At 46.9% G+C, this 143550-nt stretch overlaps 3 protein-coding genes and 1 long non-coding RNA gene across 8 annotated transcripts in view; 3 read left to right on the top strand and 1 right to left on the bottom strand.

The window, feature by feature from the left end:
* The window catches only part of MFGE8 (milk fat globule EGF and factor V/VIII domain containing), a 31576-nt gene extending 26850 nt beyond the window's left edge, over window positions 1-4726 (top strand). For both annotated transcript variants that reach the window (XM_053272766.1, XM_053272765.1), the window contains exons 9-10: window positions 1-121; window positions 1183-4726. The exon at window positions 1-121 is cut by the window's left edge and continues 35 nt beyond it. In XM_053272766.1, the coding sequence (XP_053128741.1) occupies window positions 1-121; window positions 1183-1326 (265 nt within the window). In that variant the 3' untranslated portion in view covers window positions 1327-4726. The remainder of the gene's footprint in view (window positions 122-1182) is intronic.
* A 17358-nt stretch (window positions 4727-22084) lies between these two features.
* HAPLN3 (hyaluronan and proteoglycan link protein 3) lies at window positions 22085-46183 on the top strand. Of its 3 annotated transcripts, none has more exons than XM_053271664.1 (5): window positions 22085-22290; window positions 37599-37778; window positions 39662-40030; window positions 43394-43696; window positions 45305-46183. In XM_053271664.1, the coding sequence occupies exons 1-5, from the start codon at window positions 22155-22157 to the stop codon at window positions 45583-45585; spliced, it is 1269 nt and encodes a 422-aa protein (XP_053127639.1). In that variant the 5' UTR covers window positions 22085-22154; the 3' UTR covers window positions 45586-46183. The 3 variants fall into 3 exon arrangements, with proteins under 3 accessions (XP_053127639.1, XP_053127641.1, XP_053127642.1); XM_053271666.1 differs by lacking the exon at window positions 22085-22290 and adding an exon at window positions 26425-26982; XM_053271667.1 differs by lacking the exon at window positions 22085-22290 and adding an exon at window positions 31745-31806.
* Window positions 46184-54116: 7933 nt separating this feature from the next.
* Window positions 54117-125501, bottom strand: ACAN (aggrecan). Of its 2 annotated transcripts, XM_053273164.1 has the most exons (19): window positions 125384-125501; window positions 95210-95286; window positions 93760-94143; window positions 93252-93426; window positions 92283-92410; window positions 90411-90704; window positions 87845-88336; window positions 86322-86496; window positions 84100-84227; window positions 83623-83916; window positions 82456-82635; window positions 78886-81060; window positions 76035-76148; window positions 67581-67694; window positions 61582-61740; window positions 59905-59987; window positions 58491-58635; window positions 56578-56760; window positions 54117-54340 (listed from the first exon to the last, which is right to left on the bottom strand). In XM_053273164.1, the coding sequence occupies exons 2-19, from the start codon at window positions 95277-95279 to the stop codon at window positions 54252-54254; spliced, it is 5382 nt and encodes a 1793-aa protein (XP_053129139.1). In that variant the 5' UTR covers window positions 95280-95286; window positions 125384-125501; the 3' UTR covers window positions 54117-54251. The 2 variants fall into 2 exon arrangements, with proteins under 2 accessions (XP_053129139.1, XP_053129138.1); XM_053273163.1 differs by lacking the exons at window positions 67581-67694; window positions 76035-76148; window positions 93760-94143; window positions 95210-95286; window positions 125384-125501 and having other exon boundaries at window positions 93252-93379.
* On the top strand, window positions 70144-72629 carry LOC128335197 (uncharacterized). Its single transcript, XR_008311537.1, has 2 exons — window positions 70144-70254; window positions 72173-72629. It is a non-coding gene; the product is annotated as an uncharacterized LOC128335197 (long non-coding RNA).
* Window positions 125502-143550: the final 18049 nt, after the last annotated feature.

Genomic DNA, 143550 nt, shown 5'->3' with positions numbered 1-143550 from the left:
CATCACACAAGGAGCTCGTGACTTTGGACATATCCAGTATGTGGCAGCCTACAAAATAGCCCACAGTGATGATGGGAGGTCCTGGACCCTCTATAAGGACAGCCGGGCCAACAGCACCAAGGTAGATTGGAGCAGGCTGCTCTGGGGTGCTTCATTTCATACTCTGTTTCATCCTCTAGTCTAGACACTAAAACCATCCTGATACTCTGCTGAGGAATAATTCTGCCCATATATGATGCAAATTGACCAGATTTGCCTCATTTCTCTGGTGTTGTATAATGTTGCATTTATTTATTTGTTTGTTTGTTTATTTATTTATTATTTATGGGGTCCAATTTGTGGGACTACAAATCCCACCATCCAGAGGCCATTGTGGCTGTGGATGATGGGACTTGTAGTCCAACACCATCTGGGCACCCATGGTTGGGAATCCCTGATGAAAGGCATTTCTTGGGCACTCTTCAGCTGAAAGTATTTAGCACAGCTTAGAGAGTATAAACAATAAGACGTGTTGGATAATAAAACAAAGCAGCAGTTACATCCTTAAAAAAACCCCTCTATATCTTTATCTATTATTTTCTATATGCATCAAAGCCTAAACGCACAAAAACTATGCTTATCCCAACACAGACGTGATCCTTACTAAATGTGCCTAATAAAATACAAACCAAACATTTACTATTTCATCCAAAATCCATACAAAATTGGAAAAGGGGGAGTTTATCTTCAATAGTGGATAACGCTAACATTCTAAAATTAAAAAGAATTGAATCTGACTAAAAGGGAGATCCGTTTATGCACCTGGGCAAAGCAAAAGGTATTCCCCTGGCACTGAAGGAAAAATCAAGAGGGTACCAGGCTGACCTAAGATGAAGTGGTGGTGCCACACCTGATGAGACCCTGTCCAGCCAGAGGACCGGCGAGGCAGTCCCACAACCGATGAGACCCTGCCTTCCTCTGGATCAGGACTGCACAACCTCAGCCCTCCAGCTGTTGTTAGACTGCAACTCCCATCATCCCCAGCCACAGTGGATGATGGGAGGAGGGCCGAAGCTGTGCAGCCCTGATGTAGCTGGTGAAGGGATGGAGCAGGGCCTCCGAGGACATTCTTAATATCCTGGGATGTTCATGTGCAAGGACATGGTCTTCTAATTGTGCCGTTTGCCTCCTCTGCCTGCACAGATTTTCCAAGGTAACTACGACAACAACTCACACAAGAAGAATGTCTTCGATGCGCCCTTCTACGCCCGGTTTGTGCGCATCCTGCCCGAGTCCTGGCACAACCGTATCACGTTGCGGGTGGAGCTTCTGGGCTGCGACGAATAGCCTCCTGTTAACAAGAGAACTGTAGTGTGGAGACCCAGACGTCCACCAACCTGTCCTTATTCTTTCCCCGGATCCACACGGTCGCTGTTGCGACATCCTCGCTCTGTCACTTACCCCAGTGCCATTTTCTATGAATTCCCTGCCCTGTGGGCATGAGGGGCATTTGGAGCATCAAGTTGCCCAATTTTTTTTTTTTAAAAAATGGAGCCAGCCGCTCTCTGAAATAAGGGCTTTTCACCTCCCACTCTTCCACCTTCACTTTCCAAAAATATGCGGTTACCCTGGTTCCGTCACGGATGGCTACCGCATCTGCACTACCATTCCTACGGGTCCCTAGCACTGCACTTTAAGCGCCACCCTGAGCGCCGGAAGCAATGGCTTTCATCGGCCCTGCTCATTGCATCAGGGGAGATTCCCCAAGCAGCATGACCACGCTACAGACCTAAGCTGGTTTTTACAGCCAGACCCTCCCACCAGGGAACAGGCGGTCTGCGGACAAATCTAGGACATTGGCGGTTTCACATGTAACACAGAAAAGTAAGTAGAAGAAAACTGCCAGTTTATTGTGGGCACATGTATCACCTTTTCTGTGTCATGTGAATCCACCAGAAGTGGAGAATGCCTTCTGCAACCCAAAGTTCTCTGTCCAACTTTGATTCTTTGTTAATGGGCAGTTCACACGATCATGATTGGATTCGGAGAAATCCTACCCTAATTCAAGAGCTGGGCGAGCTCCCATTTGCTGATTGTGAATTAAAACCAAGGTTGGAGACACCATCTGTGATCACCTGCTAAGCAGCAGCTGGATTGGAAGGCTCCCTTCTCAATGTAGGGATGTGCGAATTGATTCGGATTTGAATCGATGTGACTCAAATCTGGCTGATTTGAACTATTCGAATTTGAATTGCATCACCCCTAAGAAGAGTAATTCTATTTGAATTTGAATGGAATCAGCCAGATTTGAGTTCGAATTGATCTGAATCAACTTGATTACAGTTTAGGGACATTTTGGCACCTTTAAAAAACCATTCAGGTGCCCTGATTGGAAGTATCAAAAAAAGGTTGAATCGGATCGACCAGTTTTGATTTGAATTTGAATCAAATCTGAAAATTTGATTCGAGCACATCCCTATCTGAGTGAGCTAGGAGGAAAAGCCCTCTGACTCCGCTGCTGCTTAGTAGATGACCACAGATGAAGCCTCCGACCTTGCTTTTAACGGACAGGTGATCAACAAATAGGAGTGCCCACAGCTCCTGAATTAGGGTAGGAGGCTTCTTCTACCCTAACTATGATTGTGTGAACTGCCCTTACAGGTGTTGGGCAAATGGGTGGCGGAGAGAACTATTCTCTCATTGGCTCCCTCAACATGGAAAAGATAACGGGAGCATGGGAAATAATGGGAGCACGTGCCCATCGGAAACCAAGGGTTCCCTTCTACTTATTTGCCATCATTATGTGTGAAGCCAACCACTGTCTTCTAGTCCTTTGGTCCATCTAGCTCAGTATTGTCTACACTGAATGGCAATGGTTCTCCAGGGTTGTTTTCATAAGAACAGCCTTGCTGGATCAGGCCCAAGGCCCATCTCTTTCACACAGTGGCCCACCAGATGCCTCTGGGAAGCCACAGGCAGATAGGTCTCTTCCAACTCTCTCAGGAGATACCAAGAGTTGAACCTGGGGCCTTTTGCATGCAAAGCAGATGCTCTTCCACTAAGCTACAGCTGCTCCCTTAAAATGTAACCTGTGAAGCTGCCATCTACTGAGTCAGCCCATTGGTCCATCTAGCTCAGTGCTGTCTACACAGACTGGTAGGGTTTCCAGAGGGGTCTCTTATTTTACCCAGAGATGCAAAGACTTACAACTAGGACCTTCTGCATGCAAATCATGTGCTCTATCACTGAGCTATGGTCCTAGCAGCATTTTGAGGAGCTTAACAGTATTTAACGGAAAATTCTTAAGCATCTTCATGAAACCACAACTCCCAGGATTCTCTGAAAGAAGCCCTAATAATTAAACTAGGTAAAACAGATACAAGTTTGTAGTCTAGATATGGCCTTGTTCATAGCCATTTTTTGGGGAAGCAGAATCAAAATTCTGCACCAAGAGCAACCGAATTCTGCAACCATAAGTTTTGCAGATTTACATTATCTCTCATAATTTATTTTGCTTGCAAAGTCACGGAGTCAGGATGCTGTTCAGGGCCCCAGATCCTACCCCCCATTTTCCCCTTCCTGAAATTTTATCACTTGCCTCTTCTGGCTCCTGAGGTCCAGCAAGCCATTGCCCACACACTTTCAAACTTGTCAACAGAACCATAAGGGCTAGAAACTTGAAAGCTGCATTCTTTGCCCAGCATCACCTCCTCTTCTCTTCCTGTCCTTGTGTGGCTCTACGCACGTGATTCCATCTCCCCCTACTCTCTGGATAAGATTTCTCAGTATGCCAAATAGTGGAGATTGAGTGCTGGCTGGGTGAGCCTGCATTTCTTCAATCCTTTCTATAACTCAGTGTTTCCCCCTAGACGAATTGTTTTTTGGACTGTGTGAAGATTCGGCCAAAGCTGAATACTCTGCACAGTCTCCCCGGCACCTGGTGGAGATGGCCATTAGGAACATAGGAAGCTGCCACAAACCGAGTCAGACCCTTGATCCATCTAGCTCAGTATTGTCTTCACAGACTGGCAGTGGCTTCTCCAAGGTTGCAGGCAGGAGTCTCTCCCAGCCCTATCTGGAGATGTCAGAAAAGGAACTTGGAACCTTCTGCTTGGAAGCTTGCAGCTGCTCTTCCAAGAGGAGCCCTGTCCCCTAGAATATCTTACCGCACTCACAAGTAGTCTCCCTTTCAAATACAAACCAGGGAAGACCCTGCTTAGCAAAAGGGGAAATGCATGCTTGCTATTCTCACCGTGCAGTGCTGTACTTTGCTCAGAGCTGAGGTCTCCTTTTGGGGAAATGGAGCCCTGGCGCCATCTTGGAAGGGGTGCGTGGAGTGCTGGAAAGAGTAGCCCTTCCCAGCGCTTTCCCCACAGAGCTCTTAAGATTGGGCTCCATCCCTCCTAAGGTCCCACCCAGCACTGAGAGTCAGCACAGTGGAAAATGGCTCTCACATTGAAGATTTTTTTTTTTTTGCCCAAGTGGCCAGGCTTGCAAAACTGAAGGTCACTATAGCTCCTTTGGGAGCAGTCCAGATTCTCCCATCGGAAAGCCACGCGTTTACCCATAGTCCTTTGCAGCTCTTCCTGGGAGGCTGGGAACGGTTTCCCTCAAGCACCCCTCCTCGTCCGGCCGATCGTGTGTGGTACAGCGGCGTGAAGAAGCAGGACTTTGTGAAACCCCCCCTCCAATGGGAAGAAAGGGCGGCGTTTCAATAAATAAATAAATAAATGTGGAATATCCCTTTTGGAAGGGTTGCGTGGTTATGTGTGTGGCATAGCTGTCAGCCAGAGGAGCCCAACCAGAGGGGCTTCAGCAGGGGCCGTGTCTGAGACATGGAAGCAATTAGCCCAGGCCACAAAAATCAAAAGCCCTGGCCAATCCCGACAGCGGTGACTGTGACCCCCCAGTAGGATGCAGTGTTCCATCAAGATCCACAGTATTAAAACAACTGAATCGCTCTGCTTGCTGGATGTGTCTCTTTCAACGCGTTTTGTGCTGAACAGAACCCGTGGAGGAGACACCAAGAGGGTGTGCTGGGAAGCATGACCAAGGATCGACACATGTAGGCGTTGCTCACTTGCCAGACATGGTTTGTGGTGGCAGCCAATCCCTCTCTCTTCCTTTGGACCGTTTTCGGGCTTAGAAGAGGAGCAGAGCTGCTGTCCTTGGCGCTGGGGGATGGAGATGGGTCAGGAGCAGGGGGAGCCCCCTCCTCAGGAAGGAGTCCTGCTGTGTCTGACCTTCTCAAAAATGGCAGTGGGGAGGAGACCTCTGGGGAGGATATCTGTGGGGTGCTGGCTGTCCTGCTTGCCGGAGGGCTGGGGGCATTTGCCACTAGTGAGCTGGCAAGTGGATTTGTAGGTGCCTGAAAATGGCAACCTAACCATATGGTTAGGAACCTAGGAAACTGCCATATACTGAGTCAGGCCATTGGTCTATCTAGCTCAGGATTGTCTACACAGACTGGCAGCGGCTTCTCCAAGGCTGCAGGCAGGAATCTCTCTCAGCCCTATCTTGGAGATGCTGCCAGGGAGGGAACTGGGAACCTCGATGCTCTTCCCAGAGCGGCTCCATCCCCTGAGGGGAATCTCTTGCTCACACTTGTCTCCCATTCAAATCTGAACCAGGGTGGCTCCTGCTTAGCAAAGGGGACAAGTCATGCTTGCTACCACAAGGCCAGCTCTCCTCTCTCCTAGCAAGACCCCATGAAACTGCTCTCCAGCAAGGGACCCTGTTTATGAATTGACAAAAGGGACTTCAATGAGACAGACAGACATCCTTTATTACAGTCACTGACCAAAAATAGTATAAGCCTGCAGTAGCGATGCTTGCTTCTAAAGTTTGGCCCTGGGGATTCTTTGGAGTGTGAACCTCCCCGGTTCATGGCTTCTGCACTCAGCTTCTGCCCAGAGATGGAAACTTGGGGTGGTCTACAAATTTGACGAATGAATACATAACGTGTGAGCCAAGCACAACCCTCTCCAAAGATCAGACTTGACCTGTAATTAGCTCGGCCCAAGCACAGCCCTTCCTGCCTCCGTGGCCCCCACCGTTTCTTGCTGAAAGTAACCTGGTGATTATGGCAGGGCTCATTAGGCCTGGGAACAGTGCTGCAGCCCGTAGGGCATTAAGGCCCCGGGGAAATGCAGTTGCATAGAGCAACTGGGATTCTACTCCAGTTCCCCGGGATTCTGCATTCTGGGGGTTTGTTGCTTTCGGCAAGCCAGGTTCCATGGGGAAGGGAAGGGGAGAGGAGGGAACCTCATAGGAGCATAGGGAGCTGCCTTTTACTGAGTCAGACCCTTGGTCCATCTAGCGAAGTATTGTCTACAATACTTCGCTAGAAGCTAAGCCGTTTCAGATTTTACACTGTGCTCAGACACCGAGCAGGGACCTTGCGTGATTTCTGCAGCGCCACCTGCTGGCCAGCTCTTGTTATCCGTGAAGAACCCACCCATTTCCCCTTTCCCCAGAAAAGTAGTAATGGAAAGGGGCTGGTTATTCTCAGAAAGCAAGAGCTGGCTGTTAGGTGGCATTGCAAAAAAGCATGAAAAGTCCCTGCTTGGCATTTGACCACAGCATGAGATTCTGCTGGGGTTGAGGATGGAAGTTGTAGGAGTGTGTGGAGGGTGAGTCAGGTTTTGCTTAGAACTCACGTGCAAACTTCTCACAGTTTATGATGCTCTATAAATGGCCAAATGCAAACCATTTTCCTAGCTGGATATAGTCAGAAATAATGGAACATAGATTTGGGGGGGGGGGGGCGGGGGCGAGAACAGCTCCAGAATGTATAGACTCTCATCAAGCTTTGACTAACTTCATGCCAAGGAACAGAGGCATGCAAACAGGATTGGGATTGGGTGGTGGCCAGCACTGTTGTAACAACTACAAGCCAGGGTATCTGAGCAAAGAGGCACCTTTTAAAAGTGGTGGTTCTCTTATACTTAGCAGGGGGAGAGCAACTGGCCCTATCTGTCCCCAGCACAGCATCCCTCCAGTGGCTGTTGCTGATGTCTACCTCATGTTTCTTTTCTTTCCTTTCTTTTTTTAATATTGTGAGCCTTTTGGGGGCAGGGGACAATCTCTTTCTTTCTTTCTTTCTTTCTTTCTTTCTTTCTTTCTTTCTTTCTTTCTTTCTTTCATTTATCAATGCAAACTGCTTGGGGCATTTTTGTGGGAAAGTAGTATATAAATATTCATTGTAGTCATCGTAGAGTGGGATAGCAGGCACCTACTGGTGAGAATCAGTGGGGCTCAAGGGGGTGAACGTGTGTGCTGCAGTCCTGAAGGAAGACCTTGTCACCCGCGAAGCAAACAGCCTAAGGGCCCATTGGCGACCCTAATATTCCATTGGCAACCCTGATATTCTTGCTAATATTGCAGAGACCTGTATTGGCACAAACCAGTGACGTCTCCGACCCACACAAGGCCCATCTGTGTTTGATCAAAACAATCCCACTTTCTCCAGCATGAAGGAAACAGATAACCTTTTTCGGAGGGGGCGGGGGGATCTAAAGGCATCTGGCCAGCCTGTTTATATTATCCTTCACACTTCCTCCTCCTGCCGAGCTTTCTTTGTGGGTCTGCTTTCCGTCCTAATGTCTTTACACATCCCCAGTCTTGAGTGTCAGTTACATTCCCCACTCGCTGGCCTCCACAGCCACTGTCTTGTCTTAGACCTTCTTTATTAGAACTGTTTTCTTATCCAGTGCGGGAGATCTGTGCTACTGTTGCACTCATGGGCACCAGGCTGTATGCAGTTCACAAAATCCTCCCTAGCAGAAGCTAACATGCCCGATCCTGCTTGATTGCAGGGCTGGAGAAGGCAGGGTGCACCCCAGATTGGCAATGCAGGACAATGAACTACTACTACTACTACTACTACTACTACTACTACTACTACTACTGTGAATATTTATATACTGCTCTTCAACAAAGGTTCTCAAAGTGGTTTGCATAGAAAAATAAACGATACATAAATGAGATGGTTCCCCGTCCCCAAAGGGCTCACAATCTAAAAAGAAATATAAGGCAGATAGCAACAGCCACTGGAGGGATGCTGTGCTGGGGATGGAGAGGGCCAGTTCAGGCGATTACCTAGTTCACCTAACAGGCAGACTAACCCTGCCGGGGAGAGCCACTGTCCATATTCCACCTAGAACAGGATCCTTCCAGTGGCTGTTGCTGGTGTCTCCCTTGTGTCTTTTTCTCGGCCCTCTCTACCTCAAAAGCCACTTATTGGTGTAGCAGGGAAATGCTTGACTAACAAGCAGAAGGTTGCCAGTTCGAATCCCCGCTGGTACTATATCAGGCAGCAGCGATATAGGAAGGTGCTGAAAGGCATCATCTCATACTGTGCGGGAGGAGGCAATGGTAAACCTCTCCTGTATTCCACCAAAAGAAAACCACAAGGCTCTGTGGGCACCAGGAGTCGAAATTGACTTGAAGGCACACTTCGCCTTACCTGTCTGTCCCAAGCACAGTGTTTCTCCAGTGCCTGGTGCGTGTGTTTCTTTTTAGAGTGTGAGCCGTGGTGGGTCAGAAAACCATCCTCTTTCTTTTCCTGTCTAAACTACTTTGTGATTTTTTGGGGGTTGACAAATGATGTATAACAACAACAACAACAAAATACAAAGCTCTACAAATTGAAATTGAAAGGCTGTGGCAGAAAAAGACCAAAATAATCCCAGTGGTAATTGGCACCCTAGGTGCAATTCCAAAACAACTTGAAGAGCAGCACCTCATCACCATAGGGGCCACAGAAATCACCAGCAACCAATTACAAAAAGCAGCTTTACTGGGAACAGCCTATATTCTGCGACGATATCTATAATAACAGCAACAACATTGATAATAAAATTCAGCCATCCCAGGTCCTTGGGAAGGACTCGGTGTCTGGATAAAACAAACCGGTCAATAACACCTGTCTGACTGTGTGTGTGTGTGTGTGTAAGTAAGTAAATAAAAAAGAAAGAAAGAAAGAAAGAAAGAAAGAAAGAAAGAAAGAAAGAAAGAAAGAAGCCAGCATGGTGTAGTGATTAGAGTGATGTGCTAGGACTGGTGAGTCCTGAGTTCAAATCCCCATTCAGCCATGAAACTCACGGAGTGATATTCTGGGCCAATCACTTGTCTCTCAGCCTAACCTACCTCACAAGATTGTTATGAGGATAAACAACACTATGAACTCATCTCTGGGCTCCTTGGAGGAAGAGCATGATATAAAGGTGAAAATATAAAATAAAACAAACAAGACAAAACAAAATACAATAATTAATAGAGCACAGAGCTATTGCAGAATCAACTACGATAATCCATAAATATTTCAACGGTTCTGATCCATCCAGGAAGGCTGGCTTGATGAAGAAAGAAAGCCTCTTCTCTCTCTCAACAGCTCAAAGTTTCTTAAGAAAAGCTTTGCATGCTGATAGCGTCACAGACAGATTCTGTCACAAGCCCGGAGTGTCTGAGTGAGTTGCAAGGAAGGCTGGACAAATGTTCCCTGTTCTCAGGGTTTGAGGGCCCTTTCAGAATGGGAAGGAGTTCTTTTTTAAAAGGGAAAAACAAACAAACCCAAAGAAACTGGGGGTTTGAGTGGGGGGGAAAATGTTTTTTGATCACCAAGCGGCCCATCTGCTTTGTAGTGTGGCCATGCCTCACAAATGCTCCGAATTGGCCAGGGCTCTGGGTTCATCGAGGAGGAAACAGCTTCTCTCCCCAATGGATGGGAAAAGGAGCAGCCTTCGAGCCCCCAAAGGGGACGTTCCATTGCAGCTGTTTGAGAATCAAAAGGTTTGTAGGTGCCAGCCCCAGAGGGAGGATGGATCAACTCCTAATTGCCCTACAGCTTCTTATAAATTCCTTCGCTCTGGCCGCTGTCCGAGGCAGGCATCGATATAATAAAAGTCCATGCCAGGAAGGGGAGGAAACAGCCCACAGCCAGCTGCCGAAACCCCACCCAGTGATCCCATTCGGGCCCCCTTCCCATTACAAATAGGACTGCCAGCTAATTAAAGATCTTTCTTTTTAAAAAAACTGCTTTGCTATCTGGCATTCAGCAAATCAGTGTGTCGATTGAAGTTTCATCCATCTCCCGGCATCATTCCAAACACATCGACTGGTTCATCAGAGTCCAGAGAGGCCTGTCACTTTTGCAAGAGCTCCAGACTTTGATGTGCTCCAGGCCCTGATGTGCTTCTAGGGAAGGGGGTCTTAATCACCAGTGTTTCCTGGCACGTCCCTCTTTCGCCCCTCTGGCATCCTTCTGAATTTTCCTGGGGAGCAGCAACGGGATGTCGAGGCAGGAAATGGATAGGAATCCCGAACACGGTAGGTCACGCTGCAGAAACCAACCCCGTCTGTAGCTCCTGCCTATCAGTTTGCTGATTCTGCTGGGTGCCAGCGGCTCAGGAAACTCCAGGAGTGGGGTATCCTTCTCCCCCACTGCCAGGAAATTCCTGGCCAGATACAGAGCATGAGGAAGGGAAACATTGCGGAGAGGTTTTGCTCCACAGTACCTTAAGTGGCGCAGCGGGGAAGTAACTTGCCTAGGGAGCAAGAGGTTGCCAGTTCGAATCCCCACAGGCACGTTACCCAGAGTATGGGAAACATCGATATCAGGGAGCAGCGAGATAGGAAGATGCTGAAAGGCATCATCTCATACTGTGTGGGAGGAGGCAATGGTCAACCCCTCCTGCATTCTACCAAAGACAACCACAGGGCTCTGGGGTCGCCAGGAGTTGAAATCGACTTGACGGCACTCTTTCCCATTCCAAGATCTTTGTTGAAGGCTGCTTTCCAAAAGCACAGAGGATTATTATTCTGTTGGCCACTGCCTTCCTCCGAGAATTTCAGGGCAGGTGGTGTGGTGTCACAGGAAGCTGCTTTATACTGAATCAGACCCTTGGTCCATTTAGCTGAGTATTGTCTGCACTGACTGGCAGCAGCTCCCCACAATTTCAGGCAGGAGTCTTTCCCAGCCCTGCCTGGAGATGATGCCAGGCCAAAGAGTGAACCTGGGGCTCTCCACATGCAAGCATGCAGATGCTCTTCCACTGAGCCATGGCTGCGTTCGCTAAGGGAAATACCTTAGAGCGCTCATATGTAGTCACCATCCAAATGCAAACCAAGGAGGACCCTGCTTAGCAAGTGGGACAATTATTTTTCAGTTTCTCACAACAACCCTGCCAGGTAGGACAGGCTGATTGTGACTGGTCCAAGGTCATCCTGTACGCTTTGCAGCTGAGCAGGAATTTGAACCTGTGTTGCCCTCATCATAAGTATAACCCTTGCGACTCTAGCCAGAGCTGTTGTATTGTACTTTTCTGAAGGAAAATTCAGAACTGCACTGTGGTTTGTGAATGTAATACTCTACACACCTGCAACACACATGTGTGCTTTTTCCTTGCCTGTGCACACATAAGCTGTGGCCTTGGGTCATATCCCATGACCCTATACCAGGGTGGCCCTCCCTGCAGATGTTGGCTTACAACTCCCATAATTCCAGGCTATGGGCCACTGTGCCTGGGGATTATGGGAGCTGAAGTCCAAAAACAGCTGGGGGGGGGCAAGGTTGAGCAGGCCTGCCCTAGACAGAGTGGGAGAAAAGCCTCAGAACTGGGCACCTGGCAGCACTGTTGCAGAAGAGGGTTCTTTTCATTGGGGAAGACTCTGTGGGGAGTAGCAGTGGGGTCAGCAGGAAGCGTCTTTGGCAGCAGGGGTGGGGGGGAGAAGTGGGCCTGCTTGATCAGGGTCTGGCTTCTAGAGTGTCTAGGACTACTCCCTTCACTAGTCTCATTCTTATCAGTCGTTTTTTGCATCTCCTAATCGAAGCCAGCTTTTGCCTGACTTGAATGTCTGAACTGCACAAAGTTCTTGTCGAATTGCACTTTTGTGTTTTTTGAACTGCACGTCTCGGTCGTATCTGGTTGTGCGTTATTTGAAAAAGGGAGCCTTCCTTTCGGAGTCGCTAGAGAGAATCCCGCACATTAGACTTTCAGATCAGAGGGCGGTGGCGTTTCCCAACAGATGTGAATCCCGGGTTCTCTTTATTTGTACACCTTGGCTTTCCAAATGACCTGACTGTTGGTCAGTGTGACCGAACTGCGTTTGGCAACCGGACACAGGTATTGATCGCCGTGGAAACAGCCGCTGGTCCAGGAACTCAGCAATGGGGAAGGAAAATTGCCTTCCAGGGAAGGACGGCGCCATTTTCTTGGCCTTGTTCTTGAGATTGTTTACAAGCCTTTCAATCCACTCAAGCTTCTCCGAAATGCAGAATGGAGTGACCCTTTGCGGTTAGTTACTCAACCAGCCAAAAGGCATTCTGATGGTCAGAAATGTCTCATTAATCACTTCTATGGCCTTATAAATGTGTCAAGTGCTTGACAATCTGTCCTGGAGGCCTGCAGCCGGGAGGGTTGCTACTGTCGGTGCTTAAAAGATCCGGACCTGGGCCAGTAGCACAGGAAGGCCAGCGGAAGCCCGGTTCAGCCCACCACCAGTGCCCCCACCCCCAGCCACACCCCCTGCATTTGATGTCAGATGCAGGGGATGCCTTGAACAATTATTTTAGGGATGTGCAAATCGATTCATGGCTGAATCGATTCGACTTGGATCTGGTTGATTCGAGTGATTCAACCTCAAATCGAATCACCCTTGGGGACACTGACCAGTTTCAAGGTCAAATCAAATCACCTTAGATTCAAGCTTGAATCGGTTTGGCGATTCAAATCACCATTGAAATAACTTCTTCATGGGTATTCCCTATGAACAAGTTATGTCACAACTGAGAATTTACAACACATAAAAATCCCTTTAAAAACTGACCCTTTGTCTGATTCCTTTGGGAATTGGGTGGTAATTGGTACCCATTGGGCTCTACCACCCAACCCTCTTTGGTGCCCCCTAGCCCTTTAAAAATGGCCAAATTGATTCAAATTCAAATTGAATCCAATCAAATTCGAATCAAATCAACCCCAAATTCGAGGCAGCAGATTTGAGCTTGAATTGAATCAGGCTGATTCGATTCAAACTTGAACTGAATCTCAAAAATCAATTTGTGCACATCCCTAGTTTTTTTCCCTCCAAGTGGCTTACTAAAGTTGCCATTCTGCAGGAGTGAGCTCCCTCCCCAGGTTCTCTAGAAATTAAATCTCCAAGATGGTGTGTGGCTGTGTGTACGCATTGTATCTCTAGTGCAGTTGCATCTTCAGCGACCCACAAATTTAGGCTTAGCTCACTAGCCAGCCATTCTTTGGGGTCACCACCAGTCCCCTCTCTTGGCTCAGATCTTTTTCTGGCACACAGGCAGAGGGCTTAGGAGAGAAGTGGGTCTTCTGTCCTTTGCATTGGGAGATGGAGAAGGTAAGAAACATGGGAAACCTTCTCCTACAGCTCAGTAAGGATTCCTGCTGTTTCTCACCTTCCATAAAATGGCAGTAGAAATGAGACCTCTGGAGAGGAGATCTGTATGGTGCTGGTTGACCTGCTCACCAGAGGGCTGGGGGCACTCACTGCTGGCGAGTCCGCAAGTGGATTTGTAGATGCCTGTGTATTTCAGCGGGGGCACAGCACTAAGGCACTATGCAGTACACAGTATGTACCATATTTACCCAAACAGAAGGTGACTCTGAATGTAAGATGATGCCTTCAAAGAGGTTAAATACAGATTATACCTGTACTTACCCAAAGAAAGAGGACTCTAAGATGACCCTTCCATATTTAACAGGCAGGAACTAGGGAATAACCTCATCTTAGATTCGGGTAGTGGGTGGAATCCATCCTTCAGCAATGTGTGATAGTGTGTGTATGCGTGTGGTGGTGGCGGGGGGGGGGGGGGCAGGCCTGGGCTGCAATCCTTGGGTTGAGAATCAGTTTTTAAAAGAATCTTCCAACTTCCATCTGCAAAACGCTGGAAGATCCAAGTTTGGCCCATCTGCTTTGATCATCCGGAATCATGGGCTCAGCATCCACTAGATGCCCTGCTGGATCAGGCCCAAGAAGGCCCATCTAGTCCAGCATCCTGTTTCGCACAGTGGCCCACCAGATGCCTCTGAGGAGCCCACAGGCAGGAGTTGAGGGCCATTGGTGGTATCTCATGGTCAGAATTAACCTGCCATGCTTCCCAGGCTGGCCACGCCCCCTACACATCCGCATCCCTGTTTTCGTTGGAGAATGCTAGGGAGTGTTTATGCATCCTCTCTCAGGTTTATTTCCAGGCTCTGCACACCTCAGCACATTCCTGGGGCCTCCCGGGAGCCATCGCTGCCCCACTGCCACTCGCATCACGACAGGCAGCTTTTTCCTTTGACCTGGAACAATGGGACTTGTGACTCAGCGTCTGGCTCTGGAAAACTTGTACCCCATGATAGCGGAGCTGCCAGGGATCGCAGCAGCACTTCCTAGAAACAGAACAGAGCAGGAGGGCTGGAAGCGGAGCCAGGGCAGAGGGGAGACAGAGAGGCACTCGTCAACAACTCCTTGGTGGAAAAGGCCAATAGCGCTAACACAATTGGGGATGTGCAAATTGATTCAAATTCAAATGGAATCACCCCTTAAAAGGGCGCCATTTAATTCAGATTTTTGTAATTCAATTTCAATTTCATTCAAGAGTCACTGGGCACTTTTAAAAAACCATTCAGACACTGTGATTGGTTTTTAAAAGGCACCAAAACAGTGTCGTATCAATTCGAATTCAATTCGGATTCGAATCAAATGTTCAAACCAGATTCACATTTGATCCAGATTCAAAAATGAATGTTCAGAATTAGATTTGAATTCAAAAAGAATTTTTTAAAAATCATTTTGTGCACATCTCTAAGCACAATCATTGCAGGGGGGTAAGGGAGAATAGAATGCCAGGACAACTGAGGTGTCGGTAGTGCTGAGGGTTAAGGGTTTCCATGGTTTTGGTGCCCTAGGTCAAGGGTTCCCAAGCTGTGGTCCTCCAGGTGTTACTGGACTATGACTCCCATCATCCATCATGTCCCATCACAACTCGCATCACCCAGTGCCCCCCCCAAAAAAACTGGTGCCCTAGGCAACCACCTACATCTGCCCAGTGGATGGGCCTACATGGATGAATGGAACCATCAGTGGTGAACTCCAGTTAGGGAAGTATCCAAATCGGCATTAAGCATCCTCACCTGAAACCCATCAGCAAGAGGGTTCGACATCTGACCAGACAAAAAAGATCTGGTCAATTGCCCAGCCAAATATTGGTTATTGATTCCAGATATTGAAGGCACTGGGTATGTTTAGCTTGGAGAAGGGACGACTAAGGGGAGATACGGTACCTATGGATGGCAGAGCTCTCTCTGATGTTTACAAGCCTGTCGGAGAAGCTGAGTCCCTGTCTGACCAATCTCTACCTTGCAGCTGTGAACCGTGACGGATCCAGCTGCAGATGGCGTTGAGAAGCTGGTGGAGATCTGGAGGGCGGAGGGTGAGTCAGACACTTATTGCTACATTCATCAGACATGAAATCATTCCTTGTCAGAATTATTGGCCTCCCGAGAAAGGCACGGTCATTGTTCATTACACTTTTAACAATATGTACTGGGGTGTTTTTTAATCGGCTAATTGGTCTGTTAACAAGCCTTCCATGAGGGCCTGATTAAGATCTCATTGGCGCCTGGACGCCACCAGGTTGCTATGGTGGCTCCTTCCTGGAATGTCTTTCCTTTGCTACAAAACATTCTGGCGAAAATCCGTGGGGACAGCATATGGGGTTATACCTGATGCCAGGAAGGAGTCTTCACTGAGCCCCTCCCATCTCTAAAAACATGGGCCGAACTTTGACTTTTACAGAGGGAAGCTGAAATGTCTTACAGATAATTTCAGGAAAGGTAATATGAGATATAGGTGGGGCGTTCCGTTTAAATTATCTGGTCTTCTGCAAAAAGCATAGGTTTATTGCCTGCACTGCTAATAAGGCTCATCAACTATTCAGGGTCAGCCCTAGGATTTTTGGTACCCAAGACAAAGTTTGATTCGGCATCCCCCCGGCCGAGAAATGCAGAACCCCAGCTTCAACTTGAGCTGCACAGGCTGACTAGCCGACGTGGATGACCAACAAATAATTAGTCTACATGGCTCTGAGGATACCGTGGGAGAGAGTTCCCAGACTATTATAGAGGCAAAGCTCGAACACTTCAGAGATGAAAAGATGCTGCTGTTGATCTGGAAATCCAGTCTGAGCCCATTTCTTTTTGGATATGAAGGCTGAAGCAGGCAATCCATATTTGAGAAGGGAGTGCAGCTTATGAGACTGACTGATTATTGGGGGCTGAGGTGTAATGAGCAAAGAAGACTGTGTATTTGGGGGTGCAGGGTGCAGTTGGACATCTTACATTCTTACACCACTGAGCAGTACTTCAGGGGTGCCACAGAAGAGGGAGAGAAAGAATAATGGGCAGTGCTATATTCTGGCACTGTTTAGGTGCCCCTCAAAAACTGGTGCCCTAGGTGACCACCTCGGTTTGCCTAGTGGACAGGCCAGACCTGGAAATTGTATGAAATGCTGAGTTAATCTTGGCACAATCTTTATATATACTGTATTTCTCTAAGGCATACCCGTCACTAATCTCGTCTGTGGCAGCTCTCATGGGAGTTTGCGAGCAGCTGCCTGGATAGTGATGGGGATGGGGGAGAAAATGGTGGCGGAAGCCGGAAGGCCATCAGGCAAACAAAATGGCGGCGAATGGTGGCAGGCAACCAGCTGGCCAGCCAAAGAAAATGACGATGGTGGGGGTGGGTGGGAGGGAAGGAGATAGCACTGGTGACGGTGACTGTGACCGGAAGGGCAGGGGGGGGGGGCGCGGAAGAAGACAGATGGCGGACAGATGGTGGGTGGCCGACCAGCTGGCAGGGGGTGGGGTGGGGTGAAGAAGATGACTGGTGGGTGGGCAGTGGGTGGGCAAAAAGTAAAAAAAAACCTGTCAATGCAGGCACACCAGAGCCCTCTAACATAACTGCTGGAAAATAATGGCCATAGAGACATACAACTCTATGCACAGCTGCACCCGTGGTGTTTTCTGACCACCGTACAGGGTCAGCTTGTCCACCAGGTTGATCCTAGTCAGTCGCCGAGGGCATCGATTCTTGAGAGGTGCGGCAACTCCTTGAGCAAAAGTTGAGTGGGCAGGACCCACCCTTCCTTGCTGGTCTCTGGCTTGCTCTCCTCCTCCTCCTCACCCCTCAGTGAGCTCTATTCCAGCCCCCTCCCTTTCTCACTCAGTTCTGGTACTGCTGCAGCTGCTCAGGTGGGAGCCTCCATCCTAGTTTTCCCAAGTGCCAGAACCCCAAACAGGAAGTAAGTAGTGTGTGTGCTGGTTACACATACGAATACAACGGATATTTATATACCACATTTCAACAAAAGTTTCCAAAGCAGTTTACATAGATATAAATAAACAAAATGGCTCCCTGTCCCCAAAGGGCTCACAATCTAAAAACAAACAAACATAAGCTAAATACCAGTGCCAGCCACTGGAGGGATGCTTTCCTGGGGATGGATAGGGCCAGTTTCTCTCCTCCTGCTAAATAAAGAGAATCGTCGCTTTAAAAAGGTGCCTCTTTGCTCAGTTAGTGGTGGTGGGCGGGGGGCTTGGCTGGGATCGGGCCTAGTTGGCCATGAAGGGAAACTCCTCGCAGCACCTGTAAAAGCTGCCTCTCGGGGAGACAGAGCAGTTGGTTGGCCTTGAGAATTGCAGGTTCTGCATTGCTAAGGGGAGGGAAGCAGTGGGTGAGAGCTGGGCAGGAATACGTACACCACCAAGAGAAACATGTATCAGGTGGTATATAAATAAGCTAAACACACAAACAAACAAACAAACAAACATCACTAGGTTGAACACAGATAGCAAAAGAAGTCCAAGTTCTTTTAATGGACTTTGACTGATATCCAAACTTACTGACTCAATAGTGCAACTCGGGAGTTATGCTAAAGGACTATTTGGTTTCAATAGGACTACTCAGGAGTAATTTAGTCTGGATGTCAGCCATTATACTTGTTTAGGCAACACAATGGTGTTTTTCCCCCCTTCCCATTTACTGTATTTATATCCCACTCTTCCTCCAAGGAGCCCAGTAAACATGGAAATGAAGTATTTTTAGATAATTCAAAAACCAGACAAGTTTGTTCTCTGTGTTTAATAATACAAGTGAGAGTATACCAGTCACAGTTTTTATTAGCAAGATAAGAGCTCTCTTTTATCACTTATTAGGACTGGAATCAATTGAGCGGTAAAGTATTGCCAGTTGAACGAGTATTGTTTGACCACAGTCAATTATTGTTAAATATTCCATGAAATTAATGATGCTTAGAAAATTGGCCTATTGCCCACTAGCATAAACTGACTTTTAAAAGTGACATTTGTTTTTAATAGTTGTTGTGACTTTGTTTTCTTTCTTTCTTTCTTTCTTTCTTTCTTTCTTTCTTTCTTTCTTTCTTTCTTTCTTTCTTTTAACTTTGAAAGTGTAGGCTGACCCTTGGTGTTCCAGAACCACAGCCAAAGAAAGAGAAACATTTTGTGAATAAATTCTCAATGCATACCTTCCATTGTTACAAGTTACTATAATTCATTATATTTTTAAAAGTTAAATTGTACCGTTTCACAATAACGCTTAACTACTTTAATTTTGTAACTACTCTGTCAATGGTAAAACTATCTATTTCATTAGTCTGATACAGTGAATGCTTGAAAACTATTCTGCCATGATTTCATGGAATCATATAATGCTAAGGAGACCTGTGAGGTCTTCCACTCTGCGCCCCCCTCCAGTCTGCATTCGGATGACAGAGAGTGTGTCATCCCTGCAGTCAGTGAGACTGCAGAGAGGAGAGGCAACTGGCTGTGTAGGCTTCCTTCTTGTATAAAGGGCAGCCTGATCAAGGAGGGAGAGAGGGAGGACCTCCAGTCTAGCTGAATGCAGCCTCTAGTGCTGCATTTGGATGGAACGGAGGTTCTGTGGACCCTCGGTTTGGAGCAGCGAAACTCACTACAAACCAAGGATTCAAAGTGGAGTCTCCGGAGCACAACCTTGGGTTGTGCAGCAGATGGGACCAGAGTTGCACGTGTTCAGATGCAACTATAAGGAAACCGCAGGTCCCTGCAACTCCGGTCATCCGTTATGTGTGAATGCAGCCTCTAACTCTAGATCTTTAGTCCAACATAGACTTCTGACAGACAAAACCAGTTTGGGTTCTCAAAGCTGTCTTCCTAGTGCCGGCATTGAATTACTGCCCTTATTTTCAAGTAGCTAGAAGACCGCTCCATAGGCAGCAAATCTTGCATGCTCCATATGGGCCCTGGTTGAATCTCTGCCCTTTCCTCAACCCTGTACTCCTTCCTTCTGGCGCCTAGTTAGAAAGCTCCTTAATCCAAAATCAACAGAGCCGTGGAAGAGATGAGATCCAATCTTCCTTTGCTTGCTGGTATCCAGCTTTCCCCCAGATCAGGTTTTAACATCTATTAAATGTTTCAACGTCTAACGTACTAATCTCTTGCCAAGCAATTTTTATGAAGTCACATGGGAGCAAGGAAGAGATGAGGCATGTATGGAACGAACGGATATATGTTCAGTATGTTTGACTGTATCTCTGTGTGCCCGGAAAGCTGATGCTAGACCTGAAATGCACACACCGTTTAGCGTTCCTGAGCAATATTTGCATCTTGAATGCCATTGGCATCCTAGAGAAATTCATATTGGCAGCTTCCTTTTCTCTGATGACTAAATAAAACCAGAAGAGCCTATTGGACTTTAATTTTTAAACAAATCACTCCATTCATTTCTTGAATCATGGGAAGTGAATGTGTTAGTGATTACTATCCAGCAATGATAAGTAGATTACTTTACATACAGTGGCAGGTGCAATACCTTCCCATCACTGGATGGCACTGTAGGAAGAATCAGATTCCTAGACAGATCTCTAGATGGATGGATTGATAGATTGATAGGTCCATAATATGCTCCGAAATTTCCCAGATGAAAATGTGAATATGCTTGTAACACCCAGTTCTCATCCTGACTGCCCCCCCCGGACCCACCACGATTACACACTGCTTAAGATTGGATTCCATTTGATCGATGCTGTGCACTGCCTAATGCCCAAGTGTCAACAGTGTATGTCTGACTAAAGATCTAGAGTGGAAGCCACATGCGCACATAACAGGAGACCGAAGTTGCGGAGACCTGCGGTTTCCTTACCATTACATCCGAATGCGTGCGACTCCAGGCCTGTCCATTGCGCAGCCCGAGGTCACGCTCTGGAAACTCCAATCTGAACCCATGGTCTGCAGTGAGTTACACTTCTCAAATATCTCTGGGCACCCAGAGACATGCAGGTGCTCTAGAGGCAGGGCGCATCCATCCAACCCCTTGGAGATGTAATTTCTGAAGACTCTGGGGAGGAAGATGAATCCTGAAGAATGACAACTCCAATATTTCAGCCTTAAGAATGTGCTTAACATGATCAGGGGTCCTCAAACTTGTGGCTGGACTACAACTCAGTGGCTTTCGGCCACGTGGCTAGGGATGATGGGAGCTGTAGTCCAACAACATCTAGGGACCCACGTTTGAGAACCCCTGGTGCAGTTGATCTCAAGAGTGATGGCTGACATGATGCACGATGTTATGGCTCTGTAATGCTGCAACCAGTAGCACAGCGATGTGGGTGGCAGTCCTCAGTTCGATTCTGGGTGGCTCCCATTGCTGCTACTGCTGTCACCACTGCCACCAGCCTCTGCCTTCCCTCCTTTCCTCCCTCCATGGCCCCCACTCACCTCCCATCCTTCACCCTCAGGGCTGGCAAAGGGTCCATAGTATATGATGGTCCTATACCTTGAATTAATAATTTTACAAGGTCTTAAGGAACCCTCATCCACTCTTTCGTCTACCGCAGAACAAGCAGCAGAAGCCAGAACAGGCAGGAAGGTCAGACTCCTCCTGCCTCCCAGGAGCCAGGCCAACCCCTTTGCTCCCTTCCCAGCCAGGAACTGGGCTTCTGAGTGAGAGACTAGCCTGATCCAGACATTATGCTGTGCGGCTGTGCAGATGGCTGTACACTCATATACATGTGACTGTAACTTTGCTCATTTTAAAAGTGAACTAGGATACAGGCCCTTCATATGTATGGTGCAGAGAGGAAGCGTCCTTCTGTACCTGTGTTCAGCATAACATGTGAATGACTGTACCTGTGTTTAGGATATAATATGTGATCGGGCCTCCTTTGTGCGGGGTGTGGGGTGGAGGCTCATCTCCCCTGCAGATTTCAACTGGCCTGGTACTGAATTCTCTCCCCACCACAACCGTGTTCCCTGTAACAGGGATTCCCAGACATTGTTGACTACAATCCCCATCACCCCCAGCCAAAGGCCATTGAAGCCAAGAGTGATGGGAGTTGTAGTCAGCAACATCTGGAAATCCCTGTTACAGGGAATTCTGCACCCCAGGCTTTCCTGCTACGTGGTATTGGGTAGGAACAGAAAATTAGTCTGGAAGGCAGACTGCAAGGTTTGGCTTAATCCCCAAATACAGAATTTTCTAAGGGCAGCATAGCCCATTTCTGAATCAGTTTGAAAATGTCAAGCAAGCTTCACCAATAAGGGAAATAAACGACCAACGTCAACTGCCTTCCCTCGATCAGTATTTAATGTACAGCAAAATCCTCGCTCCCCTATGAACAGTCCCCCTTTGCTCCCCCAAATGAATTATCCTTGAAACACCCCTAGAACAAGCCTTTAGATCTCCCGCAGTGTCCAGGTGAGTGGTGGTTGGGACATCGCACTGGGATGTACCACCCATATGTGGGGGGGAGGGGGGGCAAGGCCCTGGCCTCTGCCTGCATACCTTTGAAAGGACAGCCTTGCTTTGCATGGGCCAGGCTGGGAATGCAGGTCGTTGCTTCAAAAAAAGTGTGTGTGTGTGTGTGTGTGTGTGTGTGTGTGTGTGTTTTCTTTTCAGTTTCAACATCTCCTCTTCCAGGGCAGGGCTAGCCTGGACCCAGGCCCCATTTCCTCAGCCTAAAATAACAAAACTGCCTCACGGAGCTTCAGCCCAGAGGGCTAAGAGGCCAGGGGGGTCACACGGCACACACAACTTTCCAATTCCCTTGTCTCATTCATCCTCTCCTCCACAGACCTGCCCTCAGCAATGATGAGCACGAATGAGGAATGCACAGCGGAATGAACTTGGGTTCTCTGGTGTTTACCCTGAGCATACTCCCCAACGACGACGGCGGCGGCATCAATTTTCTCATACCGCTCCCTGATAAATCCCTGCTAACTGGGCACAGAGGCTCCCTTTCAAGTCAGTGATCTTCGTTGTTTACAAAATAGGGCTGCAAGATTATTAACTGGGACTGGAGGTTTTGTTCATATTACCCCATTGCTTAGTCAGCTGTGCTGGCTCCCAGTCTGTTTCTGGGCCGAATGCAAAGTGCTGGTTTTAACCTTTAAAGCCCTAAATGGCTTGGGACCGGGCTACCTGAGAGAGTGCCTTGCCTCATATATCCCTACCCGCACCTTCAGATCTTCTTTGGAGGCCCTCCTCTGGGTGCCCCTGCCAAACGAAGTGAGGTGGGTGGCTACCAGGAAAAGGGCCTTTTTGGTGGTTTCACCCCATTTATGGAATAGCCTCCCCAGTGAGGTTCGCCTGGCTTCATTCCTTTGTTCTTTTAGATGCCAGGTAAAGACCACCCCAGCCTTTTAAATTTTAAATTCTGACTTTCAGATTTGATCTGATTTTTAACATTTAAAAATGAGTCTTTAAGCTGCTTTGTATGAATTTTGTATTTTATTTTCACCTTTTGGGGGTGGTTCTCTTATGGTTTAATGTGCTATATATTTTTTATTGTGTGTTTTAATCCTCTGTTGTGAGCTGCCCAGAGAATAATTTGTTATGGGGCGGTGGCTAACAAATAAAGTTCTTGTTGTTGTTGTTGTTGTTGTTGTTGCTGCTGCTGCTGCTGCTGTTGTTGATGATGATGATGTATTAGTATTAGTATTATTTTATTTTATTAAGCAGGGGCCACTTTGGCATAAAACCTTCCATGCAAGAGCCATTTCTCACTGCACTGACTTCTACAGAGTCCTGTGCTTTTCTCAGTGCTGGGAGGGCCCTTTAAGAGAGATGGAGTGACCCTCTCTTAAGAGCTCTAGTCTAGAGGAAAGTGCTGGGAAAGGACTACACTTCCCAGCACTCCATGCATGTCTTCCCAAATGGTGCAGGGACACAAGAGGGCTTTTTATTTCCTTTTTATGTATCCATTGCTCTGATTTATGCCCCACCTTTCTATGGTAAATTGCACTCACGATGGCTTATGGTATATGTAATGAAAGGCACCGATCCAAAATGCAACACTGGACCTAGATCAGGCCCCCCCAGACTGTGGTACTCTAGATGTTGCTGAACTACAACTCCCATCATCCCCAGCTCCAATGTATTGAGGCTGGGAATGATATGAATACGAATTCAATGAATATTTGTATACCGCTTTTCAAGAAAAGTTCTCTAAGACATAGATATGAATAAATAAATCAAATGGCTCCCAATCCACAAAGGGCTCACAATCTAAAAAAGAAATATAAGAAAGACACCAGCAACAGCTACTGGAGGGGTGCTGTGCTGGGGACGGATAGGGCCAGTTGCTCTCCCCCTACTAAATAAAGAGAATCACCACTTTTAAAAGGTGCCTCTTTTGTTCATTTAGTAGGGGGTCTTGTAGTTCAAAAACATCTGGAGGACCCCAGGTTGGGAAGCCCGGACCTAGACAAAGTTAGTCATGACTAAACACCCTTGAAATAAATGAGACAAGTTAGTCATGACTAACTTAAGTCCCATTAATTTCAATGGGACTTAGTCATATTTGAGGTCATCATGACTACTATCGACTGGACCCTGCCCAGCGACTGAGACATTTAAAAAAATGAAATAAACACCATTACCATAACTAAAGAAGTCATAAAAACAGCCACAACAGCTTAAAACAATTTACATGGGAGGAGAAAATGAATTCAAAACACACCAAAATAGCAAGGGCAGAGTGTGCTTGAGAGCCAGTGTGGTGTAGTGGTTAGAGCTTTGGACTAGGATCAGGGAGTTCTGGGTGTGACTCACCACTGAGCCATTAAGCTCACTAGCCAGTCGTGAGCTCAGGTTGCCAACTCTGACTGAAGCTATTATTGAAATTGTCTCCCCACTCCCATATTTCCCCCAATATTTTTCACAATAGTGCATTTACCAGAATCCATGAATAGTCCCCCCCACACCAAGTTCTTTGATGTTAGAAATTGGAAGGATGCACTTAAATTCAGAGTCCTATTTCATTTGGGTACATATATATAAGCTGTATTTAACCGCTGTTTCTAAGGGGTTCGGCTTAAATTCAGAGTCATCTACTCTTCAGGTAAATATGGTATCAAGCCATTAAGATCTCCTGGGCTGTTTTCAATGGCCGGCTGGAGATTGATGCTGAGTTGGGGGACTCCAAGTCAGTCCTGGAGGGCTGGCAACCTTATCTTGGGCCACTCACTCTTTTCCCACCTAACCTACTTTCCCCACCTAACCACCTAACCTACCTCACAGGGTTGTTGTGCGGATAAAAAGAGGGGACAAGATACCATGTACAGGACCCTGAACTCCTTGGGGGAAGGATGAGGTGTATATGGGAGGAAGAGAGATGCCAAAACTCCACTTGGCTGATGGAGTTCAGGATTAACTCTGAATTAATTTCTGAGGGTTTTTCTGAGGGTTTCTTTTTCTCTGAGGATAATTTCCCCTGGGGCCATATTTACATCAGGCATGGAGTGATGTTAAGAAACATCAGCAGCTGGAGGCAGAAAATGGAGAGCCACTGCCAGTCAGTGTTGACTATACTAAGCTAGATGGACCAATGGTCTGACTCAGTATGAGGCAGCTTCCTGTGAAACCAGGATGGGGCTGTAGCTCAGTGGCAGAGCATCTGCTTTTCATGCAGAAGCTCTCTGGTTCACTCTCTGGCATTTCCTGGTAGGGCTGGGAAAGATTCCTGCCTGAAACCTTTGAAAGCTGCTGCCAGTCAGTGTAGTCAATCCTGGGCTAGATAGACCAATGGTCTGACTCAGTAAAAGGCAGCTGCCTATGAAATCAGCATGGGACCATAACTAATGAGCATCTGTTTTGCATGCAGGAAGGTCCCAGGTTCAATCCTTGGCAGCATCTCCAGGTAGGCCTGGGAGAAACCCCTGCCCGTTATCTTGGGAGGCTGCTGCCAGTCAGTGTAGACACACAGTACTGAGCTCGATGGATCAGTGGTGTGATTCTGTATAAGGCGGTTTCCTATGTTCCTAAAATAAAATCAGTAAGTAAACTCCTGATTTAAAGCAGGTGACCGAGCATAGGGTAGTTGCTCAGAGCAATGACAGTATGGTGTGGAAAGGTTCAGGCACATGGGGGGAAAGAGAGGTTAGTCACCAGGCTACAAACATCTTGGCATGTTTGACAAGCAATGATAATATGGGAAATAATTCATCGGATGCCTCTAATATGCCTTGCTCAATGAGGGCAGGCATCTTTCTTAGTCTCCTTGCTTCCAGCCTTTAACAACAACAATCAATCAATAAAGGGTGACATCTTGGCTACTGCAATGTACAAAGTTGTGCTAGTGGAAGAAGATCATATTGTTGTGCTAACTTACAGAATGCAAATTTGATTTGCAGAATTAAATCTGTGCTAATTTGCAGATTTACAGAATTGTGCGCTAGGGCAACAGGTTCCTACTTCCTACAAAGCATAAGAGGCATGCCACCGTGGGCACACAGAAAGATATTTGTGCTAGTGCAACACTAGTGTGGAACGCAAGCTTCACACTTGGTGCAACTGCCTTGCACAAGTGAAATGTCTGTGCACAAGTGCAGCATTGGGGTGTTGCCCCTAAAAACACAGTGGGAGAGGATACAAGTATGAAGCACCATGGGGTGTGGCAAAATCTGCTTGTTTTAATACATGTTTTAAGAACCTTTTGTGATCAGTTCTGGCACCAGTAAAGGCCCTCTGCCTTTGTTCACCCTTGCCTCCTTTCCACCTGTCCTTCCTCCATTACCTTCCCTTTGGTGAATTCTAGATTGTATTTTCCTCAAGGCAGAGACCTGTCTTCTTGTCCTCTGTGAAGTGCAGGCATATTGATAGTATTGTGTGCCCTTACATTCCCAAGCTTCCGCTCACATTTATGTGGCAGAAAATGCTGGCAAAGCGGAAGGGAGGGAACAAGGTAAGGCAAGAAGGGAAAGAAAGAAAGAAAGAAAGAAAGAAAGAAAGAAAGAAAGAAAGAAAGAAAGAAAGAAGGGGAGGAATGGAGGAACAAGGTAAGGCAGGAAGGGAAAGAAAGAAAGAAAAAGCTAAAGAAGAAACGGAAAGAAAGGGAGGGAGGGAGGGAGGGAGGGAAAGAAAGGAAGAAAGAGAAAGAAAGAAAGAAAGAAAGAAAGAAAGAAAGAAAGAAAGAAAGAAAGAGCAAGAGAAGGCAGGGAAGGAAAGAGAGAGAGGGGGGAGAGAGAGAGAGAGAGAGAGAGAGAACAAGGTAAATCAGGAAAGAAAGAAAGGGAGGGAGGAAGGAAAAGAAAGAAAGCAGGAAGGAAGGAAGGAAGGAGGGAGAGCCAGACAGAGCGAGAACGACAGCCAGGGCGAGAGAGCAGGATCATCCCCTATAGAGTACGCCCGCCTTTTCCAGACAAGCCACCCCATCCTCTGCTGAGCTCCCCATCCTTTCTCGCCTCCCGCCTGCCTCCCAGCCCTGACCCTCGAGTCTCGGCGAGGCGTGCCTGTCCCTTTAAGAGGCTGGCCCTCTCACCCAGAGGCTTGTCCCACCGCTGTTTCCTTTTCGTCCCCCCGCCTCCCCAAAACACACATTCCGTGCCTGGACCGTCGCTGCCCCTCGCCAGTTCCTCGGGAGCGAGGGCGAAACCTCGAAGCCGCTCCGGGCTCTTCCATCCCTCGCCAAGAAGGACACTGACCGGGCTTGGCATTGTAAGTAGCGGAGTCCTGCAATGTGGCGCTCCGGCGGCTTGCAGGGGTGGGAAGCGGAATCCGCGGAAACGCGCACATCTGCTTTTCTCCACGGGGACTCCGCGCGCATCCCCCGGGAGGGAGCCGAGGGACGTTTGCAGGGACTTTGCAATTCCGCACGTCCTTCGGGGGGCTCAGCCTTTCTGCCAACACGTCCCGGAGCGGGCACGGGGGGCTTGCGTGAGCAATGAGAGGCGAATCATTCCGGGGCAGAAGCTGCTTGACTCGTGTGAAATCTTCACAGTGGCTGTCATGAGACCAGCCCTGGGTCGTGCAGACTCTGAAAAGTAGCCTCTTTCCCCGGAGCGAAGACAATGTTAATAGGAGGTCCTACAAAATTTAAAAATAAAATCAACCCCTTTGGAACGTCTCCCCCCCCTCCTCTTATTCGCAGCACGTGTGACTGTATGCCCTTAGAATAGAATGTGGCTCCCTTAGTCAATGTCCATTCTTTGTAGGCAAGGTTTCCCCAGTCTTGTGTGATCCAAAAGACAATCCGATTTCAGCCTTGGTTTTCAGCACAAACCGACTTAAGCTTCAGAGTGTGTGTCAAGACCCCCCCCCCTCTAATTATGTTGTTTCCTAAAAGCTGGAAGATGCAACAGAGACAGGTTGGAGGAGCCCAAACTGAAGTTGCAGGCTTTCAGATGAGAACAAGCACTCAGACTTGCACCTGGGGGAAGGAAACTGTCGCAGGGATAGGAAAGGGAGGCTAGCAGCCCGGGTCGTGTGGGAGCGAGCATGAGCTGTCCTCTTTGCTAAGCAGGGTTTGCCTTGGTTTGCATTTGGACGGGCAAGGGGATTACATGTGTGCACTGTAAGATATTTCCCATAGGGGATAGGGCCATAGCTCAGTGGAATAGCGAGAAGGTCCCAAGTTCCCTCCCTGGCATAATCTCCATACAGGGCTGGGAAAGACCCCTTGGAGAAGCTGCTGCCAGTCAGTGTAGACAACACTGAGCTAGATGGACCAGTGGTCTGACTCAGTAGAAGGCAGCTCCATATGTTCCATTCATGTTTTCAGGAAGATCCTCAAGACTCACCTGTTCTCACAGGCTTTTAATTAGAACTAACTATAATAATTTGTTTGGATCATTGTTTTATGTGACTGTTTTTATTTCTGTTTTAATGCTGCTGTTTTGTTTCGTGTATTTTAATCTGTGCTGATTTTTAAATATTATTTAAAATTTTGCACCCCACCTAGAGCTGTACATCTCAGGCGGTATAAAAATAAGATAAATAAATAAATAGATAGATAGATAGAAGGAAGAGCCATAGCTCAGAGGTAGAGCATCTGCTTTGCATGAAGAAGGCCCCGGATTTAATCCCCTGTATCTCGTGCACAGCAGGTTTTACCACAAGTTTACAGGGAGGCTTTACTGCAAACTCAAAGTTGTCCCCAAAAACCTGACACAAATAGTGGGTTGTTTGTTTTTACCCCGGATATAAATCCGGCTACACTCTAATGCACAGTGAAAAACCCCAAATTGTGTGTGAACTGCTCTCCAATAATTCGCAGGGACTTCGACATAAACCTAGCCGATATGTGAACACCCCCACTCCAATCCGAAGGAGATGCGAGTTAAAGGGCTTCAAAAGCCCTGTGTGAAAAGCTTCCAGGTAGGGCTGGGAGAGAGACTCCGGCTCCTGCCTCAAAAACGTGGAGAGCTGCTGCCAGTCAGTGTAGACCATATTGAGCTAAATGAACCAAGGGTTGGACTCAGCAGAAGACAGTTTCCTATGCATATGTTAAGAAAGGGGTAAGTCTAACCGGCTTGAACTTGCGTTTGGGTATGGGGCTGTAGCTCAGTGGAAGAGTTTCTGCTTTGCTTGAAGAAGGTCCCAGGTTCAATCCCCTGTGGGGTCTCCAGGTAGGGCTGGGAGAGACTCCTGCTTAAAACCTTGGAGAGCTGCTGCCAGTCAGTGCAGACAATACTGAGCTAGACAGACCAAGGGTCGGACTCAGTAGAAGGCAGCTTCCTATGCCCCTGTGTCCCTAAAAGCGTGGAAGAGGGTTCCAACAAGTATCATTTGCAGTATCCGAAATGTGCCCCAGGTAACCTACTACAAATCTTGTAGAAGTGATGAGCGGATATTGAAAGAGCGCTGAGATTGTGAGGCCATTCAGGACTGTAAAAATCTATTTAATATGAGGCAGATTCTGACAATGCTAACGTGCGCATTTCCTAGTTTGCTCCGGTGTTGTTTGTACGTGCACTGAGGCTTTCATTCTGTCGGGTGTATGTTTTCCGGCCTTGAGCAGGGGTCAACTGGAAGACCTCTAAGGTCCTTCCCAACTCTTAATATTCTCTGATTCTGCATGGTTGAAACAACACATGGCGTGGCTTCATTGGGGGCGGGGAACACATCTCCCCCACAATGGGATTGCTGTCATGCAATCCTATATATTTAGCAGTAAGTCTTACTGAGTTTAGGGAGGCTTATTCTCAAGTAAGCGTCCATAAGACTGCATACCTAGTCCTTGTTCTTCAGCTGGTTCAGAATGCTGCTGCAAGGATGCTCATGGGCTCTCTGCTCATTGTCTCAGGCCCTGCTCATGACCTCGCCACTAACAGAGATCTGGTTTCCGAGAATTAGAGACAGGGCCTTTTTGGTTGTGGCCCCTCGGCTTTGGAACGCCTGCCCTGAAGAGCTTCACCATGCTCCCTCCCTCAGGGTTTTTTTTTTTAAACAACTAAAAACACATCTTTTAAAAGAGGTTTTTTAATGCTCCATTTTTTTGGTTATATCTGGTAGGTTCTTTGGCTTTTTATAATTTCCAGTTTTTAGCTTTTAAAATAACCTAATAATGATTGTGGTTTTTAATCTGATAACTTTTCTGTTTAATGGAGTTCATTTTATTACTTTTATTGTATCTTGTATTCATTTTAGTGTTGTGAGCCACCGCAAGCAGTAGTGCACTGGAGGGGCAGGAGATGAGTATTCTAAATAATAAATAAATAAATAAATAAATAAATAAATAAATAAATAAATAAATAAAATGAAATGAGCCCAGGACTCCATTGATTGCCCTGAATCTTTACTTATTTATTTATTTTTAAATTTCTTTTCACATTCATATCCCGCTCTTCCTTGCGAGGAACTCAGAGGAGTACATGGATATCTTTATCTTCACAACAACCCTGTGAGGTAGGCTAGGCAGAGAGATACATGACTGTCCCAGAGTCACCCAGTGAGTTTGCAGTTGAATGAGGATTCAAACTCAGGTCTCACTGGTCCTAGTCCAACACTCTAACCACTATGCTATGCTGGCTCTAGCCCACATTTAAAGCTGCGTCTGGCACTGATTGCTTCAAGAAGTCCCATAAATTTATTTTTTATTTTTTAAAAATAACTTTCTTTCCACAGGGTAGCTCCATGGATTTTGCCAAACCTTCTCTCATTTTCACACCTGAAAAATTTAAACCAGCTTTAAAACAGCTCCGGTCATAAATTGGCACTTGCCACAAATATAAAGTTTACATTGGCTGGGATGGACACTTGAATTCTTTTCCAAATTGGTTCCCGCATTAACACAGTTTGCACATGATGCAAAAAGTGAAAGAGAGGCTCAGACTAACACACTTGAGAACCCAACGGCACATGGAAACCTTTGGATCGTTAGGGTGGTAGACCAGGAGGAATGAAGGGCCCAGGTAGGAACATAAGAAGCTGCCGTATACTGAGTCAGACTCTTGGTCCATCTAGCCTAGGATTGTCTACACTGCCTGGCAGCAGCTCTTCAAGAATTTGGGCAGGAGTCTTTCCCAACCCTACTACCTGGAGATGCTACCAGGGAGTGAACTGGAGAACTGCATGCAAAATAGATGCTCTGCCACTGAACTGCAGCCCCTTCCCCAACACCAAAATGATTGCTCCAAGTTCCCCTAAGAACACAGGAAGCTGTTTTCTGCTGAGTCAGACTCTTGGTCCATCTAGCTCAGTATTGTCTACACTGACTGGCAGCAGTGTCTCCAAGGTTTCACGCAGGCGTCTCTCCCAGCCCTGCCTGGAAATGCTGCCAGGGAGTGAACCTGGGACCTTCTGTATGCAAAGCAGATGGAAACTCGGCAATGTTTTGATGATTTTATATTCTGCGTTTCTGAATATGATGCTTTCCCCGTAACTCATTCCCTCGCCGGTACAGAAATGTAATTATTTGCATTCCAATGGTTCGCTTTTCATGCTTCAGTTCAGGTTCCTGAATAAGGACCATATGCTAAGTTCTAGCACTTTTGCTAAAGTGCAAACTCATGTATGGAACTGAGAGTGCAACCCTATGTATGTTTACTGTTGGAAATAAGTGTCCCACAGTCTTTTTAATAGGGTTGCCTCCCGGTGAATGGATTGCAACATTAAACTCTGATGCACCCCCAGTGGATCAGCAATAACTCAGTGGTGGTGTATCTGCTTTGCATGCAAAAGATCTGGGGGTTCATTTCCTGCCAGCACCTCCAGGTAGGGCTTAGAGAGACTCCTGCCTGCAACCTCGGAGGAGCTGCTGCCAGTCAGTGTAGACAGTACTGAGCTGGATGGACCAAGGCTCTGACTCAGTATATGGCAGCTTGCCATATTCCTATGTACCTAACCACAGCAGAGCTACCATGGCTGTAATTTAGCTGAAATTAAGTCCTTCAAAATCCTATTTTTTTTCAGTGAGAGAAACTGAAGCACGTTATTTACTCCGCCACTGAAATCAACAGGACTTAACAGAGCTTAATGTGGTGTATCCAATGATATAATATACAACACAGTGCAAATTGTGATGCTCCACTGAGCCCCGAGGTAGGCTGGTACTCTGATAGTCCTGTAAGTTGATTTTTAAAATTCATTCCTCTTTCATGGAAGTGACGATAGAAGGCAAGGCAGACCATAAACACAGTGCAAGGAGAATCTTTGTGCGGAGTGTGTAATTTTCCTCCCTTTCCCACAGTTATTACATGGCAAAAAATTATAACTGTGAATTCGTCCATATTTTGGGGTGTAAGTCAGTGCGAGGTCTTCTGGAAGTGACAGCCAAGGTTTCTGTTGGAAGATCCTGGGACAGAAGGTGATTCAGAAAGGAAAGTACCATTAAAATGTGGATGACGGATGATGAAAGATCTGGGCTAATGCAGGGCTCCCCAGTCTGCCCCCCCCCGATGTCGGACTGCAACTCCCATCATCCCTTGCCACAATTTGCAGCAGAGGGTGATGGGTGTTTTAGTCCAACATCTGTGGGTGCCAGATTGGGAATCCTCAGCCTGATGGGTCAAATCTTAAGAAGTCAACAGTTCTGCTGAGAGACGGGGAGAGATTGCACAGCCATTGTTTAAGAAGAGGAGGGTCTGCAGGGACAATAACAGATTTGTGTTGGGAAAGGCTGCATTGGTGTGCTTGGGGGATGGAGATGGAGAATCCTGTGGGCCGTTTCCAGTAATGGAAGCTTTCCTATCCCTTATAGGAGAGTTTTCTAGTGAGAACATAGGAAGCCGCCATATACTGAGTCAGACCATTCATCCATCTAGCTCAGGATTGCCTACACAGACTGGCAGCGGCTTCTCCAAAGTTGCAAGCAGGCATCTCTCTCTACCCTATCTCGGAGATGCTGCCAGGGAGGGAACTTGGAACCTTCTGCATGCAGGCATAAAGCTGCTCCCAGAGTGGCCCCATCCCCTAAGGGGAATATCTCACAGTGCTCACACATGTAGTCTCCCATTAAAATGCAAACCAGGGCAGGCCCTGCTTAGCAAAGAGGACCATTCGTGCTTGCTACCACAAGACCAGCTCTCCTCCAGAAACTAGGAAGTATGAGACAGTTAAATGAAAATGGGGTATGGAATGGACTATTGTGGAAAGTGTTGGCAGAAGAGAAGGAACTGGAGTGATTCAACTAATAGCACAATATAAAAATAGCATTGCTAAGCCAGACTACAGTCTGTCTAACTCAATATACGAACATCAGCCAGCCAGATACATCCAGAAGCTCACAGGCAGGGTGTGAAGGCGCTGTCCAGCCCCTCTCCGTGGTCACCAACAGCTGCAAATCCAAGGTAGACTGTCTCTGAATTTGGAGGTTCAGCTGAGCTATCATATAAAAACATACAGGTGCATGCTTCTGGGCAGGATATGATTTCTTGTGCATGTGTTGTTGGAAACCTCAACTGGAAGTATTTGTTTGCTGGTGTCTTGGTGTCTGCGCCTTCTAAAATGGAGGGGGAATTTCGGTTAAGGCAGAGTTAAGAGAGCAGGATGGGTTTTTGCAGTTGAATGCAAAAAGGGGCAGAAACCAGTGGGGAGTCCTGCTGTGCAAGCCCCATAGAAATGCATGGGGGTTCTTGTGGAGATCCCATGTATTTCAATGGCACGTGTGCAGGAGAATGTCCTGTTGGATTCCTACCTGTGATGTTCGTTGTTGCCCATATTCTGAACTGTCCATGAAGTAGTTCTTCAAGGCATCCAAGCTTTAGCAGAATTTGAGAGGCTGTCTGTCTAAAAAAAAACATATACAATGTGAAAATAAGCAGGTCCACTTCATTGAGCGGCAGTCCATGTTTTGTGAGAGGGAGAACTGCGAGCAGGAATTTTAGGGGTTTAAAATCTGGTTTTTGTTCAATTGTTTGCAAACTTTCAAGGGAGTGGATAGAGAGTGCTGGATTTGGATCTGGGTTCAAATCCCTGCTGAATCATGATGCCTACTGAGCTGTGATGACATAAGCCAACACCATAGCCTACCTAACAGGGTTGTTGTGAAAACAGCATGAAATAGTTCATCTCCCCCACTCCAGGGCCCAAACTCCTGAAGTCTTTTTCTTTTCTTTTTGAAAAAGCAACTGTGGGGTGGGGTGGGGTGGAGGGAATGTTTTGGTTTGGGGCCAGGCTTGACTTTAACCCCCCCCCAAAAAAACCCTTTCTCCACAATGTGATCACATTTGGGGATGGGGCGAAACTCAATGGTAGAGCATCTGCTTCTGTGCAAAAGGTCCCAGATTCAATCCCTGGCGGCATCTCCAGGTAGGGCTGAGAAAGACCCCTGCTTGAAACCCTGGAAAGCTGCTGCCAGTCAGTGTAGACAATACTGAGCTAGACGGACCAATGGCCTGACTCAGTAGAAAGCAGTTTCTGACGTTCTTATGTTTTTATGATCCTAATTGCTCCCCTCGCAAGTGGCCATTTGCTACAGAATGGAATTATGTCTGTACGTTTTCCCTACAATCACTGTAGCTTGGGAAGGGGGGGGGGATTTGCATCAGGGCTACAGTTGGGGGGGCATAAATGATTGCCCCTCCTCTCCACACTGTGGCCCTGATTTAAAAAAACACACAAAGATTTGGGAAGTTTCAATCCTGGAATTCACACGTCACATCTAAGTTTGACCTTCTGGAGGGAACATCAGGGGATAATGTTGTGTCTGACATTTATACAAGGGTGAATATAATAAAATGGAATGAATACTCAACCCATCTTGACAGTTTCCTTGAAATGCACTGGAAGCCAGAATGAGCTCATTCTGCATCTGTCTGGTTTGGGGTGTTTTTAAATGGTCATATCCTTGTGCTAGTAATTCTCAACTTGCTTATCGGGAAAACACGAATGACGCACGAGACAATTCAAGGCTCCTATGAGCCCAAGGGTCACCTTAAGTGGCTCAGTGGGGAAATGCTTGACTAACAAGCAGAAGGTTGCTGGTTCGAATCCCCGCTGGTATGTTTCCCAGACAGACTATGGGAAACACCTCTATCAGGCAGCAGCGATATAGGAAGGTGCCAAAAGGCATCATCTCAGACTGCGCGGGAGATGGCCATGGTCAACCCCTCCTGTATTCTACCAAAAGGAAACCACAGGGCTCTGTGGGTGCCGGGAGTCGAAATCGACTTGATGGCCCACTTTACCTTATGAGTCCAAGGCACCCATCTAAAGAGGAGGCTGACTACTGCAACTCTTCATGAGTTACTGCTCTGGCCTCCTCTTTGGGGCACTGGTCCTCATTTTTAGAGTGAACTGGAGGCCTCCATGGCTCCCATTACAGAGTAGCAGCAGACGGACCCTTCTCAGAGGGGGGTGCCTGTTGTGCATCTGTAGGAGGCATGCCCAGAGCAAAGGTGAAGGTAAAGTGTGCCGTCGAGTCGGTGTTGACTCCTGGTGACCTCTGTGGCGGGTTTTTTGGGTAAAATACAGGAGGGGTTTACCGTTGCCTCCTCCTGTGCAATATAAGAGCATGCCTTTCAGTATCTTCCAATATTGCTGCTGCCCGACAGATTAAAGAGGATTTGGGGGCCCCCTAGGGAGTGTGGAGGCCCGGACTTTGGCCCAGAGGTCCAGGGGGAAGAGCACCTCTGCACATGGACGGACCACCCTTTAGGTGAGCTGCTCTGGAGGCAGCTGATTCTTAGAGAGGAGAGCTGGTCTTGTGGTAGCAAGCTTGACTTGTCCCCTTAGCTAAGCAGGGTCTGCCCTGGTTGCATATGAATGGGAGACTTAATGTGTGAGCACTGGAAGAGATTCCCCTTAAGGGATGGAGCTGCTCTGGGAAGAGCAGAAGGTTCCAAGTTCCCTCCCTGGCAGCAGCATCTCCAAGATAGGGCTGAGAGAGATTCCTGCCTGCAACCTTGGAGAAGCCGCTGCCAGTCTGTGAAGACAATCCTGAGCTAGATAGACCAAGGGTCTGACTCAGTATAGGGCAGCTTGCTATGTTCCCAAGTACTTTTCCGCACTCTGAAAGCCAACCTTTTCAGGTGCAACAGTGAAGCATGCCCCAAAGTCTAATTCTAAAACACTGACCTGCTATCAGTCATTTGGGAAACACTGCTTTCTGCTTGGACACCATTAAATATGCACTTAATGGAGCGTGTTTTTTTCCCCAATCTAAAGAAAAATTCTGCTCAAAAATATTTTGAAATTACTCAATTCTGTATCTGTGACCAAAGAACGCCCCCACCCCCCCGGCAGTGATGCAGCCAGCATTGAACTGGGTGGGGGAAATGAGCTAAGGACCCACAGTGCAGCCACCTTGCTGAAGCTAAGCAGGTCCTGATGTGATCAGTGCCTGGATGGGAGACCCACATATGCCACCTTTGGGAATGGGGCCGTAGCTTAGTGGCAGAGCATCTGCTTTGCATGCAGAAGGTCCCAGGTTCACTCCCTGGCAGCATCTCCAGGTAGGGCTGGGAGAGACTCCTGCCGTCCACCTTGGAGAGCTGCTGCCGGTCAGTGTAGACATTTCTGAAAAAGATGGACCAATGGTCTGACTCAGTAGATGGCAGCTTCCTGTGTTCCTAAGAATGAGAAAATACTGTCTTACTGAGGATAGCCTCCTCCTTTTATACACACACACACACACACACACACACACACACACACACACACACACAGCCTGCAGTTTCCAAAGTAGGGTGTAACGTTGCCTTGTGAGAAATCAAATCCCTAAGCCGGAGAGTACTAAGGGGGAAACTTGGTGGACTCGCAGCGCCCTCTGTTGGCTGGAAGGGAGTTTGCTAGTATTTCTGAAATTCATCCCAGTTTGGTACAGACTTCTACTGCCTTCTACTGAATCTAACTAGGGTTCCCTTTTGCTCAGTATTGTCTATCCTGCCTGGCAGCAGCTCTCCAGGGTCTAAATGGGAGGACTTCCCCAGCACTACCTGTAGACTGATCCTGGGACCTTCTCCGTGCAAAACAGACCTGTACCACCGAGCCATGTATGCTCCTGATGAGCACAAAAAGCTGCCTTATACTGAGTCAGACCTTTGATCCACCTAACTTACTATTGTCTACACAGACTGGCAGCAGCTCTCCAAGGTTTCCGGGAGGGCGTCTCTCCCAGCTCTTCCTAAAGATGCTGCAGATTGAACATGGAGCCATCTGCATGCAAAGCAGATGCTCCATCACTGAACGACGGCCCCACCTGAATGAATGAATGAATGAATCTTTATTATGGTCAATGACCCATAACAGAAACAAAACAATACAACTCGTTTGATAGGGTTTGTGTGTGTGTGTTTGTGTGTGTGAGATTTTTTTTAACCAAATCATTTCTATACCATTTACTCAAACAATTTAGTTCTAACCTTAATTGCTGCTGCACAAAATTTAGCCACATTACGTGTTATACATTCACTACAGTCTGCTAACAGAAAAGAAACATACCCTGCTGTCCTCAGTTCTACCAGGGATATTCAATGAAAGAGGGGAAATCAGTTCAGAACGAATATCCTTATAAAATCAACAATATAGTAAAGCATGAGTCACCGTTTCTACGCCCTGCCCACAAGGACAAATCCGATTGTTAATGGGAGTCTTTTTATATCTGCATTTAATCGTGCAAGGGAGAAGGCTCTTCTCTGAGACTTGGTAACTAAATTAAATTAAATATTGAGCAGGTTTTGGATCATTTGTGGAGTGACCTAAGAAATTACCTACAGGAATTTGTGCAAGATCACTCTGGTTTTCAACATCTGCTATGCGTTGCTTAAAATGGCCCCACCTCATACAACAGAAGGGGCTGTTGTGTGGAAAGACACCCCTAACATGTCCCTAAATATTAACCAGTTGGATTCAGGATTCAGGTGAATACAGCATTTTTCTCCTTTGACTGGCAGGCATTCAGTGGCATTCAGTGGCTCCTGTTCTAGAATCTTCCGCAAGAGACATGCTCCTCTTCTTCCTGACTGTGATGCTGCAGCAGACCGACAGAGGCCACGGCGGCCTTCCCTTCTACAATGGCTTCTACTACGACCGCGTCATGAATGACAACGGCGATATTAATGGCAATGGGGAAGGTAGGTGTGAGCAGGATGGAGTCATGTTCCCTGGACGCAGGGAAGGGCAGGGAGGACCCGTGCTTGGGTGGGAGGCAAGAACTGGTCTTGGAGGACTTGGAAGAAGTTTCAAAAGCACGTGTCAAAAGCAAGATCTTTTGAAGCCACAAAGATCTCATTGGTTGAGCAAGGTGAGCCCCTTGGTTGGCTCACCCCGCATCCATTTGGCACTCCATTGGCTGCTATGGAATTCAAGAGCTCCGTTCAGCATTGGAATGAAATGTTACTAGCCTAGGATTATAGGAAGCTGCCTTCTACTGAGTCAGACCATTGGTCTGTCTAGCTCAGAACTGGCTACCCAGACTGGCAGCGGCTTCTCCAAGGTGGCAGGCAGGAGTCTCAGCCCTGTCTTGGAGGGAACTTGGAACCTTCTGCATGCAATCTGAAGATGCTTTCCCACCATCCCCTAAGGGGAATACCTTACAGCTGACAGCGCTCACATGCAGTCACCCATGCAAATGTAACCCAGGGCAGACCCTGCTTAGCAAAGTGGACAATTCATGTTTGCTACCATTTGGGCCAGCTCTCCTCCAGTTCACAGGAGTCCACTGGTTGTGTTGGGATAGATCTCCGTTAAGTATATTTTCACCCTTCCTCTTTAAGGAAGCACACTTTTTTAAAAGGGAAAAACACACCACAAATACATGTGGTGAGATGTGCACATATAATCTATGTTTACTATGAGACTAAGGTAATTCATATCAATAATTCTGTTCATACTTATATGATCCTTTGACATTTTGAAACCAAACTTATTAACTTTCATCAAGCCCGGCTTACAAAAACCAAACGAAAAGATATTATTCTATATAAATGTAATTATGTAACTCCTGATAAGTTATATGGCTGGGCAGTATCCTATATCTTTGAATCCCAGTACATTAAAAACATGTTCACTTTCTCTATAAACTGGGTATCCCTCTGCCTACCATCTCTTATTCCAGGCATTCTGCAAGTTTTTATCAAGTGTACCTCTTCTATTAAAAAGCGTCAGCTTTGGTACCCCATAGAGATTGTATGTGTGTGCATGTGCCCATGACTCTGTGTGTATGTACAGACACACACCCCCAGATCGAAATGTTTTGAAGTTACTCATGAGTACTTACTCATTATGCATTGAAATTAATGTGACAAGTTTGATTGATTGATTGATTAAGTGCCGTCAAGTTGGTGTCAACTCTTCGCGACCACATAGAGAAATCCTCTCCAGGATGATCTGTCTTCAGCCTGGCCTTGAAGGTCTCTCGGTGGTGCAAGTTTACTTGTTATTAAATTAATTTGCAACTGCTTTTATTCTGTAAAATTGTTTTCATTACTTTTATTCTGGTTTTTCATTTGTTCTATTTTGAATTATGTACACCGCCTAGGGATACACACATATTATCTGGCTGTATATCAAGATGATAAATGAATGAATTAAATACATTTCAATGGGAAAACTCAGGGCTAATTTTCTGAACCTGTCAGTCAGGCTGAATATGAATATGATGAATATATATATATACCGCTTTTCAACAAAAGTTCCCAAAGCTGTATACATAGTAATAGATAGATAGACAGACAGACAGACAGATAGATAGATAGATAGGCTCCCTGTCCCCAAAGGGCTCACAATCTAAAAAAAGAAACATAAGCTAGACAAAAAGCAACAGCCACTGCAGGGATGCTGTGCTGGGGACGGATAGGGCCAGTTGCTCTCCCCCTGCTCAATACAAGAGAATCACCACTTTTAAAAGGTGCCTCTTTGCTAGCAATGGTTCAGCATGCAGTCAGCCAATCACGGGTGGAGGAGGGCGGTCTGTGCGGCAATCCCGAATCCTTCCCTGATGCTTTCCTCCTTTCAGTTCAGTTCAACGGGGTGAAGTTGGTGGTTGAGACTTCATACGAGACGCTCTTCACCTACCGGGGCGCGAACGTCACGCTGCCCTGCAGCTACCACTATGTCCCCAAACTGGAGGCCCCGCGCCGTATCCGCATCAAGTGGTCCAAGCTGCGGGAGGACAACACCAAGGACCAGGACGTGCTGGTGGCCGTGGGACCCAAGCACCGCAGCTTCGGGGAGTTCCGGGGGCGCGCCCACCTGCGGCAGGGGTCTCCCCAAGAGGTGTCTCTGGTGATCCAGGACGTACGTTTGCATGACTACGGGAGGTACCGCTGCGAGATCATCGATGGGTTAGAAGATGAGAGTGGGATTGTGGACCTTGAGCTGCGAGGTGAGTGGACGGGGCCAGCCAGAGGGCTGCCAACAGAGTTGTGTATAGTGTCTTAGTTTTATTTATTTATTTATTTATTTATTTATTTATTAGCTTTCTATACCGCCCTTCCAAAAATGGCTCAGGGTGGTTTACACAGAGAAATAACAGATAAATAAGATGGCTCCCTGTCCCCAAAGGGCTCACAATCTAAAAAGAAACATAAGATAAGACACCAGCAATAGTCACTGGAGGGATGCTGTGCTGGGGTTGGAGAGGGCCAGTTACTCTCCCCCTGCTCAATAAAAGAGAATCCCCATGTTAAAAGGTGCCTCTTTGCCAAGTTAGCAGGGGTTAATAATAATGAAATGTAGGAAGCTGCATTCTACTGAGTTCAGACCATTGGTCCATCCAGCTCAGTATTGTCTCCACTGACTGGCAGCATTTCTCCAAGGTTCCAGGCAGAAGTCTTTCCCAGCCCTACCTGGAGATGCTGCCAGGGATTGGACCGGGGACCTTCTATGTGCAAAGTGGGTGCTCTGTCACTGAGCCATGAAGCTTCCAATCATTAACTGGATATAGGAAGTGGTGTTCTACTGAGTCCAACTCTTGGTCCATCTAGCTCAGTATTGTCTACACTGACTGGCAGTGGCTTGCCAAGGTTTTAGGCAGGAGTCTTTCCCAGCCCTACCCGGAGATCCTGCCAGGGACTAAATCTGGGTCTTTTTGCATGCAAGCAGGTGCTCTGACACTTAGCTATGGTCTCATCCCCATAGAGATTATTTATAGTGAGATTTTCATGATCTGCTGTCTACTGAGTCAGATCATTGCTCCATCCAGTTCAGCATTGTCCGCACTGACTGGCAGCAGCTCTCCCAGGTTTCACGCAGGAGTCCTTCCCAGTTCTACCTGGAGATGTCAGGGAGTGAAATTGGGACCTCAAATGCACTACCACACTGAGCTGTGACCCCAGCCCTTAGAAAGAATATCTTAAAGCAGACAGTGCTTGCATGGAGTCACCCTTCCAAATGCAAACCAGGGCAGACCCTGCTTAGTGAAGGGGACAGTTCCTGCTCGCTACCGCAAGACCAGCTCTCATCCCCAACATCCAATGCAGCGCTACGGCGGGGCTGAAGGAAACGGGCCAGGAAATGCCGGGAAATTCCCATTTCCCGGAAACGGGAAAGGCACAAGCAGCATTTCTGCAGACGATGCTGTGAAACTGTATGACAGCCTAAGATGTGATCTGAAGAGCAAAAAGACCTTCACATGTCAAACAGAGCATTTTCCCACCTGGAAACACCCCAGAACCACACAGAGTTTATTCCTCTTCCAGGCCACCAGGTGTCGCCACTACCCTATATCATTATTTTAGGTTGACTTCGATGCCCTGTTTCTGAAGCCCAAGAGAAGACCATGCAAAGTCACACTCTGCCTCTATTCAATGAGGGGAGCCCACCTTGTGGTTTCTTTTGATGCTTGGGAATCTTCCAGACGTGGGTTGAGAAAGGCCATGATAAACGGCAGTTTGGGGGCCTGCTGGGAGCCAGCACACAGCCAAGACGTCTCCTGGGAGGATGTTTGCCTCAAAATTTAGGAGGGTGCATGTGTGTGTGTGTGCGTGCAAAAATTGCACACCGACTGTCCCAGCTCACCATTTGGGGTCACTACTGCCAGTTTCACAGCGGTGGTGTCCCTCTCTTCCAGCAAGAGCAGTGCTACCCTTCTGGGGAGGCCGGTCGCTACCATCTCCTGAAGTCCCTTGGAATCGACATTGTGTGACACCATAAGGTCATTCCTGGGGAACCTCTGGGTGGGGTGGGGAAACGGTGACTGCCAGGCAACCAGAGAAGGTACTGCTACCTCTGTCACTGATAAAGTCCCCTTTTCACCCCCATTTTACCCGCTCCCTAAAATCTCTAAAATGCTCTTCCTCCAAGCAAGGGACCACCTCCTGGAAACAAATGCATACTTTTCTAATTGGCTACAATTGCTGTAATGCTTCAGCCTTTTCCTCGTTTCCCAACCTACCTGCAGCCATTATTTGTTTGATAATGAGCCTGTTCTCACGACTGTATGCCTCCCAGATGATCCAAGCCCCTGGTTAGGTTTACCTTCACACACACAGGCTGCTGCACACTCCACGAGGGAAGAAAAACCTGAGCTGGGTCCTCCAGTATCCCACCACGCACTGCACCAGTAGCAGAGAGCCCTCAGGAGTGCAGCAGCTCTCTTCTCCCTGGCCCTGCAAGCCACAGGACTCTATGGTAAACATGGCTGCTGGCAGCCACAGTACAGTTGAAATTGCACCAGTGCTTCAGATGGCAAAAAAAGAAAAGGCAGGGTGGGCTCAGTTTTTGTCCTACCTCACTTTTAACCTGGGCAGCGGATTTGGCCTACTCAGGTTCAGAGCTGCTGGGTCAGGAGGCCTCCTAGTTCCTCAGAGGACCACGGACTCCTGGGTTAACCCTGTCCTACCCAGGAATCTGTGGTCGTGAGAATAGGCTCAATATATTGAGGGAAGGAAGGAAGAGGGAGGAAGGCAGGAAGGCGGACAGCTGCAAAATGAAGATAGCTCCTCTGATACGCTCACTTGAGTGAACAATATTAATCTTGAACACATTGAAATGCACCGTATTGCCATTACATTGGTCATAAGTACTATCACAATGACAAATATTTGTACCACTTTTCAGCAAAAAGTGCTCAAAGTGGTTTATATAGACACACGAGTAATACATAATCAGATGATCCCCTGTCCCAAAAGGACACACACTCTAAAAAGAAAGACAAGGTAGACACCAGCAACAGCCACTGGAGGGATGCTGTGCTGGGGATGGATAGGGCCAGTTGCTCCCCGCCCTGCTAAGTATCAGAGAACCGGCAGTTTAAACGTGCCTGTTAGTTCAGTTAGCAGGGGTATACAAAAACACATTGGCCAGCATGTATTGATTTTTCAAAATCTCCATGGGTCTTGGGCAAATTCATATGTATGGGAAGGACGAAAATATGAACAAAACAAGACTCCTAGCTGAGAGAAGTCTTGAGCCCGATTCAGACATCATGCTGCACGGGTGTAGAGATGTCTGCACACTCATACATGTGTTTGTGTGAATGACAGCGCCTGGGTTCATTTCCAAAGGGAACCGGGATGCGGGCCCTTCAAATGCAGGACACAGACAGGCCTGGAGCTGTGTTCAGTATCGCATGTGCGAAGGACTGTCCCTGTGTGCAGAACTGTATCTGTGCGCACTGTACACTCATTGTCCGAGCGTTGATCATAACGTGTGAAGGGGCCTTTGGCGACCTGCCGCCTGGAGACAGCTCCTCATCCTGGTCCTCTGAGGGCATGGAAGCCTCACCGTCCGACTCTCCGTCCCGCAGGGGTGGTCTTCCCTTACCAGCCTCACCACGGGCGCTACACGCTCAACTTCCACGAGGCCAAGAAGGCCTGCGAGCGGCAGGACGCCGTGATCGCCTCTTTCGAGCAGCTCTTCAAGGCGTGGTCGGAAGGGCTGGACTGGTGCAATGCCGGCTGGCTGACGGACGGCACGGTCCAGTACCCCATCGCTCTGCCGCGGGAGCCCTGCGGGGGGAAGGGCCTGGCCCCCGGCATCCGCAACTACGGGGAGCGCCACAAGAACCTCCATCGCTACGATGTCTTCTGCTTCTCGTCCGCCTTGAAAGGTGAGCGGCCGTTCCCTGGCTAGTCGGTGGCTTGTGGGGAGACGGCTTGGAGGTCGGGCTTGACGAGGACGGCGACAAATCCTGATATGCCGCCCTTCAACCCAAGTTCTCCAGCTGGCTTACGGAGAACAACAAATAATAAATACATAAGCTGGTCCCCTGTCCCCAAAGGGCTCACACTCGAACAAGAAACATAAGGTCGACACCAGCAACAGCCTGTGCTGGGGACGGATAGGGCCAGTTGCTCCCCCCACCCCGCTATAGATAAGAGAATCGCCACTTTAAAAGGTATCTCTGGAGCATCAAGCAAGGATGAGAGGAGGAGGTATGAAGACCATGTCAAACAAGGGTCAAGGTCTTGGGCCAGGAGGAGGAAACCACAATACATTGTGACTGGGAATGATGAGCATTGTAGTTCAAGCACAATTGGAGGGCCAAGGTTTCCTACCCCTATCATAGGGGTAGTGGGAAAGAGGTGATAGAGATGGGTTCTGAATTTTAGATCTCCTGCCCTGTGGCCTCCTTGTCTTCCAGTGAGGAACCAGAATTCAGCCTCCTGCAAGGTTGCTGGGCAATACAGCTTGCAATGAGTGTTTTTCTTCTTCTCACAATTGCTGCTCCCCCCACACGCCTCCCCTTCCTCTGGCCTGGCAACTGGGAAGGGAAGGTGGCGGTATTCAGGATTTGGCCCAGGGGGTGGGGTGGTGGTCTCCGGTTGTGGATCCCTAGAAAGATCCTGATCCATTAGCAAATGGCCCTGCATCAACAGCTGACTCCTTCAGAGGAGAGGCACGCAGGCCTGCTCCATCTGCCTGACCCCAGCCAAGCCATCTCCTGCTAACTGAGCAAAGAGACAGCTTTTTAAAGTGGTGATTTTCTTTATTGAGCAGGGGGAGAGCAACTGGCCCTATCCGTCCCCAGCACAGCATCTCTCCAGGGGTTGTGACTGGTATCTGCCTGATGTTTCTTTTTAAAACCATATCTATATCTATATCTATATCTATATCTATATCTATATCTATATCTATATCTATATCTATATCTATATCTATATCTATATCTATATCTATATCTATATCTATACACACACACACACACACACATATACACACACACACACATATATCTGGAGGGAAAGATGGACACTGTGTATATATGCATACACACACACACATATACACACACGTATGTGTGTGTGTGTGTGTGTTTGTGTGTGTGTGGTGTAAACTACTTTGGGACCTTTTGTTGAAAAGCGGCATATAAATATTCATATTCAGCTGGCAATGGCCGCCATTTTGTTTCCTCCTCTTCCAGAATGGTCCCATGCAGTGGCCACGGTACCCCAGTGTCCACTTTCCCCTCTTCCCTGGAGTGCCAAGTAAAGTGCCTAGTAAAGTGCCTTAAGCTGTGGGTCGCCTCGTGCGTGTAGACCCAAAGAGGTTTTGTGCATGGAATTCAGCCAAGAAATAAATACATTACCAACGGCGCAGAAGCAAAAGCGAGGCGGGGCGGGGCGGTAAGAGCATCAGCTCCCCTGCGATTGGGTAGGATGTTACCTGGCTTTCCTCTGCCATCGCCCAATAACACGTTGGCGGCTTCTTCCAACAGGGAAAGTCTATTATCTGGCTCACCCTCAGACGCTCACCTTGGAGGAGGCCAAGCAGGCGTGCCAGGATGACCAGGCCGAGATTGCCAAGGTGGGCCAACTCTATTCGGCGTGGAAGTTCCGCAGCCTGGACCGATGTGACGCTGGCTGGCTGGCGGATGGCAGTGTCCGCTACCCCATCTCCTCTCCCCGGCCCAACTGTGGCCCTCCGGAACCGGGCGTCAGAAGCTTTGGTTTTCCTCAAGGAGGGAGGTTTGGCGTCTACTGCTTCAAGATGAGCTAAGTGAAGATCAGAAGGGAGGTGGGGCCAGGTCCCTCCACCAGCGGACACCATCCTTCTGCTTGCTGCCCAGAGTTTACTATTTTGAGGGCCAGTCTCTGGGGGTGTTTCTTAATTGTCTCTTTTGAGAGGTTGGTTTGGGGTCTCTTTGTTTTTTACAGGGTTGTAATGAGAGGGGAAAGGAGGCGTCCTTCCTGTGATGTCGCCTTTTAAGTGGCTTCCGTGCTGACAGGAAAATCTTTCGGTTCTATTGCCCATGGGATTCAGCAGTAGGGGGAACCTCTGAGATGTTGTTTCTTGGTCTGGGGTAGGGTCAAACTCTCTGGAGTGGAGTCAAGCTGACGTCTATTGATGAGGCTGAGAAGCCGCCTTCTGTTCATCTGGACAGACTCTGGAAGAATGGCATCTCACCAAAGGATTCCGGCTCCCAGTGTGAGATTTCTTGCTTTTTTTTGCTAGCGTTAAGGTTTTGTAATCTGTTGATTGCTTTCCCCAGTGGATGCTGGAGGTGAGCTGAGTGTTTAAAAAGTTCAGGACACTATGCAGTGGCTGGGTGCAGCACTAGTGACCCCATAGCTGGCATTAAATCATCATAAGGATACTTTGCCTCTTGGCTGATTTTTAAGCATCTCAGGTGCGGAAAGGATGTCACGTCAACAAGGGCAGAGGCTGTGTCATAGGAACACAGGAAGCTGCCTTTTACTGAGTCAGACCACTGGTCCATCTAGGAACATAGGAAGCTGCCATACACTGAGTCAGACCATTGGTCTATCTAGCTCAGTATTGTCTTCACAGACTGGCAGCAGCTTCTCCAAGGTTGCAGGCAGGAGTCTCTCTCAGCCCTATCTTGGAGGAGCCGGGGAGGGAACTTGAGACTTCTGCTCTTCCCAGAGCAGCTCCATCCCCTGAGGGGAATATCTTCCAGTGCTCACACTTCTAGTCTCCCTTTCATATGCAACCATGGCAGACCCTGCTTAGCTAATAGGACAAGTCATGCTTGCTACCACAAGAACAGCTCTCTTCTGTATATTGGCTCAGTATTGTCTAGCTCAGTATTGTCAATACTAGCTCAGTATTGTCTACCTAGACTGGCAGCGGCTTCTCCAAGGTTGCAGGCAGGAGTCTCTTTCAGCCATATCTTGGAGATGCTGCAAGGGGGGAACTTGGCACCTTCTGCTCTTCCCAGAGCGGCTCCATCCCCTGAGGAGAATATCTTTCAGTGCTCACACATCAAGTCTCCCATTCACATGCAACCAAGGTGGACCCTGCTTAGCTAAGGCAACAAGTCATGCTTGCCCTTGCAGGAAGAGAACTGGGCTTGTGGTAGTGAGCATGAATTTTGCATTCGAAGGGAGACTACATGTGAGTGCTGTAAGATATTCCCTGTAAGGGAACCCGGGACCTTCTGCATTCAAAGCAGATGCTCTTCTGTTAGCTGTAGTGTAGCTCAATCAAAGAGCATCTGCTTTGAATGCAGAAAGTCCCAGGTTCAATCCCTGGCAGCATCTCCAGGTAGGGCTGGGAGAGGCTGCCTACGAGTCAATGCAGATAATACTCAGCTAGATGGACCAATGTTCTTCTGACTCGGTATCTGTAGTTTCCAATGTTTTTATGAGGAGGAAGCCCATTCACAGCCAAGAAGAGTGAGGAGAAGATGGCGACCTTGTGGCTTTCCTTGATTGTCAACTCCTCCCACTCTTTCCGTCCATGAAAGGGCTCAGATCTTGGTTTTGCTGTCAAAACTTTGAATTTCTTAGATGCCCTGCGAATAAATGTGAAAGGAAACCACCCAACTTTGTCGGCTGTCCTCTCACTTTTCTGTCACTGGCTTTGGAGATGCTGTCACATCAATCCCACGGTTTCCTGGGTGGCTTCGGAAGCTGAAAGTTCTTGGATTTCTTTCTTTTTTTGCCATTGGGGGAAGCTGGAGGAACAGAAATAGTACCAAGGTGGTGGGCACCAAGGTTAATCCTGGACATCTAGGAGTAGGATGGAAGAGGCTGAAAAGCAAGACGCACGGACCGGTGAGCCAGGCGGAGAACAGGAAGGAAATAGCTGGGGTGGAGTGAGGGTGGAGTGAGGGGCAGAGGGAGGGAGGGGAAAGAGCTTTGAATGCATTGCATTCATGGAAGTGCCAAAGATTAATCAAAGGACCCTGCTTACTTCTGCACAATGTATCGAGGAGCACACCCCTTAAGTATTTAAATAAATCAAACTCCCTCCTTAGGTAGTGAATCAGACACTTGCCAAAGCTGGGTGCCTCCTCTAGAGCAGGCAGTGCAAGTCACCAGGCTGCAGAAAGAGAACTGGATGTCGAAGGCCAGCAAATTCAAACAGTGCCTCCACACTTCCTAATTAAGGCTTTGGGGGAGTTCTCCCGCACAAGCTCCCATTTAAGCAGCCATCGGTCTCCTGCACTTGATGGTAGCTTGGAGCCGTCACCTGAGATGGCAGCTTCCTTTTTTGCTTTATGGTAGGGTTGCCACTGGCAAATCTCAGGCACGAAGAGAGTGCTGTGAGCGAATTCCCGGGACAGGGGTCCACCCAGTGAATAGCTGAGGATGTTCATCATTGAGTGATGAACACCAAATACCGGAGTAAAATGGGAAGGGACTTCCAGATGCAGCAAGGATCAGTTGGTCAATGCATTTTGAGGATTGTTTGCTGGAGGGTGGGGGGACTCTAATTCAATTCTTCCCAGAGGGAATCAGAACTTTCTTCCACACCATCTCCCAAAGAGTTCCAAGACTCAAAATACAATGGGCAATCAACTTCCCCATCGGTACCTCAAGAAATTAACAGGCTATGCTCTGCAACACACACACACACACACACACACACACACACACACACACACACACACACACACACAGTATACAGTGCATACACATCTGGATTTTTACACATATACAGTTATTCACACCTTCCATCCAACGCATGCACAGTCTGTGCTCAGTGGACTGACAGATCCATACACAGGTACAGCTGTTCACGTGTTACGCTGAACGCAGGTAGAGCAGTACGCTTCCTTGCTGTAGGATGCATTTGCAGTGGGGGACTGTAACCCAGTGTTCAGCAGTTCACACAAACATGTACTCATGGATTAGCCACACCTGCATGCATATACAGCATCGTGTCTGAATAAAGGCTACAGTCTGCTGGTCAGAAATCAGAGCTGGATAGAGATATTTCTCTCTCACCTGCCCTCCATTTGTATACTGGATGTGGGGCTGGGATGAGGGTGTGCCCACTGCACCCACAGTGTTTGGCAGAAGGTAATGATGGGGCTGGATGTCCATATAACTGGCTCACACACAGAGCCATGGAGAAGCCAATGCACGGAGACGCCTACAAATACAGACATGACGAATATTTATATACCGCGGCTTTTCAACAAGCGTTCCCAAAGCGGTTGACATGGATATAAATAAATAAATGTCATAAACCGCCCAGAGAACTTGTGTTTTGGGCGGTATGGAAATATGCTAAATAAATAAAATAATAAATTATAAAGTCTAGGCATCAGCTGCTCAGCTTCCACTGAATGCGTGGTGGTCATGGATGGCAAGCCGGTGGGGAAACGTGGCTTCTGGAACATGATCCATGCATGCAAACCCACATCCCATCCTGTGGTCCGTGTCTGGGTCCCACAGTGAAGGGGATCATGACCAGCAAAGGCTCACTCCAAATGGCGGGGTTGTAAAAGAGCCAGGAGCCCCTTTTCTTCCTGGAGTCCAGCTGCCTGAGCAGGCCTCCCCTTCCTCCTGAGTAGACCCATTGGGAGGGAGGCAAGCAGCACTCTGCCTCCAGAGTTAGAGCCAGATCCTGGCATGGCATCACCTTTCTTCTTGGCGTGATGATGATCGGGGCTCAAGGAGGGGATTCTAGGACCGGAGCACTGATGGGGCACACTGGGTCCCTAAGGCTCCTCTGGGGGCCCAGCTAAAGGAGAGGCAGTATCCTCTGGTTGCTTAAGGTCTAGTGCAGGGATTCTCAACGTGTGGGTCCCCAGATGTAATAGGAATTCAACTCCCATAATTCCCAACCAAAGGCCACTGGGGCTGGGGATTATGGGAGTTGAAGTCCAATAACATCTGGGGACCCACACATTGAGAAACACTGGTCTAGTGGATCTAGGGGGCTTTCATTGGGCCGGGGGATCTTGTCTGAGGTGTGCTCCTCCTCTTCAGAGAGGGTATCCACTGGGCCAGAGTCCGGTTGGATTTTGACATCCAAGGCTGGATTATGACATGCTCAGGCCCTAAGTTACATCAAGCCTAAAAGGCCCCATAGCATTACAAAATGGGTCGGAAATCCTGCCCCAGAACATCACTCACCTCTCATCGCCCCATGGATTACAACAGGTGCAAATGTTGCCTCTGACAGGGATGACGGGCATTGTTCTAAAACCAGCCCGGGGCTAATAACATTTTGATATAACTTACAATTATTTTAGCACAAAATCTGCAATTGTTTTCCAACCTATTATGTACAACTTGAAATGTAGTTACTTTTTAAAACAAATATGCTTATGAGATCACCCAACTCTGTGTGTGTGTGTGTGTGTGTGTGTGTGCTCGCGTGTCCCTATCAACTTCACAGTGCCTGGATTGATTTGAGCAAATCAGGTACAGTTGCAGGAACACATAGGGATGCCTCAACATGTCATCAGCTCCGATTCAAGATGAAGCTCCGATTCAAGATGGTGGACGCGTGGACATTTGAGGCGGAAGTGGGCTAACTTGTGGACTTCCTAACTGATTTGAACCAAATTTGGTACAGTTGTAGTGAGTGACCCTCAGGGACACCTCAACGCCATAGCTTGTGATCATGTCATCCACCCCAATTCAATATGGTGGATGTGTGTACATTTGAACTGGAAGTGCGCTAACTTGTGAACCACTGAACTGATTTGAACCAAATCTGGTGCAGTTGTAGGGACACACAGGGACGGCATAGTCTGCAATGAGATGATCCAATTCACATCATTCCGCCCAATTCAAGATGGCGGATGTGCGAATGTTTGAGGCAGAAGTGGGCTAACTTCTGAAGATGGTAATTATCAGTTAAGATCGGGGCATAGTGGAGGGAGAACTTGCAGGAACGTAGCACCGGTACTTGGCTTCTCCAACTGTCAGGGTGGGCATGGCCATGAAGCTATCATGGAGAGCGCCTGCACTTCGGAATTTGCAACGAAACCACTGATTAAGATTATAGTGAAAGGAAAGTAGGCCGATAAGTTCTTCGCAGAACCTCTTGTTTGGTATCCAGAGGGGGCCACCCCCATAATGTGATGCCCTAAGCTACAGCTGAATTAGCTTGGGCCGACATCTATGCACTTGTTCTGCATGGAGCATGCGTCCCACCAGATGGTACTGACCACCGCACTCGGCTCACAAACTATTTAGTGCCTGCACACAAATGCCCACGCAGACACACAGCATGCAACCAACACCCAGAGAGGATAAAATACAAGAACTTTTATTTTACAGGGTTCACAACAGCGCTGACAGCGGCAGGCATGGCTGTTATTTCGTTCTCAGTCTTGCATTTGATGCACAAGTAACAAATTAAAAAAAGAAGAAAAAGAAGAAAGAAAAAGAAAAGTAAGAAAGAAAGAAAAATATTTCCGGGTTGGGTTTCTTCATTTATGTGTTTGTGTTTGGACAGATACACCAGACCAGCTCTTCCTTGCTTGGTTCCACACCCTCCACCCACAGGTACTTTCCCTTTCCCCACTCAAGTCAGAAGACACATGCAAAAATGTCAGACTCCTTCCAGCATCCCAGAGACGTTGGCATTTAAATTAATGTAAAAATGACTCGTTTTCTCTCTGGTTTTTTTTTTAATAATTATTATCATTCTGTTTTAAAAAATATAAATAGGTGCAGGAGACCCAGGTGTCCTGCACGGTCCCCTTGGAGAGAGAGAGAGAGAGTGCCATCTCGGGATGGGAGCTGCTTTTTCATGTGTCCTGTGGGTAGGAAAGCAACCAGGGAAATGCAAAAGGTTAGAGATCCCCCTGCTTGCAGTTTTACAACACCGGGGGAAAGAAGAGAAAATGGCTGAAGAGACAAGCCTCAGATTCTAGGAGGCAAGCTGTTCTGATGCAGTGCTAGAATTGCAAAGGGGAGGGCTACCTTTGATGAGATTCCCCTTGCCTATTGCTTTTAGAAAACTAAAAGGGAAGGCTTGATTTACTTACAATTGTGAGGGATCAAGGTGTGGGACATATACTGTCGATTTCATTAGATGCCTCCCCGACTTTCCCTGCGTTAATTCCAGCCCTGCTCTGATCAGGACTGTAAACACAGCGCCTCGACGCCATTAGTAATCCGACTGGCTGCAGGTTTGGAACCAACAGAAGGAAACCTCGCCTACCTCACAGGGTTGGTGTGAGAATAAATTAGGATATTGCCTTGAGCTCCTTGGAGGCAGAGAGAGGTCCGAGAGAGAAGCAGACATGCTTCATGCAATGTATGACTTAACTTTCCAAGTTTATTGTCACACAGTATAAGTTTGACCACAAACTTATACAGGAAACGTAGGAATACTGGCTTGTGAGTTGGACCCTTGGTCCATCTAGCTCAGTATTGTCTTCACAGACTGGCAGCAGCTCTCCAAGGTTTCAGGCAGGAGTCTCTCCCAGCCCTGCTTGGAGAGTCCAGGAAGTGAACCTTCTTCTGCGTGCAAAGCAGATGATTTACCCTTGAAGTACAGCCCATCTTTCGCTTTTTCAAAGAGCTTAGCTGGCTTTTTGAAAAAGAAAGGATTAGACAAATCCATGGAACATAGCACTATCCATATCTAATAGATATTGATAGTGCTGTGTTCCATGGATTTGTCTAATCCTAATAATAGTCATGATTGCTTTAAAAAAAAAAGGAACTTCTATATACAGGAGCAGTATACCTCCAGTGCAGCGGGAACTGACTTGCCTAGCAAGCATGAGGTTGCTGGTTTGAATCCCCGCTGGTACCTATATTGGGCAGCAGCGATGTAAGAAAGATGCTGAAAGGCATCATCTCAACCTTCGGGGGAGGAGGCAATGGCAAACCCCTCCTGTATTCTACCAAAGACCACCACAGGGCTCTGTGGGTGCCAGGAGTTGGCACCGACTCGACAGCACGCTTTACCTTTATACCTCCAGTTACCAGGTGCTGGGAGGAAACAGCAGGCATGCCGATTGCAGACATCCACTTGTGAGTTTTCCAAGGGCATCTGACATGCCAGGGTAGGAGCCAGGTGACTACAGGTGACCATTTACCAAAGTGGTCACTTGCCAGAAGGTGGCTTAGAAGGTCGGACTGCCCGGGACCGCCAGGATTATCCTGTCAAGTGGGGCAGAGAAATCTCCCCACACTTCAGGGAAGAAGCATCTGGTGAGTGGTAAGATCCTCCCAGTCACTCGGCAGTGATCCACAAAATAGTGACACTCAACATTGGAAGGTGCCTTCCACTGAATCAGGCCAGCTGTCCGCCGAGCGCAGTATTGCCTGCACTGGCTGGCAGCAGGGGATTTCCCAGACACGACGGAAGATGCCAGCGGTGAAGCTGGGACCTTCTGCACGAAAGGTAAGTGTGCCTTGGAGCTATGACCCCACATTTCACGCTCTAGATCTATTCATTCTTGCTGGAGAGATGGTCTGTATCCAGCCAGAAGGTTGGCTCTGAGGGATGTTGATCTGATCCAACAGGGTAGTACTTCGGTTTTTCGGGAACTGGCCACCCATCGCCTGCATCAGATCTGATTCTCACCGTTCCAGACCCCGGCTTCTAGCCATTTTCTCTTCCATTTCCTGTGCACATCCTAAAGACAAAAACAGGGGCCAGGGGGAGAAATGATGCCAGCTCCAGCTCCCAGGAGCTGGAAACTGACAAGGAGAGGGGCAGAGCGGAAAGCAAGAGGCCCAGCCTTGCGCTCTACCCCCTCATATGGTCTCCATCCTCGCCGGTTTTAACCCGGCCTGGGAGACTCTGGTTAATTTCCGTCTCCCTGCATTCTTCTACATTGGCCTTGGTTCAAAGGAAGTGACTTATCCGAAGGAGCAATAGCGGCTTCTTGTTAAACTCCGCCGGGAGAAGCCGAAATCTCCCTGCTTGTCCCCACTCCTGCCAAAATGCCCTGACCCATTTCATGCTCCCCTTTCCTCACTTCCTGCAACCTTCCCCAGGCACCCCTCAAAACCCCACAATGTATCACAGCAGCGGAAGAAAGAGGGAGGGGAAAAAAAAAAACCCAATCGCTTTAAAAAAATAAGTCTCGTCCACCCTGTAGATTAAATAAATTGCATTGCCTGGAGATAAAAATCTAGGCCTTCCCACACCCAAAATAATACTCTTTTTTAATTATTTAACTTAACCCGCATCCCTCCTATGGCCCCTCCCCATTCCCCCCCCCCAGAAGGCACACAGATACTTCAGTCCAGATAGTCAGTAAAAAAAGGCTAGATTCATATTTTGCTTTTGCTTAGGCTTCTTAAAAAAAAAACCAAAACCCTTCCCCCCTCTTTTGTTCTTTAATATACACAAGGTGGAATTTTTCTTTAATATATTTTTTCCTTATATAACAATGACAAAAGTAACAAGAAGAAACTGATTCTGTTAATATAACGGTTCCATAAAATCTCTCTCTCTCTCTCTGTGTTATCGCGTGTGCTCTCCTCTCTCTAGTGGGTGGTTCTCTGTGCCACTCTTCCATTGGTCCTTGAGCGGGTCCGTGGGCTTCTCTTGTGTAATCTGCGTTTGTAGGTGGAGGCTGTGGGAGGGGAGGGAGAAGAAACGACACCTTGTTACCCAAGGATGGAGGCTACAGAGGCCCTGCTTGTCCTGAGCTGGCTGGACCGAGCTTCTCTCTCTCTTGTGCTCTCTGGAAAAACACTGCAGAGGCTGTAGCATGTTGTTTCTCTGGCTGTCCGTGCCGAGCGTGCCATGGCGCCAACTTGCTTGCCCTTGCACAATTGGGCCTTCTCTCACCTCTGGCTCTCGGAGACCCAGTGAACCAGGGGGGCGTTTTTCAGTGCACTAGCCAGCCCTGTCCTATCTCTCCTCCCGCCCTTCCTTCCGAAAAAGCCCTGAAAACATCAACAAAAATGAGGGATAGGATGCCAGAGACAATCCTGTCCAGCAGTCACTGCTGATAAGACATAGGAACATAGGAAGCTGCCATATACTGAGTCAGACCCTCAGTCCATCTAGCTTAGTATTGTCTACACAGACTGGCAGCGGCTTCTCCAAGGTTGCAGGCAGGAATCTCTCTCAGCCCTATCTTCGAGATGCTTCCAGGGAGGGAACTGGGAACCTAGATGCTCTCCCCAGAGTGGCTCTATCCCCTAGAGGAAATATCTTCCAGTGCTCACACATGTAGTCTCCCATTCATTTGGGACCAGGGTGGACCCTGCTTAGCTAAGGGGACAAGTCATGCTTGCTACCACAAGACCAGCATTTTCCCAGTTGGCCCCTGCCATCCAGACACAACTGGGAGAGGTTCAAGCCCAAGAAACCTTATAAGAGTGAAGCTTTAACTAAGAGCATTTCCACATAATCAAGTTCCCCCAGTGTGCAATCGAGATTCAAATGCTTTATATATATAATCTCTTGATATAGGTTGATTCATGAGAATACATACAGGTTTGAATCTCAATTGCATTCTGAAAGAGCTCAATCATCAGATGGGATATTTAAGCCACTGAAGGCAACCATTGATTGAAACACCTTTGGCTATAAAGATTACTGTTTACTGCATTTATACGGAGTCAGTTTGTGGCTTTTGGTTGATCTGTAATATTATGTATGAAATGTGTACAGAAGGGAACAATTTGTTGGGCAATTTGTTTTTGCAGGATTTTAAAACAATGTGCAGCTTTATAAACATTTATATTCATTTTTTCTGTTGGGGTATGTGTGTGTCTGTGTGCAAACACAGCCACACAGATCTACTGGTTGTTTTTACATAAATATTGTATGAGGTCATCCACACAATCAAAAACTGTGTTCTGCCCAGGTTTTGGAGTTGTGCGAGTGTTCCAAATTTTCAGTTGTGTGGAAGCAAGGGTAACAATTCCTCCTACCTGGCTTCCACACAATCACTTCTGCCCAGGTTTTCCTCCTTCCTTGCTTCTACACAACCAAAAATTGGGAGCACACACAGATCCCAAACCCTGGTAGAACAAAGTGTTTGATTGTGTGAATGACTTCTATGTGTCCGATAGATTTTGGCTTCTTACTTTGACTTCTGTCTTGGTGTCTTCTTTTCCTGTTTTAATTTACCCTGCATTAGTTTCTCCTATATCGTTTTAAAAGCTAATAAAGTATCTGGTTTTTACATTGAAGACAAGCTTAGAAAACATGATTGTCTTGCAGTCTGTTATCAACAGGTCAGTGAGCCTCATCAGCACATAAGAGCAAACTAAGCAGTATATGGCATCTTAGTAGGCATGTGCAATCATTTGCAAGGATGTGAGCTAAAGATGAGATGCATCTAACCCCTGCACAAGGGTTTAGCTTGTAGAGATTTGGGGAAGGGAGATAAGAACATAAGAAAAGTCCTGCTGGATCAGGTCTAGGGCCCATCTAGTCCAGCATCCTGCTTCACACAGTCTCCCACCAGATGCCTCTGGGAAGTTCACAGGCAAGAGATGAGGGCATGCCCTCTCTCCGCTGTTGCTCCCCTGCAACTGGTATTCAGAGGCATCTTGCCTCAGAGGCTGGAGATGACCTTTAGCCCTCCAACTAGTAGCCCTTGATAGACCTCTCCTCCATGAAGTTATCCAAACCCCTCTTAAAGCCATCCAGGCTGTTGGCTGTCACCACATCTTGTGGCAGAGAATCCCATAGGCTGATTAAACATGAGCCCTCCACTCAGGCAACTCACACGAACAAGATAGTTACAAGGCATCTCCCAAACTCAAAACAACAGGAAGAGTGGGTTCACCAGAGTCCATTAAACAGGGCCTGCCCCTGGTCAGTCGGGACAGTGGGAGTGTAGGTACGTACGATCTATGCAGGCTATCCGTGGCTCTTCCCAGTGCCCATTAGGCTGACACCGAACAATGGGCACGTGGCGCTGGATGAAGCCTTGGTCACACTGGTAGCGCACCATCGCGTTGATCTCGTAGCGCTCCTTCTTCTTGCCAAAGTGCCTGGCATTCTCCACTACAGGTGGGTCTCCGCAGGCAACTGGGACAGACAAAGGAAGCCTTTGAGTTACCTTCAAGGCTGCTGCTTGGCTAGTGAGGAGAAGAGGTGCACCTAGGTAATTTTGGAGCCTGGTCCTAAAGGCCTTTGGAGGCCGCCCCTCCACTGCGAATTAAGCATCCTCATGCTCAGTCGGGTGCCCACACCACTCAGGACAGACTGGAAAGAATTTGGGGGATCCCAGGGCCTGTGGAAGCCCTGGACTTTGGACCAGAAGTCCAGGGGTAAGAGCGCCTATGGTGTGGAGTGTCTGAGTTGATCTACTGGCTCATGTAGCATTGTTCCCAGTGGCTGCCCACTGCCCAGGGAAGCACTCAACTGAGAATCTTTGGCTCAGTCTTAGATTCAGGTCATGCATTATTTTATTTAATTAATTTATTTTTACATTTTACATCCCGCTCTTCCTCCAAGGAGCCCAGAGCAGTGGACTACATACTTAACTTTCCCCTCACAACAACCCTGTGAAGTAGGTTAGGCTGAGAGAGAAGTGACTGGCCCAGAGTCACCCAGCTAGTCTCATGGCTGAATGGGAACTCGGGTCTTCCAGGTCCTAGACCAGCACTCTAACCACTACACCACGCTGGCTCTCTCTCTCTCTCTCTCAAATTTGAGCCTTTGTTCAGTTCTCACCTCTTCCGTGAACTTACTATGTGACCTTAGAGAAGCCACGCACTCACTCTTTTTCTGCCCCCGCATCCCCCCAGCATTCGTGGGGATAATCACACTAGCCTACCTTACAGCAGCAGCACTGCAAGGATCATAAGGAGGTGAATATTTGAAAGCACTTTTAAAATGCAAATGATCATCAATCAGTGCACCTGAATATGATGGATATTTATATACTGCTTTTCAACCAAAGATCCCAAAGTGGTTTACATCTCAATCAATCAATCAATCAATCAAATGGCTCCCTGCTCCCAAAGGGCTCACAACCTAAAACATCTGGTTGGGGCTCATTAATGTATATTTTCAAGGAGTAGGGCCGTGATCTTTATTGTATGGCCCGGGGGACAGTGGCAGCCCCCATCAACCCTACGTGCAGCTTTCTGACTAATTGTTTATTGGGCCTGTGTGGAGCTTTGGCCAGGGCTGAATACCCCGGATAGCCCCTCAGCACCATGTGGAGAAGACCGCGGCCATCTAGTTTGCTTAGTGTCTGAGGGCTCCTTTAAGGGCAAGGGAGCCCTCTTGAGCCCCGGCGCCATCTTGGAAGGTGTGCACAGAGAGCTGGGAAGTATCACCCTTTTCTCTGGGGCTAGCCATCCTACCCTGTCAGGAGGGCGGTGACACTTTCCTCCTAGAGCTCTTCAGAGAGGATTCCCTCTCCCTTAAGGGCCCTCCCAGCACTGAGGAAAGCAAAGTCCAGTGTGGAGGTCAGCACAGTCGGAAATGGCTCTTGCATGGAAGGTGGGGTTGTTGTTTTTGCCGAAGTGGCCCCTGATTAAAAAAAAAATAGCAAAGACCACTGGATTGGGGTAAATACTGGAAGGCAAAGAAGCTCAGGAAGGCAACCCCTCCTCAGTTGCTTCAGAGTGAACAGAGGATCAGTGTATTCAACTCTTCTATTTTGTGGCCCCTTTTCTCACAACACAGGGTTGTTGAATGCCCAAAGGCATCCTGGGAGACATTGTGCTGCTCACACGGTTTGGGGAAGGTGGCTAGAGGCCCTCCGGATGTCAGCTCTCCTCCTGCGGGAAGCCACGGAGCCTCACCTGTTCCTTTCTTGCACGTGAAAGGGAGGTGATAGTTGCAGGGGACGTCGTTCCATTCGCCGTTCTCATGCCAGATCATGACGACGCAATCTTCTCCTTTGGCAAAGAAATTGTCAGGCTGGTTGGGCCGCCAGTTCTCATATTGCTGTGGAAGGAGAGAGGTTGTCCGTTGTGTCAGAGAGAAGGAAAGAGCGGCATTTTTCCTCTGCGCAAAATTAGGCCAGATTTAGGACTGCAGCTCCCAGGTCTTATTTTAATAGGCCACAGCAATGCGAAGCCCCCCAAATCAGCCTGGTATTACAGCACCGGAAGGTTAATCCACTCCCACCAATCAAAATTGCCCCCATCTACTGTGTCTTGCATGGAAAAACATACAGTACCAAAACAGTGACTCTGGGTCCACTTAAAATCGGGAAACTGGTGCTGGGGGGAAAGATTCACCCCTCCCCCCAGTTCCATGACCCTGTTCTGATTTACCTTCTCCGAGAATGTTTTAATTTAAAAGAAGCAGAGAACTCCCACCATTTTGTCTAGGTTGAGCCTTACATAACATAAGACTATAAGCACAGCCCTGCTGGATCAGGCCCAAGGCCTATCTAGTCCAGCATCCTGTTTCTCACAGTGGCCCACCAGATGCCTCTGGGGAGCCCACAGGCAAGAACTGAGGGTATGACCCCTCTCCTACTGTTACTGCCCTGCAACTGATATTTAGAGGCATCCTGCCTCTGAGGCTGGAGTTGGCCTATAGCTCTCAGAGGGTATCCATTGATAGACCTGCCCTTCATGAATTTATCTAAACCCCTCTTAAAGCCATCCAGGCTGCTGGCAGTCACCACATCCTGTGGCTTAATTTCTTGAAATGCTTTAATGCACACCACTGTGTACCACTTGCCGTTAGGGAAGGTGATATGGTGCCAGGATTTACGGTGTGGGGAGCCGAGCAGGGGGATTTACAGCATGGTGGGAAGAGTGGGAAAGAAGTTGGAAGGTCTTCTCTAGCTTGGATTTTGAGGTGGGCTCTTAAGAACACCCAAACCTCTTCTCCAAACCTGAGCTTGGAGAATTTCACTGGCATCTCTAGCAGTCTACCCTCTAACAGAAAATCCCAGATATTGTTGACTACAACTCCCAGCATCCTCAGCCAAAGCCCACTGCAGCTAGGGATTTTGGGAGCTGTAGTCATCAACATCTGGGATCCCCTCTTACAGGGAACACTGATCTCTAGTTCATTTATTGATTCTCTTCTTGTCCCCTGGGCAAGCTTGGAAAACCACAGGAAAGAAAATCCTGGGAGAATCATGGGAGAGAAAATCCAGAAAATACATCTCCTTCTAAAGAATCTCTTATCTTGAACTGACTTGACGCAGCCTACAAGTATTATTTACAACTCATGTTCCTCTAGAACATAACTCACAAGGGAGTGCCCATCAGACCAGCGGAAGTCATCTTCAACAGCCCGGTCACTGAGGCCGATCCATTGATAGTCCTGTGCATTGCCTGGAAAGGAAAGGAAAGGAAAGGAAAGGAAGAGATTCAAATAAATACTGTAGGTGGCTGGTTGTCATAGAAAAAAGTAGTTTTCAGGATCAGTGTTTCCTGTAATAGGATTCCCAGATGTTGTTGACTACAACTCCCAGCATCCCTCACTGCAATGCCTTTGGCTGTGGATTATGGGAATTGCAGTCAACAACATCTGGGAATCCCTGTTAGAGGGAACATTGTCCAATGGGGAGGGTTTTCCCCCCCTCAGGTGATTTTAGGTGAGAATTTGTCTTCCTATAAAAGCGATTGAACAAGGACAAACGAAGCCATAAACAAAGAGAGCCTGAAAGGCAAACTTAGTGAGATTATAGAGCGATGCGATCAGTGTGCTCATTTGATTATTGATCTATAGTACGTTGTTTAGGGTTGGTTAAGGGGTTGGTGTTATTTAGTGCCGTAGTTTAAGCTGCTTAGTATTTTCAATCTTTTATCATCCTAATGCTTCGGCGTTATATCTCTTGGTACACCTGGAGCCCGTTCTCACGACTGGAGAATGGGCTCAGACGAGGAGAGAGGAGGACCTGCAAAAAGCGTACCTACCCCGCAGATGATTGCTTCCATGTTGCTGGCTGGCCATATTGGATCAATTGCCGATTTCTACCAGTAGCAGGGAGGTTGCGGGGCCAGGAGGGCCCCGTTGCTCCGCATTGCATTATGGGAAGCGTCCCAACACCAGCCGGGAAGCTACTTGTTTGTAGGTGCTGTGTGAAGCTGCATGGCACCAACACACAAGCATTTAACCTACTTTTTGGGTGCCCTTGCACCCCAAACCCGGGCTAAGCGGCAGGCTCACTATGCGTGTTTGCCGCCACAGGGCGCTGTGTGGCTCCTGGTGGTACACATGCACACCCAAACCTGGGCTCGGCTTCCTTAGCCCAGTTTTCAATGCATGTGTGAATAGCTTCCTAGTATAACTTTTTATACGCTGCCGAATGTTAACTGTGTGTAAATCTGTTGTACTTTATGTGGGTCAAAGACTGAAGTACATCCTATCAGCATGACCAGAGTGCTCATCTCTAAATGTTGCAATTTGCATGAGGTTCATGGCGCTAGGGGAAGACGAAGGTGTCCTTGATGGCCAACCACTTGTATACCACACAATGAGGTGATTCTCACGAGCAGCAGAAACTGGGATAAGGGAGCCCAGTCCGGTTTCTACTTCTCGTGTACAGCAAAGGGATTCCTTCGGGTTCTAGCAGCAAGCCCGCCTAAATATGCTCCCTCTTAAACGAGGTTAATGGAGCGAGCCCTCCGTTAACCCCATTTTTGGGGTCGTGTGTCTGCCGCGATCAAGCCCGCTCTCCCCGCAGAACCTCTTTCGGCTCTACACACGATTGTGTGTAGAGCCTTTCAAAATGATGATGTCAGGCTTCACCCTTAAATAGGGTTGTGCCAGAGTTGTCACTGAGTGAATTTCACCCAAAGCAAAATTCAAGATGAAGGTGTAAGCTCTTGTGGAGGGGATGTAGCTCTTTAATAACCAAATTGCACTTGGGAGAGTTTCAGGTCACCTCCCGCTCCTACAGTCCTTTCAAGCAGCCACACTCACTGTTGACAAACTCTTGTTCTTCGGGCGTGATGATACTGCTCAGGTGAGACTGGTGTTCTCGGCAAAGGTTCTCCGCATCTGCCCAGGTGTGTTTCTCTTCAAAATGCTTGTAGCAGTTGCCCTGGAATTTGGTCCAACCCACTTCACATTCTGCCAGGTCTGAAAATATATAATATGAATACAAGTCGAAGTACATATTTTGAAGTACACAGAGAGGGCATTCGCAGAATCAAGAACTGTGTTCTACCTGGGTTTGGGAACTGTGTGTGCTCCCCATTTCGGTTGTGTGGAAGCAAGGCAAGAGGAGAACCTGGGTAGCTTTTCCTCCTGCCTTGCTCCCACACAATCACTTCTACCCAGGTTTCCCTCCAACCTTGCTTCCACACAACCAAAAGTTGGGAGCACACACAGCTCCCAAACCCAGGTGGAACACAGTTTTTGATTGTGTGAATGACCTCTATTTCTTTGTTTTTGTGAAGTTTATTTTTGTTGAAGAGCGGTATATAAATCATCATCATCATCATCTCTGAGTCTGCAGTCTTAACCTTGTGTGTGATTTCTTAGACTTGTAACTTAAGATAACCAGTCAAACAATCCAACAAATAGCTATTTATTTTAAACAAAAAATTATGTAAAGATAAGCATAAATTTTGAAATAAATTCCTGTCAACAACCCATAACCTCAAAGTCACAACAGCAATACAGTACTTGTTATTTTGACATCTTTAGGGCACGGCTTTGTAACCTCTCCTCTATATCAACCTAATCTTCACAGTCTTAACTGACCTATTCCTTTCCTGCCCCTTTTCTTCCTTTCAACTTCTCCTCAGAATACCCCACCGGTCAGGGGCGTAGCAAGGTTGGAGTGGGCCTGGAGACGCTTTTTTAAAATGGGCCCCTCACTGCTGATTAACAAAGGAGACTTTCAACCATGCAATGCGATCCGATGTATGTTTTCTAATAAGTCCTAACAAATTCAGTACAGTTTGCTTCCAGGTATGTGTGTAGAGAATTGCAGCCACAGGCAGCAAATCTAACCACATTTAGTGGGAAGTACATTTCACTGGAACCTAAAGGACTTCGTAATTTTTTGTCATGAAACAAGCCACTTATAGGAATTTCTTTGATTTTTTTTAATTTAAAAAAATATTAAAAACCAACAATTTGTCCAATCCACTTCAATTTAAATATACATATTCCTCCCACATCTCTCTGCTCAAAACCAAAGCCCTATGCCCAGTCAATCCAGGTGATTTAAAGGCTGGGGCTGAAATGGGGTTGTTGTTTTTTATGAAGGCAAAGGGCAGATTCTTCCATCCTTTTTAAAAAATGTTCACATGTAGTCTCCCATTAAAATGCAAACCAGGGCAGACCTTGCTTAACAAAGGTGCTTGCTACCATAAGACCAGTTCTCTTCCCATATCTGGGACAGATATACATTCCTTCATAAACAAATAAAACCAATCATCGTTTTGCATGAACTTGATATCTGCAGAGATGTATTTAATCATCAATAAATAGTCATTTTGCTTTGTTATACATTTAAATATATTTTATAGTGTGTTGGAGAACCCCAATGATCACTGGAGTCACAGTGGGGTCACAGTTTTGACAGTGGGGGGGTCACTGGATGGAGCTGATCAGAAGTAGGGTCAGGAGAGACAAAAGGAAGGACATCTTCACAAAACTCGCAGCACATAAATCTTGTAAATACATTGCCACAAAAGGGTTAGATTGCTAAACGGGCAAAAAAGCATTATTTGAAATGGTGGTTTTCTTATATTTAGCATGGGACAGGACAACCGTTCCTATATTCAGCCCAGCATAAGCCATATACACACATTACATTTGACACTCATACAATGAGTGGGCATTGTACACAGGTACAGATCTGTACACAGGTTCAGTCGTTCACACAATATCATCAATCATCATCATCATCATCATCATCATCAACAACAACTTTATTTGTTAACTGCCCCATAACAAATTGTTCTCTGGAAGGCTCACAACACATTAAAACATCCAATAAAACACATAAAACACATCAAATCACAATACAACAAACAAACAAACAAACAAACAAACAAACAAAACAAAACAATTTTAAAACTTCTTTAAAAAAATAATCAATTTTTAAAAGCTTGAGTGAACAGAAAGGTCTTCACTTGGCATCTAAAAGAACAAAGTGATGGTGCCAGGTGAACCTCTCCTGGGGAGGCTATTCCATAAACAGGGTACAACCACCGGAAAGGCCCTCTCCCTAACAGCCACCCACCTCACCTCGTTTGGCAGGGCATCCACAGGAGGGCCTCTGAAGAAGATCTTAAGGTTGGGGTTGGGACATATGGGTCAAGGCGTTCTCTCAGGTAACCCAGTCCCAGGCCATTTAGGGCTTCAAAGGTTAAAACCAGCACCTTGAACTGGGTCTGGAGATGGACTGGGAGCCAGTGTAGCTGACAAAGCACTGCCGTAATATGACCAAACCCTCTAGTCCCAGTTAATAATCTTTCAGCCCTATTTTGTATCAACTGCAGTTTCTGGATCACGCGACAAGCCACCAGAGTGTGGATAACTGTGGCCAAGCTATCTCTATCTAGATATGATCGAGATATCCAGTTGGCGTATCAGCCAAAGCTGTTAAAAGGTTCTCTGAGCCACAGAAGCCAACAATGCTGGATCGATGAGCACCTCCAGAATGCCAACCTGGTCCTTTGGGGGCATGCAACCTCATCTAGAACAGGCTGAAAATTATTCGCCCAGGCAGAGGAACCACCAACCAACAGTAATTCTGTCTTGTCTGGATTGAGTCTCAGCTTATTCACCCTCATGCAGTCCATTACTGCATCCAAGCACCCATTCAGGAGGACAGTCACCGCCTCACCTGCATCTGATGGAAAAAAGATACAACTGAGTGTCATCCGCATACTGATGACACCTCAGGCCAAATTTCTGGATGACTTCTCCCAGCAGTTTCATGTAGACATTAAACAGCATAGGAAAAAGAATGGAACCCTGCAGAACCCATAGCACAACTGCCAAGGGGTTGAGCAGTAGCCACCCACCACCACCTTTTGGAAATGGGCCACATGGTAGGAGTGGAACCATTTCCAAGCAGTCCCTCCCACACCCAACTCTGCCAGCCTATCCAAAAGGATACCATGGTCAAAGGTATTGAAAGTCACTGAGAATTCCAAGAGAAATAACAGGATTTCACGCCCCCTGTATCCCTCTCTATGTAGGTCATCCAACAGAGCAACCAAAGCAGTTTCTGTTCCAAAGCCAAGCCTGAAACCTGATCGAAATGGATCTAGATAACCCGTTTACTCCAAGAGTGTCTGGAGCTGGTCAGCCACTGCATGCTCAAGCATCTTGCCCAGGAAGGGAATATTTGCCACAGGCCTATAGTTATTTACATCCTCTGGGTCTAAACTACATATCTTTAGGAGTGGTCAAATAATACCTTTCTTCAACAAAACTGGGACCACTCCCTCTCTCAATGAGGCATTTAGAACCTGCTGGACCCAGCTTAAAATTCCCTCCCTACTAGATTTAATAAGCCATGAAGGGCAAGGACCAACCATTCACATGCTCAGCCGAATTCAGCTGGACACCTTGTCCACATCCTTGGGCACCAATAATTGAAACTCTTCCAGCAAAACTGGACAAGGTGGTACTCTGGACACCTCTCACAATGACACTTCATTAGCTGTAGAGTCCAACTCCTGGCGAATGCAAGCAACTTTACCCTCAAAGAGCTGTGGAGATGCATCAGAGCATGCTGCAGAGGGTTCGAAAACACCATGCCTGGGGCCAGATTTCAAGAGGCTCCGCACCATACAGAAAAGACTCATTGAATGACATTGAATGAGGATGCAGTGGTGGACGGGGGAAAACAACAACATTTCTTCTGTTCCATCACTGCCAGAGAATAGGCTTGATAATGAGTTCTAACCTGAGTTTGCTCACACTCACCACGAGTTTTCTCCAACTTCCAGCCATCTCCCAGTTTGATTCATTGCCCTTAGCTCAGATAGAGCAAGTCGCTGCATGGGCTCTGCTTTGAGGGAGAGGGCACTTGGAAGCGATCGTGTCAACCACCCGAGCTGTCTCTCCATTCCAGAGAGCAACTAAAGCTTTGACAAAAGCACTTGCCAAACAAGCTGGGAAATCCCCCAGAGTCCTCAGGAATCCATTGAAGTCCAGAGATGTGCATGGAACAAATTTTTCAATTTGTTTCAAATCCGAATCGAATTCCAAAAATTCATTTTGAATTAAATTAGAATCTGGTCTGAAAATTCAATTCAAATAAAATTCAAATCAATTTGACCCTGTTTTGGCACTTTTTTTTAACCAATCGGGGGCCTGGGTGGTTTTTAAAAGGTGCCTAACAGCTGTCAAATCAAATTCAAATCAAATATAAAAAATTCGATTATAACTGAATTGATTCGAATTTGAATCAATTTGCACATCCCTATTGGAGTCCACCAGTCTCTTTATAATCTTGTGATCTGCCTTTTTTGAAATGGAAAGGCAGAATAAGCATTTGAAATCAAGCAACCACCATCTGTGCTACATACATATGTTCTATGACCATGCAAACAGTCTTGATTCTATCATCTTCTGAATACAGCATGACTGAAGACTATTGACAAAACCATCCTTGCAATGGACAATGTGTATGTGGAAAGAGGGAGACTGTATATTGCAGACCCCACCTCAGGGAACTGCAGAAAGTGAGAGCCCCGTGGGGTCTCTAGCAATGTAGGTTGAAGTACCCACTATTAGGAGTGGAGGATATATTTCTGGTCTCATTGTTCCCTTGCGAAGCCTATGTTTCCTGCCATATTCTTATACTTAAGAATATTCTGCATTTCTCATCATCAATGCAAGGTAGCAAACAACAGCAAACATGAATAATAATAATAATAATAATAATAATAATAATAATGCCCTTCCAAAATAAAAACATATACAAGCATAAATTCCAATCCAGAGCACAAGAGATCAAACTCAGTCAAACCATACAAGTCACTAGGCAGCCAGTTCTTACAACAGAAGAATACAAAGCCCATCAGTCAACTCAACAGAACCTACAACAGCTTCCTCTACCATAGAGGTGAATGACACCGATCAATTCATAGGGGAGAAAGTGGTACAGTCTGGAACGCTCTCTGGAGAGAGGCTGTCTGCCCCATTTTTTGTCCCAGATTGCAGCTCATTTCCTTTGTCCCATAAAATTTAATGGGCACCCCTGAGAACTGAGCTAGAAGTCACTGTGTAGCTCAGCCTCTTCATTTGCATACCCCCCTCCCCGAATGCTGGAATGACGCCGGAGTGTGACGGAACTTTGGACTTCTAGGTGTGACTAATAGAATGAACACAGGGATACATAAAGCACAGAGAACCCTGTGGGGATCAGGAGATTGTCCTTTGCTTTCTAAGATTGGCCAAGAGAACCTCTAGCAGACCTACATGTAGAAAGAAACCAGCCAGCATAGAAAAGATAAGTCCAGACTGGAAATCAGAGAGATCAGCTCTTCCCCTAATCCAGAGGTTCTCAACCTTGGGTCTCCAGATGCTGTTGGACTACAACTCCCATCATCCCCAGCCACAGTGGTCAGTTGGCCTTTGTGGCTGAGGAGAATGACTGAGATGTCCAACAACATCTGAGGACCCAAGATTGAGCACCTCTGCCCTAGCTCAGGGGTTTCCCACCTTTGGTCCTCCAGATGTTCCTGAACTACTTTAATCCCCAGCCACAATGCATTGTAGCTGGGAATGATGGGAGCTGTAGTGCAGCAACACCTGGAGGACCACAGGTGGCGAACGCCTCCCCTAGCCACATGCATATTATAATTATTAAGAGTTAGCTGTGCAAAGACGAGGATGGGATAGGGATGGGAGGCATCATGTTGTTGCTCTTCCTGCTTGAGGAAGAGGGAAGGCAGGCAGCTGTTAGTAAAATTAGCTGAAGCCAGGTTTAGGTAAGGCCATACCAATGTCACAGAGGTCCCCTCCGTAGCTGGGAAGGCATAAGCATTTGAAAGTGTGGATACCATCGACACAGGTAGCTCCATTCAGACAAGGGCTGGAGTGGCACTCATCCATGTCTGCAAGAAATCAAGGGCTGCCATTAGGACTTGGGGTGGATAGGAGGTCCATCAACAACTGGGTTTTTTTGGCGGGGGGGGGGAGGAGAATGAACAAAATGGCAACAGGAGAGACTTGGGAACTAGCACCAGCTTTTGTTTTAGAACTGCTGCTGCTGTTGCTGCTGCAGAAGAAGAAGGAGAAGGAGAAAAGGGAGAAATGGATTTGCCTAACGGCACAGTGGGGAAATGACTTGACTAGCAAGCCAGAGGTTGCCGGTTTGAATCCTCGCTGGTATGTTTCCCAGACTATGGGAAATGCCTATATCGGGCAGCAGCTATATAGGCTGCTGAAAGGCATCATCTCATACTGTGCAGGAGATGGCCATGGTGAACCCCTCCTGTATTCTACCAAAGAAAACCACATAGCTCTGTGGTTGCCAGGAGTTGACAACGACTCGATGGCACACTTTACCTTTAGACAGTCAGAGGTGGCCCAAACCATAGGCCAACTGGACCATCACCTAGGGTGCCCAAGTTTCAGTAGTGCCTGCCTGCCTTGGCAATGCAAGGGTTTTTACTGAGGGAGAAGCACTGCATGCATTTGGGAAGAGGAACATAAAGGCAATGTTGCAGTTCAACAGGGATGTGGCCAAGAGCTGTATGATTGCTGTCCTGTTGGGACATGTATGACATTATGTTCAACTGGAACACAGGTGGTAGCCAACTTGATTAGAGAAAGGATTCTGATATTTAAGAGTTGGAAACAAGACCATCTACCAACTACAGAGGTCTGGGAATGAAGAATTAGGAATTTAATGCAGATGCGTGAATTAATATACCTCAAACAGCCCTGAAAAGGGAAATATAATGCCCCCCCTCCCAAAAAAAAATGGTTTGGTGCAATCATCAGTTTTTTATTCAGTTCTGGAACAGGATTATTTAGAGAGATGATGTTTGACTGGAGGTATTGGGTATGATCTTAGATGTAAACTACATGTTCTACATATACCACGAGCAACATCTGAATATATATTCATATTGTATACCTGTATTCATTTCTTATTTTTGTTTCTTATTAGATTTTGTTTTTAAAGGAAAGGGGAAAGGGACTCATGATTGCTATTGGCTGCCCAAGGCATCAGCACAGCTGTACAGGAGAGGAGAAACAGCAACGATAGACATTTAAAAATAAAAATGAGAAAAACAACAGTATTCCAGTGAGCTCTTGATCATTTACTGTGCTGCTGTTATGCTGCTCAGCATATGATGAGATACGATAAAAGGGCAGAATTATAATACACTTAGAGCAGCAAAGGAAAATAAAAATTAGGTTGTCCCTGGCAGCAAATCTGATTTCCACCCCATAAATATTGTATTAAGATTTTTCATTATCTATAACAATAACAATCAATATTAATATCAATGAAGGAGCAAAATTATAACTAAAATTAGAACAGTCCCATAATATTTGGAAAGGAGATATGTCGTCCCTTTGGGAGGTACAAAACTATTGGGAAGAAAAGAGGTTTCTAATAATTAAATTGGGTCCTTGTTGTTGCAGTCACCAGCCTCTGCAGAGTAATTACAGCCTTCTGATTCCAAAGATATGGGTGGGAAGATAAGACAGAAGAGATAACAGGAAAGCAAGAAGAGGGAAGTAGGGGAGGGAGGTAAGTTTTTGTGTCAACTGGACAACATTCAATAGAGTGTCAGGTCACAACAGATGCTGTTTAGGGGCAATTCAGTTGTAATCAAAAGACACCCAGAAAGCATCTCATTTGCCATTAAATTTGTGCAAGGTACACCATAGATATGCCACTTGCTCTCCAGGTGCCCATTCTAGATGTTGATTCAGGCCACAATATTAGGTGGAGATTAGGAAGTCCAAGACTATAAACCAGTTGCTTCGCAGTTGAAGAGGACAGCTGATTTTGCGGAAGTGAGCGTGAGTTGTCCCCATTGCTCAGGACTTTTTTGATCTCCTGGAAAGGATCACAGGTTCTTCCACATCCCATATCTGTTCTCTTGCTATCTACTTGAGTCTTTTTAAAGATCCACACTGGTTGTTTACTTGCTTTACACATGCCAGTGGCTAACAGAACCAGGAAGGGATGGGAGGTCTTCATCAAACTGTGGGGCACTGTGGCACTGTGGGGCAGAATATTTGTAGAGCTAAATGACTCCTTTCACATTCTAGAGAAAGGAGCTTCTTGTTTGATAATGAAGGGCATATTCAACGTCTGGTCAATCAGTTCATGTTAGATTGCATAAAGACTGGAAATATTGCCCAATTGCTGACAACAGTTTAATCACCTCTGTATTGCAAGGCATCAACTTGGTAATGATTATGAAGCTTCTGGCAGTGATTGGCTGAACTTCTATGATGTCACAAAGCGACGGGCAAGCAGAAGGGCCTACAGAAGGAGAGATAGCAGTAGCAGGGACTAGGAGCCTGAGAAAACTACAGGCTAAGGAAAGTGGCAGTCACACAGGAGGGCTGGAAGAGGACGTGGTCTTGATTGAGGGAAAGAGGAGGAAGTGTTGGGTAGACAAGCGTCTTTTAGGGTTTAAAGCTTTGGTGAGTTTGGGTTTGATATAAGAACACAGATGTTGGTTTTAACATGGAAGAAGGGAGGATGTATCTTAGAAGCAAACAGGCGACATGCTTATATTTGCTGATCTGAAATTTTTTTTCCTGCTGAGTGGGTTCCAGGAAAAGCCTAATGAATCCAGCAGATTACTTTTTGATAACCCCGGCATCTTTCTTTTGGACTGTTTTTGTAGTTTTCATTTGATGTGAGTCCATAACCTAGTACGGCAGAGGGTGAAGAAAGCTTAGAAGCGCTTCACTTTGCTAATGAACCGGGGTATTACATGCAGGGAACTACCCTTTAATTTCATACAGTTTGGACAACGATGTAGAGAAGCTCCTTCATCTGTCAGTTGACATTTATTCTAATTGCTTTCTTTGAGTTTCTTGAAGCATTTCATCATCTGATGCTTGAAAATATCCTGCTGATGAATGGCTGTTTTGATCTAAGGAATTTTCCCACTAGGGTCGTTTTATTTCCTTTATGCTGTTTAATCAATTTGTTAAACCCCTTCTTAGTCTTGTGGTCTCCACTATCCCAACCCCAAAGTGTAAGTCAGGGTGGAACTTAAAGTAGGAGTCAGCAACAGAAGGGGACTAAGCCCAGTCTGGCGCTATATGGCTTGGCCCATCAAATTATCATCCTAAATGTCAAAGAAGATGCATCCTAGTAGCATCTTCGGCAGCAGAACTTGAAAGCAGACCACTGTTAGCGGTGAGGATAGAGGCACTGACCAATCACCCCTCTCACTAGCTCTGTGTGGGAGATTGTATGCCGTTTCGCATAAAGTATCCAACTGAAGCAGACAACGCATGTACAAGAGATAAAGCAGGGTGTTCAGCAGAATACAAATACGACAAATATTTATATACCGCTTTTCAACAAAAGTTTCCAAAGCAGTTTACATAGATATAAACAAACAAACAAATAAATGAAATGGTTCCCTGTCTGCAAAGGGCTCACAACATAAGGCAAATACCAGCAACAGCCACTGGAGGGATGCTGTGCTGGGGATGGATAGGGCCAGTTGCTCTCCCCCTGCTAAATTTAAGACAACCATCATTTTAAAAAGGCGCCTCTTTGCTCAGTTAGCAAGGCTTGTTTGGACTCGTATGGGTCCAGTGACAAAAACCCCCCATTGCCCTTATTTATGTTTGTGATCAGCTTCATCCATTTCTCAAACTCAACAGGAAAGAACCCGCAGATATTCACATACAGCTCAAGTTGCTGCCTAAGATCCCAAATAACCAGTGATGGGCAAACTCCCTCCAGGAGGGTTGTAACTGGACTTGAAAAAACTATTTCCCCAAACTCAGAAAAGAGCACTTTTTCTCAAACTCAGTTCCCAGCCTCTGATGGATTCTGCTGCACCCCAGTGATGTAAGTAGGGATGCACCAGAGTCTGATTCCACCCCTCCCCACAGCCTCCAGCTGCACCTCACCTGTCCATCCACCTGCCTGCCCCCCTCCAATCTCCTTCCCCGACCCTTACCTTTGATGCTGCTCTGGCAGTAGTGGCAGGGGAAAGGAGGACCATCTCTCTCTTTCCCTCTCTTCTCTGCTACCTGCTACATGCCTGTGTCTATATTTCCCACCATTCCTTGTGAAGAGTGGGGAGAGGGAGAGCGCTCTTTATTTTATTTTTCTGCTACCAGAGCAGCAAAAAAGGCAAGGGAGTGAGTTTGGTAGGTGGGTGGGAGAGTGAGAGGCAGGGATGAAGGTACAGCTTAAATAACTTATGGGGTTATAATGCTTGCCTTGGATTGAGGAGAGTATTCCTGGCTCTCCTGGCTTTGTATTCCATGCTATACTCAGATAATATGAGGATCCGTAGCTACCAATATCATACAACTCATTTGTTCTTGTAACTATATATTTATATCTATAATATTCTTACTTCAACAGACTCATCAAGGAGACTTCGTACAGAAGACAGGCCCTCTAAACAGACCTATCCTCAAAGAAATCGAGTCAGTCTGTGTTTTTGTATTTGGACGCAGAAAATCTCATTATAAAAAGGGAGGTGGGGGAAAGACCCAACCGTGGTCTTGAGGTTCCATGCCTGCTTTTCAAATTCTGCTCCTCTGAACTTAGCCATTTTCCTGTGGATTCAATTTAAAAAACTGGCACATTTGTTGAGAGGTGATTCTGAGTGCAAAAATGCCCCCTTTGGACGCAAACAGAAAGCTTTGAGAAGCCACAGAAAGTTGAGGGTAGGGGTTGGGTGAAATAATATGATAGAATGCTATTTTATTTCTTCATCCATATGCTATATCTAATATGGGCCATTCATACTTGCACTATGGTTGCCATCATCATCATCATCATAATCAAGAATAAACATTTATTTATACATAAACAAGCATTTATATAGTGCTCATTTGCCATGCATCTCCAGTGTCAGAAATTCATGCTCTGTGCCTTTAAGATACCAAAGGAACATAGGAAGCTGCCATATACCAAGTAGCTCAATGCTAGCTCAGTATTGTCTACCCAGACTGGCAGCAGCTTCTCCAAAGTTGCAGGCAGGAGTCTCTCTCAGCCCTATCTTGGAGATGCTTCCAGGGAAAGAACTTGGAACCTTCTCCATGCAAGCAGGCCGATGCTCTTTCCCAGAGTGGCCCCATCCCCTAAGGGGAATATCTTACAGTGCTCACATGTATCCCATGTAGACCCTGCTTAGCAAAGGGGATAATTCATGCTTGCTACCACAAGACCAGCTCTCCTTCCATCTTAAGGCAATGCTGCCCCATTCAAAATGAAAACTCTCTATAGCTGCTTTTTTGACCAGGCATTGAAGCTTATGTCTCTGCTGGAAAATTATTAGTTGTACTAGTCTTTCTATACAGCCTTCCTCTCCAGGGCACGTGAAACCTATTTTTATGAATCATACAGATGACTTTATTTAAAATAACTTTCGGGTATAGATTTTTTGTTGTTGTTCTAAATGATAAAGAGATTCCCTAGAGGCTTTTCAGTAATGAAAGGACATGAAATGTCCCCGCCACCAGCTAATTTCAATAATAATGTCAGCTGTGAATGCTCCTTAGGGAGAAAACCTCAGGTCTTTGTCAATCTCCTTAAAGAGACAAACCTTTTCAGAAATAGCTGACATTTCAGCAAATGTCTTTTAGAAGAAATCCTGGGTCTAAGATATATTTTTAAACTATCTTCTGGTTAGAGCGGGTGGGGGCACAAACAAACCCAAACCCCACATGCTCCAACTGTGATAATTTCCCAAGAACTATCACTTTCTGGTACACATGGTAATTCATTTCCCCCATTTTTGACCCATTTTTTGCTTTTGTCGGGTGGGGGATATGCCTTGTCAAAATATTCCGAGATGCTTGAATTATGAACTTCTCTCCGAATGGGAATTGGATGCGCCTCACCTGAAGTGCATATGCATATAAACACATGCATGTGAACCCTAAAAATGTATTTAAGCCCCATTTATTCATGCCCCACTTTTCTATTAAAAATAACTTCATATCCAAAGCCTCTTACAAAGATGTAAAAATGTTCGACCAGAATGTAAACCATTAAACCAATCTGAAACAAAATATAATTTTAAAAAATCCAGAACTTAAATCTTATAAAAGATTTTTTTAAAAAAAGTATAAAAGGCACAGGAGCATCCTGAAGATAGGCTGCCTGGCATGCAAAATGTCCTGTGCTCAATCCCTGGTCTTTCCAGGGAAGCTGAGAAAGATCTTGTTTGAAACCTTAGAGAGCTGCTGCCTGTCAGTGCAAACAGTACTGAGCTAGATGGACGAATAATCTGACTCAGCAGAAGGCAGCACCATATATTTCCATGAAATGATTGCCAGGAAATCTAGGACCAGCAAACAGAGGTACTTTTTCACACAACCAACTTGTGGAATCCTCTGCCACGAGATGTGGTGACAGCCAACAACCTGGATGGCTTTAAGAGAGGTTTGGATAACTTCATGGAGGAGAGGTCTATCAAGGGCTACTAGTCGGAGGACTATAGGCCACCTCCAGCCTCAAAGGAAGGATGCCTCTCAATACCAGTTGCAGGGGAGCCACAGCAGGAGAGAGGGCATGCACATACCTCTTGTCTGTGGGCTCCCCAGAGGCATCTGGTGGGCCACTGTGTGAAACAGGATGCTGGACTACATAGGCTTCCTTGGGCCTGATCCAGCAGGGCTGTTCTTATGTTCTTATATATATGACAGGGCTGCACAACCTCAATGGCTGAGCTGAACCCTGAGGATTCTTGCTTCTTTAGGACTAGAACATCAAGATGAGTGAGCAGAATCATCTTTCACATCTGACTATGTTTTTACTGAGTCATATTGTTGCTCTATAAAGTAGGGATGTGAAAATCCATTTGAATTCAAATCGATTCAGCTTGCATCTGGGTGAGTCTATTGATTCAAATTAAAATCAAATCACCCCACCAAAGGGCAATTCAATTCAAATTTGAAACAACTGAAGTTTTGCTGCCAAAGCGTTATGCCCAAATGCTGACTCAGCTATAACCACGATTTCGTGCCTATTCCAAACTCCAATCATAGAGGCAGCGGGGATGTGCCCCAGTGGCCGGGCAGCAGGGAGGGGCTCCCCTCCCCTCTCCTTCAACTGGAGTTTGGCCGGCCATGATTTGGTGAACATCTGCGGTGCAATTTGGAGTAACGAACTGAAACTTCGGCAATGCTTAACTCCAGTTTACTTGTACGTCTAAACTGGGCCAACTTAATGAAACTTGAAAGCGGTTTTGGATGTCCTGAAGATTTCCCGGACTTGATCTATGATACCTACATCTTCGATTTCAAACATCTTACCTTCTCATCCTGTTCTGACCATTACCAGAGCCGTCAAGAAATCAACCTCTGCCTGTTTGCACCATGTGCAACATGGAAGGGAACTGCACAAGAGCACAGGAACGTGCACTCTTCACGAATGGGTCTTGAAGTGGTAAGATGCCAACAATACAAAAACCGGTGCTTTGGCTGCAGGGTGCATGACTATAGGTTATGGGCCTATCCAGCAATTCTCCATGCATGATAGGGTGGAATAGGGGCGTGTGCATGCAACTTTCTCATGGCATCCTACTAGAGCAGTTCACACAACCGTAAACTGGGTAGGAGATGAGTCCTATCCAGTTTCAGAACCTGGGTGTGCCCCCGTTGTGCGATCATTTATTAGATGAAAACAAGGTAGGTGTGGGCCGTTTGATCATCTGTCAACTCAAGCCCCAGCTGGGTAGACTGAGTGAGCCCAACCCAGATTCCATCCCCCACTTCAGAACGAGGTAGGGAGAAACAAAGTCAAACCCAGTTGGAGCTTGACCAATGACCAAGTTCCCTGCCTCCAACCTTGTTCTGATCTAACACACATTTGCAAAGAGGGGGCACCCAGTTCCCAACACTGGGTAGGACTCGTCTCCCAGTTTATAGTCATGTGAACTGCCCTACTATGTGCTTAGAAAAAGAGGAGATCAACTGCTCCACCTACCATGTATGGAAACCCACATGAGATCCCTCTGCATGTGGGAAGAAGGTGCGTGGGGTGGGAAGGAAGCCTGAGCAAATTAGCAGAGTGGATCTTCTGGTCTGCTTAAGCACACTCCAGCAATCATGATGGCAACGCAATGTAGAAAGTGTGACAGTTCTTGTACTGCTTCTTGGCTCTCTTGCCATGCACAGCATCTGGGATATCTGCCCACACGTTGCTTTGCAATAACACTTCCGTTTGGAAGATCTATCCCCCTCCAGCTCGATATGAAGAAGTCGGGGCTTACCTATGTCACATCGATCACCCATGTACCCAGGTGGACATAAGCAAGTGATGCTCCCATCTTGTTCCTGACAGGTTCCAGCTCCACATGGTTTCTCTTCACATGTTTTGGATGCAACTGTAGCCACAAAAGGGAGATAAGCATGGATCTTACTTTAATCATTCTGGTGACGAACCAGCATTGGCGCATAGTTAATCTATGGAATTCTCTGCCACAAGATGTGGTGACGGCCCCCAGCCTGGATGGCTTCAAAAGGGGCTTAGACAATTTCATGGAGGACAGATCTATTAATGGTTACTAGTCACTGGTGGCTGTGGGCCACCTCCAGCCTCAGAGACAAGATGCCTCTCAATAACAGTTGCAGGGGAGCCACAGCAGGAGAGAGGGCATGCACATACCTCTTGTCTGTGGGCTCCCCAGAGGCATCTGGTGGGCCACTGTGTGAAACATGATGCTGGACTAGATGGGCCTTCTTGGGCCTGATCCAGCAGGGCTGTTCTTAAGTTCTTATGCTGACTATTTATTTATTTATTTGATTTTTATACCGCCCTTCCGAAATGGCTTAGGGCGGTTTACAAATAAAAACAATTAAAAACTACATTTGCAATTAAAAACTACATAGCTCTTGGCTGCAGAACTTCAGTTGGACTTCAACTCCCATCCTCCCTGACCATTGCTCCCTCTGGCTGGGGATGCTGGGAGTTGTAGTCCAAAAAACAGCTGGAGGGCCAAAGCTGTGCAGCCCTGGTGTAACTTATAGGATCACAAAGCTTAAAGGCTTCTTAAGACTAACTGAATACATTTCTTATTCTGACATAGGTAGATCCCCCTGGTTCTAAACCAAGAATCACTCCAGACTTGTGTGGGCCTCTGAGTAAGAAACCTCAGGGCTTCACAATGGCTGAGAGACACTTTCCTCTTCCACCTGGTGAGGGTGTTATATTTGTTCTCTTGCATGACCCCAATAATGCCCCTGTTGTCCTGAGTCCAAGAGAATTCACCAGGATTTCTGCTGGGAAATTAGGGATTGCAATGGCCCTAGACCGGTAGACCACACTCAGTAGGTGCACCCAGCAACAGTGAGCTTTGGGCTGCTGGCACTGGTTGTGTCCAAAGCTAGGAGCTGGCAACTGGAGGCCACTGAGCCAAAGCCACACATCCCAGAAGTGACACCTAGCCACAAGTTGTGATCTTTAGGCAAAACAGATGTGGGCAAGTTGCATCTCTCTCAACAGAAACTGCATTGGACTACCATCGCCCACACACACACCTCAAAGTGGCCTTTCAGAACACAAGGTGCAGACTAAAATCTGCAGTCCTCTTCAACAGAAGCTTACTGTTGGACTCAATCTCATCACAAAGGAGAACAAGGAATTGTGAATCAGGAAAAAATATCTCATGAAAGAATTAAATTTGAAATGTTGGGTCAGTAACCCTTTATTTGGGTTATATGAGGATATCTAGTCTTGTAGGAGGAAGTATGAATTGTCCCCTTTGCTAAGCAGGCTCCACCATGGTTTGCATGTGGATGGGAGACTGCATGTGTGAGCACTGTAAGATATTCCCCTTAGGGGATGAGGCCACTCTGGGAAAAGCACCAGCATGCTTGCAAGCAGAAGGTTCCAAGTTCCCTCCCTGGCAGCATCTCCAAGATAGGGCTGAGAGAGACTCCTGCCTGCAACCTTGGAGAAGCTGCTGCCAGTCTGTGTAGACAATACTGAGCTAGATGGACCAATGGTCTGACTTGGTATAAAGGTAGGTTCCTCTGTTCCTATGTTCCTATGAGCTATGCTGTCTCTGAACATGGAAGGCATAACCATCATGATCAGTAGCCAGTGGATCTGCCCTATCAACATGACTACGGACATTCTTAAAGAAACTTAAGAGATCATGAGGTAGGACTCTACTTGGCAGAAGCCATGCTGATTCTTCTTCAGCAAAACCTGTTCTTCTATATACTGGCCAATGCAGCACGGGCTGATTTCAGCTCCAAACAGGGCTGCGTGGCCTCATTTGCAACCAAAATCACCCCTGCGTCTGATGTCAGACATGGGGTGTGTGTCTGGGGCCACATTTGCGGCCCCTGATTGGGCATGGCCCGGGTTCTTTGAACCCATTCGCTCAAATGGTGGCTCCACCCCTGCTCCCGCTCAACCGAAAATTGGGAGCACACACAGACCCCAAACCCGGGTAGAACAGTTTTTGATTGTGTGAATGACTTCAAAGACCACTATAAAACTGTCTCAATGTCAGAGGAATGGCAAGAAAAATGGGCAGGAACGTTCTCCAAAGATTACTCCATGGAGAGAGGATAATAATGTATTTGTTCTTACCCTCACCCTAAGCCTGACCCTGTTTCTGAAACCTAAACCTAAGCTTAAGCCTTTCCTCTGTGCAAAAGTGACTCCATCTTTACCCTAATCATTTGTGGGTAGGGAGGGTGATAACAGAGAGAGAGCTGTAAGTACAATGATGTGACCACCTATTTTCCATTTCTAAGGGGGTTGACGTTCAGGTGAACCTTTTTCCCCTTGATGGTCAAAATTTGTGGGCCTGGCTCATGGACTATCTGAGAGTATGGCCCATTCCCTCCCTACTCCAGTTTAGGTTGAACCTCTGGACAGGACTAATGAGTGTGAACAGTTAGGAGATTCAGGTAGTCAAGACTGGTTACTAGAGGTCTAAGGCAGGCATCCCCAAACTGCGGCCCTCCAGATGTTGCAGAACTACAACTCCCAGCATTCCTAGACACAATTTTTTGTGGCTGGGTATACTGGAAGTTGTAGTTCAGCAACATCTGGAGGGCCGCAGTTTGGGGATGCCTGGTCTAAGGTATATATAATTTGAAACAAACCTTGTACCGTCGGCTCTGTCTCCTCATCTGTCACCTCCAGTGAAACTTCAGGTGGGACATCCATGGCCGTAGGGGGTATTGGTGGGACTTCTGGGATAGTAGCACCTTCTGTTTCAGACCTTGGTGTTACATGTATATAGGCCTCTGTCTCAGCCTGGGTGTCCTCTGGATGCTTGGAGTGTTCAGTTAGTTCTGTATCTGGAATATCGGTGCCAGGTAGAGTTTTCTCTGGAATGTCTGAGACAGAATGAGGGGCTGGCCCTGAACTATCCCCATGAATTTGACTCCTTTCTTCATAAGCTTCTGAGGGGAAGCCACTGACAAAAGGTACCCCAGATGTTTCTGGATGGCTCGGAGGGAAGGCAGATGTTTCACTGCCTGTGTCATAAGGGGAGGAAGCGTCTGTGTGGCTTTCGGGCAATGCTGATGCTTCCCCGCTCGTTTCATGAAGAGTAGACGTTTCTACACTAATTTCATGAAATGTGGACGTTTCTCCACTAACATCATGATATTCTGGGGATCTTATGGTACTTTCAGGATATGCAGAAGTTTCTCCCCCAGCTGTGGAGGCCTCTCCACTTGATTCAGAAAAACGAGGGTGCATTGCTTCTGTTCCTCCACCCAGTTCCTGCAAAACTGTGGACTGGGTCACAGCTTGCACTAAATCAGAAGTTATTAAGGTGATTTCTGGAACCCCAGAGGCTTCACCACTAGTAGTAGCTACCGCTGAGGACTCTCCGCTTAGGTCAGTGACACCAGTAATTTCTCCACTAAAATATGGAATGCCTGATGAAGTTTCACTGATATGAGCTGTCCCCGATGGTAACCCACTAACCGTGATCATATCATATAGTTCTCCAGATGTTTCCTTCTCTCCGGAAGGATATCCACTGATTTCTAATACCCCTGATGTCCCCTCGCCTAGTTCCTGTGCAACAGATGGTTGTGTTACAACTTCCACCAAAGTTGTATTCACAAGAGAGACAGTGGGAAACCCAGAGGGTAGCCCACTATAGTCATAAATTCCAGATGGCAAGCCACTGGTGAGACCAACACTAGAACTTTCTCCGCTGATGTCTATTAGTCCACTTGGGAGTCCGCTGACCTCATGAACTCCTGAAGTCCACCCACTGAAGTCTATTTGCCCAGAAGGCTGACCACTCACATCTAGAAACCCAGACACTGTGCCTGATAGGTCTTCATCTCCTGACGGTGATCCACTTATTTCCACAAATCCCCTCCCTTCTTCTTGCTTAGAGGAAGGAGTTGTCACCTCAAACAGATGGCCATCAACGAAGGTAACTCCTGAAGGTTCTCCACTTCCATCAAAACCAGAAGCCTGGCCACTTATGTCCACAAAGCCACTTATATCAGGTATCCCAAAAGGTGCTCCACTCAAGTCAATTCCTGACGATAGTCCACTGATATCAGGTAGACCAGATGGTTCTCCACTCACATCAAGTCCTGATGGTAATCCACTGATATCAGGTATACCCGACAGTTCCCCACCAATATCAAGTCCTGAGGAAAACCCACTGATATCAGGTATTCCACTTAGGTCAACTCCCGAGGGTAACCCACTGGTTGTTCCACTTACATCCCAATCAACAGAGGGAAAACCTGACAAGTCTCTGTTTCCACTGACATCAATTGTACCTTTCCCTTCCATTTCTGTTTCTGTTGCCGTGGTGACCACTTCCACCAAAGTTGCATTCACAAGAGACACGGTAGGAAATCCAGATGTGAGGCCACTGTAATCATACTCTCCAGATGGTAAGCCACTGGTAAGGTCAATGCCAGAACCCTCTCCACTAAATCCAGAAGGCAAGCCACTAATTTCTGGAATCCCTTTGCTCTCTTGATGTCCAGATACTTGGTCTTCGATTCCAGAACCAATCCCTGATAATTCTTCTTCTCCAGAGGGTAAGATGCTAACTTCAATAATGCCAGAAGGCAGGCCACTTAGGTCTCCTGATGGTAGCCCACTTTCTCCAGAAGGGAGCCCACTGAAATCTGGGGCTCCAGAAGGAAATCCACTTTCTCCACTAGGTTCCAATGTCCCGCTTATATCTGGAGCTCCAGATGTCCACCCAGGAACAGATGTCTCAATGATTGGAGCTTCTGCACTTGTTTCTTCAGGTATTGTATCAATAGGAGAAACAGCTGATGGACTCACTAAAAAAAGCATGAAACAGAGAGGGAGAGAGAAACTCGAAGTTAAACAAATCTTGGTGAATGACACCATGACAGTATCTCATGCAATATCTTTCCTGGCCTCAGTGCTGGTTCTGATGGACCACGAGGTGAAACGTGATATGAGTTCTGGTGTACATTCAGAGATACAGCCATAGGACTGTATTTTAGTACCTTGAAATCCCACCTTTCTTCCCCCATGGGTCTCTCAGTGGGATGCTGAGCTTCCCAGACAGACGCCCATCCAGATATTGACTGGACCAAGAGCTGTTTAACTTCAGCACAATCATCCTACTTAGAGATGCTGCCACCTGGGACCGTGTGCATGCGAAACAGATGTTCACTACTGAGCTACGGCCCCATTCCTAAGTTTGGCCTTGCATTTTAAAAAAAAGTTAAACTGCAGCCGTCAAGGTCAGGATCAGGCCCATGACATGTAGGGCACAGGGGAGGGGGAGGGTGATTAACCCTCCCCCCTTGAGCCACAGTCCAATGAAAATTCACACTTCCCTTCAAATTGGAATCTCCATTGGAATCGTCATTGGTGTCAAGGACCGGTTCCAATGGCCTGTTATTTTCATCAGGACCACAGCTCAAGAGGAAAGGGTTATATGCCTTCTCCCTGTATGCCATGGCCCTGTTAGCGCCAGCTGCTAATTAGCTTTTTTACAATGGGTAGAGTCAAACTCCTTGTTTAATAATATAACATGGAGGCTGTTCTCACACACAGCCTTACCCAGACTATGGATGTCTAGCCTGGGTTAGACTGCGTGTGAAAAGCACTGGGATCAGGCCCGATTCTGGTGGGACAGCACTGCCTAGCCCCACTATTTACCCTGGCCGTTAGCCGGGGTTATGGGAGTGAGTGGTCCCTTACCCCCAGCTACTTGATCATGTGCAAGCATGGGCTGCTTCCAGCCTGGCTGCACACAGAGATGGGCATCTAAAGCACCAGTGCAGCGCATGTGTCGCATGCTGCATTGTGGGCTTCACAGAGGCCGGAAGAACACGCCCTGGCCTCCAATCAATCTGCCCTACTCCATGCTGCACGGAGCAGGGCTGATTGTGTGAGAGTGCGGAGTGCACTCCCACCCACAAAACTACAATCGTCCTGGTTAGGGCTGCTCAACTTTGGCCCTCCTGCAGAAGTTGGCCTACAGCTCCCATAATCCCTGGCTATTGACCACTGGGACTGGCGATTATGGGAGCTGTAGTCCATAAATGGCTGGGGGGGCCAAAGTTGAGTAGACCTGGTCTGGGGGGAAGGCAAGGGTTTGGGAAGGCTTATTCCACCCACCCGGTAGGGCAAGTGGATGGCCTCATGGTGTGGTTGGCCCCAAATAGGGGTACAGAGTGAAATCAAAGAACCTGACTTACCAGATAACAATGATATATTAGTTGGAAATACTTCTGTCCCCCACTCAGTCTGGTTTTCAGAATCTGTGGCAAACTCCATTTCCACAGTTGTCTCCTCCCCAGAAGGGACTTCCTCTACTCCAGGAACAACCTGGGCTGTGATCACATCCTCTCCTGTCTCCTCATACAGCGCTGGTAGAGCTAGAAGAGAAAAACCATTGGTGGGGATGTTCTTTCTGTCTCATATGGCTGATGCTCATTCCATATTGTGTAAAAAGAGCCAGGAATGGGGAGCATCTGATTTTATTTGGGAGTGCATTCCAGAGCCCTGGAATGCACAATAATTGTTCAAATCCTTGTGTAGCCACAAAACTCACTGTGTGACTCTGGGCTAATCACTTATCTCTCAGCCTAACCTACCTCACAGGGTTGTTGTGGGGATAAACAACCATGTAGACCACTCTGGGCTCCTTAGAGGATGATAGGGATATAAATGGAAAAATAAAATAAAATAGAAAATAAAATATAAATAAATAAAAACCTAAGAGAAGACCCAGTTTTGAGCCGCCACTAAATTTGCTGGTGGTAACCACAAGCAGACATTCCCCAAAGGTGCTTTCTTAAATACTAGAGATGTGCACGAAATGAATTTTTTGATTCATTTTGGATTCAAATAGAATTCCAAATATTCATTTCAAATTTGAATCAAATTCACATCCGGCCCAAAAATTTGATTTGAATTTGAATTGAATTTGAATCCATTTGACCCTGTTTTGGCACCTTTTCTTTTAACCAATCAGGGGGCCTGAATGGTTTTTAAAAGGTGCCAAATGGCTCTCAAACTGGCTCTCAAATCACATTTCAAAAATTTGATTCAAATTCAAATTGAATTGCCCTTTTAAGGGGTGATTCGATTCAAATTCAAATCACTCGAATCACCTAGACTCAAAATCAATTCAAATTCAAATTGATTTGCATATCTCTATTAAAGACCCTGCACCTGAATTGGTTCAATGCAGCTGAAATGGTTCAAAACCAATTACCAAACCACTTTTTAAACGTAGTGCCTGAACTGGAGCATTAAAACACCCTGATAAACCTAAACTGGAAGGGAACTTTTTCTAATGGTTCAACTCTTGGCTGTAATGCTTCAAAAGCCACCTTGGATTATAAGCAACAAAGCACTACCTCTGAAACAAAAGGCAGGGTGTCTAGAGTGTGGGTCAAGGAATCCTGTCTGATTCGGATACAAGTAGATGGTTCTCACGCCGGGTTTCTCCCCTCCACAAGCAGGACGGGGGTTTACAATGGGATAACGGAGGCTCCCGTCTGCCAGCCAGCCAGCACGGCAATTGTCCAAACCCAGCCTCCAGGCAGCGTAGAGTTGTCCAGTGGAAGCCAGGGTAGCATTCTGCCTCTCACAGTATTCTTGAGCTTCCAGCAAGGTGAACAGCTCTGGTTGGGTTGCAAAGAAGACTTCACCTAGGAACACAATATTAAGCATGAATTCTCGGCCTCCCAAAATGCGATTCATTTTCCATGGACAGATCAGATACATGTTGACATGCGCACCAGAGCTGTTGCCCAGTTCAAGCATTTTAGTCAGTTAATTGCATGGGTTTTAGTCAACTCATCCGTGAATTTGGGCCCTCAGCAAAAACATACCATTCAGTCTGTCCACGAAGCAGTACACATCAAACATCTCTGAGGCTGGGCGCATCCCGTACGTCCGCACTCCTGGGATATCCTCCTTGTCTCCTTCGCACTTGCTCCGTGGGGTCACAATAGGGTATCTGTCAAGCCGGACAAGGAAGGGTCACCCTTCTTGAAGATCTCATAGGTCTCGCCTCTGCCACATACTCATCAGATGGACTTGGGCAACCTACTCCTTCTTAGCCTCCGTCCTTTCCCTCCTCTGCAACATGGATTAACCCTGACCTACCTTGAAGAACTTCACAACAACAACAAGACCATAGATCCATCTTCACAATCCTCATGGTCATTATTAGTGTAGGAGGCTTCTCCTCCCCTTGTTCGGAAGCTTTGTCAGAGCATTGGCCCAGTATTGTCTACACTAGATCAAGCTAGACGGACCCATGGGCTGACTCAGTCTAAGACCTATGTTCCTTTGGAATATTAGAGCATAAGAACAGCCCTGCTGGATCAGGCCCAAGGCCCACCTAGTCCAGCATTCTGTTTCGCACAGTGGCCCACCAGATGCCGCTGGAAGCCACAGGCAGGAGTTGAGGGCATGCCCTCTCTCCTGCTGTTACTCCCCTGCAAATGGTACAGAGGCATCCTGCCTTTGAGGCTGGAGGTGGTCTATAGCCCTCTGACTAGTAGCTGTTGATAGAGAGGCTTCCTTCCTTCTGAGTAATCTAGCATAGAATTGAGCTATATTTTACCTGCGTTGTGTATCTGGTGGGTTTTGTTAACTTGTAATTTTACACCTGTTTTTCACTGTGCCTTTTTTAAAGTTAATTTTTATTAAATATATTAGTTTTATATTGTTTTTATATGGTGTCTGTTTTTACTGATTTTCTGAGCCACCCTGAATAGTACTGGAGGGGTGGGGTATACATTTGTTAAGGAAGGAAGTACAGATTTGTGTGGGTGATGGAAGGATCTGGTGTCTCATTCATACGAATCCCCATGACTCAATCATTCCACTGAAAGACCAGTAAACTACTGCTGAGATTAGAGGAGATTATGGGAGGAAAGCTGGTCTCATGGTAGCAAGCATGAATTGTTTCCTTTGCAAAGCAGAGTCCACCTTGGTTTGCATTTGAATGGGAGACTACATGTGAGCACTGTAAAATATTCCCTTTACGGGGATGAGGCCATTCGGGGAGGAGCACCTGCCTGGTGGCATGCAGAAAGTTCCAAGTTCCCTCCCTGGAAGAACCTCCAAGACAGGGTGGAGAGAGATTCCTGCCTGCAGCCTTGGAGAAGCCACTGCCAGTAGACAATACTGAGCTAAATGGACCAATGGTCTGACTCAGTAGAAGGCAGCTTCCTGTATTCCTATGTTCCTAGAGCTGCTCCATTCTTGATGGCGTTTAGGAAACAGCTGAAGACACATCTCTTTAGCCAAACTTTTTAGTTGAAGTTTTAGTTGATGTTTTTAGTTGAATTTTATTGATTGTTTTAACTTGATGTTTTATATACAGGAAAACCTTGATAATTGCAGGTCCTGCACCTGTGGTATTATGTATCTGCGGTTGGGTAATGGACACCCGACCTTGATAGACATGGAAAAAAACAGCAGGAAAAGGGTTAAACTCATGCCTTCGTGGGTCTGGGGTGGCTGGAAATGACCTCGGAGATAATTTCCGGCTGCCATTTTGACTTTGGGAGCCAATTTATGGGCCAAAGAGTGATTTTTGACTGATTGGGAGGCATCTTTGGACTCCTTGCAAGCAGTGGAGCACGGTAGGGCACTTCATTTGGCCTGTTTTGTCTGATTTGGGGGTGATTTGGGGTGGTGCAGGAACCCAGACCCCCAATTTGCTTTCATTTTAATTCCCTGTTATTTGCGGGTTCGCTATCCACCCCTCCATGCAGAACAGAATGCTGGCAAATAACAGGTTTCTCCTGAATGTTTTAAATGTGATAATCTTTTTGGTTTGTCTCACTATTGTAAACTGCTTAGAGATTTTGGCAGTGAGTGAGTTAAGTATATAAATATATTAAACAAACAAACAAACAAAGTAAGTAGATAGATAGATAGATAGATAGATAGATAGATAGACAGATAGATAGATAGATAGATAGATAGATGGATGTTGGCCATCACCTGTACAGAACTGAGAAGCCTTTTACAATTGAGACACCTCCACCCCAATAGAGTTATCTCCCTCCCTAGCGGAGAGGCCATCTAAGCTCACCTGACCGTCTGGTCCCTCAGCCAGCCGGCATCACACTGATCGTAGCCTTCCTCGTATGCAGCCTGAAGTTGTTCAGGAGTAGCAATCACAGCATTATTATCCAGGCAAGCCTGCTGAGCTTTGACAAAAGTCAGGGAATATCGATTGGTGGATGGTCGGTAGTGGAAGACAACACCTGTGGATAAACAGAGCTGATCAATATGCTGCAATATCAACTTGCAGTGTGAGGGCCAGGATCATGAGGAGAAAGAAGGAGAAATAAAAGGAGGAGAGCTGGTCTTGCGGTCGCAAGCATGACTTGTCCCCTTAGCTAAGCAGGGTCTGCCCTGGTTGCATCTGAATGGGAGACTTGATGTGTGAGCACTGGAAGAGATTCCCCTCAGGGGATGGAGCTCTGCTCTGGGAAGAGCAGAAGGTTCCAAGTTCCCTCCCTGGCAGCATCTCCAAGATCAGGCTGAGAGAGACTCCTGCCTGCAACCTTGGAGAACATAGGAACATAGGAAGCTGCCATATATTGAGTTGGACCATTGGTCCAGCTAGCTCACTATTGTCTACACAGACTGGCAGCAGCTTCTCCAAGGTTTCAGGCTGGAATCACTCTCAACCCTATCTTGGAGATGTTGCCAGGAAGGGAAGCCGCTGCCATCCTGTGTAGACAATACTGAGCTAGATGGACCAAGGGTGTGACTCGGTATATGGCAGCTTCCTTTGTTTCCATGTCCCTAAGAGAAGGACCATGAAGATGAAGGGAAATGATGCTGAGAAAACATGGGTGTGTTTGCAATGAGTGCTGAAAATTGCTGGGAATGAGATATTTGCTGAGTCAACCATGGACACAAAATGAGATGGTTGAGAAATGGGTAATGTTGAAGAGGAGATGTTGAAGTTCCTGGTTATCCCAACCAGGGGTGACCCTTCTATGAGGCAGGGTGAGGTAGTCTTCACAGGCATCAGTGCACGGAGGGGTTCAGGGTTGGCAAAACTACAGCAGAGAGCTGGTCTTGTGGTAGGAAGCATGGATTGCCCCCCTTTGCTAAGCAGAGTCTGCCCTGGTTTGCATTTGGATGGGGGACTACATGTGTGGGCCCTGGAAGACATTTGGGTTTGCTCTAGGAAGAGCGTATAAGATCCAGGTCTCCCACCCCACCCCAGCATTTCTAGATAGGGCTGAGAGAGTGTTTTATAGCTGCTTCCCTCCGAAACATAATCTTATGTCAATTTAACAAAGAGTTTATTCAGAAACAACTCCATTTTCTACTTCCCCTCTCCCTCCTTTTCCCTGGAGTTTCCTGCATTCAGATGTACAGGTTTGGCAACCTCTGGCCTCTTAAATGCTGGTTTCACATTGTGTGTGAATGGGGCAAGTGTCTTTCATCTCAGGCAGCTAAATGTCATGAGCCACCCATGATCTCGGCCCTAGTCTCCATTAAACATTTAACGAATAAAATGTAGGCATTGCTGGATTACCAGAACACTGGCATGTTATCAGTCAACATCTGGAATAGGTTCCACTTGGCACTTACCGGTGGGAGAAATGGGTCGCTCAGGGATGAAGCCAATATCAGGAGCGGCTGTGCCAGGAACAATCTCTTCCTCCACGGTAAATGGTGAGGCAGCAGACTCCAGGTCAGGCGTGACGGTAGCCCACAAGGTGTCTTCCACTGAGCTAACCTCTGGCATATCCGTGGTGAGAAGTGTGTCCAGAATTGAGACGGTGGCATTTTCCAGTTGCTCCCATATCCCCACTTCGGTCCGGTTCTCAGCCTCATCAGTGAAGCCAGTAGCAAAGAGATCTGGGGTCGCTGTGACGACCTCATCCAGCTCCGAGGCAGTGGCTGTAAAATCGATGGGCTCCAAAGTTGCAATACTGCCCCGAGCTTCCTCCTCAGTGACGTTGTGTGGAAAGTAGAGCTCCTTGTCTGTCTCCGTGACTGTCTGGATGGTGAAACCACTTCCCAGTTCATCGATGGTCTCACCTGTGAAGACCTCATCGATGATCGTGTCTGCGTCTCCGCCTACAGCAAGAGAAAAATATTGAGCCGGCGAGACAAGGAATGGTGGGGAATCCTTCCTTCCACAGAGCGAAAAAATTCCTTCCAGGAAGAAATCATTCATAATAATTCATCTTCAAAGCTTAACAATTGACAAGTAATTGAATTAATCATTTGAAATGGATAGTGTTGGTTTCCATTATTAACTTAATTATTAATTTATTGTCAATTAATTAATTGTTAATTTATTAATTATTGATTTAATTAATAATTAACCATTCTTTCCATGAAAGCAAAATGTACAATTGGTGTGTGGTGTAGACAGGTACGGGTGTGTACTCAGGTACAGTAATTTGCATGTTTATGTTGAACACAGGTACAGCAGTATCTTTATCTTGCATTTCAGTAAGCCTGCACCCAGGTTCACTTTTAAAATGAACACAGGTACAGTCATTCATACAAACACATGTACAAGTGTACAGACATCTAAACCAAGGTACGAAGTAATGTCTGAACAGGGCTATTCTGTGTTTCTGGGGAAATCTCTGCACATTGTCCTACCTGGAATTCCCCTTGCATAGATACAGATTTATATTGTCATCATTCAGTTGTTAACAATTGTTACCAATGGCTAACACCAAAGTCTGTTATTCTTGCTGTTGTTTGCTTTAACATTTCCAATAATGGATGTTGTTGGAAGTAATTTGTTTGTAGACAAATCTTGAACTTGTTTAGGAAAGCACCTAAGAGACGGGACATACAACAGGCCTGCTTCACTTAGGCCCTCCAGCTGTTTTTGGACTACAACTCCCATAAGCCCCAGCCACAGTGGACAATAGCCGGGGATTATGGGAGTCGTAGGCCAACATCTGCAGGAGGGCCGAAGCTGAGCAGCCCTGCTAGAAGTTTTATATCCTTTTAGTTTGGGATGGGTCCATAGCTCAGTGGCAGAGCATCTGCTTTGCAAGCAGAAGGTCCCAGGTTCAATCCCTGGCAGCATCTCCGGGTAGGGCTGGGAGAGGCACCTGCCTGAAACCATGGAGAGCTGCTGCCAGTCAGTGCATACAGTATTAAGCTAGATGGACCAAGGGTCAGACTCAGCAGAAGGCAGCTTCCTATATTCCTATGTTCCAAATTCAAGGCCTGTGATTCCTTGCCAGAACTGATACGTCTATTCACTTGCATCTGAATGTCCCCATGGATCTTAAAGGGTGGAGAAAAGAGGAGAAGCAGCTAAATTGGCTTTCCCTGGGATCAAAAACCCACTTAAAAGTTATTTGAGTGCTCTGTTGCAACACTCAAAAAGTCCAATTTATTTTCAAGGTGTTCCAGAAGGGATTTCAACATCGCTAGTTGCAATCCATTGCCTCCATATGCAAAACTCAACTTATTGTAGGACGCTGCCTTCTACTGAGTCAGACCATTGGTCCATCTAGCTCAGTATTGTCTACACAGACTGGCAGCAGCTCTCCAAGGTTTCAGGCAGGAGTCTCTCCCAGCCTTACCTGGAGATGCTGCCAGGGAGTGAACCCGGGACCTTCTGCATGCAAAACAGTGTTACGGCCTCATCTCCTAATGGGAATATCTTACAGAGCTCACACCTAGTCTCCTGTCCAAATGCAAACCAGGATAGACCCTGCTTAGCAAAGGGGACAGCTCATGCTCGCTACTGCAAGACCAGCTCTCCTCCCTAAATGGAACAACTCTGGGGGAAGCAGATTTGAGGTTGCTGTTTTCATCCTCCGTGTTTGCTGAATACAAATACTATGAGTATTTATACACCGCTTTTCAACAGAAGTCCCCAAAGCGGTTTAACATAAATATAAATAATTAAATAAAATGGCTCCCTGTCCCTAAAGGGCTCACAATCTAAAAAAGACATATAAGATAGACAGCAGCAGCAACAGACACTGGAAGGATGTCGTGCTGGGGGTGGATAAGGCCAGTTGCTCTCCCCCTGCTAAATACAAGAGAATCACCACTTTTAAAAGGTGGCTCTTCGCACAGTCAGCAGGGGAGACATTGCTGACATGGCCACTTCCCAAATACACGGAATGGATAGGGACCCCAAACACCGCCCAATGAAAACAGCACTCACCCCTGTAGCAGATGGCATCGTAACGGGAATGGGGGTGAGGATACCCTGTCTGGTTGACATGGAGGTAGACCGTTCGTACCCCCAGCAGGTTACCGCCGCAGTTGGGACGTCTCTTGGAGATTGGGTACCGGACGCTGCGGTCTGCCAGCCAGCCAGCACTGCAGACGTCCATGCCATCTTTCCAGGCCAGATACAACTCTCCCGTCGTGGCCAGGCGAGTGCCGAGGCGGTGGCATTTCTCTGCCGCTTCAGGGAAAGTGAACTTCTCGGGGGAAGTGGCGTAGAAGACTTTGCCTGCAATCGCAACACAATGAAGCCATGAATTAGATCATGCAAATCTGCATCCCTTCCTTGTGCACATCGGTTTCTCCAGCTTTTAAAGTCCAATATGATTTTGCCCTTAGATCTCTCTTGGGGAAAAGGGCAGAAAGCATCAGAGGAAGCCTCGGGAATGTTCTAAGCTGCATGCATAATGTGGATGAGAAAGAGCCCAAGTACAGTGGCTGACGTCTGGACTAAATTACTCCTGAGAAGTCCTACTGAAATTAAGTAGTCCTTTAGAGCAACTCCTGAGCAATATTATTCAGTAAGGTAGTCTGGATGTCAGCCACTGTGTGCATACTATACGTAACAAGGAACAGGGCCTTTTAGGTTGTGGCACCTCACCTGGGATACTCTTTCTCTGATAGTCACCCCCCGCCCGCCGCATTTACCCCTGCTAACTGAGCAAAGAGGCACCTTTTAAAAGTGGTGATTACCTTGTTCTATCTATCTATCTATCTATCTATCTATCTATCTATCTATCTATCTATCTGATTTCTATACCACCCTTCCAAAAATGGCTCAGGGCGGTTTACACAGAGAAATAATAAATAAGATGGCTCCCTGATCCCAAAGGGCTCACATTCTAAAAAGAAGCATAAGACACACACCAGCAACAGTCACTGGAGGGGTACTGTGCTGGGGGTGGATAAGGCCAGTTACTCTCCCCCTGGTAAACAAAGAGAATCACCACGTTAAAAGGTGCCTCTTTGCCCAGTTAGCAGGCGATAGAGCAATTTAGCAGGGGGAGAGCAACTGGCCCCATCCAACCCCAGCACAGCATCCCTCCAGTGGCTGTTGCTGGTGTCTGTCTTATGTTTCTTTTTTTTAGATTGTGAGCCCTTTGGAGAGAGGGAGCCAGCTATTCATTGATTCATTGATTCATTCATTGATTCATTCATTCATTCATTTATAAACCGCTTTGGGAACTTTTGTTGAAAAGCGGTATATAAATATTCGGGGGGGGGGGGTATGTGTATTTACGACTAGACTAAAATGCCCTCCTCCAAATTTCAACTGTCCCATTTGCTGTTCTGGGGGAGTCATGGGATCAGGTTTATACCATGTATGTTTCTGCTTTCCTGACCTGTATTTATAGCTAGATGTGGCAGAATGGCATATCTGTGCATGGATTATATGCAAATGCCCTCCAGACATTCCCCGCTGCCCTTGGTGAGAGGGTATTAATCCTTCGGCGCAGACTTTGCAGACTGAAGGAATAAATAACATACTCACATAGGTTCTGGGGCACATAAATTCTGTCGGTGGGATTTACCCTTTCCTCCGTTTCACAAGGGAGACACACACCTCTCTATCACTTTCTTTGGAAAATTAGACTCAAATCCTGCCTGTTTGGAGGGGGGGGGGTTGTAGTCTGAGAGATAGAGAAAGATGGCCTTGCTTCCACTGCTGAGAGTGGGAAGGAGCAGGTGCCACTGATAGGATTTTCAGTAGAGAACTTTCGGCGAAGGCTTTATCTTGGCCCCGTGGACTGCCTTAAAGGTGTCGTGCTAGAAAGATGGCAGATAAGCGTGAAAAATAAACAAATACCTTCCATTTCTTCTGCATAGCAATACACATCGTAGGTCTCGTCTGTATCACGAATGCCATACGTCCTCACGCCGGGGAACTCATCCTTGTCACCATAACAACCTTCTCGGGGATGGTGCATCGGGTACCTGAGACAGGAAGGACAGAAGCACTGCTCAGAGATTTCACTGGACACGCATACAGCCGTAGGTACACCTGTATGTATTTTTGGGTGAAAGCATTCCCACAAAGACATGGACATTTGTGTGCATGTGTTCATTCTAAAGCATGAACCTCGCTCCAGGGTCATCCACAAATGCAGGGTGCAGATAGGAAGGGTTTGTGCTTGTATGAATCAGTGTATGTGTACACAGATCTGTACATGCGTACCCTGTACACAGGTTGAATGTGTATTGCAGATAATGTGTGACTAGGACTTTACTGAGGCATGCATAGCTTCAGTGGAGGCAAAATTAGCATATCCTGTGCATTCTGCAACCAGCATTCTGAAGAACAAAGGAGATAATCTGGACCAAAGCAGAACTCAGTCATACAGTCTGAGAGCCAGCGTGGTGTAGTGGTTAGAGTGCTGGACTAGGACCGGGGAGACCCGAGTTCAAATCCCCATTCAGCCATGACACTAGCTGGGTGACTCTGGGCCAGTCACGTCTCTCTCAGCCTAACCTACTTCACAGGGTTGTTGTGAAAGAGAAACTCAAGTATGTAGTGAACCGCTCTGGGCTCCTTGGAGGAAAAGCGGGATATAAATGTAATAATAATAATAATAATAATAATACAGTTCCGTGTCCCTGTGCTGGAAATCATAGAAACATGGGGGGATTAAAAAATTAAGTTTTCTTCAGGTGGGAAAGAGGGAAATAGTCCTAGTTCGATAGCTCTCCAGGTTCCTTGTTGTGATGCAACTTGACTTTTCTCCATGGTCAGTTTTACCCTGAAATTTGTACATATAAGCCCCTCCCTATTGCCTACCTGACAGTCTGATCAGCCAACCAGCCAGCATCACACTGGTCAAAGCCATCGTCATAGGCAGCCTGCAGCTGCTCGGGGGTCGCAATCACAGCACTGTTCTGGATGCAGGCTTGCTTCGCCTTCTCAAAGTCCAGAGTGTAGCGGGTGGAGATGGCTCTGTAGTGGAACACGATCCCTGCAAAAGACATGCGCCAGCATCCAGACACTGCAGTGAATAAGCTGAACCTGCTGACGCTAAAGGCAAGCAAGATCGAGGGCACCAGTTCGGGAGTTTAAAGAACTTGACTGATAGATCAGTCGATAGTGTTTGCTTTATTGATATCCCATCTTTAAAATACAATTATTTGTCAATCAATCAATCAATCAGAATGTGGCTACTAAGACTTTATGATCAGATCTTTATGACCTTCTCTTCCCCTGTGCTTACATAGGATATAAAAATGGACCACTATCAGTACTCAGCTTAATAGGTTGGCCCTAACAGAAGAAGATGGAGGTGTTGTCTTACCTTTCACCTTCACCTCCACAGTGTCCTGGCTGTCCTCAATGCCATGTATGACCTCACAACGATAGACCCCAGTATCGTTGGACCGAAGCGCCTTGATTTCCAAGGTGGCGTCGGTTGGTATGGCGGGGTAGTTGGGCAGAGAGACCACCTCCTGGTATGCAGTGTTGATTCGGACATGCCCATCCATGGCCACCAACAAGACAACTTCCTTGCCTTCAGAAAGTCTGCTCCACTTGATTCTTGGAGACAGAGGTGGGATGGAAGGAGAGGCGGTGGCATGCTCTAATGTGTCGATGTAGTAGCAGGGGATGGTCAGAGTGTTCCCCAGAGGAATGTGCAGGGGGGAGTGTACAGGTATACTCACACTCAGTGTGGGACCATGATCTGCTCATCCCCAAATGAGGAGGGATGGAGATAGGGAGAGAAAGAGAGACAGAGAGAAGGGGGTGGGGGAGAGAAATCAACCTCATGCATTACTTTTTTTTTAAAGGAGTCACAAACATCACATCATAAACTGAGGGGCTAGAACCAGAAACCCAGAGATCTGTGCACTGCTGTCCCATGTGGCAAGTCACTGTACTACAGGTTGGAGTATTCCATAGGCAGTAATGGATTCTGAGCCTGCAGTGATACCAGCCATCTAGGAAGGCTCATGGTTGCCTTTGGGTATTTATATATAACCTGGGATTTGGTACTAATGGGAACTATTGTAAGGGGCCAGGGCTCTGAGACCATGGACTGTAGCCTTACTTTCTGCCTCACCACTATGTCAGCCTGCTGGGCAGGGAGCTGTTGATCTGCTCTCTGCTGCCCTCTGCTGCAGAAGGCCAGAGGCTGGTACTGCAGCTGCCAGCTTAGCATGGATTACATGACGCACAGGGCCAATAAGATTCCACCTTGGCTCTTCTCAATTGTACATCCCACCCTACAGAATACCCTGGAATGATGCTAAGTCATGGTGAAAGTTGTTCTGGGTAGGGGTTCGAGTGGTTCGAACACAAACCGTTTTGAGCTGGTTTGTTGAACCGACTGGCCCAGCCGATTGGTGCAACTGAACTGGTTTGCTTTGGTGGGGTTCGGTTCGAATTGCACCCAACAGTCAGTGCACCCCCTTACTTCTGGGACATTCTGGATTTAGAGCTAAATCGGCTGCTATCCAAAATGCAAAAGAGGCAAGAGAGCGTCAACTCTTCTTTCACCCACTCCCTTCCAAATTCCCTTCCCTTTCAAATTCACCCAGAAGTCCTCAAAAGATGCTGGCCCAGTATAATTGTTGCCTCATTTCTTCCATATCTATAGAGCAATCTCCTACAGATAAGACAAAAAGACTTCTAGGAGCTGATGAAGCACCACTGAGCCGGACTATCACTCACCCCATCGAGCACAACCATGACAAGCTGATTGTACACAAAGCTTCCCATAATTAAGGATGCCCCCGCTGGTTACATACCTAAAACTTCCACAGAGATGACTGCAGAGATGACTTGCAAACACACAAATACCGGTAGTAAAGTGGTCATAGTTTACCTGAAAGACATATCAAGACAGAACAAGTTGTGAGTTTCTCAATGTGGTCAAATTCTTGCAACAAAGGAGATGCCCCGACAGGAAGGGCCAAACAAGAGATGGCCGGGAGGTTCTCTGACTGGGACTCCTGGTGGGGATGGCTGGCTCACTGGAACTCACTGGCAGCTGCTCTGCATGCAGAAGGTCCCAGGCTCACTCCCTGGTAGCATCTCCAGGTAGGGCTGCTTGGAACCTTGGACAGCTGGTGCCAGACAGTGTAGACCAGGGATTCTCAACATTGGGTCCCCAGATGTTACTGGACTTCAACTCCCATAATCCCCAGCCAAAGGCCACAGGAGCTGGGGATTATAGGAGTCCAATAACATCTGGGGAGCAAACGTTGAGAATCCCTGGGGTAGACAATACTGAGCGAGATGACTCAGTGGTCTTACCAGGCATGAGGTAGCTTCTTATGTCTCCCCTGCTAACTGAGCAAAGAGGCACCTTTGTAAGGTGGCAATTCTCTTTATTGAGAATCAGTAAAGTGGGGAGAGCAACTGGCCCTGTCCATCCCCTGCACAGCATCCCTCCAGTGGCTGTTGTTGGCATCTCTCTCTTATGTTTCTTTTTTTAAGATTGTGAGACCTTTGGGGACAGGGATCTATCTTTATTTATTTATATCTCTGTAAACCACTTTGGGGACTTCTGTTGAAAAGCGGTATATAAATATTTGCCGTATGCATATGCGTAGCTACGTACCACTTCTGACCTGCAGTCATTCCTTACAGAACTTGACTCTAATTGCCTAGGACAGGCAAGGGTTGGGGATGGGGCTGTCACTCAGAGGCAGAGCATCTGTTTTGCATGTGGAAGGTCCCTGGTTCTTCACGCCCTTCCTGCATCTCCAGGTAAGGCTGGGAAAGACTCCCGTCCGAAACCCTGGATTGCTGTTGCCAGTCAGTGAAGGCAATACTGAGCAAGATGGACCAAAGGTCTGACTCAGTAGAAGGCAGCTTCCTAGGTTCCTATTATGTCTTTTCCTTTTAAAAGAAGCAACTGTGGTGGTGGAGATTCATGCTTGTGACATTAAAGGGGGAGGGGGCAGGAGAAAAGAGGGGGAAATATCAATGACAAGATCATTTGAACCCTTGCCAAGTGGTTCATTGAGATTCCCATCACGGCATGAGTTCACACATTCACACTAATGTTGGTAACCCACATTAAACCTAGATTCAAATGACTGAACAAGCCAATAGATCAGGGCTGCTCAACTTTGGCCCTCCTGCAGATGTTGGCCTACAACTCCCATAATCCCTGGTTATTGGCCATTGTGACTGGGGTTTATGGGAGTTGTAGTCCAAAAACAGCTGGGGTGGGGGGAAAGGTGAGCAGACCTGCGGTAGATAGATTCTAAGCTGGCCATTACTATAAAACTGCCAGGATGGAGTATGATTGATAACAAAATCACAAAACAGCATACAAACACAAAGACGATGGCAAAGAAACAGTGACTACAGAGCCAATGAAATTCCTCAGAGTTATACCATCAAGATAAATTGGTTATAAACATGCTGTAATATGTGAGGTGAATTTAAAAGGTTTTGTAAATTGTGGGCGATGCACTAGAGAAAGACAGGCTGTTCTGGTAGCTCCAGGTCTTAACACTCACATCAGTTTCAGAGGATGAATACAATTGAAGGAAGCCAGGCGGGTGCGCAGCTGGGGGAGTCAGTCATGTGACTTGCCTCGGGGGGGGACCCCCAAGGCAGTGGGCCCCCGGACAACTGTCTCCCCTTGCCCTATTATAGTTACGCCCCTGCATTTGGCACAGACAGGACAACGGGACTGTTCAGTGGGGCTAACTTATGAACTCATTGAGTTAACATGTGAACAGGGATCCAGTCTTCTTTTAAAGTCTGCTAAGCGAGTGGTCATCACCACAGCTTGTGGCAATGAATTCCATAAGTTAATAAGCTCATTCGGTGGTTCTGGTTCATCAGGGTTCTGCTTTCTATGTCCTTTTCTGTGAACAAATCCCCTATTCTCTCCACAAGTTGAAAGTGGATTTTTCCCTCCCTGGGATGGAGAGTTTTTCTGTTCCAAAATCATCCTGATTCCGGAAATGGGAGGAATTCTTTTTTTAAAGAGAGGAGGAACAATTTTATATTTGCCTCCCCCTTACATAAGGCAAATGTTGGAATCCAAATACAGCGTTAACGGTGACTTTTTCATGTTTTCTCAGCTGTAACAAAAATATGCAGTTTCTTCCATTCGGAATGGCTTTCCACCCATCCCAAGACTAAGCCCCTTTATACAGCGGGAAGCTGCTCTCCTCTTCCTTCATTTTTCAGCATCGATGGTGTTTACACACACACAGCCGCGCAGATAATGCTCCCACCACCTGTATTGCCTTGCATAGTATATGAGCCACTGTAAGAGAGGAGAGCTAGTCAGATGGAAGTGAGCATGAATTTTCCACATTGCTAAGCAGGATCCACCTTGGTTTGAATTTGGATGGGAGACTACATGATTGCGCTGAAAGATATTCCCCTTAGGAGAGGGGGCTCAATGATAGAGCATCTGCTTTGCATGCCGAAGGTCTCAGGTTCACTCTCTGACAGCATCTCTAGGTAGGGCTGGGAAAGACTCCTGCCTGAAACCTTGGAGAGCTGCTGCCAGCCAGTGTAGACAATACTGAGCTAGATGGATCAATAGCTTGACTCGGTTTAGAGAAGCTTCCTATGTTCCTGTGCAGAAGCAGGTGCAGATTGCCACAGAGTGCTAGTGTGGAAAAACAATTCTCCTGAAATAACCTCTGCAACACAACAGGAAAAGGCACACGAGCCTCTCTCTTTTCTTTTCTAGCTGGCAATTATGTTGTTGTTTCTACCAGTAATGAAAAGAAAATGAACAGGGTACCATTGATGCAACCCTCCTAAGGTCAAGTGGAAAAAAGCAATAGCTTAGATCAAGGGCGGGCAGGCTTTTGGCTTGTAGGATTTTCTTATATATATATTTTTAATTAGGACTCTGAGGTCAACCCTCAAAGCCAGATGCAAAATAATAATAGACCCAACAAATTAACACAGGGCATAGGAAGCTGCCTTATACTGAGTCAGATCATTGGTCCATCTAGCTCAGTATTGCCTACCCAGCCTGGCAGCAGCTTCTCCAATGTTGCAGGCAGGAGTCTCTTTCAGCTCTATCTCAGAGATGCTGCCAGGGAGGGAACTTGGAACCTTCTGCATGCAAACATACAGATGCTCTTCCCAGAGCAGCCCCATCCCCTGAAGGGAACGCCTTACATTGCTCACAGATGTAGTCTCCCATTCAAATGTAAACCAGGGTAGACCCTGCTTAGCAAAGGGGAGCTATCAGGGAGCACTCTAGACATGATTTTGGGTTTTTCATTGAACTGTACATGATTTATGTCCAGGGTAAAAAAAAATCCACTTTTTAAAAAAGTGGTTATTTGGGGCAAATCTGAACTTGCAGTAAAGCCTCACAGTAAGCCCGTGGCAATGTCTGATGTTCCTGGAGATTTTCCAGTAGATTCCCATCTACTTTCTGGCATAGGTATACTTTTGTGTACCTAAACGCTGTAGGTTTCCATGGTGTGGGATGCCAGAAAGCAAAATTTCAACATGAACCTGACCATCAAGCACCACAGTGGAAACTCCTCCGACCTAGACATTTTACTTGGAGCAGAAAGATTTCCCTTTGGGCACTTGGGATATGGGATTTAAACAAAAAAAACCCAAAACCCTTCTGGTGCTTGCTGACTGCCCAAGAGGGTCTGTTTTTCCTCTCACGGGCAGTCAAGTTTATATAGGAGGGCAAAGTGGTGAAACCTTTCCTGGACTGGAGCATTGCAGGCTGCAGCTGTGCTTGTGGGTGTGTTTGTGGTCTCGCCTCCAATACTTCCACACAAGCAAAACTCCCTGAGCACAGAACAGCAGCAGGTCAGGTAGAAGATTATCTCACTTGGTTCACAAATGGCATGGCCACAAATGGCTTGGCTACTAATAGGATAGCAGGCAGAAGGTGTTACAGGTGGGAGGAGAGGTGGTCTTGTGGTAGCAAGCATGAATTGTCCCTTTGGCTAAGCAGGGTCTGCCCTGGTTTGCATTTGAATGGGAGGCTACATGTGTGAGCACTGTGAGATATTTCCCTTAAGGGATGGGGCCACTCCGGGAAGAGCACCTGGGTGCTTGCATGCAGAAGGTTCCAAGTTCCCTCCCTAGCATCTCCAAGACAGGGCTGAGAGAGACTCCTGCCTGTAACCTTGGAGAAGCCACTGCCAGCCTGTGTAGGCAATACTGAGCTAGATGGACCAAGGGTCTGGCACGTTATAATGCCGCTTCCTGTTACTGTGATGCTCAGTGATCTGGAACCACTGTTCATCTTATTGGCCATCATCTGCTCATTTATTTATGGATTTGTTTTGTAAATAGCAGCCACAGGGGGCCCTGATTGAAATCAGGATCATGGCACTGGGGAAGTGTACTGATCAGCCTCCCCTCCCTCTAAAGAGTTAACTGGAAGTGAACCCTTGTCTTGACTGGATAGGGCCAGTTACTCACCCCCTGATTATCACCACATTAAAAGGTGCTTCTTTGCCAGGTTAGCAGGGATGGAGTTTGTCTGCAGAAGGATAACTGTAGAGCCTGGGAAGACAGGACCCAGGTTCAATCAGGCATTTCCAGGTGGGACTCAGAGAGCCTCCTGCCTAAAACCTTGGAGAGCCCCTGCCAGTCATTGTAGACAACATTGAGCTGGATCAGGCTTCCCCACCCTGTGGCCCTCCAGATATTGCTGAACTACAACTCCCAGCATTCCTAGCCAGAATTTATTGTGGCTGGGTATGCTGGGAGTTGTAGTTCAGCAACATCTGGAGGGCCGCAGGGTGGGGAAGCCTGAGCTAGAAGCACCAATGCGTTGACTTGGTACAAGACAGCGTCCTACATTCCTCTGTGATTTAAGTTGGCCTTGTGGTAAAATAAAGTTGTGCCGTTGAGTTGGTGTCGACTCCTGGCGACCAACAGAGCCCTATTGGTAGAATACAGGAGGGGTTTACCATTGCCATCTCCCACACAGTATGAAATGATGCCCTTCAGCATCTTCCTATCTCGCTGCTGCCTGATATAGGAGTTTCCCATAATCTGGGAACCATTCCAGTGGGGATTCGAACCAGCAACCTCTTGCTCCCTAGGCAAGTTACTTCCCTGCTGCACCATTAGGTGGCTGGTCTTGTGGTAGAGTATAAATTGACCACTTTGCTAAGTAGATTTTGCTTAGTTTGCATGTGGACGGGTGACTATATGTAAGCACTGTCTATTGTAAGATATTCACTTTGGGGAATTTGGCTGGATCTCAATGGTAGAGCATCGGCTTTGCATGCAGAAGGTATCAGGATCACTCCCTGGCAGGATCTCCAGGCAGAGTTCCTGCCCAAAACCTTGGAGAGCCACTGACAGTCAATGTAGACCAGAGATTCTCAACTTTGGGTCCCCAGATGTTATTGGACTTCAACTCCCATAATCCCCAACCAAAGGCCACTGGGGCTGGGGATTATGGGAGCTGAAGTCCAGTAACATCTGGGGACCCAACGCCGAGAATCCCTGGTGTAGACAATACTGAGCTAGAGGGACCAAGCATCTGACTCAATTTAAAGCAGCTTCCTATGTTTCTATGTTGGCCACAGCTCCTGCAAAACCAGGTCGTTTTCCTGCTCTAACAACCGGCATTTCTGTGCCTTTCAATAAGTGGCGGTGGGCGGGGGGGGGAGGGAACACCTAAAACTCACAGCAGTTCTAAGAGGTGTATCCCAATATACAAATTGATGTAGAAGCAGTTTAACCAAATATCATTTGGCAACTTCATAAACATGGCATGGGACGCAAACACCTACAACAACCCAATGAGGCAGATCAGCTCAGAAAGGACTAACGGATCCAGCTCCCTCCCTTCTCCCCTTCCGCTCCTAGCTGAATGGGATAATTCCTGGAAGGCAGAAACACTCACAGGATCAAAAGCAAGCCGATCAGTTACCTGCCAGAAGGAGAAGTCAATGGCTCCTAATCTGCATTAAACCTCAGGACAAGCTGCCTCTGACTGGAGATTATCAGAGTTCCTCAAGGCAGGAGAGGAAGAATGTGTTCCCTCCAAAGCAGCAAACCCGAAGCAAGCAGGGCAGTCTAGATGGGAGACGGCATGAAGCATCTGTTTTAGCTTCTCGGAGGAACATACGCAGATACCCAGAGACAAAACACAACGTTCTGTATTACTGAAGGCCAATGTTGAGCCTGGAGATAAGAGGCAAGATCAAGCAGAGCTGACATTCATGCAGAGCTTGCATCATCGGACACTCAGATGCTCCACCTGGCCCCAACTTGATGTGATGTGGGGCATCCAGAGTGGACCTATCAACCCCCCTTTTGGGGGAGCCATCAGGGGGTGACAGAGAGATGATTTGGACTGGAGCTGCAACGCAAGGAGAAGAGGGTTAACCTTTGGCCAAAGCCAATTCTCCAGCTTAATTTGTTCTCTCTGAAGCTATTAAGCTACTTAAGAGAGTGCCTTCCCTGTTGTGAACCCTGTCACCTATTAAGATCATCTGGAGAGGTCCGGTTATGGTTGCCGCCAGCTCGTTTGGGGGCAACTCGGGATCGGGCCTTCTCTGGGCTGCCCCAGGGCTTTGGAACTTGCTCCCTGCTGAAATAAGAGCATCTCCTTGTTTTTAGGAGGACCCTGAAGACATACTTATTTTCCCAGGCTTTCAACTGATAATTTTTGGAATTTTAATGTGTTTTTATCTATTATGATATTTATCTTTTTAATGAATTTTAAATGTTTTATAGTTTACATCATGTTTTAATTTTGTACACCGCCTAGGAATTTCGATATTGGGTGGTATATAAATTCAATCAATCAATCAATCAATCAGTATTAGCTGGCTAATAACAGCTGCTGGAAGGATAGTAACCTCCTCCTCTTTCTCCTCCTCCTCCTCCTCCCCCCCCCCTCCTCCTCCTCCTCCTCCTCATCTGACATCCCAACTAAGTTATTCAACAGTTTTAAAGCAGGGATTTCTACCTGTGGGTAATCCAGCTGTTTCTGAACTACAACCCTCATAATTCCCATCTACATTATACATTATACATCCGAGCACATGAACCAAAGTGCCAGCCGGTTCTAACGAACCTGTTTGCAGACCAGCGGTCCAGTTCGAATTCGGTTCAAATTCGAACCAAACCACCCGAAGCAGTTCTGTGCACACCCCTAGTTGCTACTGTGTGTATGGTGGCCCTTCCTGAAAAGTGTTCCTGAAGAGCCTTTTGCCAAAAAACAGAAAGACAAGAGAACCTGCACCGACAGACTGAATATTGGAAAAGAAAGTTTGGCTCCAGCCTCTCGTTGACATTTCCGTCGCACGAGAGCCCTGAGGTATAGGCGGCATGCCAAAGAGTAGCAAAGGAAATCAGTGCAGAAAACAAATCCTTCTGCAGATGCCAAATAAGAAGGCTGCATATTGGGCTGCAATCCAGAAGAGAGTCAAATGAGTTTTTAAAGAGCTCTAATCACACTTTGCCTGGTTAAACACGTCCGCTTGGAATTATCAGAGTGCTGATGTCAGAAGGTGACTCATTTGTGTTATTCTACAACTGTTTGACTCAGAGCCAGCCCATGACACTTTGTCTTGCAAAGCATGGGGTCCTAGCTCTGTGCTAGAGTATCCGTTTTGCACAGAGAATGTCCCAGTTCAGTCCCTGGCAACATCTCCAGGTAGGGCTGGGACACTATGCTGCCTGCAACCCTGGAGAAATGCTGCCAGTCAGTGTAGACCGTACAGAACTAGATAGAGGGGTGATCTGACTTGGTATAAGGCAGCTCCCCAAATGCCTGTATTTGGCATCTGCTTTGCATGCTGAAAGTCCACGGATCAATTCGTGGGATCAGTTCGGGCTGGGAAAGACTCCTGCCCGAAACCTTGGAGAGCTGCTGCCAGTCAGTGTAGGCAGTACTGAGCTAGATGTACCAAGGGTCTGACTCAGTATAAAGGCAGCTTCCTACGTTCCTATGACTACCTTGGCACATGGGATGGGCAAGAGGAAGCAATGACAGGCAGCTCTCTTTGCTGAGAGAGTCACTCTATCACCACTTCTGCTAGGACCGCCCCTGATCACCAGATGGGAGGTTCCCCCAGAGGCCCCTACCTCATTCGGGCTGCATGAAGTGTCTGGAGACAGAAGTGGTTGAAGAGATTGACGGCAGGTCCTTCAAAAGATCTGCCAGCGCCAATCCCTGACGCCAGCCCTGCATTCAAGCAACCATACTTGATCTAAAGAGTGTCTCCCTCTCCGTCAGCTGACCCCAACCCATTAGGCGCTATCTTTGGTTCAGTCTGTTCCTTTCCCTTCAGGCAGAACTCCACTGAAAAATAAATCTCCCCTCATTTCCACCACCACCAATTATCTACAGAGCTTTATTTTCACCGAGCCAAGCCGCTTCGTCGCAACAAAGACCGCTAACAAGACCAAAGGCAAAAAGTGAGATGGTTTATGACCAATGAAGCTAGTTTCTGGGTCAGGTGTGGTGAGAACATCTATCAGGCTCCTCAAAGACTTCAGGGAAAGTCTCCCATTGTTAGTCTGTCAAGCGGTTTAATTGCAAGAACAGAAAAGGAGGAAAAGCCAAAGAAAAAGGATAGACACACCAGGAATTCCCGCTTTCAAGATTTTCCCAATGTGACTGGTTTGCTCAATACGCTAAATTACAACCTGATTTTCAGCCAGTTCAGCCATCAGATGAGTTATAAAGTTCCTTGCATTGACTGCCACAGCATCATATATTTACTACAAAGAGGCCACATTCACATGTAACGCAAATCTGCAGTTAAGTGGGGCTGAAGTTGGAAGTCCGTGACATCTGAATGCGTGCAACCATGGTTTCGTGGCAAAAGTGGCCTCTGGTTTGCATCGGTATACTCCAGTTTGAACCTTGAGTTTGCTGTGAGAATTACTGCTGTAACCTGAGGATTTCCAGCTGCAGAGTTATGTCCGAATGTGGACTGCGCCATAACTACGGTTTCATTCCGACCGGCACACGCTCCATGCTTCTTGCTGACCGCCCCTCTGAGCACTTGCCCTGCCTCACTGTCTCCAATATAAGAAAGCAGTTGCCCGGCAACATGGATGCCGCCACGTCCCATCCCAAGCTTGTCAAATGGCAAAGTCACACAGGGTCATGCCGTTCCCCCCACTCTGTGCCTTGCTCCCCACTCCTGGCAGCCAGGAGAGAAAGGGGACGGGATGGTAGTAGAGGCATTATGTGCTTTGCTCTGCAAGATGTATGTTCTCAAGCACATGACCTCGAGGTGGCAACATAAGCAGGGGAACCCCATTGGCAATGTATGGCCGGGCGGCAATACTCAGGATTGGGCTTATAAGGCAGCTGCACCCAGGAATTCTTGAATGGCGGTTCAAATTTGAACCGAACTGCCAAAAATGATTCCGGGCACACCCCTATCGGAGGACAACCTCTTAGAAGCATGGGTGTGTTTCTTGTGTTCTTTCAAAAACGATGCACATGTGATGGATGGACTGATCATAACCTGGGGAAGAGAGCTGGTCTTGAGGTAGCAAGCATGAATGCCCCCTTTGCTAAGCAGGATCTGCCCTGGTTTACATTTGGATGGGTGACTACATTTGAATGCAATATGTATGTGCTCATATGTTCCTATAATGGCTTGGATCTTAAGAACAGCAGGTGGGAGCAGAAGGTACTATATATGAGTGCTCTTTTGTGAACTCTTGCACAGGTGGTAACAGTGCGACACTACCATGTATTGGTGGTTGCATTGTAGAATGAGAAATATGGTGAATCAGGACCATGCAGGCAGCACCATATAAACTCTAGCTGGCCACATAAAGTTCTTTAAAAGTCTTGGGCAAGCCTTCAGAGAAGTGAAAAAAAACTCATCTAGCTTTGGAGTCTGTTTTCCCAAGCAACACTTTATATCTAGTCATGATTGTTCTGCTAACAGAAGGATACCTTTGCATCCAAGTGATTGTGAACTTCCTTCCAACAGGAAGCACAAAGACCGAGTTTGCACTGCTACATAAAATACGCAATAACAACAACTGATAATATGAAGAACATTGTGACTCCTGTGAACAATCAACAAGCCATCTAAAGCACACATAAAGGTCATTCACAGAATCAAAAACTGTGTTCCACCCAGGTTTGGGAGCTGTGTGTGCTCCCAATTTTCAGTTGTGTGGAAGCAAGAGAGGAGGAAAGCCTGGGTAGAAGTGATTGTGTGGAAGCAACGCAGGAGGAGAACCTGGGTAGCTTTTCCTCCTACCTTGCTTCCACACAATCACTTCTACCCAGCTTTTCCTCATACGTTGCTTCCACACAACCCAAAATTGGGAGTACACACAGCTCCCAAACCCGGGTGGAACACAGTTTTTGATTCTGTGAATGACCTCTGTTGCTAGCAAAGCTTTTCTGTTGGTTCCCGAGAACCTCCTCATTCACGTTTGGGTCTCCAGGCTTGGAGATCTCACTCTGGATATGTCAGGAGCCTCACAGCATCGGGAGCTCTCCGTTTATGCACCTGGGGGCCGGTCATTTAGTGACAGTGGGCCAAGCATTCACCCCTGGATTTGGCTCCTAACAAGCAAGTTTTAAAGGGGAGCCAACCCTAACATCCTAAGTAGACCCCAGAAGTTAACTAAAAGCAGGTTCACTCTCTGCCAAGGCCGCTCTGCCCTCAGAGAGAACCGCCTGGTCTTTCCCCTCCTTACACAAAAAGGAGAGCAGCCAGCAAATGTGCCAATTAACTCAATGGGAAGAACATAGATAAGGCTGGCGGAGGAAAAGTCGCCCCCACTCACAAAGGAGGTTGAGCAAGCGATACAAACCGAAGAGATGCTCCCATCAAGAGTCCTGATTAGATTACTGGACCTTTCCATTTATGCAGATGCCCCTTCTTACCTCCATGCACTCTGTTTTCATGACAAAAGCCTTGGCATACCTAAGCAATTCCCACATTGTCACACTCAGGAAGAAAAGATCAGCAGCAATGGGATCCCTGCCAGGTCCCTCCCAAAACACCTGCCAGACAGCAACAGTCAATTGGAATTTGCCCCCGGGATATGTATCTGGGTATGAGGACCCCCAGTGATCCAGTGTGTGCTCCCTTGTATGCTTTACTTGGGACTCCATCGCCTACTCCATCAATCCTCTTTATTTCAATCAATCAATCCTACAACTCCATCAGCTTTTGAGGTGATTTACTGTCTACCAGCCACCACACAAAGTGGTGTTCAATATTTCCTGCCATTTTCCAGATCGACTTTCTTGCCCAGCTTGATCTGCCCAGTCTTCCTTGTTAACACAGGAAGCATCCTCCTGGAATCACCTCCAATGACTAACCCCTCTAACCTTCCTGCACCCACCTTGGACCGACCTGTTCCTGAGGAAGCAAGTTCATCACTAGTCCGCGGAGCCCTTCGTCCAGACCAGGTGATATGAGCCTTCACCCCTCCTTGGGTGTCTACAGCTATCTCTGTTCCCCTTTCTTAAATCCAACCCCCTCCTTCTCTAAAAGCATCTTTCTCTTGTTGGCCTGGGAACTTACACAATTAGAACTGTAAGCTAAAACGCCTCATTGCAGTTAAATTTATTTTTTATAATAATATTGCTTTAATCACATGTTTTTCTCCTCTGTAGACCTCCCTACAATAAATACCTTCTTTTATTTTGAAACTTAAATTTTAGGAACATAGGAAGCTGCCATATACTGAGTCAGACCATTTATCTATCTAGCTCAGTATTATCTACCCAGACTGGCAGCGGCTTTTCCAAGTTTGCAGACAGAAATCTCTCTCAGCCCTATCTTGGAGATGCCAGAGAGTGAACTTGGAACCTAGATGCTCTTCTCAGAGCGGCTCCATTCCCTAAGGGGAATACTTTACAGTGCTCACACATGTAGTCTCCCATTCAAATGCAAACCAGGGTGGACCCTACTTAGCTAAGGGGACAAGTCATGCTTACTACCACAAGATCAGCTCTTCTCCCAGTCTACTCATTTCCTCAGTCCACTTCATTTGTCTCAGTCCACATCATTTCCTGCGTCCACAACTTTGCGCAAATTAAAACTTACATGAAACTGTTCCTTTCTGAGCTAAATTCCCCACATCAGCCCCAAAAGGAAGATTTCGGGGTGTTCGCCAGTCACCCCAGAGCAGTTTCACTACCCCCTCATAATGTATTGGACCACCAAATACCAATCTCTGTAACATGGAGATGTTGCCCCACTAAAAATATTTAACATATATTTATGACGTCAGATGGCAAAAGTAAATTCAGGCGAGACAGTTAATTAAACAGCATAAGAAAGACCCACACTCTCAAGTGATAACTTTTGGATGAAGCTTTATAAATGTGAATAAGTGAATGCCATTGAGCATTACTTCTGCTTCTGAAATATTTTCCCCCAAAGCAGTTGCACATGGTAAGGAAACATTGCAAAGTGCATCCTGTTTTACGCATAATAAGGACAGAGTAGATGATGTAGGGCAAATTTTGCTCAGTGAAAAACATTAAATGTAAAATATCAACCAAGTGAAAAAACATATGCTGACCTCATTGGATCTCATCCAGGAATAACCCCATTAAAATGAATATGGGAGTACTAGTGATGCTTGGCAGTGGTGGGGTGTCTGTGCTGTGGGGGGAAAGATTCTGCAAGCTGCTTTTGAGCATGATAGGAACATAGGCAGCTGCCTTCTACTGAGTCTGACCCTCGGTCCATCTAGCTCAGTATTGTCTACACAGACTGGCAGTATCTTCTCCAAGGTTGCAGGCAGGAGTCTCTCTCAGCCTTGTCTTGGAGATGCCACGGAGGGAACTTGGAACTAAGTTTCCTCCCTAGCATTCATACTAAAATGAATGACAGGGAATGCCTTTTGAAAAAACCTAGTTCCTTCCATGGAACCATGGAACATGGCCATTGGCCATTCGGAAATTCAATATATTCCACGACCCTCTGGAAGGAGGAACAGAGGAAGCTGCCTTCTACTGACTCAGACCCTCAGTCCATCTAGCTCAGTATTGTCTACCCAGACTGGCAGCAGCTCCTCCAAGGTTGCAGGCAGGAATCTCTCTTAGCCCTATTTTGGAGATGCTGCCAGGGAGGGAACTTGGAACCTCAGATGCTCTTCCCAGAGTGGCCCCATCCCCTTAGGGGAATATCTCACAGTGCTCACACATACAGTCTCCCATTCCAATGCAAACCAGGATTGACCCAGCTTAGTAAAGGGGACAATTCATGCTCACTACCTCAACATCAGCTCTCCTTCCATTTTTGCTGTGCCCCCCCCACCCCATTTTGTGCCTCACCCCAACTTGAAAAATAACAGAATGACTCACTTTTTTCACTGCCTGCAGTATCTTGGAGAAGATACTGCCAGTCTGTGTAGACAATACTGAGCTAGATGGGGTGGCATTTCAGCTCAGACTTATGCCCAATATAGAGACAGTCCATGCATGTGTGTTAATTCCTCCTTGAACTGCCTTTTTGGAATGAATCATCCCGGATCAAACCCCACAGTTTCGTATCATCTCCCACACAATGCTTTTTAATGCTGCCCGTTCACCCGCCATGCAAGTCATACCAAAACTGCATTCAAAGTCAAAAAGCATAAGGCCCATCACTGAAAAAGAAATGGGCTATTGAGCCGACTCAGTAACATCTCTCTCAGAAGGGAAAATACTGTATTCATAGATCTGACTTCAGTTCAGGACACAAACACATGCGGGTTTCATGTCCTTGTGCTTGATCTGTTACATGGGAATATATCTCTAGAAGTCAAATTGCTCCAAGAACAAGTCGGATATGTTTGAGTGGTTTAGTGAATCTGCAGTTAGGTTTCACTCTACTGGAATATGTTGAATCTGCTGTTGTATCTGATATCTTTACTTCGTGTGTTTGGAGTTATGCTTGTGTAAGTGCTACACCAGGAGGTGGTTCTCACGACCATTGGTGCTGCAATTGAGGAAGGCGGGGGTGGGTGGGTGGGTGGGTGGAGGCAGGAGCCTACTAGGGATGTGCAAACTAGTTCGATATCGAACCGGTTCCCACTCGAGTCGAACCTCTCGGGCCAGTTTTGGATCGTTTCGAAAGTGACCGGGGCATTACAAAAGTAGTAAATAATGAATTACTTGCATGGTCATGCAAATGGCCTGTGGGCATGTACAGAGGCCCCCCAAAATGCACCATGGGCATTCGGAGCGCCAAAACTGAAACTTGGGGAGAGGCTGGTGGGGGGAGAGGGAGCTGCTGCAGATTCCCACTGTGGCTACAGCAACACCCCCCATGGATTCAGCAGCACCCTCTTGAGTAAATCGTTATTCACCACTCTTGTAATGCCCCTGTTGCCCTCGAACTGGGCCAGAACTGGTTCTAACTCAAACCAAACTGAGCCTGGCTCGGGGTGTGTGTGTGTGTGTGTGTACAAAACTGAACATGCCAGATCTGGTTTGAATCTAGATCTGTACACATCCCTGCCTACCTTCCCTCGCATGACCTTCTGCTCTTTGAGGTGCCACTGCTCATGCACCCTCATGAGCGAGACTGCTGTAGTCACCTGACATGGAATTGGGAGGAAGAAGTCTTCCCGCATCCCACAATGCCTCTCATGGGCAGTGTGGAGGCAGCCTGCTGCAATGCAGCAGGGTTCCTCTCCCTGGCCATACTGCAGTCCGGGCTCTATGGCTGCCCCTCCTGGCAACCGTTCTCAGATCCCGGTGCAGCACACGACTGAAAAGTGAGGTAGGATGGACTCCTTTCCCATCCTACCTCAGTTTTTGCCCGGGTAGCAGATCTGGGCTATCCGGGGCTGAAGCAGCTGGGTCGGGAGACCTCCTGGTCTCTGAGGTTGACGGAGTTTATCCAAGCATCTCAAGAACATGAGCTACTGTAAAAACTCTGGACAAGATTGGCAGAAGGCTGAATGGTGACACTCGCGTTTCCATTTAAGTGCTTTATTTTCCAGACATCATGTTTCTAAGTCAAGAGCAAAATGAGTCACATTCACGTTTAAACAAGACCGCACGCATGGCAGATTAACGGAACAGATTTAAATGGCCGCTCCTCAAATTAAAAGCCAATGTAACTTTCTCCTGGGTTTCCTGTTACCCAAACATCTTGTCCCTGTGATGCAGACAGGGTTTTCTGCTTCACAAATAACTCTCTGTTTGCCTTCTCTGCCTCGGTACTGGCATGGCTGGATACAAAATGCTCTGCCTCTGGGAGCTCTCTCTGAGCCCCCTTTGTCGCCGAAATCCCACACCTCTTCACGTTTCTCATCTTCCAGACACTTTTCCCACCACAAGGCAACCATAGCTCAGTTTCATACCTCTTGAAATGGCCAAATCTTCTAATGGACGGCTAGCAAACTCATCGCCTCCCTGAGTCACGCCTAGCTCTGAACTGAATGATCGCATTAGAGGACTTTCAACTCAGATTTGAAGGAGGGGCAATAAAATGGGGCAATTTGGGTTAGGGCCACTGCCTGATTTTGGAGAGGGGAGATTATCTTTGTGGCAGGTTGTATTTTTTCTTCTCATTTCACTTCTTGCTGCTGCCATAGGCAACAGAACCAGCAGAGCTTATCTTGTTGACTGGAAGTTGACATTTCCTCCCCAGAAGCCTCAGATACATCATCATTCTGGAGGTATTCTATGGAAAAATTGTGGCCCCATACTGGTGGCTGCTATTTTTTCTCCAGAACTGCCATATAATCACAACCACATTCAAGGCTTCTAGGAGAAAGGTGGTGGCCATCTAGGAGGCAGTCACCAAGGAAACTGTTGCCTGTGACAGTAAAGATAAAGGTAAAGTGTGCCATCAAGTCGGTGTCAACTCCTGGCGCCCACAGAGCCCTGTGGTTGTCTTTGGCAGAATACAGGAAGGGTTTACCAGTGCCATCTCCCACACAGTGTGAGATGTTGTCTTTCAGCATCTTCCTATATCGTAGCTGCCCAGTATAGGAGTTTCCCATATTCTGGGAAACATACCAGCGGAGATTCAAACCGGCAACCTCATGCTTGCTAGTCAAGTCATTTCCCACTGCGCTGTTAGGTGGCTTCCTGCGACAGCAGCAGAAGTAAAAATTAACAATCCTTAGGAATGTCTAGTGAAGGAATATTTGAGGAACATCTGAGGAACAACCAGAGAAGCTGACAGAATGTGAAGAAGATTAGTGCAAAGGAGGATCTGCATATCCTGAGATGGTTACTGAGTTTTGCCCAGAGTTGAATTTGAAACAGATGTGGAGACCAGTGAAACATCTGGTCTAGCCCTGCAGAGACTAAGGTGGCAGAACAGATTGTATCCATTCAGAGTGAAGATGGTATATCACTTTTTGGGACACTATTGCACATAAAATGTGACCTGCAAGTTAAAGATAGATAGATAGCACCTCATATGGGAGAAGTTCCAGATAACTTAGCTCTTGTTATCCTATAGGTGACTCAAGTCTCCTTGGTTTCATCAATCTCCTTGGTTGAAAGCAACCAAGAAGATTTTATTGGCTTGATGTGGTGAAAAAGATTCGGGGAAATGCAGGGATGAGGGGAGATGGGGTATCTCCAGGAATAGGAACTTGGGAACATAGGAAGCTGTCTTACACTGAGTCAGACCATTGGTCCAGCTAGCTCCATGTTGTCTACACTGACTGACAGCAGCTCTCCAAGGTTTCAGGCAGGAGTCTCTCCCAGCCCTACCTGGAGATGTTGCTGGGGATTTCATTTTACCAATTTATTTATCACATTTATATACTGCCCCATATAAAATATATGAGCCATTTACAAATTAAAACACCACAAGAGTTAAAACCTTAAATCATATACAACCAAGTAAAATAACCATCAACAAAACTTGACAACGTTGTTAACTAGAAGCCTAATAAAATAGGTGTGTCCGGTCAGATAGGTCTTGGGCCCCTTAAAGGGGGTTGGTCGAAGTGCCTGGCCAAAGCTCAGAGAAAAGGGGAGGGGCTTAGTGGCACCCGTGTCCTCCTCTTTTGGCAGGATCTAGTCATGGGCTGGCTCCTCCCCAGGACAGCCACAGCCCACTCTCTCTCCTGTTGTGTTCTCATCATGAGCTGGGCCAATTTAAGGCGGCTTCATAAGCCAAGCACTGCAGCCCCACCCTTCCTGTTTCCACCTCCATCCTCCTCCTTATTAAGCCCTCAATTCACCCCCCCTCCCTCCCCCCCCACCCCCTGCTCTGGAGGAGAGCTGGTCTTGTGGTTGCAAGCATGACTTGTCCCCTTAGCTAAGCAGGGTCCGCCCTGGTTGCATATAAATGGGAGACTTGATATGTGAGCACTGTAAGATATTCCCCTCAGGGGATGGAGCCACTCTGGGAAGAGCATCTAGGTTCCCAGTTCCCTCCCTGGCAGCATCTCCAAGATAGGGCTGAGAGAGACTCCTGCCTGCAACCTTGGAGAAGCCACTGCCAGTCTGTGTAGACAATACTGAGCTAGATAGACCAGTGTTCTGACTCAGTATGTGGCAGTTTCCTATGTTCCTATGTTCCATTTCCCTTCCCACCTCTGCCACCTGATCCCTGCTCTGCATCTTGGGCTACCCCTGCCTCTGTCTCCTGTGTCAGCCCACTGATGTCCTCAGCGAGTGCCGCCTGGCCGATCAGGCCGTTTACTGGAGTCTGGCTGCCTGCATTGCTCCTGACCAACCCAGGGACACCACCAGCTCCATCCAACCTCCCATCCAGCCTCCCCCAGCTCTCTCCATCTCCTTCCCGCTTGTGGTAAGCCAGAGTTGTGGGCCAGCTGGCTGGACAGGTGTGTTCTCAAGAGTCACTTAAAAACAGTCAGAGAGTGAATCTGGGACCTTCTGCATACCAAGAAGATGCTCTTCCAATGAGCTACGGCCCCAGCTCCCCAGGGGATGATCTTACAGCAGACAGCACTCACATGTCGTCACCCATCCACATGCAATCCAAGGTGAACCCTGCTTAGCAAAGGGGACAATTCATGCTCGCTACCACAAGACCAGCGCTCCTCTCATAGCTTCAGTTGAACTTAGACATAAGAACATAAGAACAGCCCTGCTGGATCAGGCCCAAGGCCCATCTAGTCCAGCATCCTATTTTGCACAGATGCCTCTGAGGAGCCCACAGGCAAGAGGTATGTGCGAAATACCCAAATGCTATATGGAGGTGTACTTGGAAAACTAAACAGAAGTGCCTGTCTAATTCTCTACTATGCATTGTAGCATCACTATTACATAAGTTTTAAAAATAAATGGAGAATTTGACTTTCCCCAGATACTAGGGCCTTGCAGAGGCCATTTGAGCATGCGTGGTGGCCATTTTGTTTTCGGTGGCCATTAAAAAAATTTTTTTTCATTTTAAAAAATGGCGCCCCCTTCAAGTGGCACCCGGGGCATGTGCCCTGCATGCCCTACCCTAGATACGCCCCTGGGCATATCCGAACCAGCTCAAAATCAAGCCGGTTTGCACTCGAGCCGCCTCAATTAGAAAGCTCACCCTTGAGCCGAACCGGGGAGTGGTGGTCTGAGGGCGAGTCGAGCAAGACCAGTCAGGCTCTAAGCCCCATGTATGCTCTGGGGAAACTGTTATATATAGGCAAAAAATGAGGTATACGGACAGGAAAAGGATCATGTGCTAGTGAGATCTGGGTAGGACAATCATTGTGGGACATGCTTTCCCTCCACCCTAGTTAAAATGCTGGGTATTCTTTCCTGGAATAATGTGACCTTAAGACAGTGGTGCACATGCTGGTCACCTCCAGGTTTGACTACTGCAGTGCACTCTATGTGGGGCTGCCCTTGAATGTAGTCCAGAAACTGAAATTGGTGCAGAATGCTGCTGTCAGGTTGGTCTCCAGGTTGTCCTGAAGAAATCATATCACTCCTGTTTGGAAGAACTACATTGGCTGCCAATAGGTTTCCGGGCAAGTGCTGGTTATTACTTATAAAGCCCTTAACAACTTGGGCCCACAGTGTTTAAAAGAACGCCTTCTTCATTATGAACTCTGCCGCCTATTGAGATCATCAGGGGAGGTTCGTATGAGGGTACTGGCTCATCTGGTGGCAACTCAAAAGGTGAACCTTCTGTGAAGTTGCCCCAGGGCTGTGGAACTCACTGAAGGCTTTTAGGAAACAACTGAAGACACATCTCTTCAGCCAAGCTTTTTAGCTGAAGTTTTAGTGGATGCTTTTGGTCAGTATCATGATCATCCCTCTACTGCCAATGGGTGCTTGAGGTAAGGAGGTGGCTTGCTAATGATTATGTAATGAATGGTATTTGATATGTAGGTGGAGTCCAACAGTTTGAGTCAGATCCTGCATGCAAAGGCTAGCCCACAAGCTGTCTGTTCACTGAAGGTATCCAGCTAAAACAAACACACACACACCGTGCCAGATCATTTTTTCCTTTGATCTGAAACATAGGAAACTTCCATATACCAGACCATTGATCCAGCAGACTATAGCTCAGTATTGTCTACACAGACTGGCAGCGGCTTCTCCAAGGTTGCAGGCAGGAGTCTCTCTCAGCCCTATCTTGGAGATGGTGCCAGGGAGGAAACTTGGAACCTTCTGCATGCAAGTATGCAATTGCTCTTCCCAGAGCGGCTCCATCCCCTAAGGGGAAGATCTTTCAGTGCTCACACATGTAGTCTCCCATTCAAATGTAAACCAGGGTGGACTCATAGGAACACAGGAAGTGTTCAAATACTGAGTCAGACCATTGGTCTATCTAGCTCAGTATTGTCTACACAGACTGGCAGCAGCTTCTCCAAGGCTGCAAGTAGGAGTCTCTTTCAACCCTATCTTGGAGATACTGCCAGGGAGGGAACTTGGAACGTTCTGCTCTTCCCAGAGCAGCTCCATCCCCTGAGGGGAATCTCTTACAGTGCTCGCCTGTAGTCTCCCATTCATATGCAACCAGAGCAGACCCTGCTTAGCTAAGGGGACAAGTCATGCTTGCTACCACAAGGCCAGTTCTCCTCCCTGATCTGCAGTCAACACAATATCGCACAGAGAACCAAAGTACTTTGTACATTTGGGGCTGTCTTCGAAGCGTCCCCAGCCAGCCCCCAAATCCCTGATCTCCATTTCCCCACCCTGTGCCGCTGTTAAAAATAGCAGCTTGAACCTGAAGGGGATGTGGTCCCTTCATCTTATGAGGCAAAAGAGGACATTTTTCTGTATATGCCGATGTAGATTTAAAAATCAACATGAACCACTTTTTTTTTTAAAGAGAGTCTGGATGGTGCCCATTATGAAATAAAAAGCCCCATCTATGCCCGAGCCCAACAAAACTGCTTCTATACGTTCACACTGTGACTCTATTGAGAAGGGAAGGCAGAGGCGTCGACTCACACCCTCTCCCCTTGTGCACACAGATGGACGGAGACCGAAGAGCTTCTGAGATGCACACACAGCCGGGACTGTTCTGCTCTCTCACAAGGAGGCAGTGAGTTCTTAAAAAGCAAACTGTACCGTTTCCGTCATTGCATGGTTCTCAAGTTAATTTAACATATAACAACTCTCTCTCTCCTGCGCTCCACCATCTCCCTCCCTCCCTCCCCTCCCTCCTTGGAATATTCCGAGCTTCTCTGCAGTGGTCAAAAGCTGGCACCATATGTGGTCCAGGCTGGGCTATGAACACAGCTTTTGTTGCTGCTGCTGTTGAGAAGTTGGCTATGAATGGCACACAGTGGCCAGTTTGTTTGGGGCAAGGGAGTCGGCGGTGGTGGAGAAGGCGGTGGAGGGGCTCTGGAAGGAGGCGACCAGCTTTGGGACCTCCTCACCTTGTGGTGGCCAGACACCTTTCTTCAATGCGACCAGGGGAAGGAGAAGGGGACAGACAGGTCGGAGCAGGAGAAGGGAAAGATCCCTCATTATAACCCATGAAAGACCCTGTTGATTTTCAAAACGAGATGGCGCAGCTCGGAGGTCTGACTGTGGCTGCATACAAATGTGCCTCTTCTCCAGAAATAAAGGCTGAGCTGTGCCAATAATTTTTTTTTTTTTAAAAAGAAAAACTTTGCACCAAGGAAACCGAAATTGTGTGAGCCACATGAAGTGGGCAAACAAGCGCGGCTGGGAGAAATGCAAATGGTGGGCTTACAATTGTCCTGCATTATTTGGGTTTCCCCAGGATTTAGAAGAATATGTGCAAGACGGGATGTCACAAGGAGGAGAAAAGAGGGCAGGGAGGACTGGGACAGTGGCAGTGGAGGGAGGAAGTAGTCAGCTCTTCACGCTGTGGATTCACTCATGGATAAAGTTGAGACTGTAAGCTCCTTGGGGCTGGGATCTGCATTTTGGGTTATTTTACTGTGGGCCTGTTCTCACAGTCCAGGGTAAGGTGAGGGAGAAGCCAGCTGGGATTCGGGAGCCAGGCACTCCCCCCAAATAGATCATGTGGGTGGGAGAGAAAGACAATTGGAGAAGTACTTCTCTACCAGCAGCAATCCTGGTTGGTAGGTGCAGGCTAGGGATGTGCACAAATCGAATTTTCAGATTCAATTCAATTTGAATTCGAATCAAAACTGACCGCCTCGATTTGAATTCGATTTGAATTCAAATCGAGTTGGCCCAAAACAGGCCGATTCAATCTGAGTTTGATTTAATTTGAATTTGATCAATTCAACCTATTTTGGCACCTTTTTTGACCAGTCAGGACACCTGAATGGTTTAAAAGGGGGGCCAAAATGTCCCTAAACTGTTATTGAATGGATTCAAATTAATTAGAATTAGAATCTGGCTAATTCGTTTCAAATTCAGACCGAATTACCCTTTTTAGGGGTGATTTGCTTTGAATTTGAATCATTCGAATCGACCAGGTGTGAGTTAAATTGATTCAAATTCAAATCGATTCACACACCTCTAGTGCAGGCAGCACACTTCCATAACCCTAGATCAAATCTCCGATCATCAATGTCAACTGCCCATACTGACCGACCAGGTTTACTCTTGGCACACAATTTCTTCTCACCGGTCCTCCAACTTGATTTTCTACCACCCATGTGATCCATTTCTGGGAGTGCGCATGGCTCCCGAATCGCAGCTGTTCACTCCTTCCCCTTACCTTGGATCATATGGACAAAACTGATTGCCACAGAGCTGACAGCTGCAGTACCACCTCTGGCCATCTACATAGTGGCGGCACTGAAGAGCAGTAGAGAACAGGGCAACTGCAATCTGGCAATCTACCACAGTGGTGCAGAGAGTAAGGTCCTGGCTCCCCACTTAATCGATGTTCCTTACAGAAACTGAGCTGATCAATACGTCTCCCTGAGGACATTTCAGGCTGGCCTATATATGAAGATTTGGAACTACTTATGAGTAACTGAATTTGAATGTGAGGCAGTCAGTGACTGGAGTAGCCCGTCTCATGACCGTAACATTTTAATTTGTGTATGTGTATGTACTGTATACACATTTATACCTTAAAACACAAATTTGTGTTACAGTGAAGGAGACAGGCTGCTACAATCACTGCCTCACACCCGCACTAAATTACTCAAAAGGAATCCTATTGGAATCAGTGAGACAAGTTTACTTGTCCTATTAATTTCAACAGGAGCGCTCAGTGCTAATTATCTGAAGCCTGTCAGTCAGGCTGAAGGGAGGGGTATACTGAGTTTCATCATGTAGCCAGCCAATCAGGAGCAAAGGAGGATTGTCTTCACCCTTCTCCCTCCCCTTCTGCAGTGGACACATCACTGAGGACCCGTGTTCCCTGTAATCGTGATTCTCAGACGTTGTTCACTGCAACTCCCAGGATTCCCAGCTGCAATGGCCTTTGGCTAGGAATTATGGGTGTTGTAGTCAACAACGTCTGGGAATCCCTGTTACAGGGAACATTGCTGAGAATGCATTGGTTTCAAGATGGCGACTTGCAGATGGGGGACAACTCATGCAACTGTAGTGTGGGGACGTAGGAGGGTTGTGAGTACCCGCTGGGTACTCCAAATACTCTAAATCAGGCCTGCTCAACTTAGGCCCCCCCAGATGTTTTTGAACTACAACTCCCACAATCCCCAGCCACAGTGGCCAATAGCCAGGGATTATGGGAGTTGTAGGTCAACATCTGCAGGAGGGCCAAAGTTGAGCAGCCCTGCTCTAAATAGATAGGACCTAATCCTATCTATAGGCTACATAATGAATAGGTAGGTAAGAGAGAGAGAGATGTTTCCATCTGCTCTCTAAGAGCAAAGGAAGGGATTCTTACTCATCACAGGAAATGCCTGAGGAGTCATATCAGGGGTCATAGAGTAGAGACAGATGGAAAGAGCTAGGGAGACCCTTACTCACTATCTTTACTCCCAGTGTCCCGAGTGGCCATAAGGATAGTCGGTGCAAAAGGCTGATGCACTCGAACTCCATCTCCAACACTTTGTGTAACATAAATTTTAGGCCCCCTGTACAAAATGCATGCCTCCTCCCATATCAGGGAAACTGGCTTCATCACTTTGTTCTTTTAGAGGCCAGGGAAAGACCTCATTGTTCACTCAGGCCTTTTACATTTTGATTTTCACATTTGACTTTCAACTGGTTTTAGGAGAGCTTTTTAAAACTGCGTTGTATGGTACTTTATACTTTTCCCCCCAACCCCCTTTTGGTCTGTTATGATTTAATATGATATGTGATTTTATTTCATGTTTTAACGCTGTGTTGTCAGCCGCCCAGAGAACAATTTGTTATGGGGGAGCTACCAAATAAAGTTGCTTTATTAATTCATTGATGATGATGATGATGGTGGTGGTGGTGGTGGTGGTGGTGGTGGTGGTGATGATGTCCCATTCACAAGACTTAGTCAGAGTAGGAGGAGTGCCCAGGCTGAGTAGGAGAGCCAGATCAGTGGTCATGTGCACCCAAGAAACAAGGGAGGGAAGAGGGTTCGTGAGGAAGGCAGGAATTGGGTGGGACAGGTGCGCCCTAACTAGATTCTTTCCCCAGCATTTTACGGAGAGACAAAAAGCCGTCCTCCCCAGTTCCCGCTCCCCACATGATCACGCTCCCCTCCTCCTACCTTGATCTTTGCAAACATACGACTGGCAATTGGGAATCTCCTGGATCTCTTTTCCTGGCTGGGCACTCCTCCTATCCTGATGGCAGTTATATGAATTGGGAATTGGGAAATGGGAACTGGGACAACTACCTCCTCCACTGCCAATGGACTTCTCCTCTTCCACGACCCACAGGCTCCTCCTCCACCACCACCCATGGGCTCCTCATGCATTGCCCACGAGCTCCTCCTCCTCCGTCACAGGCTCCTCCTCCTCCTCTGCCACAGGCTCCTCCTCTTCCACCACCCACAGGCTCCTCCTCCTTCATCGCCCATGGGCTCCTCCTGCATTGCCTATGAGCTGCTCCTCCTCCTCCGTCACAGCCTCCTCCTCCTCCATCACCCATGGACTCCTCTTCCTCCTCCATCACAGGCTACTCCTCCTCCATCACCCATGGACTCCTCCTCCTCCTCCATCACAGGCTACTCCTCCTCCATCACCCATGGACTCCTCCTTCTCCTCCATCACAGGCTCCTCCTCCTCCTCCATCACAGGCTCCTCCTCCTCCTCCATCACAGGCTCCTCCTCCTCCATCACCCATGGACTCCGACTCCTCCTCCATCACAGGCTACTCCTCCTCCATCACCCATGGACTCCTCCTCCTCCTCCATCACAGGCTCCTCCTCCTCCATCACCCATGGACTCCTCCTTCTCCTCCATCACAGGCTCCTCCTCCTCCTCCTCCTCCTCCTCCTCCTCCTCCTCCTCCTCCATCACAGGCTCCTCCTCCTTCTCCTCCTCCACCACCACCCATGGGTTCCTCCTCCGTTACAGGCTCCTCCTGCCCTGATGGCAGTTGTATCAACTGGGAATTGGCAATTGGGAATCTCCTGGATCTCCTACCTGGGCTGGGTGCTTCTCCAGCCCTGATGGCAGTTGTATGAATGAGCCTGTTATGTTCAATGCATGCACAGTGTGTGAACATTCAGATGTCTACACATGTACAATTATCCACACATAATGCCCAACATATGTGCGTAAATATACTGCCTATCATCTACTACTATTACTACGGATATGTATATGCCGCTCTTCAACCAAAGTTCTCAAAGCAGTTTACATAGAAAAATAAATAATAGATTGTCCCCTGTCCCCAAAGGGATCACAATTTAGGAAGACAGGGTAGCTGCCAGCAACAGCTACTGGAGGGATGTTGTGCTGGGGCTGGACAGGGCCAGTTGCTGTCCCTGTGCTAAATATAAGATAATCGCCACTTTGCTCAGTTAGCAGGGGTACCTGCTACATTTGCATCCAAGTTCACTTTCAAAGTGAATGCAAGTACAATCACTCACACAAAACCATGTACATATGTACAGACACCTGTACTCATGAACAGCATAATGTCTGAAGGGGGCTACACACTATGTCCAATGTGCAGTACATGTACAGAGTGCACACATATAGATGTGTACACGTGCAGTTATTCAATGCATGTGCAGCAGAATGCCTCCTAGCTGTATCCTGCATTTGAAGCTCCCTGGTAACTGGGCAAAGAGGCACCTCTTTAACGTGGCCCTTTGGGAACAGGGAGCCGCAATTAATTAATTAATTAATTAATTAATTAATATGTAATCCACTTGGGAAACTTTTGCTGAAAAGCGATATATAAATATTTGTTGCCATCGTACCCAGGTTCACTCCTCTAATTAATCTATCTATCTATCTATCTATCTATCTATCTATCTATCTATCTATCTATCTATCTATCATCTATTTATTACATTTATAAACCACCCCATCCAGAGGCTCTGGGTGGTGTACAACAAGAAATAAATACACAGACCGTCTTTCACACAAACACATATACTTGTGTACAGTCATAATGTCGGGATATATGGGTTTCCAATAGGCCAGTCATGGAGCTTAAAACTTTAGCTGTCACTGAACAGTAAGGTCACCACATATACTTCCTTATAAGGGCTAAAATGGTATTAACACCTATGGCATATGCCTTATGGGCATGGGGAATGAGGCCATAGCTCAATGGCAGAGCATCCCAGGTTCAATCTCTGACCCCTCCAGGTCGAGCAGCAAAAGACTCCTGCTGGAAATCTTGGAGAGCCGCTGCCAGCCAGTGTTGACAATGCTGAGCTAGATGGACCAAGGGCCTAACCTGATATGGCAGCATCATATGTTCAAGACCTAGTAAAGCAAGAAAAACTACCCTTAAAGGAACTACACCTCAGCTGAGCCTTATGATCTTTTAAAAGGATGGAGCCATCGCTCAGTGGTAGAGCATCTGCTTTGCATGCAGAAAGTTCTGGATTCAGCCCCCAGCATCTCCCGGTAGGGCTGGGAGCGAATCCTGCCTGAAACCTTGGAGAGGTGCTGCCAGTCAGTGTAGGCAATACTCAGCCAAATGGACCAATGGTCTGACTCAGGATAAGGCAGCTTCCTCTGTTCCACATAATCTCTGCCCATGAAGATTCCTGCCAACATTTCACCCTTTCTGCGTTTCCCTTTCCCCCTCATCATCTTGATAGCCATTTTCCTAATCAATGCAACCAGGTAGATGCTTGATCATATGTGTATTATGCTCCCAATTTTAAAAAAATGGATGTGATCCTGCTGGTGGCTTTAATAACTGTTTTTCAAAGTGCCTTGGAAGATGGATAAGCATTTTTATTGTGGTTCCATTTGCTAAAAAAATACAAAAAACAAACCAACCCCAAATGATTCTGTCTGATCAGCTGCCGGATGATGGAAAGCAACAGAGAAAGACTAGTTATCCTCATTGGCCAATGTTCTGTAGGACAGTCTTTCCTCTTTGGAGGAAACTTTCTCACTGTGGATGGTAGAAAGTTTGGGGTTTTGGCATCCGCTCGAAATGGAAACGCTCAGAAGTAATGAAGGGGTTTAAAAAGCGGTCTCCAGGAGTGGAGGTGGGGGTGGACTTTTTCTCCAAGATGAAACCGCAGCTTGGAAAAATGCATGTTCTGTGTATTCATTCAAAAAGAAGGCAGGCACTTAGTGATTCTAGGCAGATCCCCTGAGCTTTAACAGAACGCCCACTCCCTGATCTATGCCACACTGTGCCTATGCAGTGAAACCCTCAGAGACTTAGGATCGGGTTTTCAAAGCGGTCAGTCACACTTAGGTGCCCAAATCTATTACTTTTTCAACAGATATCAGATATCAAATGGAATCCAGTAGAGACCAGAAATCCCAAAAGAATGCAGGACAAATATTCTGCCCATCTTCTTGAGATGCATCAATGCAGCCAGCAGTGGTATAAGCTGTTGCCTCACTAACCAGACCATTGCACAGTTAGGGTAATCCCTTGAAGCAATCGCCATGGAAGAAAGTTGATAGCACAAGGTAGCCATAAGCCAGCACAGAGCAAAGACTCTGGGTTTGCAAGATAGTGATTGGTGAATCTTGCCCTACAACTGTGTAATTTAATGTTTGCTTGGAAAGACATAAGTGAAGCTGTAATTTTGTCCTGTGTAAGCGTCTCATATGAGTCACTGCTGATAAAAAGCAGTGGAGCCGGGGTTCTCAACCATTGTCCCCTCGATGCTGCTGGACTACAACTCCCATCATCCACAGCCACAATGGGAGAATGGATGATGGGAGCTGTAGTCCGACGACATCTGGGGAATTAAATCTGGGAATGCCTGGTATAGAGGACAGAGTTTTGCAGTTGGACCAGGGTTATGGATCCAGACCCTTATTCAATCACGAGGCTCACAGGATGGTCTTGCCATCACTGTCTCTCAGCCTAGCCTTCCTCACAGGGTTGTTGTGAGAAGAAAATAAGAAAAGCCCACGCATGCCTTCTTGACATCCTTTTGGAAAAAGAGTGAGCAACACAAGTGCGATAGATCAGTTCTGGGTTTAGATAAAGATTTAAGCCATCATTCTTATGGATATAGAGCCAACCATGTAGCTGCTGCTGTACAAAGGATGAGAGGGCAGGTCTCTGCCCCAAGGAGCAAGCAGTCTCATTGATTTCATAGCCAGATACAGTGTGTCCACACTGGATTTAGTCCACATCCTGGAAGAGCTGATCTAGCAATGCTGAGTTTGCCGCCCAACCATTTCTGATGAGAATCAGAATTCTAAAAACCTTTTATACTCCCCATGCTTCCCAGTCAACATCAGCAGATGCTGGGAGTTTTCAGATTCACCCATTCACTTCCAGACATGTACGTGGTGCCACCTCTTTCTCTTTCAGATCTCTCCTAAAAACCCACCTTTTCTGCATTGCCCTTGACTTGTCCCCTTAATCCTCAGCTGTAACCACACTTTAAGTGTGAGTAATGCCATTTACTCTCCTGCTTTCCTGCCACCACTACCCCTGTCTCTACAGGGATGGGGCCCGAGCCCAGTGACAGAGCATCTGCTTTGCATGCAGAAGGTCCCAGCTTCAGTCCCTGGCAGCATCTCCAGTTAGGGCTGGGAGAGACCCCTGCTTGAAACCTTGGAGAGCTGCTGCCAGTCAGTGTAGACAGTGCTGAGCTCGATGGAGCAATGGTCTGATTCGGAAAAGGCAGTTTCCTCTGCTCCTCCTTCCACTCCCTCTCTTCTGTTGCTTCCTCATATCCTCATTTGTAAGCTTCTTGGGATTTGTCTAACATTCTGTATGTACACTAATGCCATACTGGTAGTGATAGTAGAGAAGGAGGAGGAGGAGGAGGAGGAGGAGGAGAACGAAGAAGAAGAAGAAGAAGAGCAAAGAAGAAGAAGAAGAGCAAAGAAGAGGAAGAAGGAGAAGGAGAAGAAGGAGAAGGAGAAGAACGAAGAAGGAGAAGGAGAAGAGGAGGAGGAGGAGGAGGAGGAAGTCATCTGTGGGATGACTGATAGGAATGATAGGAACTAGGAACTTCTCCTGTAGAAGCAAGTCTTTCCAGAATCAATGTGCCACTCAAGTGCCCTTCATCCCGCCAGAATCATTCAGTATGAATGAAGTGTGGTGGGAGCTTAAATCTTAATCCCCCCATCAAACACTTGTGAGTCAGCTTTTCTTTAGATTGAGAGATCGAGAGATCGGGAGATGTAGCTAGCTAGGTACGTAGGTAGGTAGGTAGGCAAGGGAGAGGGAGAGAGAAGAGTAGGTAGAGATGTAGGCAAGATAGTTCAAGCAAGCTAGGGACTATCCTGTAGCAAGTTAGGCCATAGATCTGTTTCTCTATGTGATTATTTTACCTGTCTGCTTGATAACAATGGATATCTATCTATCTATCTATCTATCTATCTATCTATCTATCTATCTATCACAGGCAAAGTTTTCTGTTGCAGGGGTTGTATGCTTGGGATGCAATTTCTAGCAAGAAGTTTGGGGGAAACCACTCGCCCTCTCCTCACATCCTTTCACTCCTAAGAAAGGTCCTGCTGGACAGAAGAGTGTCTCCCCTGCTAACCTGGCAAAGAGGCACCTTTTAACGTGGTGATTCTCTTTATTGAGCAGGGGGAGAGTAACCGGCCCTATCCACCCCTAGCACAGCATCCTTCCAGTGACTGTTGCTGGTGTCTATCTGATGTTTCTTTTTAGATTGTGAGCCCTTTGGGGACAGGGGGCCATCTTATTTATTTGTTATTTCTCTGTGTAAACCGCCCTGGGCCATTTTTGGAAGGGCAGTATCAAAATTGAATTATTATTGTTAATAATAATAATAATAATAACAACAACAACAACAGCAACAGCAACAACAACAAACCAGTCAATAACACCTGTCTGACTGTGTAAAATAATAATAATAATAATAATTGTTAATAGATAATAATAATAAGAGTGGTCCTTCAAGTCAAGCATCCTGCTTCCAGAGGTGGCCAGACAAGTGCCTCCAAGAAGCCCCCAGGGAGAGGAAGCCATAGGCAGCAGTTTGCCCTTGTTCTAGTCACCTGCCCAGTATCTGGTCTGCACAGGTAAACGGCCACTACTCTGAACTCTAGGAAAAAGCCACCAACTCATCCCACCTTGAGGCAGAGGAACTGTGGCATCATCATTGTAAAAGGGAGGAAAAGTACTTTACCTTAAACAATTCAGTGCTTCAAGAATTTAAGTCCCATATACCTTTCAGCGCAGTAAGATGTGTGTGTGTGTGTGTGTGTGTTTAAGAAGAGGTTTGCAACTTCTGACAATCGAGGTCTTCTTTCTTCACAGCCTCCAGATGGGATTTCCTGCTTTTGTTTTGTGGATTATTTGCTGGTTTATTCCCCCACAAGAAGAAATCAGAATTTCTAGTACTGGTATATCAGGTTCCTTTCAGGCAGTGGCAGCAACAGCAGCAGCAGGGTTGATTTTGGAACACCAAAAAAAAAAAAAAAAAAAAGGAAAAGAGAAACTGTGTGTTTCAAGCAACGGTCCACGTTGAGCTGTTACTGGCTGTAAAAAGAGACCTTCAGACTCCTCCTGTGCTCCTTAGATACCTCTTGCTAGAGCCGGCCGATGACTGAGGGCATTGGATCCGCCTATGAAAAACTTTTGAGACTGACTCAAGGTAGGCAGGAATCCAGGAAAATAAGACTTGGGGGCGGGAGGGGGGAGAAGGGAGAGCAGGGAAGCAGGAATAGGAGGAGGGCTGTAGGAAGAAAGGAGCAAAAGCTCAAGAAAGAAAGAAAGAAAGAAAGAAAGAAAGAAAGAAAGAAAGAAAGAAAGAAAGAAAGAAAGAAAGAAAACTGAGGATTTAGAGCACAGTCATTTGGAAGTGAGAGAGAGAAGGAAGGAAGGAAAGAAAAAGAGAAAGAGAAAGACAGACAGACAGACAGATAAGGATTTAAACAGAGTCATTTGGAAGAAAGAGAGAGAGAAAAGGAAAGAGAGAAAAAGAGAGAAAGAGAGAAAGAAAGAAAGAAAGAAAGAAAGAAAGAAAGAAAGAAAGAAAGAAAGAAAGAAAGATTTAAAGCAGAGTTATTTGGAAGAAAGAGAGAGAAGAAAGGAAAGAGAAAGAAAGAGAAAGAAAGAAAGAAAGAAAGAAAGAAAGAAAGAAAGAAAGAAAGAAAGAAAGAAAGAAAGAAAGACAAGGATTTAAAGCACAGTCATTTGAAAGGAAGGAAGGAAGGAAGGAAGGAAGGAAGACAAGGATTTAAAGCACAGTCATTTGGAGCCAAACCAGCCGGACTGTACACCACAAGTGGTGGAAAGGGGGGGGGAATACTGTAGGAAGTGATGTTAAAGAGAGAATCAGGGCCAGTGTGAAAACAGTGGAGGCAAATCTAATTAAAGTCTGTGAGCAAAAGAGGTGGCGGGGTGGAGGGAGAGAGGGCGCCTGCAATGCAGTCAATAATACTGCAGGCTGGCTACCAGCTGACAGATACATATTGGAGCATCTGAGAGAGGAATCACCCAGAACATACAAGGTAGACAAAAGGGGAAAGTGTGGATCGTCCCAGATGTGGAATGATTGTGTGACTTGAACACTCAAAGCTGTCAGAACCCTGATCCATGACCAGGGATGCTGTAGCTCAGAGTCAAGCATTTGCTTTACATGCAGAAAATCCCAGGTTCAATCCCTGGCAGCATCTCCAGGTAGAGCTGTGCCTGATATCTTGGAGAGCTGCTGCCAGTCAGTGTAGACAATACTGAGCCGGATGGACCAAGGGTCTGACGCAGTAGGTGGCAGCTTCCTACATTCCTATGACTTACTTTGGACTCTCTGGAAACATCCCATTGGCTACTGTGAGAGGCAGGACACTCACAATGTGAACAGGGCCTTTTCCTCTTGTATGGTCCTTGAGGTCTGGTTCTCTTCTGCACCCTGCTTTCAGCATCTCTGCTTCTGGATGCAACATAGGGGGAAATCACACAAAAATTGGGGCCTTTTTTGAGGGGGTGCGTAAATATGCACAAACATAGGAGATGAGAGCTGGTCTTGTGGTACCATAGCAAGCATGAATTGTCCTCTTTGCTAAGCAGGCTCCACCCTGGTTTGCATTTCAATGGGGTGCTCATTCAAATGCACCCCATTTGAATGGTGGTGTGAGCACTGTAAGATATTCCCCTTAAAGGATGGAGCCGCTCAAGGAAAAGCACCTGCCTGCTTGCATGCAGAAGGCTCACACATAGGAAGCTGCTTTATGCTCATTATTGTCTAAACAGACTGGCAGCAGCTTCTCCAAGGTTGCAGGCAGGAATCTGTCAGCTCTATCTTGGAGAGGCCAGGGAGGGAACTTGGGACCTAGATGCTCTTCCCAGAGTGGCTCCATCCCCTGAGAGGAATATCTTATAGTGCTCACACTTCTAGTCTCCCATTCATATGCAACCAGGGCAGACCCTGCTTAGCTATGGTGACAAGTCATGCTTGCTACCACAAGACCAGCTCTCCTCTCCATTCCAAGTTCCCTCCCTGGCAGCATCTCCAGATAGGGCTGAGAGGGACTCCTGCCTGCAGCCTTGGAGAAGCTGCTGCCAGCCTGTGTAGACAATACTGAGGTAGATAGAACAATGTTCTGACTCAGTATAAGGGAGCTTCCTATGTTCCTCCTTCCAAAGGGCCTTGGGAATGCATGGAATTTCTGAATAGCCATTGGCCATTCAGAAATTCAATGCATTGCATGGCCATCTGGAAGGAACCAGGGCTTTTCCGTGGGCATTCTCTGACATTCATTTTAGTTATTCATTCAGTAAAGCTTGTATGCTGAATGTCTCCAGTTCCCTCCCTGGCATGTCCAGATAGGACAAGATTTTTTTTTTTTATAGGGCTGAGAGAGACTCCTACCTGCAAATTCAGAGAAGCTGCTGCCAGTCTGGGTAGACAATGCTGAGCTAGATGGACCAATGGGCAGACTCGGTAGAAGGCAGCTTCCTATATGCCAACTGTTTGTTCCTATGTTCCCCTCCCCGCCCTGATTTTGTGCGGCACGAATTCCATTGTTTTATTATTCTATTAAATATTAAACAAGAAGCTGGTGTGGGGGGGGTTAAGGTGATGAGTATGCAGTGGTCACATAATTATAACTCCTTCATTAGCCGACACAGCAATTTTCCCCGCAGATTGCATAAGACCGAGGCATACGTTTCACTGCATTTAAATAAAACATCTTCCCCAGCATCCGTACTTGATGTGGAAAGTGGGGTTTTCTCTTGCTGTCTGCTGCTTCCCAATGATTCTTAGAATGAAGGGCAACCCACACTGTTCTGTTTTCACACACGCAGATAAATTCTGTCCAAAATAGGTTGTGCCTTATATCAGTCAGACCTTCAGTCCATCTACCTCAGTAATGTCAACACTGACTGGCAGCATCTCTCCAGGGCTTCATATCAGGATCTTTCCCATCTCTGCCTGGAGTTTGGAGAAACTGCTGCCAGTCTGTGTAGACAACACTGAGCAAGATGGACCCATGTTCTGACTCAGTAGAAGGCAGCTTCCTATGTCCTTTTGATCTGAGCCCGCAAGGCTGCGATATTCTTCTGTCGCAAGAGCCTATTCTGAGGCCATGCCTACCCATTTAGGAACTTAGGAAGCTGCCTTAAACTGAGTCAGGCCCTTGGTCCATCTAGTTCAGTATTATCTGCACAGACTGGCAGCAGCTCTCCAAGGCTGCAGGCAGAAATCTCTCTCAGCCCTATCTTGGAGATGCTGCTAGGGAGGGAACTGGGAACCTTCTGCTCTTCCCAGAGCAGCTCCACCCCCTAAGGGGGATATCTTACAATGCTCACACATTCACATGCAACCTGGGTGGACCCCTGGGAGAGAAGAGCTGGTCTCGTGGTAGCAAGCATGACTTGTCCCCTTAGCTAAGCAGGGTCCACCCTGGTTGCATATGAATGGGAGACTTGATGTGTGAACACTGTAAGGTATCCCCTCAGGGGATGGAGCCGCTCTGGGAAGAGCATAAGGTTTCAAGTTCCATCCCTGGCTTCTCCAAGATAGGGCTGAGAGAGAGATTCCTACCTGCAACCTCGTAGAAGCTGCTGCCAATCTGTGAAGACAATACTGAACTAAATAGACCAAAGGTCTGATTCAGTATGTGGCAGCTTCCTATGTTCCTATGACCCTGCTTAGCAAAGGGGACAATTCATGCTTGCTGCCACAAGACCAGCTCTCCTCCTATAGAGCTACTATAGATATTGGCCTACAACTCCCATAATCCCTGGCTATTAGCCACACTGTCTGGGGATTATAGGAGTTCTAGTCCAAAAACAGCTGGGGGAGGGGGCTAGGTTGAGCAGGCTTGCCCATAGAATGGGACACCTTACAGAGCTCCCATGTCATCTCCCATCCACATGCAAATCAAGGCAGATCCTGCTTAGCAGAGAGGACAACCCGTGCTGGCTACTGCATGACTCGCTCTCCTCCCCTGATTTCTTCAACAAATGCCAGTTTCATGCCCAATGCATGTTTGGGAAGTGCTGAATCCTTCTCCTTTAGCCTGCCTGGCAGTTTGGAGCTTCTGGTTGGTAACAGTCTCTTGGCCCAAGCCTCTAGTCCCTGGGACAATGTGCCTATTTAACTGGCCAGGACTGGCTCTGAATGAGGCCCCTTCTCCTTGCTCATACTGGGCACCTCTTACATGGCTTAGGTGTAAACAGCCCTGGTTCTCCCCCCCCCCCAATATTGTGGCTTTTTCATCATCACCTGGCGGAGGCTTCCAAGAAGGGTGGGACTCCCTTACAGAGTGGGTCTTATTTAGAAAGAGTGCCCAACCCTCTGCCATGTATGCGATCACTGGATCTTTCCAGTTGTGCAAACCGGCCCGTTCAGAACGAGAACTCCGTGCCACCGTGTGTTTTTTCATCTGACTCCCCCATTATCCTCTAAGGGAAATATAGAGAGCTCAGTGTCTTTTTATGGCTTGTCGGTGAATGAACGGTCGGTTTGTGGCTTTCTTTAATTCAGTATATTGTCTCTAGCTTGGCAGCTCAGCCACAGAGAGTGGGAAACTGTTGTTGAGTCTGATCATTGGTTTGACAGTGAGCGCAATATTGGCCGTATTCGCACGTAACGCAGAGCTGCAGGTCCAATGAGCCGGTGGTTCCGCCCCCTCCCCCCACTCTCCTGTCCGCATTTGGACGAAACGGAGAGCAGGCTCGGAGGGGGAACTGGCTGTGACCCCTCCTCTCTTTTTAGATTGTGAGCCCTTTCGGGACAGGGATCCATCTTATTTATTTATTTATATTTTCTCTATGTAAACCGCTTTGGGAACTTCCACTGAAAAGCGGTATATAAATATTTGTAGTAGTTGTTGTAGTTGTAGTTGTTGCTGTAATGCAGGCTTCCTTCTTGCATGAAAGACAGCCCGCACAGCCAATCACAGCTGGAGAGGGGGAGGAGCTTCCTCCCTCAACTCCAGTTACCGCGAACGCAACCGCCAGTTCTGCATCCCCTTGTAACGCTCTGCAAATGAAAACACAGGCTGGGGTGGCGAAACTCACTAGGAGCTGAGGGTTCAAATTGGAGTTTGCAGAGCACAACCTCAGGTCGCTTTCCAGACCTTCTCTGTGGCTGCTTCTGGGCTGTGGAATGCACTCCTGGCAGAAATCCGTAATCTGAGTTCATTACTGACCTTCAGGAGAGCCCTTAAGACCGTAAGCGCAGGACATGTTTTTGCTCGATCCTTGATACAGTGTTGGTTGCTTGATGGAGATGGGCTACCAACACCCTACCAAGATCACAGCTAGCTGACTCTCGCTCCTCCTGCCTTGAGTTTTGCCAACACATGGCCGTTTCTCCAGGGTGCACATGGGGCTTGGAGCCAGGCTGAGCACTCCTCCTACCTGGCTGCCGGTCGTGAGAACCAGTCCCAGGCAGTGCTCCCTCTAACAGGGATTCCCAAGTGCTGTTGACTGCAATTCTTTCTATCAGTGCTTTCTATCAGCTTCGGCTGATTCAACAGCTGTGCCCATTCCTTGAAGAGGATGACCTCAAAACAGTGGTGCATCAGCTGGTCACCTCCCGGCTTGACTATTGCAATGCGCTCTACGTGGGGCTGCCTTTGTACGAAGTCCGGAAACTTCAGTTAGTTCAGAATGTGGCAGCCAGATTGGTCTCTGGGGCAACCCAGAGAGAACATATGATGCCTGTTTTGAAACAGTTACACTGGCTGCCGATATGTTTCTGGGCAAAATACAAAGTGCTGGTTATTACCTTTAAAGCCCTGAATGGCATGGGTCCAAGATACCTTAGAGAGCACCTTCTTTTACATGATCCCCACCACACGTTAAGGTCATCTGTGGAGGTCCATCTCCAGTTACCACCGGTTCGTTTGGTGGCGACTCAGAGGCGGGCCTTCTCTGTAGCTGCTCCTGGGCTGTGGAATGCACTCCCGGCAGAAATTCGTAATCTTAATTCTTTACTGACCTTCAAGAGAGCCCTTAAAACCCATCTGTTTGGCCTGGCCTTCCAGGGTTTTTAATTAGTTTTAATTGCTTGAATGTTAACCTGGCTTTCAGGGTTTTAATTGTTTTGATCGTTTAATTGTTTTTTAAAGATGTTTTAAAATTGGTGTTTGTATTTGCATTTCTGTTTTAATTGTTTTGAATGATTTCTGTTTTTAATTGTAAACTGCCCTGAACCAGCTTGGAAGGGCGGTAGAAAAACCAAATAAATAAATAAATACATAAATAAATCCCCAGAATCCCCAGCTGCAATGGCTTTTGCTTGGGGATTCTGGGAGTTGTAGTCCACAACATCTGGGAATTCCTGTTAGAGGGACCACGGATCCCTGGTCTTAGCTCATGAGGAATGGCTGGAAAGGCGGGCACGGCATACTCTGCTTTTTGAACATGTAGGATTTTTCAGAAGGGACCTTTTAAGGTGGTCTTCTGTGTTCAGGGACTATGGTCTGCTTTTATCCAGTTTTGGAATAATAACAGTTTGGTTGTTAGTATTAGGTGGGATGTTCTGAGATCTGTGTACATTACTTTTGTACTGGTATTTTTTTTTAAATAGCTGCTTTCAATTTTATGTATGTATGTATGTATGCATGTTTGTATTGATTGATTGATTGATTGATTGTTCGATTTATATACCGCCTTTCATAAAACTTAGCCCAAGGCAGTTTACCAAAGTTCATACAATAAAATCCCATAAAATCACGTTAAAATATTAAAATCAATTAAGATTTTATTGTATTCCAAACTGTTTCTTTCCGCAGTGCATTGCCCTAGATTTTTGCACATGTGATAAATAATCAACAGAACTGCACACCTTCTCCCTGTAACTTACAAGTGAGAATCGTTGCTTAAAACTGTTAATATTAATATCAACACATATATTTTTTAAAGCACTAGGAGGAAGGGGGCAGGACAGATTTCTGGAACCTACTTAGAAGCTACTGGAATAATATTATACAGGATGATGACTATGGTGGCGAGGTTTTCCTTTCTTTATGGAATATTATGAAAAGAAGATAAAATGAAGTAAAAATTTTAGATACCTTTCTAATTCCAGTAATGCCCTAATAATTGCAATTGGTAACATTTTTGGTTTGTTGCCTCTTTGTAACTTGCAAATTTGTATTATGTGTCTCAATGTGATATTTTCTAATGAAATTAAAAATAAAATAAAATAAAATAAAATAAGAATTATTACAAGCTGCATGCTGCCTTTTCTGACATGCTGACATTTGGAAGCAGAAATGATGTGTCAATTAGGTCACACCCTCTTTCACCATCACAAGCTCTGTTGTGTTTATCCAGACTCAAACAGGTAGAGCAGAAAAGACAAGAAACATAAAAACGGGGAAAGAAATATTCCTTCTTTGGCCTGAGGGTGGGCAGCTCGTGTTTGCAGTGGGGGGCTGGAATCATGAATTGCTTTTCTGGTACACAGAGTTCCTTCCTGGTGCACCTGAGGTCAAGTTGGGAGAGCTGCATTGGAACTGATGTCCTACTGTAGGACTGCATGATAAGTACTCTGCTAAACCTGGCTGTCATGAAGCCATTCTGGTCTGTCCATGAATGGTGCACTTCTCCAGCAATCAAGTCCAGGCAGGATCTGGTGCAAGATCAGGCGCAGGCCAAAGAATCAAACAGAGAAAGCATCCATGAGAAAAGCAGAACAAGCAGATTTCAAGGGGCGGGGAGCGGGGGACAGAAAGATGTAGTGGGTAGGTTTCACTTTCAAAGAAACATAGGAAGCTGCCTTATGCTGAATCAGACCTTTGCTCCATCTAGCTCATCATTGTCTACTCTGACTGGCAGTGACTCTCCAAGGTTTCAGGCAGGAGTTTCTCCCAGGCCTACCTGGAGATGCTGCCGGGCATTGACCCTGGGACCTTCTTCATGCGAGCAGGGAAATATCTTGCAGCAGAGAGCTCTTTGTCCAAATGCAAACCAAGGCAACCTCTTTCATGCTTGGTCCTGCAAGACTGACCCCCCACCCCTGGGGAAACACTATCATAGGTTCCATGGCATTGCTTCCCAAACTGTGCCAGCTAGGGCACATAGATGTCCCAGGGCGTGTTAGAGTATCTGCCAAGATATAGATCCAGGAGGGACGCAACGCTACAGGGGTTCAGGACCTTGGAGAGCTCCACACAGACAGTCAAGAGAGTTCGATACAACAGGCATGAGGTGGATGGTGCTCTAGCAGATGCTCGGAGCTCACGGCTGGTATTTGTCGCTGCTGCCTAGCTAGAGCGGCAGCACTTGTCCCTTGTCCCTTTCCTGGAGCATTTCCAGATGGGACATTTAGTTCAGAAGGGAGAGTTTGTGTTCGCACATTGGCCAGATAAATGCCAAAGTCTGTTCGAGGTATTGGGGAGCACTTTGCACATGATTTGTGTTTTTCATTGCTCATTGGAGCGTAGCATGATTTATGTCCAGGGTAAAAAAAAATCCACTTTTTGTGTCAGTTTTTTTTGGGGGGGGCAAGTTCGAACTCGCAGCAATGCCTCACAGTAAACTTGCGGTAAAGCCTGCTGTCTGGGAAAGCCCTGTTGTTTAAAGGGGCCTTGCCCGGTTTTCTAAGAAGTAACTCAGCAGTACTGGGAGATCTCTTCCTGAGCTGGCAGGTTCTGAAGGAACTCTTCTGAGTAAGAAGATTAAGATATGGCCATGTCCTCATCATGATGGGGTACTGGCCTTGGTTCCCCTGGTTCTTCTGCTGCGAGGGGTCCCAGAGGCATAGGATCAACTGGGATCTGGGTCACAGAGTTTTCCAGCCTGGTCTCATTCCTTGAACTGTCCACTCCTCCCTGATTTGGTGTTTCCCCGAACTGGGATCATGGCAATTGCTGAACCACAAAAGAGGCTGAAGACCCCTCTAAGTTAATTCCAGATGGTAGCTACATTAGTCTGTTGCAAGAAAAAAAGGTAATGCAGTTTTGTGGCTCCTAACATATGAACAGACATACTGTATTTACTCAGATAGAAGATGACTCTGAATTTAAGATGACTCCCTTAAATAATAAGGGTTAACCAAAAAGGAGAGGATTCTGAATTTAAGATGACGTCCCAATTTCTAATGTCAAAGAACTTGGGAAAAGCCTAGTCATGGATTCAGCTAAAAATTGTGGTAGAAGCATTCGCTGATGAGTGATTTTATCTATTTACTCTTTGCTTGTTTATTAAACTATGTATATCTGACTTTTCCATAGAGCACTGAGGGTGGCTTTAAAACTATTTAAAGCTGTATCATGAATAGAAGCAGAAAATAACTACCCCCCCCCCCAAAAAGGTCACTTCAGCCAAAAATACACTCCTTCCGCCGCTTTAAATTAGCCCAAAAGGCGTTCCTGAAAACTGAGGATCTGGCTTCATGTTAAAACCTTGCACACAGGTAGACATGAAGATCTCTTGGGGGAGGGTGTTCCATATCCTAGGTGGTAACACTGAAAAGGCTCTGTCATTTATCCCAATGCACTGTACAATCAATGAGCCTCTGTTGTTGAAGAAGACGACTGGATAGGTTTATATGGATGGAAGGAAGGAAGGAAGGAAGATAACCAGGTCCCGGCCCATTTGAGAGTATACATTAAAAATTAAGATCTTAATCCAGTGTCGTCTTCTTTTTCAGGAAATGTTGAGTGGCTGGAGCCAGTGAGTATCGCTGATGGGCAAACTCCCCTCAGCTCACTTCAATTTCCATGCTGTTTTTTCAAAGCTTTCTTAGAGAATGCTTGAAAAACCTTTGAGTTTTTCCGAAAAAGTTTATAGAAAGCTTGAAGAAGGGAAGCACATATACCTTTCCTGCCAGTCTTCTCACCAGCAATTCCCTCCCTTGCCTTTGTGAAGGGAGAGGGGACTGGGAAAGTTGCTTGAGCATCATTTTCTGCTGGGGGTGCCTGGGATTTGTAGTTTCTCCTCTCTCCTGATTTAATTTGTGAGCCTGGGGAAACTACAGATCCCATTCTAGCTGGCAGGAAACAATGCACCTGACCATGCTCAGAGCTGTCATTTCCTACTAAGAAGAATCTGGCAAGATCTCTCCTACATATAGCAAGTGCTCCCCACATCTGGTTACCGCTCCACCTTCTGGTAAGGCGGTTTCTGTTTTGATTTTGCTTGAGAATAAATGAACTAGCAGGGAGGGAGGGTTGATTATTTTATTTATTTATTTATTTATTTGTCTGTTTGTCTGTCTGTCTGTCTATCTGTCTGTTTGTTTGTTTGTTTATTAACATATTTTACACCGCCCAAAACAACAAAAACAACCAATAAAAAGATTAACACATTTCAACAATCAACATTTTAAAAGTTAAAACTATTAAAACACCCTAACCCTAACCCTAACCCTAACCCTAACCCTAACCCAAACACTATTAAAACACAATTAAAACAATATCTAATTAATTAATTATCTAAGGCATTAATTATCTAGGGATGTGCACAGAACTGGTTCAGATTTAAACCAGCCCTTTTACCAGCAGGGGAAACATGGAGCGGGGGGGGGGGGGCGGTTCGAGCACCCTCCCCAGTCCTTAAAGGTATCCTTTTTGCCAATGAGCTTCCCAAAGAGATCTGGAAGGAACTTCTGTGGTCCAGAACATTTGCAGACCATGACAGGGTAAGAGGCAGGGAGAGAGTCATCATTGCCACCTGCCCTCCCGCTGGGTCTATTCTTAGCTTTTCTCTGCTCCTGTTTCCTTCCTGGTTTCTTTACTCAAGGAGCCAGGCCCACCGGCTTCCATGCTCCTCCTTCCCCATCTTTTTTTTTCCCCAGGGGGATACTAACCAATGTCTGGAATGTGTCATTTGGCTCATACAAGGTTTGTTTTTCCATTGCAACTCTTAAGTCGGGGCTTATGCACCAATGGTCAGAAAACATCTGTAACATGCTAATAATAAAATTGCCCACTCCCCAACTGTGTCCTGTTCTCACCTTGTAGCTCTCAACAGGTTCACATCTTCATGGGCAGGAGGTCCATTTTGGAGGAGTGTGTATCCTGCAGTAGCAAGTATGAATAGTCCCCTCTGCTAAGCAGGGTCCACCCTGGGTTGCATTTGAATGGGTGAGTACAGGGAACATATGAGCATTGGAAGCTGCCTTCTACCGAGTCAGACAATTGGTCCATCAAATTCAGTATTGTCTACCCAGACTGGCAGCAGCTCTCCAAGGTTACAGGTAGGAGTCTCTCCCAGCCCTATCTGGAGATGCCAGGGAGGGAACTTGGAACCTTCTGCATGAAAGCCGGCTGGTGCTCTCCCCAGAGTGGCCCCATCCCATAAGGGGAAGATCTTACAGTGCTCTCACATGTAGTTTCCCATTCAAATGCAATGGCTTTAGGCTCCCTCCAGGTCCAGAGACAAGATGCCTCCGTATACCAGTTGCAGGGGGTCACTGGCAGGAGAGGGGACATGCCTTCGTCTCCTGCTTGTGGGCTTCCCAGAGGCCTCTGCTAGGCCACCGTGGGAAACAGGATGCTGGACTAGACAGGCCTTGGGCCTGACCCAGCAGAGCATTCTTATCTCCTTAACCAGATGTTTCCCAGTGTGGCTAACCAGATATTTCTGGGAATTCCCCAAGCAGGGCATGAAGGCAAGATCACTCCCCTTTTGAATGACTCTAGCATTCTGGCCTAATGGCACAGCAGGGAAGTCACTTGCCTAGGGAGCAAGAGCTTGCTGGTTCGAATCCCTGCTGGTATGTTTCCCAGACTATGGGAAACACTTATATCGGGCAGCAGCGATATAGGAAGATGCTGAAAGGCATCATCTCATGCTGCGTGGGAGGAGGCAATGGTAAATCCCTCTTGTATTCTACCAAAGAAAACCACAGGGCTCTGTGGGCGCCAGGAGTCGACACTGACTCGACGGCACAACTTTACCTTTACTTTAGCATCTGATATGCAGGAGTATACTCCTTCTGAGCCTGGAGGAGCTACCATTTAGCTATGGTGGCTAATATTTTTGTTACCCCTATATTGCAAATGGGAGAAATAATGGCTTGCCTCAGGCTATCTTAGGAAGAGGAGGTCAGGGCTCAGTGGGAAATAGTTTCCTCTCTCCATATAGAGGGTCCTAGATTTGATCTTCAGATTCTCCCATTAAAGGGATCTGGGAGAGGCCCCTCTTGGAGAGATGCTACCAGTCAGAGCAGGCAATCCTGAGCAGCTTCCTGTGTTCACCTAGGGATGTGCAGAAAACCCCTGAGCAATCTCACTTTAAAAAAAGAGAGAGAGAGAAGCTGAAGACCTCCGTGGAAAATTCTCTGATGTCTCTCTTTGCAAGGAAAAGAGATTTGCTTCGAATCTGACTCGGCCATTTCAGCACCACTCACTGGATTCATGGCAAGGGTGAGATCTGAACCAGAGAAAGTGAACACTCTTAACAAGGCAGAACTTCGGCGTGAGAAGTTCTCTGAGGACATGTCCACACGGGCTGATGTAAGAAGAGGGGAGTCGAAGGGGGCAGATTCCACCCCACCCCACCCCCTCCCCTCCCCTCCTCTGCTGCTGCTGAACTAACTGAAAGACTCGTCGGATGAAAACCACCCTAGAAATGTTATTCCTCGCCCTGGACTCACCTACTGCAGTGTCAATATTTGTGGACAGGGATGGGCCCTGCTGGCTACTGAGCCCCTGCCAATGAGCTGCTCCAAAAGACTCCTGGGGATGCTGAGTCATAGACTTGGGAAGGACCAGAAGTCCATTGAGTCTCACCTTCCCTGCCCCAAAGAGAAGGCTGCTCAAGGAAGTTGCCTTGTGCTGAGTCAAGACACCTGGTCCATCTAGCTCTGGGCTCCTCGGCTTTGGCCCTCCTGCAGATGTTGGCCTACAGCTCCCATCATCCCTGGCTATAACCCCTGCTAACTGGGCAAAGAGGCACCTTTTAACGTGGCGATTCTCTTTATTTAGCAGGGGGAGAGTAACTGGTCCCCTCCACCCCCAGCACAGCACCCTTCCACTGACTGTTGCTGGTGTCTGTCTTGTGTTTCTTTTTAGATGGTGAGCCCTTTGGAGACAGGGAGCCCTCTTATTCATTATTTCTCTGTGTAAACTGCCCTGGGCCGTTTTTGGAAGGGCGGTATAGAAATCAAATAAATAATAAATAAATAAATATTGGTCACTTAGGCTGGGGATGATGGGACTTGTAGTCCCCAAACAGTGGGGAGGCCCAAGTTGAGCATGGCTGATCTAGCTAGTTCATTATTATAGATAGTTATGTGTTAATTGATATATTTAGCCTATATAGATAGATAGATAGATAGATAGATAGATAGATAGATAGATAGATTTTCTTCTCGTAGACATGCTGGTTGGGATGCATGGGGATGTGTGGCAGACCTCTCGCAAGAGTGGCAGAACCCTTGCGAGAGTTCCTGCAGCAGGGAGTTTGGCCAGGCGGTGGAGCCGCGGATGCACCAGGAGGCGGTTGGCCGCCTGCCACACCCGGACGAGCACCAGGGAGTGGTGAACAGACTGACTGAGGAGTTCTGGAAGTGGTGGGGAGGAGAAGCAGCTGCGGGCAGGGAAGAGAAGCCTGGCCGCTGAGGGAAAATCAACTGGGAGGGTGGGGAAGGGAAAGAACTGGGGGTGGAAGGGTGGGAACGAACTGGGGCAGGGGAGAATGAAATGGGGTTGAAGGGGGGGAAGAGTCAAGGAGAACTAGGGTCACAGATGCTCTGCATCCGATCAGCTAGTGTGTGTGTGTGTGTGTATGCAAGGATTCTGAACCTTAGGTCCTCAAATGTCGTTGAACTGCAGCTTCCAGCATCTCCATCCACAATGGCTGAAGGTCCCTGAAAGCTGGAACCAGCCCTGGGGAATTATATTAATTCAGAGGTTTCCATTTTTATGACTCCAGATTTTTTTCTTTTCTTTTCTTAATGTTTATACTTAGGCACATAGGAAGCTGCCGTATACTGAGTCAGACCATTGGTCCATCCAGCTCAATATTGTCTACCCAGACTGGCAGCAGCTCTCCAAGGTTGCAGGCAGGAATCTCTCTCAGCCCTATCTTGGAGATGCTGCCAGGGTGGGAACTTGGAACCTTCTGCTGTTCCCAGAGCAGCTCCATCCCCTGAGGGGAATATCTTGCAGTGCTCACACTTCTAGTCTCCCTTTCACATGCAACCAAGGTGGACCCTGCTTAGCTAAGGGGACAAGTAATGTTTGCTACCACAAGACCAGCTCTCCTCTCATCATCCCCAGCCACAATGGCTGAACATCACATATATATGACAAGCCTCACACTATTCCAGAACAGATAAAGTGTGACCATCATGGCCAAACAACAATGGTTGCTCGAAGCATCACATCAGGAAGTACTTCCTGTTACACTTCCTGTTTCTATGTTACCGTCACCAGTTGGTCACCAATGACGTAACCCAATGACGTAAAATGAATTCCCTTCCATTCTGTCTCTGTAGCGAAATGTGCACATTTCTTGAGACTGTAAACAGCCATAATTTGTGGAGTGTCTCAGTGGGGATACTGAAATGAAGGCTCCTATCAAGTCGAGGTTTTTATCTCTTCCTCATGGTGCTTCATCAGAACCCCCAAGCTGTCTGGGCTGTGGTACATCTCGGTCCAGTTTTTCCCCCCTTTGCTGAAGCCCCTGAGCCTTGCCAAGAGAAAGGATTCTAGTATGTTGATGTTGTTTTCCTTCGCTGATGAGGGAGAACTATTTCACACATAATTATAACAGCCACAGAGAGATTGTACGAAAAGCGTTTTACGGGAAATTTCAAGGGACTGAACAAGGCAAACCCTGTGTTTAATGTCAGCAACTTGGAGAAAGACTCCAGACTGCAAATGGTGGAGGAGGACAATGCAAAGTGTTCAGCCTGCAAGAAAGAAACCCTTCAGGAGAGACCAAGGTCTCCCAGGTGCCAGGAGAAACTGAGCCAGAATCGACCATGGCTTCAGCCGAGCTCATCTGCCCAACACTGGCAGATGTCTTGTTGCAAAAGTTCTCCGTAGCGTTCATGCAGGAAGAGCAGAGGATGTCGGACATCTGGGGAGAGGACATTGTGCATCATTGTTCAAGGCCTTCATCACTCCACATCTGTCAGTAAGAACCAGAAGCTTTGGACTGTCTATCCATTTGGGTGAAGAGAAACCACACCCCGAGAAGTGAAAACATCTAGCAGCACCTAGTCAGTGACAAGACCTCAAGACCTATGGAGGCAGGGCATTAAATGAGCCAATGTGTTGTAGTGGTTAGTGTCTTGGATTAGGCCTGGGAAGATCCGAGTTCCAATTCCAAACAGCTCCCAAACTCCTATTTAGGGTAGAACAGTAGTCCTACCCTAATTATAATCATGTGAACTGCCTTGGTATGTTTTCATTTAAGATTGTAAGTTACGGCATTAGCCTAACTTTAAAAGGTTTTTAAAAAGAATTGTGTGGCTTCTATTAACTTGTTTTGGGGGTAGGATTGACTGATTTAAAGAAAAGAACTAGATCAAGGCCTCTCCAACATCTGATAGCTGAGGCATATTTTTTATTTTGAAATAATAACAATAACAATTACAACTTTGTTAGCAGCGCCGTAACAAATTGTTCTCTGGGTGGCTCACAGCAGTAAAAACATCCAATTAAAACACATAACACAAAATAAACAAATTACAGATAAAATAGAAAATACAAAACATTTTAAAACTTTTTTTTTAAAAAAATCAGTTTTTAAAACCCTGAGTGAACAGGGAATGTAAAATGGGACACATCCCTCCACCCACCCACTACCACAAATTATTTAGTCGAGTTTCCCGCATTTGGGGAAATTGCAGGGGTCAGCACACCCAAAGTGCAATGGATGAGCCTCACCCAGGATTTAATGCATACATATATCTTTTATTAGAAATGTTGGAACGCCATGCAAATATATAAACACAAAATTGCCAGGGCTGCAGAGGCCATGGAAACTAATTTTTTTTGCAACCAACCAAATATATGAATTCCATCTTGCAAAAGAATGTGTTTTTGCTTCACCAGTGCTCAGTGTGTGATGCCCATTACTCAATGGATCCCTCGCACAATGTGAAATTAATGTATGGAATATGCGGCCAAGGAATTTGGCTTCTGGTGGCCGCCGCTGTGCTAAGAGACAGGACCTCTCTCCCTCCTTGCCCTCCTGGTATGCTGTGGCGAGGGACTGTGTGTGCTCTGCCCCTGTGTGAGCGTCAGATGTTTGGGTCGTTGTAGTGTCTGCATCCCCCCACTTCTCTCTTCAACCCACAGTGTTTGCTTTCACGTCTGGAGTTTTGAGGTAGACCCTCAGCCAAAGACCTCCAGTCTCCCGAAAAGCAAAGGCAAAGTTGGAAAGGCGAGAGCCATGTTGGCTTGGCACAACCAAGCTTCCCCTCTCCCCTGTCTGCCTCTGGGCAGCTCCGTTCTGCTGCTCCACAGCTGGTTGAATTGCCATTTTCCCTTCCTGGCAAACATCCCATCATATCTGTCTGGACTGACTTTGGCATGAAAGGTTTTTCATTTTACATGGACCGGCATGTAAGCTATTTTTTTTTAAAGGACCAACTTACATACTGGCAGACATGCTGCACAACTATGGGAACTCAGGAAGCTGCCTTAGACTGAGTCAGACCGTCTGTCCATCTAGCTCAGTCTTGTCTACACTGACTGGCAGCACCTCTCCAAAGTTTCAGGCAGGAGTCTTTCCCAGGCTTACCTGGAGATGCTGCCAGGGAGTGAACATCGGATCAGCTGCTCTTCCACTGAGGCTCCATTCAGGCCTGCTCAACTTTGGCCCTCCAGCTGTTTTTGGATTAGAACTCCCAGAATCCCCAGCCACAGTGGCCAATAGCCAGAGGTGATGGGAGCTGTAGGCCAACATCTGCAGGAGGGCCAAAGATGAGCAGCCCTGTGAATGGAGGTATAGCCCTCATAGACAGAAATCACCATCATGGGAGTATCCCATGGCTATCCACCTCTCCCCTCACTCTTTAGTGCTGCAGATCTGTCATTTGTGTTCTTTTTTGAACAATCAAAGACCTCCATCCTGACCTCCATCCTGACCTTTCTCTCCAAAGGTCACCCGGCCCTGCTGGCCCCTCCTGCGCCAAACATTCACCTTGATCTGTCTCCGTTATCTCCCCATTCACATCACTGCCCCGCTCCTCCTCAGGTTCCTCCCCACCTTCTAGTAAGTTGCCTGCCCCCCATTCCTCTCCAGTGTCCGCAAGTGGGGGCATGACAGGTAGAAGTGACTATGTGGAAGCAAGGTAGGAGGAGAACCTGGGCAGCTTTTCCTCCTCCCTTGCTTCCACACAATCACTTCTCTCCAGGTTTCCCTCCTCCCTTGCTTCCACACAACTGAAAATTGGGAGCACACAAAGCTCCCAAACCGGAGTAGAACACACTTTTTGATTGTGTGAATGACCTCACTGTATTGTTGTACCATTTATTTAGTAATGTGACCATGTTGTGTTTTTAATACTTGTCTGCAATATTTGCACTGTTTTTAATTTTTGTAGATTAAAGGCAGTATATAAAATTAACAACAAAATAACAAAACAAAGGTGTCCTAGTGATCAGAAGTTGGGGAAACACAGCTGTAGGCCTGCGTGTGTTTCGCTACCTGCCCTCAAGGCTTCCAGTGAAGACTGCATTTGTGTTGATCCTTACAACAATTTCTTAAGGCCTCTGGCCATGGCATTCTGGCGTAGTTCAGAGCTTCGGCAGCACTTCATCTTTGGAGAAAAGGACTCCTGGACATCTTGTCTCAGCCAAGAAGCTGGGGAACACAGGAACCTGGCAGGAAGTGGTCACCCCTGGGACACTGATTCTGGAGAAGAACTGAAAGTTCTAGTGTGCATGATGCACACTGAACTCTTGTTGAGCAGACCTAGGACATCTC

This window comes from Hemicordylus capensis, chromosome 10 (assembly GCF_027244095.1).
Source record: "Hemicordylus capensis ecotype Gifberg chromosome 10, rHemCap1.1.pri, whole genome shotgun sequence".
Taxonomy (NCBI): Eukaryota; Metazoa; Chordata; class Lepidosauria; order Squamata; family Cordylidae; genus Hemicordylus; species Hemicordylus capensis.
Note: the sequence above shows the minus strand (reverse complement) of the source record. Positions and strands in the feature narration are given on the sequence as shown.

Excerpts from the sequence above, each read along its gene's own strand:
- HAPLN3 (XM_053271664.1), top strand. The coding sequence starts at position 22,155 with ATGCACAGCGGAATGAACTTGGGTTCTCTGGTGTTTACCCTGAGCATA. Across the intron at positions 40,031-43,393 it reads TGTGGACCTTGAGCTGCGAG|GGGTGGTCTTCCCTTACCAG; the intron begins GTGAGTGGACGG and ends TCCGTCCCGCAG. Across the intron at positions 43,697-45,304 it reads CTTCTCGTCCGCCTTGAAAG|GGAAAGTCTATTATCTGGCT; the intron begins GTGAGCGGCCGT and ends TTCTTCCAACAG.
- ACAN (XM_053273164.1), bottom strand. The coding sequence starts at position 95,279 with ATGACCACTTTACTACCGGTATTTGTGTGTTTGCAAGTCATCTCTGCA. Across the intron at positions 86,497-87,844 it reads GCGACCCATTTCTCCCACCG|GTGTTGTCTTCCACTACCGA; the intron begins GTAAGTGCCAAG and ends GTTTATCCACAG. Across the intron at positions 58,636-59,904 it reads GGTCTGATGGGCACTCCCTT|CAATATGAGAACTGGCGGCC; the intron begins GTGAGTTATGTT and ends CTCCTTCCACAG.